The 144,179-nt window shown below is 36.6% G+C and overlaps 4 protein-coding genes, 5 long non-coding RNA genes, 1 other non-coding gene and 2 pseudogenes across 11 annotated transcripts; 5 read left to right on the top strand and 7 right to left on the bottom strand.

The window, feature by feature from the left end:
- Window positions 1-16,177: 16,177 nt before the first annotated feature.
- Window positions 16,178-21,799, top strand: LOC147503588 (laccase-5 pseudogene; annotated as a pseudogene).
- A 2,929-nt stretch (window positions 21,800-24,728) lies between these two features.
- LOC147503586 (uncharacterized) lies at window positions 24,729-32,135 on the bottom strand. The gene is made up of 3 exons (XR_015220863.1): window positions 32,055-32,135; window positions 27,447-27,535; window positions 24,729-24,866 (listed from the first exon to the last, which is right to left on the bottom strand). It is a non-coding gene; the product is annotated as an uncharacterized LOC147503586 (long non-coding RNA).
- Window positions 27,869-28,676, bottom strand: LOC147503587 (uncharacterized). Its single transcript, XM_086603696.1, has one exon. It carries the CDS (start codon window positions 28,613-28,615, stop codon window positions 27,869-27,871), a length of 747 nt encoding a protein of 248 aa, XP_086459822.1. The 5' UTR covers window positions 28,616-28,676.
- Window positions 32,136-61,147: 29,012 nt separating the features above from the next.
- Window positions 61,148-62,586, top strand: LOC147503585 (protein FAR1-RELATED SEQUENCE 9-like). Its single transcript, XM_086604898.1, has 4 exons — window positions 61,148-61,423; window positions 61,563-62,205; window positions 62,304-62,356; window positions 62,473-62,586. Exons 1-4 carry the CDS (start codon window positions 61,148-61,150, stop codon window positions 62,584-62,586), a joined length of 1,086 nt encoding a protein of 361 aa, XP_086461024.1.
- A 1,477-nt stretch (window positions 62,587-64,063) lies between these two features.
- Window positions 64,064-65,004, bottom strand: LOC147503584 (secretory carrier-associated membrane protein 1 pseudogene; annotated as a pseudogene).
- Window positions 65,005-71,594: 6,590 nt separating this feature from the next.
- Window positions 71,595-75,073, top strand: LOC147503583 (grpE protein homolog 2, mitochondrial-like). Its single transcript, XM_086556872.1, has 5 exons — window positions 71,595-71,855; window positions 72,624-73,040; window positions 73,145-73,312; window positions 74,364-74,492; window positions 74,727-75,073. The coding sequence occupies exons 1-5, from the start codon at window positions 71,706-71,708 to the stop codon at window positions 74,814-74,816; spliced, it is 954 nt and encodes a 317-aa protein (XP_086412998.1). The 5' UTR covers window positions 71,595-71,705; the 3' UTR covers window positions 74,817-75,073.
- On the bottom strand, window positions 74,772-76,020 carry LOC147503582 (uncharacterized). Its single transcript, XR_015192765.1, has 2 exons — window positions 75,873-76,020; window positions 74,772-75,098 (listed from the first exon to the last, which is right to left on the bottom strand). It is a non-coding gene; the product is annotated as an uncharacterized LOC147503582 (long non-coding RNA).
- Window positions 76,021-77,087: 1,067 nt separating this feature from the next.
- On the top strand, window positions 77,088-78,763 carry LOC147503581 (uncharacterized). The gene is made up of 2 exons (XR_015192766.1): window positions 77,088-77,984; window positions 78,061-78,763. It is a non-coding gene; the product is annotated as an uncharacterized LOC147503581 (long non-coding RNA).
- Window positions 78,764-110,702: 31,939 nt separating this feature from the next.
- Window positions 110,703-110,796, top strand: LOC147503580 (small nucleolar RNA snoR109). Its single transcript, XR_015194090.1, has one exon. It is a non-coding gene; the product is annotated as a small nucleolar RNA snoR109 (small nucleolar RNA).
- A 10,304-nt stretch (window positions 110,797-121,100) lies between these two features.
- Window positions 121,101-124,337, bottom strand: LOC147503579 (uncharacterized). 2 transcript variants are annotated; one of them, XR_015192763.1, is made up of 4 exons: window positions 123,958-124,337; window positions 123,522-123,638; window positions 122,444-122,668; window positions 121,101-121,431 (listed from the first exon to the last, which is right to left on the bottom strand). It is a non-coding gene; the product is annotated as an uncharacterized LOC147503579 (long non-coding RNA). The 2 variants fall into 2 exon arrangements; XR_015192764.1 differs by lacking the exon at window positions 123,522-123,638 and having other exon boundaries at window positions 123,958-124,173.
- A 3,660-nt stretch (window positions 124,338-127,997) lies between these two features.
- On the bottom strand, window positions 127,998-129,706 carry LOC147503578 (uncharacterized). Its single transcript, XR_015192762.1, has 2 exons — window positions 128,495-129,706; window positions 127,998-128,413 (listed from the first exon to the last, which is right to left on the bottom strand). It is a non-coding gene; the product is annotated as an uncharacterized LOC147503578 (long non-coding RNA).
- An 8,258-nt stretch (window positions 129,707-137,964) lies between these two features.
- LOC147503577 (uncharacterized) lies at window positions 137,965-139,201 on the bottom strand. The gene is made up of 2 exons (XM_086556870.1): window positions 138,728-139,201; window positions 137,965-138,651 (listed from the first exon to the last, which is right to left on the bottom strand). The coding sequence occupies exons 1-2, from the start codon at window positions 139,122-139,124 to the stop codon at window positions 138,248-138,250; spliced, it is 801 nt and encodes a 266-aa protein (XP_086412996.1). The 5' UTR covers window positions 139,125-139,201; the 3' UTR covers window positions 137,965-138,247.
- Window positions 139,202-144,179: the final 4,978 nt, after the last annotated feature.

The following is a 144,179-nucleotide window of genomic DNA, read 5'->3' as shown; positions in this document are numbered from 1 at the left end:
TTTCCAAAACCATTCATTTACTCACGATCATTCACTTGGACTCCTTCTTATTCAACGAAGTTGCGTCGTAGAAAGTTTTGGAGCTTGATTCTGTTTGGTGGTGCATTCCATGTTAACTATTTATGGAAAGATCCACAATTGTTTAGATTATTGATATATGGGAAACTGCATGTAAATACATATATATCACTTTAAGTCTAGGGAATCTGACTTTAAAAAGACCCGACGTTTTAAAACAAATTTTTACAAAACCTGTTTTCAAAAATTTGTTTGGGGAATAAGTGTTTGGTTTTTCCATGCTTGATCACTAAACTTCCTATTCTTATCCCCACCTCGCCCCTTTAAGAGTAGCTAGATTTCTCTTTGTTTGTTGTTTTGATGTTGTCTTTTATTATTTTTAGTAGATAGGATGTTACGTTGTTAAATTCCGTAGTTAACTTTGAATTTGGTAGTTAAATGTTGTTTGAATTTCAATTTTAATATAATGTTGTTCTTTTCAAATTGTGCATGGATTTTATTGTTAATCCCACCTTCCCGAATTGTTTGGGGGTGGTATTATTTATTCTATCATGATTTGTAGAAGATCCTCCATTTTAGAGTTTGTTTTGGAGTGAAGGTTGAGAATATTGTCATAATTGGCATACCTATGATTAGATGTGGTGGTATGATGAAATCTAAGAGAGTTTAGAAGTTACTAGTCTAAATCCGATTAAAAGATATTAGGGTTGTTATAGAATCAAGAATATGAGTTGTTTCCGTTTTGGGTTCGAAATTTTATTGTTTTGGAAATTGCCTTAAAAGCTTTTGGCAACTTACCGATTCGTTTAACAATTCAAAACCTATAAAAACTTCATTCATTCTACACTCACAACCCACACTATACCTAACTTCCATTTCTCACCTTTCACTCCCACGTTTCCCACGTTTTAATTAGCATTTTTCACGAATCAACACCTCGGAGGCCAGCCTTCTTTTACACTTTTGTCGAATTTTTGTTCAGGCGCCCCAGCTTCAAGGTCAATAGCGACTTCGGCTCAAACACTGGAATTCCAAATACTGCGCTAGCCACGAGTTCCGACTTCGACCGGAAAAATTCCGGTTTTCCAGCGGGTTGTTCCCCTCATTCGCAGCTGTTTCTAGAGCGTAGTTCGAGATGACATCTCCTATAATAATACCGAAACAGTCTTTCAAAGATTTGTTTCAAAGCACTACTTATGATGCTTGGTTTCATGAGGTGATCACACACGGGTGGGAACCGCTTATGGTTCTTGCTAGCATTTGTTCTTGGACTTGCCATGCCCGCTGAAATACAAGACCCATATTGCTATTGGGTAGATAATATGTATGTCTACACTTATGAGTTTTTGCATGAGTCGTATGGGGCAGGCATTTTCCGTATCGAGGATCAAGGGGAATATAACGTCGCCCTTGGTAGCCTGTCCATGAACATATGAACTGTTATGTTTTGGATCATGCTAAACATTTTAGAGGAATGACATTTTTCTTCTGTGAATGATGCCACTTGCAGCGTCTTCCTTGCTTTAGCCACGGGACGTATGTACCATGACCTTCCCAGAACTTTGATGTCTAGTTTAGCACGAGCCCATAGCATGAGGCATAAGTATCTTCTTATGCCTATATTAGTTTGCCGTATTATACTATGTTTCTTCCCTATTTTTTGTGCCCGTTTCACGGATTTGGTTTAGAATCGACATTGTGAGATCCACCAATTCTATTATTCGATCTTTCCGTGCAATGACTTGGCAAGGGGTGGAGGATACAACCTCATCGGGTTGCACCTTACACCCCATCCGACCAAGTGGCGCTTTAAAGTTAGGATCCGTAGATGATAAATGGCGGCAAGCTTGGCAAATTATAATGGCATGGCAGGATCGCGAAGGAACCTCACTTCTTTATAGAAGAGGAGGATGACGAAAAACGCTGGAGTGGAGGTAAGTTTTTAGTTTCAAGATTCTTGCGCTTATGTCCCAAGCAATTTAATTACGTTAACCCCATAATGGGTGGAACTCTTATTATAGTTCGTCGGTTTTTTATTTCCTATATTAGTATATTCTAACCTTGTTTTGCGGATGTTCCGAATTTCACGCATTTCCATGGTATTTTTCTACCATCTTTATTTAAATGCTTTGAGGACAAAGCATTCTTCTTGTTTTGGGGGCATAGAAATCGTGTAATTAAGGCATCTGTTAGGATATAGATATGTATAATATGCATTTGTTTTCAAGTTAAAAATTTCAAAAATATAAATAAATAAGTTTATGCTATACACTTAGGAATATTGGTATTGTTTTCTTTCTCATGCTCTTAACAATCTAGAAGTCTCAATAGCTTTTGCATCGGAATAATTGTTAGAAACTTAGGTTAATATGTAGGTAATAATCTTTGCATCTATCTATAAATATATTACATGAGTATCTATGATTGTTAGTAGTAAGTTTCTGAAATCTAGGCTAGAGTACTTATTCTACAAATCCTGTGAGAATATAGCCTAAAAGCCTTATATGAAATTTAAATATTTGAGAAATGACACAAGGGAGAAGTAAAATCCGGATAGAGAAATCACACGCGTCCACTTGCTTGATCACTATGCCATATCCTAAAGCGAGAATTTAGGCCCTCTTTGGATCGATATAGCCAAAAATTCAAACCTATGAATTATTTTCCGCTAGTTAAGCCCCTCTCCGAGCCTTTCTTTAGCCTTCCATAAACCACAATTCCTTTACCCCTGTTACAAAAAAAAAAAAAAACAAAATAAAAAATTCAACTTACCCAATCTAGAATAAGTCTGAGAATAGAATGAGTGAAGAAAGAAGAAGAGAAAACCCTGTGTAAACAAAAATTAGTTAGTTGCTTCAGAAAAAGAAAAGAAGTTTCCATCCCAAGAAAAGAAAAGAAAAAGAAAAATAGAAATAAATAAAAACTCCAAAAATAGAATAAATAAAAGGGAGTCAAAAGCCAAAGAAAAGAAAAAGAAAAATATGGCTAATGATGGAAACAAAGTATAGAAGCAAAAGAAAATAACAAGGTTTTCTCTAAGTTATATAATATGAAGACTCTATTATCTCAGACTTGTCCTTTTGTATATCCATTTCCTTCCTTCTTAAACCATCTCCTAATCCCATGACACCTAATAAAAAGACCTCTAGCTCAATTAGGAATAGGTTAGTGTGATAGTAAGTGGCGTTTGTGTTTGATCGACTCCGCTTCCTTGTGTGTCATTGAGATTGTAAGGTAAAGTGTGCCCACCGCACAATTTAGAGTAGCGAAACTTGAGCGGAAAAATCGAGTGATTTTTGTCTTGACTTTTATGTGAGGACCTACTTAAGGGCGCTATTATTCGAAGTTTTCAGAACGGACACTGCTAAGCATTTCATAGCATTACTCATTGTATATATGTTTATTCGTAGATGATTGATTATTATGCATATATTAGCTTAGGTTTCGACATGATTATTCTGTATTCAATTGCTAGTGAGATGTATAGATAGTTGAGACGTGAATGAGGAAACAATAGTTTTATTTCTTAGTCGTTGTAGTATAGATGAAGTTTGTGAGTACCTTCACTGGAAAACTCTCACGAGGCTATAACTCATCCACTAGGGAATTCCTAGTGGTTTAAGGCCTTGTTGCATATGGTCAATGCAATCGCGACGCGGTGAAACGAGTAGATAGAACTCCATTTTTGGTCACTTATTCTAATTTCTCATCTTTGCTTGAGGACAAGCAAAATGCTGTTTGGGGGTGGTTTGATAAGAGCCCAAAACTGTAGTTTTAACCCCTTAACAATCATACTTTTAGACCAATTATGTGAGTAATAATTAAGAGTTAATCTTCGATTCGTGTTTTATGCATTTCGGGCTTCAAAGTCTATTATGTGCGAAATGTGCCACTTTAGCGAGATAAAGGAGCAAAGGTCGGTTGCTAAGGAGTTCTGTGAATAAAGGCCAAGATTCAAGGAGACAAAGCCTTTGTAAAGCCCGGTCAAAAGCTGAAAAGTCAACACGGGCAGAAAGAGTGCACAAGTCAGCAGAACTTCCGAAGGCCGTATCTTTGGACTCAGATCTCGGAATTGGGAGTAGCTTATGTCAAAATGACCGGCTCGAAAAGAGCTTTCCAATGGTCCAAGCCTTGGCCCAATCAGAGGAGCAGAAGTGGACGAAACATCTGTCGAAGCCAACTGCAGTTGAAGAGCCCATTTTGGACTAAAGAAATTGGGTTTTGGGCCCGATTTTCCGGCCCAAAACATGGCTCCAAGCCCATGCACGATTTTTGGATCTGGAAGTATAAAAACAAAAGCTTGACTCTTTGTTAATGGCAGTTAGGTTAGGAAGCTAATGTTAATGGAGTTTAGGGTTAGAAAAAGTTAGATCTAGATTAGTTAATTACTTAGTTTTCATTCCATTAATTAGTTTCATTCTTTGTTTTAGCTTAGTTATTTAAATCATTGAATATCATTCATTAGATAAATAAAATAGTTGTTATTCATTCAATCATATCTTGTTCTTATTGTTCTATTAGATAAATAAAGTTAATTAGTTCTCCATAATCTAGTTTCATTTTCATTTATTTATTAGCTTAATCCTTAGATTTACTTATTTGTCATTATTAGTTTAATTCAATTATTGCATGAGTAGTTTCAAATTGAGTTTAAACAAATAAAGTTCAAATCTTTATATTATGTCTTGTTTAGATTCAATTGTTGGGAATGGTAGAATAGAAAATTCACATCAAATCATTACTCTCACTATTGTTCCTTTTGGGTTTGATTAGTTGAATTCAATTTAAGTCTTGAGGGTTTAAGAGTGGAACGAATCCTGACTCTCTGATATTACTTCATTATTGAGAGTAGGAATATTGATATAAACACGTATTTACGTAATTTGATTATTTGTGTTTACGCATAGATAGTTAGAATACGTAAAATCACTTTTATCAAAGCGCATCGCTGCCATCTTAGTTTTGTTTAGTTTCATTTCCTTTACTAGTGTTAATCCTACAAAAATCTCATTAAACCCACCCACCCTTGTTTGGTTCTAACTGTGTTTGTTTGGCTCAGAAACTAATTTTTTTTCGCAGAAATACAAAGAGCGCGCCCCGCGCCCTTCTTAGCCAAATTCTAAGCGTGCCCCGCGATAAAGTGCATGGACATCGTCCAAGGCAAGAGCGCGTCACGCACCCTCTTCTGAATAAGCCCGATTTCACAGGTTAGTTCAAACTTTCATTTTTTTTTTCAAGTTATGAAGTATTGCTATATTCTTGAATACACTGAAATCGTATATACAAGATGCTATTCAAACGCGTAGCAATGAGACATTCAGGTACTCCTTCTTCCACTCCTCGCCTCTCCTGTTAGAAGATTTATTCTAGCATATCAGGGTTGTTTTGATTGTTGTTGTGTTTCTTTAACTTTGGACTTAGTCCTGCATGAGATTAAGATCAAGTAAGGAAAAAACAACTAACGTAATCTATCGTGAACGTCAATGCACACACCTATCTAGTGTACCACATACTACACTTGAAGAAACGGCTGAAGAAAGAGAGACTCCTCTCTCTGACTTTTACAAAGCCCTGAACGATAGCCCTAAGTCTTGCATCGTTCTTGCAGACCCAGTGGGGGATTTCCGAATCCCCCCGAATATATTTAATTTGTTGTCAGTTTTTCATTGGTTACACCATGAGAAGCTTTATCAGCATATACGTAGGATTGAACAAGTTCTTACCACATTCCATCATCCTATGGTAGGCGCAGAACAAATTAAACTGAGAGTGTTTCCTTTCACCCTAGCCGATAAGGCAGCGTCTTGGTTAACTGCCCAAGCGCCTAATTCTGTGGACTCATGGGCCAAACTTGTCCAATTGTTTATGGAACAGTTTTACCCACCACTGAAGACAGATGAAATGCTTTACAAGTTTTATTTTTTCTGCAAAAATCCTCATGAATCCTTTTCAGAGGCCTGGAATCATTTCACTAATCTTCTTATAGAGTGTCCACATCATAACCTTGCGAAAGACACGTTAGTTTGTGCCTTTTTCAAGGGGCTTTTACACCATTATAAAGAAGTTCTTGATATAATGAATGGGGGTAGTTTCCTCAGTAAAAGAGCCTTAGAGGCTTTTAGATTTTTAGAAGATCAAATAAAACGTAATAATAACTGGGGGGGTAGTGACGATATCCTCTGCTCCGCTAATTCTTCTTCAAAAGTTAAGGTTATCGGTATGTTCGAGATTAAATCTGATCCCGAGATTAAAACTTTAATCGAATCTCTCACTAAAAAGGTAGAAGCTATTTCTGTTCAACAAAAGCCTACCCCTGTCATGAATGTCAACTCTATTCCATGTAATTTCTGTTTGAGTCCTGAGCATCTTGACTCCTATTGTCCTCTCGCTTATGAACAACAACCATCACAACCAGATAATATTTGCTCCATTAATAGCTATCTTATTCCTAACGCCCCTTGGAGACAAAATCCCAACTTCAGTTGGAGGAATGATCAACAAGTTACACCTCCAGAGTATAATAATCAAAATGTTAGGCCAGCAAACAATTACAACCAAGCTCCACTACGACAAGGCTAGTGTAACGCCCGTATTTAAAATACGTATTTATTTATTAATTAATTAAATTATTTATTTAAAAATCGGTTGGATTAGATTTGGATATGTGGGCCTGGTTTCTGGGCCCGAGTCTGTGTTGGGCTGGGGTTTCAGACCCAAGTATATAATCACATTGTTCTAGAGAATAGGGTTCTTGGAGAATAAAAATAATAAAAATGGAGGCCAAGCTAGAAACTCGTTTGCTGGAGGGTGGAGCGCGACGATTTGGACTAGGAGGATTCGTAGGAGCTGTTAATACAGGTGAGTGGTTATATTTTTTTAAATTTTCACCGAACCTGCGGTACTGTCAGAGTTTTGGCTTCGGGCTCAGTATATTTTTGGGTTATGCGTACTGTTGATTTTTTTTTCCTCCTGTCGTATTGATAAACTTTCGTAGTTATAAACTTTTAAATCTGAAACTATGTTGGATTGATTGTCGAAGCTGCATGGGCGTTAATGGCAGATAAAGCCCAATACCAAGAAATCGCCAGTACCATTTTTTATGTAAATGGAACTGTGGTTTTTGTTGTGTTGTGGACGGATGATGGGTTGTTTGATGTCGGGGGGTATGTGTTGGATGTTGGTTACTGATGTTTGGGTGATGGTAAGGTGCTGCCAAAGCTTGGAGGCGTTAATGGCGCCGGTGGTTGGGCTGTTTTTGGTCGATTTTGGTTGGTTGAGTGACAATGGGTTGAAGGGGGGTGTGATTGAGTGGGTGAGGGCGGTTGAATAGGGGCTGTTGAAAGCTCAGAGAGAAGCCATTAATGGCGGCGAGAAGCTTCCAGATCCAGTTTTGGGTTGAAGATTTTAAATACAAGAATGGAGTTTTAGCTTTCATTAAAGTTAGTGGGTTTTTCGCAAGGATTAAAACCGCCTAGTTAAAAATGGGTGGTGTGTGGAGGAGTGGTGGCCGGATTTTGGTGGCTGGTGTGGTGATGGATCTGTTGGAGGGAGAAGAAAGAGAACGCGATTCGATGCTCCCGGACGCATTCTAGTTTCTCTACTCCTGTTAGCTGTTGGGCCTTGGGGCCGAAATGTTTAAGGTTTTGGGCCCGGTTTGTTTTAGTTGTTTGGGCCAACCTTTTATTTGTTTTGTTTGGGCTCTTTTAGTTTAAGTTGTTTTGGACCGGACCACATTAGTTATTTTTAGGCCGAACCAAGTAAAGTTTGGGGCAGTTTAAGTTTCATTTTTAGTTGGCTTGGGCCGAAACCTATTAGCTTTCTTTGGGCCAGTTTCAAGTTTATTTTGGGGCAGTCCATATAACTTAAAATGGATCTAATTGGGTTTTTAAATATTTAGACTTTCGGGTTTTAAGGTTTGGGCTTGGCCAGTTGGGTCCGAACCATTACCTTAGCCATGACATGAACTTTGACCTTAGCCATGAACCATGGCTATGACCATGAACCTGTTGTACATAGACATGACAGTTTGACTTTGACCATGAGGTGTTGACTTTGACCGTTGACCATTGACCGTTGACTTTGACTTTGACCGTTGACTGTGGAATGTTGACTTTTTCCAGTTTTTCACATATTAAAGAATATGGACAAATATAGTAATAAAATATTGTCGAACATTGTATAACGTTGTTTGTCATTATCTAATTAAGATTTGACGTGAGTAGTGTGTAAAACATATATATATATTGGGCTTTGATTGTGGACTGTGGACTGTTTAATTGTGCTACATTTTATGTTGTAAATTGTATGGACAAATCAAATGCTAAAATGCTGTGGAAGCTTGTATAAATTTGGTGGTCATTATCTAATTAAGATTTGACGTTGATATTGTGACATTATATAATATGTTGGGATATATATATTAAATGCAATAGTCTTGGAGGAATAAATGTATAAACGCTCCATTATTTTATATGTGAGATGCTACTATGAGGTAGTATAGTATGTGTGGATATTTTCCCACGGGATTGTGGCTTAGTGCAATAATATATTGGCACGTGAAAGAATGAAAGTAGTTATGAGATATAATTGAGATATTTCTAAATATTGTGGCATAGTGCAATAAGGTAATTGACTTGCACGTGATATAGTGGAATGATTATGAGTCATAAATGTATGACACCTGAATAAATTACATAACGAAAATCCTAGAACCTGACTACCACAACTCATGTGATTTGCCCTGTGTGGGCGTATGTGATATGATTGGCCCTTGTGTAGGGTGTATATATATGAGATGTTGATTGACCCATGTGTTGGGCAATCATAGTCGAATAGTGGCTTGATTATTTCATTTGCAAATATTGGAACGAGACGCACGATATTTTATGCCGAATAGTGGCAGTACTTACATAATGGCTTCCGTGTGAGGGTTACCTGGTGTGCGGCATCCCGCTCACGGTAGTTACGCACGGAGTGGTACATTATGTAAGGGGAGGCATGTGGATGTACATGTTCAGCGTTAGGTAGCGATTGTGGTAGCCAGGGAAACTAGGTAAGACATAGATACGACGTGATTTTAGGGACACGCAAAGAAAGCCTGAAATAATCTAATTATGGTAATATGTTGGTTAACTATATATCTTTAAATATATGATTGTAGATGGCTTTACAGAAGGGGTGGGTCAAACTAATTACTTGGGCAGAGACGACCCACTCTGTTATTGAGCATGAAATGCGGTACGGATATAATATGATTGGTTGGTTATTTGTTTAGTTAGAACCTAAGGCGCCTCGATGGAGGAACTACATGCCTTATTTATGATGCGTATAGTTTGTTGTGTGGTTAGTGGGAAGTTAAGGCGCCTCAGTGGAGGAACTACCTACCTTAATTATTGTACTTAAGGATGTTGTATTAGTCGTTGAAAGTTAAGGCGCCTCGGTGGAGGAACTAACTGCCTTATAGATTGTGTAAATATATGTATAAGTATATGTTGTATTTTAGAGCTACTCACACCAGCATTTTTATAATGCTGACCCGATTTGCATGTTTGCTTATCGGGTGTGTTCATTAAATGAACATAGCTGATAAGTCTTGACAGGTTTAGTATTGAAGAAGGTTGGTTGCTGCTTGTGGTTGGCGTTAGCATCACTTTTCAAGATAGGCTTTGTTTTCCTTTGAGGTGATATTGGTTTTCAGTTGAGATAAGGTTATTTGCATTTTCATTTTGTAAATTTTTGTAATGAAGATGACTTTTGTTAATTTGAAAGTTTTATTGGTTTTTAAATTATCCGCATATTTAAACTGTTTATGGGTTTTTGGGAGTTGAGAGTGCGTCACACCTCGAAGATCAAAGAGTCGGGAACAAATAATGTTTTTTCCGAATTCTGTCGAAATTCGGGATGTGACAGCTAGGACAAGGACAAGGTAATTATAATAATTATAAGGTTAATAGAGGTATCGTTCCGGTTAATAATAACTATCACAACCTACCCGTTAATAATCAACGTGAGAAAGTACCTATAACAACCACTCCTCTACAACCGGATTGTTTCGACGCCTTCATGCAAACCCAACAACAGATTTTACAGTTCATCCAACTTTCCTTACAGCGGTTAATCCAAGAGAAAGTACAACCAAAAAGTGTGTTTCCAGGTCAAGCTATACCTAATCCTAAAACACCAAACACAGCCTTTGAGGTAAACGGTAATACTAGTAATGAAAATGGAAACGTCGGTGAGTTAAATGCTATCACCACTCTCCATTCTGGCAAAGTGGTTGATAACGCCGTAACTATGCCCGTTGTTACACCACCAGTTGTCATAACAAATGAAAACTTACTAGATACCGAACTAGAAACTGAAGATCCTACCCCTGTAGAAGTACCAGTTAAACCACAACCTAAGAAACAAAAGGCCAAGGTTAAACATCCTGTTGATCCATATGATAAATATAGAAAGAAACCACCGTTTCCCTAGAGATTAGCCATGTTAACCAAGGATACGAATTTTGATGAGATTAGGAAAGTTTTCAAAAATCTAACGATAAATTTAAACCTACCCTTTCTTGAAGCGATTAAAAAGTTACCTCACCATGCTAAGTTTCTCAAAGAGTTGTGCACTACTAGGCATAAAACAAATATTCCTAAAGACACCTTTTTAACTAAACAGTTTCCAACTTGATCTGAACATAATGAAATCGTTAAGTACAAAGACCCTGGTCATCCTACTATACAATGCACCTTAGGGGATACCCATACGACGACTGTGTTATTAGACCTGGGGGCGAGTATTAACTTACTCCCTTATTATTTATACAAACAAATAGGTCTACAGGAGATGCAACCTACTAAAATGATGTTGCAATTAGCAGATCAGTCTATTAAGTATCCTAACAGGGGTTGTTGAAAACGTGCTTGTTAAGGTTCAGGATTTCTACTATCCAGCTGATTTCTATTAAGTATCCTAACAACTCTGTTCCTATCATCTTAGGGCGTCTTTTCTTGGCAACTGCCAACACGCTTATAAACTGCCGCGATGGTTTGATGTCCATTTCTTTTGGCCATCTTTCTGTTGAGATAAATGTTTTTAAAATGATGAAACAGTTATCGGATTCATCTATAGATGGGGAGGTTAGCATGATCGAGAGCTTAGCTCAAGATTATTTAAATAACACGTTTCCAGACAACCAGATGCATAAATTCCTTTTTTTCGGAAGTTCAGATTTTGAGGATGACTCCTACGTAGAGGAAGTCAACGCCCTTTTCGAGTCTACTCCTACCTTAGATCCTTCTGTAGCTCCATCTACCGAGTTTTAAGATCTTCTACCTAAACAAGTCTTCACTATTCACGATGAGGAACCTCCAGAAGCCTTTTATCGACATTCCTCCCACCCATATGCTTAAACCTCTTCTTTCTGAGTTGAAGTATATTCAACTTGATCCGAATGGTAGTCATCCGGTAATTATATCTTCTCTATTGTCTGCGGATGAAGAGGCACGTTTGATTAGGGTGATTAGGGAACATCGTTCCGCGATTGGTTGGTCCCTAGACGACATTAAAGGGATTGACCCTAATGTTTGCACACATCGTATCCATTTGAAAGATAATGCAAAGACTTCTCGCGAACATCAGCGTCGCTTGAACCCTGCCATGAAAGAGGTGGTCAGGAAAGAAGTCTTACGGTACTCGATGCGGGTATCATATATCCCATTTTCGATAGCGAATGGGTAAGTCCCATTCATGTAGTTCCTAAGAAATCGGGGGTTACCATTATGCGTAATGCTAAGGGCAAATATATTTCCACACAAGTCCCTATAAAATGGAGGATCTATATTGACTACAGACGTTTAAATGCCATGAGACGAAAGGATCATTTTTCTTTACCCTTTATAGATCAGATGCTTGAACGTCTAGCTGGTCATACTTATTATTGTTTTTTAGATGGCTGCTCTGACTATTTTCAGATTATTATCGATATTGATGACAAAAAAAAGACTACCTTCACATGTCCTTTTGGAACATATGCCTTTAAAGGAATATCTTTTGGCCTTTGTAATGCTCCTGGTACCTTCCAGCGGTGTATGCTGCATATCTTTAGTGACATGGTAGAGCGCTTCATGGAAGTTTTCATGGATTTATCGACATTCCTTCCACCCCGGTGCTTAAACCTCTTCCTCCTGAGTTAAAATATATTCAACTTGATCTGGATGGTAGTCATCCGGTAATAATATCTTCCCTGTTATCTAAGGATGAAGAGGCACGTTTGATTAGGGTGATTAGGGAACATCGTTCTGCGATTGGTTGGTCCCTAGCCGACATAAAGAGAATTGACCCTAATGTTTGCACTCATCGTATCCATTTGGAGGATAATGCCAAGACTTCTCGCAAACCTCAGCGTCGCTTGAACCCTGCCATGAAAGAGGTGGTCAGGGAAGAAGTCTTACGCTGACTCGATGCGGGTATCATATACCCAATCTCTGATAGCAAATGGGTAAGTCCCATTCATGTAGTTCCTAAGAAATCAGGGATTACCATGGTGCGTAATGCCAAGGGTGAATAAGTTGCAACGCATGGTCTTATGAAATGGAGGATCTGTATTGATTACAAACGTTTAAATGTCATGACATGAAAGGATTATTTTTCTTTACCCTTTATAGATCAGATGCTAGAACGTCTAGCTGGTCACGCTTTTTACTATTTTTTGGATGGCTACTCTGGCTATTTCCAAATTATTATTGATATTGATGACCAAAAAAAGACTACCTTCACATGTCCTTTTGGAACATACGCCTATAAACGAATGCCTTTTGGCCTTTGTAATGCTCCTGGTACTTTCCAGCGGTGTATGATTCATATATTTAGTGACATGGTAGAACGTTTCATGGATGATTTTTCTATCTATGGAGACTCTTTCAGTGACTGCCTGTCTAACCTATCTAAGGTTTTGACATGGTGTGAGGAGAAGAGTCTGGTTTTAAATTGGGAAAAATGTCATTTTATGGTAAAAAAAAAAGGAATAGTGCTAGGTAAGGCCAAATTAGATAAGATAGCATCTCTACCTATACCACGGATTGCCCGTGACATTCGAGCCTTTTTAGGCCATGCAGGTTTTTATAGGCGTTTTATCAAGGATTTTTCTAAAATAGCTAGGCCTTTAACTAATCTGCTTTTAAAAGATGCCATTTTTTATTTCAATTATAACTGTAAACAGGCTTTTGAAACTTTAAAGGCGATTTTAACATCTGCAATGATTATACAGCCTCCCGATTGGTCTAAACCTTTCGGACTTATGTGTGATGCTAGTGATTATGCTATTGGTGCTGTGTTAGGACAAAAACTAGATGATAAGTCCACTGTTATTTATTATTCTAGTAAAACTTTAAACGATGCTCAAAGAAATTATATAACTACGAAAAAAGAATTGTTAGCTATGGTTTATGCTTTAGATAAGTTTCGTCCTTATTTGGTTGGTACTAAGACTTTAATTTACACGGACCATGCAACCCTTAGGTACATCCTCGCAAAAAAGGATGTTAAACAGAGATTGATCTGATGGATTCTTCTCCTGCAATAGTTCACCTTAGAAATTAAAGATAAACGAGGGGTCGAAAATGTAGTTGCCGACCACTTATCTAAACTAACAAATGACAATGATAGTGATTCTGAGTCCATACCTGACTTTTTTTCCAAATGAGCATCTTTATGCTATTTTTTATGCACCATGGTATGCTGACATTGTGAATTATTTAGCTTCTGATATTATTCTTGATGTTTGGTCAAGAAATGAACGTAAGAAGTTCTTGGCCAGAGTTAAGCTATACTACTGGAATGAGCTCTACTTTTTTAAGTATTGTGCGGATCAGATTATTCGTCGTTGTATTCCCTAGTGGGAATATAATGAGGTTCTATCGTTTTGTCATGACAAAGAGTGTGGTGGCCATTTTAGTGGTATGAAAACAGTGGCTAAAGTTCTTCAATGTGGGTTTTATTGGCCTACCCTTTTTAAAGATGCCCAAGTGCATTGCAAGACATGTGTTCGTTGCCAACAACTGGGGCAAATCACCAAACATAATATGATACCCTTAAATCCCATTATGGTAGTAGAAATGTTTGATGTATGGGGTATTGCTTTCATGGGTCCTTTTCCTATTTCCCACGGTTTTATTTATATTCTTGTTGTTGTAGACTACGTGTCAAAATGAATAGAGGCCATGGGTTGCCGTAACAATGACCATAAGACAGCCGTGTTTTTTGTTAAGGAATACATTTTTTGTCGGTTAGCCATTCCTAAAGCTATCATTAGTGATGGCGGAACATATTTTTGCAACAAAGTTGTTGCTTCTCTAGTTAAAAAATATGGAGTTACCCATAAGGTGGCAACACCTTATCATCCATAAACTAGTGGCCAAGTAGAAGTCTCTAATAGGGAAATTAAAAAAATATTAGAAACAACTGTGAATCCTGATAGGAAAGATTGGTCTAAGCGTCTAAATGATGTCTTATGGGTGTATATGACTGCTTTTAAAACTCCTATACGTATGTCTCCTTTTAGACTTGTATTTGGAAAACCTTGTCACTTGCCTGTTAAATTGGAGCACCGTGCTATGTGGGCTATAAAAAGCCTTAACTTCAATTTTGATGAGGCGGGTGTCAAGCGCAAATTACAATTAAATGAGCTTGAAGAAATCCACAGCGATTCTTATGATCTCGCAAAGGATTATAAAGCTAACATGAAACGTGTTCATGATAAACAAATTTTGCGTAAAGATTTTGTAGTTGGTCAAAAGGTCTTGCTTTACAACTCATGTTTGCATATTTTCCCAGGGAAATTGAAAACCAGTTGGTCTGGTCCTTTTCTGGTTACTGAAGTCACCGCTTACGGGGCAATCACCTTAATAAATCCCAAGGACAATAGTACATTTCAAGTCAATGGCCAACGGTTAAAACATTTTCACGAGTTAATGTCCCCTGATGTGGGGGATGTCCTTTTACAGGACCTTGTCTATGAGGACTGACCTTTGTATTTGGTGTACTTCTTGTCACTTCCATATATTGGTAAGTTCACCATTCAGGTAACCAGGCCCTCCTTTTGTAGTGTGTGGCTGTAAGTACCGAATCCTAAGTCCACGTTTAACATAATTCACGTTTTCCACTCTTACATGTTTTATCGGGTTTTGAGTCATGTTTCTCTATGGTGTGAATTATATCCTTATTGCTTTATTGTTTTCCCTTATATTAATCCGTATTCATAAAAAGTAAAACCATCAAAATAGTAATCTAGCAAGTCTCGGGAATCTAACTTTAAAAGAACCACGTTTTTAAACAAATTTTTTTAAACTATGTTGTCTAAAATTTGTTTGGGGGTAGGGTGTTTGAGTCTTTCCTTTTCTTGATCTCTCAACTTTCTATTCTTGTTGTTAATGTTGTTTAGTCGTATTTTGATTTGGGCTGACAATATCTATAAATTTAGATTTCATTTGATCGCATAACTTATGTCATGCACGCACTTCGAGGCATTTTCAATCTTCTTATATGTCAACCACGGTTAGAATAGAGTTTTTATGGATCATTGGATTGGAAATTCTCTGCTGATCGTTTTAATAACTCATTTACAAAAATCGGACCGTTAACGAATCGAGAATTTCGGTTTTAAGTTTGCGCGCATAAGAACAGAATGGGTATTTTTCAAGTTTGTTTGGGCTTGGGCCCAAAACCTCGCAGTCACGTGCCTCGCACGTGAGTCTCCAAAATAGCCCAAAACGCTTCGCGAGCGTCGCCTTCACTTCACGCCTCCATCAGTTCGAGTGAAACCAAAAAAAAAAAAAAAAAAAAAGGAATCGCGCGCCACTCCACTCAAACCAAAATTCAATTCCTTGTTAGATTATCTCTCCCCCACCTTACCCTAATCCCATTTTCGAATTAAAAAACCTCAATGGCCGCTAAAAATCACAAAATTCTTCCCAAACAAGTTTTCACCTTCGACCAATTTCCCCCCTTTTATGGTGATGAGATGAGGCATAGGAGGTGGACGAAGTTGTGGTATTTGACCAATGATTTTTACCATCCGGATTTGGTTTTGAATTTTTACAAAAAGAGGGAAATTGATGGTAAGAGGATTTTTGTTAAGGTGAATAGGACGAGGAGAGAAGTTTGTACGGGTATGTTGGGTAGGATTCTGGGCGTTGAGCCAAGACACAACCTCGTAGTCACAGTACAGGAATCGCAGTGGGGTGGAATAGAGTCATTGATGAGAGAGACTATTTTGGAAGGAGAGTACAATGTGAGATCGCATTGTGTTCGACAGTCGTCTCTGAGAACCAACCAGCTGGTTATAGCTCAGTGGGTTGGTAAGAACATCATTGGCACCTCGAAAGTCAATGATATCAGTTTGAACAGTCTGCATGTTCTGTGGGTATTGCAGGAGAAGAGGTATGATTTTTGCATCTTCAACTTTGTGTTAAATATCATTAGAGGCGTTGGAAACCATTTTGCACCCTACCCTGCATTAATTACTAAGCTCATGTTGTTGTTTGGTGCTATTCCGAAAACTGAGCAGATTATGTTGAAGTTGCATTCAAATGCAAAAATTTATTCGGAATGTATTCAGAAGACGTGGCGGTTGCCTAAAGATAGGGTTGTTGATTCTGATGATGATGAGGAAGATACGGCATGTTTTGAGGTCGATGCCTTGGAGAAGGCTACTTCTGCTGGAGAATGCATGGCATTGCTTCATCGTGGCATGCGTTCTCTTAATACCATTTGTGTGGATATGCGGACTAGGTAGGTGAACATCCATCAGAATTTTGAGGGGCTCAGTGCTAGTTACCAAGAGCTCCAGGCTACCATGGAGACCCTAGTCCAGCGTGAGGAATCCATGAACGCATATCTAGAGAGTCAGTGGAAGTTCCAAGTGGAAGTTCGACGATGCTTGCCGCCCTATCAGAGTTCTACTTCTGACGAGTCTGAGAGGCATGAACGTCGTTGACGTAGGACTGATGATTCGGAACCATCCTCAGCTCGTGGCTCGTAGTTTAGGAATTTTGTGTTTAGGAATTTTTTCCTGTTTTTAGTAGAATTTTATTTTTAGTTGTTTAGTTAAGTAGTTCATTTTGAATTATGTAATTGTTGTCGAATATTTGGTTGTTAGTATAATTTTAAGTTTAATTAAATTTTTATCCGAGCATGTTGTTGTTTTTTATGAATCCCACCTTCCCGATTTGTTTGGGGGTGGCATTAATTGTTCAACATTGTTTTGTTTCCTCTATCCACCATTTTGGAAGTATTTGTTGCAAGTTTGTCAGAATATGATTATGCACAGAGTGTTACTAATTTGGTGTAACTAGGATTAACTAGTGTGTAGTGGTGAAAATTTTAAGGAATGGAATTGGAAAGTTGCTATTTTAAGTTCAACCCATTAAACTATTAGGTTTGTTTTTGGAATAATGAATCTGGTCTGTTTCCATTGTGGGTTTTAGAAATATTCTGTTTCCATCAAGTTGCCTTAACAATCTGGGCAACTGGTGGAACTCGATTAAGAAACTAAACTTCTATAAAACCTTGGTTCACTCTACACTCCACATGCCACCACACCTCTCACCTTGCACCTCTCTTTGTTATCTCTCACTTTTCTTTTCCACTTTTCAAGTCAGAGCACTCAAGGTACACGGAGTGCGCCATGCGCCCTAGCTTGCCTATTCCTGAGCGTGCCACACCCTCAAGTGCCTGGACATCGTCCAAAACAAGAGCGCGCCCCGCGCCCTTCATAGGTAAATTCCAAGCGTGTCCCGAGCTAAAGTGCTTGGAAATCAAGTAAGACAAGAGCGCGCCCCGAGCCCTTCCACAACCATTCAATAGCACGACCCGCACCTTGGCCTTTGCAGTTAGTTTCACTTCTGATTTTTTGTGGTTTTTTCCAAGGTTGTTTCCAGCAGTCCTAGAGTGTTTTTGTTGAAATGAACTCTCCTACACTCATACTGGAGCAGTCTTTTAAAGATTTGTTCCGAAGCGACACCTATGGAGGATGGTTCCGCGATATAATCGTGTAGTCAAGATTGCAGCATCTACTGGTAAGTCCTGATGACTCGTATGCACCTTAACTTACTGAATATTTCTATAATAATTCAAAGTTCTTTTGTCAACCAGATAGAGAACAAGTGTTCTCTGTTGTAGTTAATGATACGACAATGGATTTCAGCAAGTTTTTGGTTGCTTTTGTTGTGGGAATGCCTATGCCTATTCCTACAAACTCATGGGGATATATGACTAATAATGCATACCTTTATAACTATGAGTACTTTCATGAGACTTATGGGGGAGGAGTTTTTCATGTAATTGACCGAGGGCAGTATAACATAACCCTTGGTAGCCTGTCCCTTAACGTAGGCCTTACCATGTTCTTCATTATGATGAATATTTTAGGGGATTGGCAGTATACTTTTGCACATAATACCGCTGGTGACGTTTTCCTTGTTTTAGCTGAGGGATGTTTCCTATATGACATTCCCAAGGTTTTAGTGGCTAGTCTAGCTAGAGGCCATAGTATGAGGCATAAGTACCTTCTTATGCCTATTTTGGTTTGTCGTATCATCACTATGTCAAAACAGCTGATTTAGGACGGCTTAGATCTGTTGAGATTGGTCAATCTCGACGGCTATTGACTGTCTCATAAGCCGTTGTTAAAAATGCCGTGGTATTTATTCTCGACGGTTAGTGGCTGTCCATTATTTGAACTACAAAGACAGCTAGTGGCCGTCGAGAAATTAGTTTTGTGGACGGCTAATGGCCGTGGTTTTGGGTTTAAAACCACGACCGCAAGATTGTCTAGAGCTGCGTCCTGCTCGATCAAAAAACAAAATTGAATAGTTTCAATCCCTTATTGCAGACGGCTAATGACAGTAGAGTATTTGAAAATCTAATTTATTGGATGCACCTGCTGCTTCAATATGATTGGCTACCCAAATAATTTAAATTCAAACTACACTATAATTAAGAAACCATAATCAAACTTAAGTACCAAAACATCTTTATATTCATCATTCCATCCAAAATGTTTACATTGCAATACCATATATACTATAAAACTTGAAGTTTGACAAAATACCAAAATATTTGAACTTAATCTTGGTGCTCAAGTATTCAATAACTAGCTTGAAACACTATCCAAAGACCAAAAAACAACTATGTACTTGGATTTACAAAGCACGGCAAAAGAAGATAAGTTTTTGTCGATTTAAAAGCTTCATCGATCAATGAAAAACCACGTAATTTTTTGGCCAAGTAATCACGTCACCAAGCACGATATCTCCAAGTCTTCCATCTCCTTCATACAACGGTGCAAAATCATCGAGTATCTCATCGATTCGGACATTATACGAACTTGGAAGTGTCATTAAATAGGTGCAGACTTCTCCAAGTGCAACCACAGTCTTTGTTATGAAACTCTTCAAGTGACAAGTTGTAGATTGAGGTCGGATATTGCGGGAATCATCCTGAACTGGTGATTGTTGTATTTCCTAAAAAAAAACAAGGAAATTAATGTAGCGTTAGAGACTTTAAATAGCTTACTGAACACAAGAACCAAAAGCACCCAAGAGTTCAATCATTGATGAAATGATCTTCAGTATGCATTTCCAAAAGTTTGTCACTTAATGTTCACTATAATACATGGCAAGAAATGTTATCAGGAATATAACAGTTAGGATTGAGCTGTTGGCAGTTAATAACTATGGAAACATCTACCTTTAAAATATACTAGTACATGTGCATGTATCGTTAGGATATTTTCCATCCTTCCCTAACCAAAACTAACTTCATCTCATCAATTTCGATGAATAGATTATTTTCAGTCTTTGTTTAGGAAAAGGATTTATCAGAGAACTTCTTTGTATTACCTTCTGGCACAAGGAATTGAGACAGAAACTAGTTAACAACTTCACTGTCACAACAAAAACATCAAACCATGGGAACTCTCATCCAGTTTGAACTGCTAGATCGATTCCTCCTCTCATCTAGATAGAAGAGATCTTGAATATTGAAGTACAACTGTAGAAGATAACTAGAAATCCACCGAGTTACTTCTCATGCTAAACACAGCCTAAAACTTCTATTCAACCAGAAGACCTGCATTTTCACATAGTTCTGCATTATTGCATTGAGAAACATTCGACTCGCAGCAGTGTAGAAATTGGAGAGGTCTTAGGTGGCAAAAAAAAAATTTTTCACAAATGCTGGTTTGAGACACTCAGACCAAGAGTTCCAAGACCTCTGAAATATTTTTGACACCTCTGAAATAATGCAAGACCTCTGTAATATTTTTCACAAATGCTTCTCTGAAATTATACTTCTTGAAAATAATACTGAGGCAAGATATATACACTCGGACCGACATCATGAACAAATTTAAACTCAAACCAGCTTATGGAAATTGGAGAGGCAACTACAAGTTACAACCAACCATTGGAAATTGGAGAGGACACAGAGTATTAGGTGCACAATAACTCCACACTAGAGGATCACCTAGCAACACAAGCAAAGAGACAAAAAGAAGAAAGACAAGCCCGAAGAACTGCCTATGTGAAAGCTACCTCGATAAACAGAAAACTCCATTCTAAGTTTCTAACCAGTGCCCCATGAGCCTCTTCCAAACATATGAAAGATCTTGCATCATAAAACTACTTTGGTGAACAAGCAATTGACTGAACTGCTTCTCTTTGTAATTGATATCATTTCATAGAGACCAATCTACGAATAAAAGACTGCAGCAGTTATCATGTTGGGCCCAGGCCAAACCACTGATGTACTTATCACTACGGATTAACCGGCTGGGCGTTACTACATGGCGGCCCGTGCTTACGCTAGTGCTCCACCGATTGTAGCCTTTGATAACACCACAACGACTGCTATTCTTGAATACAAGTCAGTACCATGTCCATCAACAAAGGCCCATTCAAAGTCGAAGTCCAAATGCAAATGACCCTCGACCCATTTTTCCATTTCTCCTGCCTACAATGATACTCGAACTACCACAGCCTTCACTACAAGCCTTAGAAGCTCCTCCTATCTTACTCCCAAAGTCCCTGCCGATGTTGATGTAAGCCTCTTCTTCACAGTGGGTTTGGGCCTTAACCCGTGTCGCCGGGCCGTACTTGTCAAGGTCCAAATGGAACCAACTTCACTTTGCTAGCATGAACAACGTTTCCTTTGTTTTGCCATCTACATTATCCATACTTCAAGCTTACTATAGAGGTGTTAATGGTGTTTTTACTACAAATTTCCCACCAATCCCACCAACTCGGTTCGACTACACGTAACGTAAGTCGGGCTCTTTGGACTCCCATGCGTGGTATAGAAGCCTCTGAGGTTGAAATTTGGGACAACAGTTCAATTGGTACTACAAGATACAAATATATTTGTAACTGAAAACCACCCTATTCATCTTCATGGATCAGACTTCTTTATCCTTTTGGAGGGTTTTGGCAATTTCAACCCGAGAACTGATCCGGCTAAATTTAACTTTGTTGACCCGCCCCATAGGAACACGGTGGGTGTACCAGTTGGTGGATGGGCCGTTATTAGATTTGTTGCAGATAATCCAGGTACATGGCTAATGCATTGTGATTCAAACAACCATTCATGGTTATCTAAAAAGTTATCTGGAAAGTTTTCAACAGGGGTGATATGTAAATCGAGTAAGGTGTCTTTGAAAGTGTTTATGTATGATATGCCTCCCGAGTTCCATTTTGCGCTCCTAGACTGGAAAGCTCAAGGAGATTGTGTGGCCTGATATAAAAAAAAGGATCCCTGATTACCCCGGGGTCTAAATTTGCAGAACAGTATTGAATATTGGCTCACATTGGATCTTCTTTCTTCGAGTTTTCGTGACTAGAATAGTGGTTCTAGTGTCGTAAGAGTCCTCAACTCAAGTGAGGCTGATGTCATATTTGTTCCCTACTTTTCCTCCTTGAGCTACAATCGTCATTCAAAAGGTAAATGGCCATCTACACCCTGCTCAGGTAAATGGCCTAGAAATGAATAACCAATAAAGCCATGTTTTCTTAATCCATTCTTTCATTCTAAGATTGGGGGACTCACGCGCGTCGCTCGTAGGGCATCAAGGTCTAGAACAAATAGACAAACCTTAGGCCTAAGCTTTTCTAGTTCTTTACATAATCTTCTACAAAATGATTAAGCTAAGCTATTGCCAAATGCCCAAATGACGATTGAGGAGTGAACCATCTGCTTCTTTCCAGAGCGAAACCAAGAACATAGCTATACATTTTGTTTTCTAATTTTTCCTTCCTGGTACTTATTACACTGCCATAAAAATTATAATGCGAGAACTTACATTGCTAGTTTACTTAATCAAAGGTTCCCTTCAATCCTATAGGGGTTCTCATGATCTGCAATCATTTAATTTTCATCTGAAATTTGTGATGAGCAGTGAGGAAGAAATTAGTTAATTATAACATTTCAACTTTCAACCAAACACTCAACATGCACTTTTAAGTTAAAAATCTAAAAATGGACAAAGTTTGAAGAGAATGCAATATATACACTTGGGAAATGAAGTCAAAGGAAGAGAACGTTGGTTTGTATTGTAGCCGTTGAGAGGTCGTGGGGTTGAATATGAGAAAGTTTAGCGGTCAAGTTAAAGAAATGAAATGTGGGAAGTTGTGGTGGCCAAGTCGGGCGACATGGGCCAATAAAACAAATGATGGTCGAGAGAAACTTTGCTTGTTTTCATTCTCTCCCTTTCAAACTAAGATATCGGATGGTGATTCTACAATATTTAGGAATCTCATATTTATTGGAGCATATCTTTTTTATACTTATTATTTCAGCCTTACTCTTGTACTAAGAAAAAGACTACTACCATTTGAAACATAACTAAAAAACATTGAAAAACAAACAAAATAAACAAAACCTAGACAATCCAACAATAATTTTTAGTTTAAGGGAGATGAAATATGTAATAGAAAACAAAAAATTTAACACAAACGCACACACACAAGCCGTTCATTCTCGAGCAAAGAATGAACGGCTAAAGCAAAGAAAGGGAACACAGTACAAACAAAGTAAAGTCTGGTGCATGCAGACAAGCAGTTCTTCATGTCAAAGCAAAAAGAAATCTCTATGCATTAAGAGATGGTATTGATTGAGTTCAAACAGCCAAGTTTCGCTGCGTTAAAGCTAAGTTTATTTTCTTAAGTTAGTCCTAAATCATAATAAACTATGTTCAAGCTCAGGCCATACAGACCTATGCTATAAGTATTCCTTCGACTAAATAGACCAAAACAAGAGAATTAGAATCATGACTAAATAAACTATGTTCAAGCTCATGTCCTGATATTGGGTTTGTTAAGGCCAAAACAGATAAAGTGCCTAAGTAAAAATATCATGGGTCTTGGCATCCAAGAAGCTTGGCATTGACACCAGACACAATCATGTTCTCTGCCTTCTATCTAACATAATCAATGTGAGAGAACTTGGTGAAACCCCATCCACTTCCTCCTAACTTAATAAGGGACATATGCTATGTTCATATTCTTAGTCTAGACATAATTAAATTAACACATTATTACCTGAGATGCATTTCCAAGCCCTGAAGATTGTCGCTTAAGGTCTGCAACTTCATCCTCAAGTATCTTGCGAGCCTTGTCTGCTTCATCAAGTCTTACCATGATCGCCTCATAGCCTGACTCACTGTTTTCACGCGCTCTCTTCTCTCTTTGAGCAATCTCCTTATAAGGAGCTGAAGCATGGTAAACAGTCTTAGTGACACCACTACCTAGACCACGAACACGCCCTCTTCCATCACGACCAATAACCTATTAAGCAAACAAAAGTTTAGGTAGAACTTAAGAGAAAACCCACTAGAAAAAAAAAAACAAGATGGGAAGCAGCATCACACCAAAGCAACGGGATCATTGTCTAGATCCCTTTCCACTATATTAGGCTCATTGCTAACAAGTCATCAATTTCCTCCTACAAAAGAAATCAAAGTCACCGTTTCTTAAGTAATGCGTAATACCTGGTCATACAAACATAAGCAATTACTAAATAAATGTCTCGTTGTCTCTTACAAGAGATTGCTTTGTTCAAAATTGATGCAACTCCCATCTCTCCTCGTATGGATGGCCACATATCCTTACGTCCTTGAAACCTCACCCGGTTGGGCTATTTTTTTTTTTTTTCGTAACATATTAAACAAATATGTAGATAAAGACTAATAATAGTTGAGTGCATACGATAATTTTATGGCATTAAATAGATGTTTACCAACTGCTTTCAATAACTGGAACTGCTCCCATTCTACCCGGTTGTATGTGGGTTCTTCATTTGTTCCCTTGCTAACTTTCCATTGAATCGCTTGGTTTTATCCTCTTACATTGAGCACATGTCGACGAATGCCTCCCATTCTTCCTTTTTCACCTTGCTAGGAACATTTCTTTTTAACTTTGCATCTGTTGGAAATTTATCATACACCTGACGAAGTTCATATTTTTTCTGCTTCCAAGTTGTATTAAACTTCACGAAGAGTGCATTCTTTTTTTTGGATGAGTGGAAGATCAATTTCAACCTGTAAATTGGACATGTCAAAATCATTATTAAACAAATTTGGATACAATACAAATTAAAATGTTTACTGAAATAAAATCAGGTGGAGTGACTTGCACTTACCAATACTTTCTTCCACAAAGCATCCTTTGTTAAATCTGGAACTTCTGCCCAGTCCTTGTACATAGGTGGGCAGTGTGTCCTAGCCACCTGCCCGACTATAGTGGCATACTTTGCTCGATACTGTCTAGTAGCTTGTCCATCATCAGTAAACTCCACTTGGAATCTTGGACCTAAGTGGATTAATTAGCAACCGATTAAGTACAAATAGGGCCTTGAAAAGTTTCACTACTAGAAAAATGATAATAGACAAAATCAATTTATTGTGTTCTATTTGTCAAATGATCTGTGGATAAAGATCAAATGACCTAATTAACATGACCGTGATTGAAAACCATTTTTGTGAGAAATATGATTTCCCTTTCTAATGTATGATGTCCGGGATATATATATATAGGGATGGATGGTGAAGCTAAAGCTTCATATAAAAACGGTTCTTGACCTCTCTAAATGCCTATATGGAAGTGCTTACTTTCGTGCACACAAAGTATAGTTCGATTGTGAAAGACAGTGATGAACCTTTCATACATGGCTAGCTCTTCAAAATGGTAATGGAACAGAAAAATAATGGAACAATACAATGACTTTATGATTGATAATTCATCCTATTACAGTTGTAAATTAATCAAAGAAAACGTGATAGTAGTAATCTTTTATGGTATCTGAGTTTTTTTCTTCATTTCTTATTTTTTATTTCTGAATAGGCGGTGTCAAAATCAGTATGGATATAAATCAATCGAGGAAGGCAGGGAGCACCCCCATGAGATATTGGGCTTTCCTCACTTCTTCGTGAGTGAGTGATTAGGCATGACTTAGTTGATTCGATTCCGTTTTCTAAGAAATAGTATAGTGCTCGCTTTTCAAGAGCAACAATCCCATTTTATTCTTTCTATTTACCAAAATATGACCTCAAACTTCGTGATCTCGTTAAAAGCGCCTATTTTCATGCTTTTTAAGGCAGTTAATTGACCCGCCTCCAACATTGAAATGGATTTAAGTAGTAAAAACTTCGGCCTTAGAGAAGTTGTATTGACTTACAACATTCACATTTCCTTTCTCTCTTGAGCACACTAGCTACTTGGAGGGTGAGTACTTACTTCCTTCGGGTGCTACTAGCTACTAAAAAAAATGCTTAACACTTAAAGTACTACATCCGGATCGATTCACTCAACAACGGGGAGATGAATTAACCAACTCGGGAATAACCATTCCCTTAACTCTGCTTTCGTTACCGACGCTGGTCCCCCTCGCCCACTACTTATATGACTTTGAGAATACTGTGCAAGGCCATTCTCTCTCGCCAATTCCTCGGTCGGGGCTAACAAGCACTACACTTACACCCGCCTTCTCAACGAGACTCCTAGATACCTAACCCGGAATCCGGTTCAAACCATACGCACAATAAAAAAACAGGAAAAAACCCGACAATAACAAGGGAAGATCCGACCACGAGACCCTAGAAAGAGACAACCACGGGAAAAAGAACTACTTAGTCCTTCTACAAAGGACAAGCACCTTACACAGCACAAGCAAAGATAACCTAAGCCGGGGAGCACTTACTCAAGGCGGTTAATAAAACTTTACGACGGGTTCGTTCCCTATCTTTAATCCAAAGAATTCACTAAACATTACGGATAGAGATATAGAAAGTGTCAAGTCAAGCATCAAACTAACAGGGGAAATTTCCTTAGGACAATCCAACAAAACCGGTTACATTGACATTCTCTTTCCTTAAATTGCATTTTACACCTTCTAAATGCATTACCGCGAAAACGGATGAAAATTCGTTTTATTAGAAGTTGGACCAATAATACATATTTAGGGCGGAGCGAGAACCTCGAGCCCTACTACCAAAGGACAATATCCGTCGAGCCTTGATACAATCAAACGAGGATTCATCACAAAGATTCCTCTGAAAGAAAAGAGACTATGAAATCCGGGATTCGAGTTAAGGACGAAGCCGAATTTCAAAGAAGGAGATTTTGAAAAAGGGCGGTCGGAAAGACCGCATGTGGACCAAGTTAGTACATTGCGGTCGGCAACTCGAATCGAAAAGGAGTCAATGCCGGAGGGCGGTCGCGTCGTCGTGCGGCTGTTCACCCGGCGATTCAACCGCTTGATTGTATTACCGAAACCGGTAGTTCAACGAATACTTCAGCCCAACATTGTCGGGCATCAGGTGGTTCATCCGTCGGTTTGATCACCAAGCATTATGTAAAATGCGGACCGAGAGAATGGAAATTCTTCGGTCTAGGAACCGTTATTGTGAGAAAGGCTCAAAGCATTACTACGATGGAAGTACAAAGGCCGATAGAAGCACCCACATGTCAAATGCGATCGATGGTTGAAGTTATAGCAAAGTTAGAGACCCTCATTGTATTGGTGGTACTATCCAAAGTAGAGAGGATTCCCAATGTTGCTTCCTAGGTATTCCATTCCTTCCGGTGTCCACGAAACCGAGGAACATTATAAAACTTAACCCATATTGGGATACTAGCAAAGCTGCTTTTGGAGAGATGCTCTCCGGTTGGTTGGCATTTCTTAAGAATCAAAAGCTTCCGGCTATATGGTATGGTCCTACGCCCTAGGGCGAAGATTGCCATAAACCAGTTGTACATGCCAATCGAAAGTCATGCACTAAAAGACCAAGATCTAATCAACTATCATGGGTCATTTTTATAGGTTTAACACTTTCCCAGCCAACTTACGTTATTAAATAAAAATTAATAATCAAATAAAAAATGTTACTTTACCTTTTGTTTTTGTCGTCGTCTCACTTGCTTCAGATTCATTTGCTTCAAATCCACTTGCTTCAGATGCTTCTGACATGACTTCTTTTTACCTAAATAGAAAGTTCAACAAAATGGTTAAAATCCAAGGCGACGAAATTAAACAAAACATGGAATAGATGTAGCATGTATCATATGTTGCACCACTCGAAGAAAAAACTAAAAACAGAAAAAACCCACTAAACAGAACACCCAAGATGTTCAAACCATACTGTTTAACTCACCTGTACCATTGGAAAAGATGAATAGAAACAAAAGATACCCAATTCAAATAAACTTTCCAATAAATATCAACCATAAAAAAAAAGATTATTCATTGATAAGTTTCCTAAGAACGTCCTCAATTAAGATTATTCATCAACATAAAAAAAAATTATTCATTAAGATTAAATCCAGTCTTCTGCAACTTCTAGAGCATCCTCAATTAGAGTTGTTGACGAAGAATCATTAGCACTTGTTCTGGCCTCGAAGACCAATGGGTCTTCATAAGCATCTATCTCTTGACTCAACCTCTTTGGAGCATCCAAGACAACATGCCAATTATCTCTACTCAAATCCCGGCAATAAAAGACTTGTTTAGCTTCAGAAGCGAGAATAAAGGGCTCGTCAACCTCACTTGTATTCCTCATGAACCTCCCAAGATTTACAAATACCAAGTTCGTATCAGGATCAACTGTGCAACCATTTGTTTTATCCTCAATGCGCACCCAATCACAGTAGAACACAGTTTGTTTAAATTCTACATAATCAAGTTCAAGAATTCTTTTGACAACTCCATAGTAAGTGACTTCGTCATCAACAAGGTTCCTATCCTTGGCGCTTGCCCTAAAACTAGTCACAGCCTTCATGGAAACCCCACTATTCTGTGTTGTAGTCGTTGATTCCGAATCCGACGTATAAAAAACATACCCATTCGCTGTGTATCTATTATATGACACCGCTGTAAAAGATGGACCATCAACAATCCTCTTGAAAGGAGATACATTTTCATTTTGTAGTTGTAGTCTTAACCAAGGAATGTAGTCCAACTCTTTTGCTTGACTGCCCCTACGATTTTTACCCCTTGATTTCTGACTTTGGAGGTATACTTGGTACTTCCTGTGAAAATAATAAAAATTCAGGACAGTTGACATGCATAACTCAAGTATTGACTACCAAAACAATGGTAAATGCACGACTTACTCTTCCCACTCGGCATTTTCCAGAGAATGCGTCAAAACCCACTTGCGAACTTGTTGATACTCTATATTTGGAAGAACATATTGCTTTCCCTTTTTATCCATAGGGTGTGCACTTTCAATATCCTCATTCATGATCACCCTTCTCCCATTCTTATGGCTTCCCAAGTTGCCATCATGAATGTACTCCATACAGTACATCATCGCCTCTTCCACGAGGTATTGCTCTTGGATGCAACCCTCAACAAAAGTCTGATTGGTTACATACCTTTTATAAGTTTTCATCATCCTGTGCATGTGCCATTAATTAATACAAAATTACTACATACTAATCACAAGAAAGATATATATAAAGAACTTTACTCACCTCTCAAAAGGATACATCCACCTATATCTAACAGGTCCGCAAATTTGTGCCTCTTCCGCTAAGTGCACAACAAGGTGTATCATTGAAACAAAAACGCGAAGGAAGTATTTTTCAAAGACACACAAAGTTTCCACAATCGTTTTCTCATGTTCGAAAAGGTTCGCCGCGACAAATGACTTTGGAGCATAAGGCGTTAAAGAATAAAGACAAGCGGCGAATAGCTTCACGCAATGGCTTGTGTTTTTGAATAGATGCATCAATAACACGGGTAATAAATGTTGTAAAAGGATGTGATAGTCATGGGATTTTAGGTTCTTGAGCTGAAAATCCTCCAAGTCCACATTATGTTTCCAATTTCCACTATATCCAACAGAACCTTCAATTGGTGCAAAAGTTCTACAAAGCAAAACTCTCTCCGTGTGAAGAGAAAAAGCACCTATTGGATAAGACCACTTGTCATTCTTCATTACCGCCACAAGTGTTTCTTTATCTTCCTAGCTTTAAGGTCCATCACGGGCTTCGAGTCCATCCTTACTCTTACACGTACCCATGATTGTTGCAAAACAGATTCTCCATGACATTTTTTTTCCACGTGCATCACATCTAGATTGTGGCAAATAGGCGGAATCTTTGTAGGAATTAAATATATAAATGAATATATGGATATGTATACATAAAGTTACATGATATACTACTACACAAATGTTAAAAATACCTCCCAATACGGCAATGTAAAGAAGATAGAATCCTTTGAAAATGCTGAATTTTCTAGTTCTTTAGTTCTTTTTCTCTTCTTCTTCCTTCCTTCCGGTGTGTATCCGGCACCTTGCCAAACTTGTTCTGAATTTGGCTCATTTTAATTTTTACTTGAGAACCCTTTAAGCGAATGGGGCGCTTTTACCGTGTTCTTCTTTTCCATTAAATTGTGCCTTACGGACTCTAAAGCAATGATTCGGTGCGCTAGGAACTTTCGATGACCCATATAAGCAAACTTTTTTCCATGCTTCACCCAAGTAGAATCTATATCTTCACTACAAATAGGACATGCATACCTTCCCGCCCGTTTCGTCCGAAAAGATGGTGAAGCGGGAAAATCGTGTATAAGCCCACAAACAAATTGCCTTCATAGTGAATGTCTCTTTAGCATGGGAGTCATATGATTCAACTCCAGGACCCCATAACTGTTTTAGCTCTTCGATTAAAGGTTGCAAGAAGACATCGATGTTATCCCCTGGGCTACTTGGACCAGGAATTAGAAGTGTCAACATGGTAAACTCTTTCCGCATGCACAATGATGGAGGCAAATTGTATGGAGTAACCATAACAGGCCAGCAACTATAAATGCTATTTTTGTTCCCAAATGGATTAAATTCATCTGTTGCAATCCCTAATCTAACATTACGTGGCTCCGCAGCAAACTCAGGCCATTTAAGATTAATTGAGTTCCACATGGAAGAATCAACAGGATGACGCATATAGCGTTGGTCAGAAACTGCATTTGCATGCCATTTCATATTCTCTGCAATCCATGGTATGCTATACATCTTTTGCAATCTCTCAGCCAAAGGAAAATACCTTAGCTTCTTCCATGGTTTAATCTTAGCCTTTGGTTTTAATGGGTTCACCGGTTGCCATCTGTTTTCACCACAAGTGGGACAACTAATCAAATCCTTATATTCATCACCCCAGTATATAATACAATCATTTGGGCATGCATCAATAATTTCGCACTTCATGCGAAGAGGTTTGATCAAGTTCTTAGCAGCATATGTCTTCTCAGGTAGTGTATTCTCTTCTGGTAAAGTCTTTTTAAGGAATTGCAACAACTCTGTGAAGCTACTATTAGACCACTTGTGTCTAGCCTTCATGCTCAACAAGTCAATCATCGTCGATAATTTCGAATCTTCACCCCGACATGATGGATATATTGGTTTTAAAGCATCTTCCATCAACTTGTCGTATTGAACATCCTGCGGTATGGCATTGGGTGAATCTCCATCATCATCTTCATCATCAACTTCGTTAAGACATGCATCTAAGTCAACAGGATGACTTTGTCCAAATGTGTCATTGACCATCTCTTCCATCCTTGGCAACATATTTTCAGAACCCCTAGTAGAAGAACTAGTGGGAGCTTCAACATAGTTACTACTTTTGGAAGATGACTATCCATGATGTATCCATGATGTATATGTCTTGTCTATACCATCACAGATAAGATGCTCGGCAATATCTTTTGCTGTTGACTTCCCCCTTAAATTACGACACTTAGCACAAGGACAACAATATCAATCAAGTTCCTTTCCTAATTTCTCTTGCGTGAACTAGATGAATGATTTAATACCTCGAAGGTATTCAGTAGACGAAGTCGGTGCTTTCATCCAGTTCTTGCTTGGAAGCATTGAAGACATTTTCTAGATAAATACATCAACATATATAATATTAGTATGATTTCAAAAAGAATATTGAACTTGAAACCTAGGAAAAGTATATATCATAGAAAGTGGTACTCAAATTCCTTTCTGCCTCCTAACACACTTAGCACCCCAACAACCCACCTACCAAGTCTAAATAGTTTGCTCAAGATTGGAACAATTACAGTAACAATGCAAACAATATATATATATATATATAGGACACTTGGTGATTTCATGTTAATAGCAACTTCTTTATTCTCTATGGCCAAGACCAATTAATGCCAAAGAAGTCATATCATTTACAAACAAGAAATCAGGTTATTTGAAAATATAAAGTTTGAAATAAACTAGTCCAACTCAAACTAAAATCTATAGATATATATTGTAAATCAGTAGAGGCTGAATATCCAAACAATGAAAAATACCTAACTCAATCGACCATGTACTTGATGTTCTTAAAGACTGACAAAAAAAAAATACAACTCATAACTATACTTATACTTATACCATCGAATAAAAACAATAATACCAACGACATAATAACATAAAATAACAAGAGAAGCACAACAAATGACAAACAAATGATAAAGAAAGTTAAACCATTTTATACCTTGCCTTGGAGAAGCAGTGAGAAAAATTCAACCTTTCCCTGAAGAAAATTCCAACTGAAGAAGAACCTATTAAATCAAAACAACACAAACTTGTTAAACTGAAAACTAAAAATAAAAGTTTCAATCTTTGAAACTCAAATAAGAAAAAAAAGCAAACCCCATAACAAAAATAAAAGTTTCAAGTTTTGAAATTTCAAATAAGAAAAACAAGCAAAACCCCATATATCTGGATAACATAAAATGAAACATATAACGCAGTAGGTTTACAACTTCACGAATCATTGGACATACACTTTTCTTAAAGATTTCCCCTCATGGATAACATGTCTATTGCAGAGTAGGAGAACAAATTTCTTTAGGAACAAATATATTTGTTTCTCTGGAAACTAGAATGTATAGTTCATTTTTCGCATTTAATATTAAATTCTAGCCTCCAATCTTTTATTCTTTTGTTTTTGTTATGTTTTCCTTACTGAGGTACATGACATTGATTAAGGTTGTATTAAATAAAACCGAATAGTAACACATGATCACTATAATAATGTCAATCATGCATAAAAACTAATCTTGCAAGTTAGAACGAAACTAGATAAATATGGATTGCAGGAAGATGATTAAAATTATACGAACCACCCCCAATGCGTTAGCTAAATTTACCTCTTCACAATCAAACGCTACTTATCACACAAAAAATGTGATGATAGAGAATAGCCTAATTAAAGCTAGAATATTGTAAAACAGCTTCATGATGCTTTCGATGGCTACAATTTTCAAAGCCAAATTCACTTTGTGCAAAAGCTACGAGATACACAATTTAAGCTATCATCAAGCCCCAAATACTACTTGATCATGCATGAAACAACAATGACCGACCCTAGCATTGCGGGCATGCGATCATCTTAATATAAATTGTGGATGTACTTCAATATTAATTTTCTATGTTTGCAAGGAATGCCAAGCTTCTTAATCCCAAGTGTACGAGTAACAATCAATTTTTGAAAGTCCCTAATCTCAATTTCAAGTTTCTTAACATGGATTTCAACTCCTTTTCCTATTCCACTTCAAATTCTAGTATGCCCATCTTCACAACGTATAGGGAAGAGGTAGAGAACAATCATTTGTTAAATCTTTTGAAACAGGATTGTTCCAAAATGTTAAGTCAGAGCCACTTAAAAGCTTGTCAGTAAAAACAGCTCTAACATAAGCTTGACAGGATTGTTTCAAATCTTCACAACGTTGGACTTCCTACGATTCCACTTAAAAGCTTCACAATGATTGTTCCAGACTTAACATGGATGTTAGAGCCATTTTCGACAGGTTCAACACTTCCTAGTTCTAAAGTTAAATCTTAGAAACAAAGAATAAATATAGTTAAACTATTTTATACCTTGCCTTAGAGAAGCAGTGAGAAAAATTCAGCCTTTACTTGAAGAAAAATTTCAACAGGAGAAGAACCTATTAAATCAAAACATCACAAACTTGTTAGTGAAGAACAAGCAAAATGTGAATAACACGCAAACCCCCGAAGCGGCAAAACAGAAGAAAGATACTAATCAGCAAAAAGTGAATAACACGCAAACCCCCGAAGCGGCAAAACAGAAGAAATACACTAATCAGCAAAAAGTGAATAACATGCAAACCCCCGAAGCGGCAAAACAGAAGAAAGACACTAATCAGCAAAAAGTGAATAACACGCAAACCCCAGGCGGCAAAGCGAGAAAAAAGAAACACACTAATCAAAAAAACATGAATAACACATGAACCCCTAAGCAAAACAGAAAAAGACACTAATAAGCAAAACGATTGCTACCGAAAGTGAAGGAATTACCTATGTGAGGATTCTTTAATTTGTTGGCAAGTCGTGAAATCAAACCGGGAAAAGAAAATAATGGATTGTCCCTTTCTTTTTTGTTTCTTTTTGGATATCGAGGATAGCTTAATTTAAATTGAATGTTGTGATGTTGAATTTGGGGATTTAAGTGCAAAACCAATTTCAGTGGAAAAAAAAAGAAAAAAGTGGTTACCTTCTTTTCGCAAAAAACGTTAATATAGTAGTGAGAGAAAAGGCGGAGTGAGAGATTGGTATTTGTTGGGAACCTGAAATTTTAAGAGGGAAACAAATTGGGTCAATTTTTTTTTGGGGGGGAATGGTTTTAGGCTCAAAGGAAGGGAGTGACTTCGACAACATGATGAAGATGGAAGCAGACAGCAGAAAACCGACGAATATGAATAGACTGATATAAGCTGTCTAATGCCAGGAATTAGCCGTGGTTTAGTTTTATACAGTTAGAAGTCGTCCTATTCTGGGGTGTCATGTCTGTCCTAAATCCTTTGTTTTGATGTAGTGAAAGCTCGACAGACTTCTTATCAACAACAATTAGTCTTTAGACCACCCAGACACTGCTGTCTGTTTTGCACCACCACTGGTATCCGACCACTCTCTCATTATTCTTAGTTGGAAGGAGAAAATAAAAAAAAAAAAAAAAAAAAAAACTTTCCCATTCAGATTTTCCAATGCCTGGAAGCTACATCCAGATTTTAATGCCTCTTCTACAAGCATGGCCCTTACATGTCTATGGCAATCCTCTATCTATTCTGGTCTCTAAACTGAAGTTGCTTAAGAGTTCACTTAAGTAGTGATCAAGAAGGCATTTTTCAAATCTACATGCTCAAGTGGAACAAGCTAAGAGTGAGCTGATCCTCTTACAAACTACTCTCCACAACTCTCCCAATGATTTAGCAATATATCATAAGGAGAAGGAGGCTAGAACCAATTACAATCTGCTAATGCAAGAATGGAGGAAGAAGATCCGGAAACCGCTGTAACCGGATCTATTGTTAAAATATGGGGATAGAAACAATACCTATTTCCATGATATGATTAGAGAGAAGAAAACAAAGGAAAAATTGGGTCCATGACTCGACCAAAATGGACAAGAACATGATAACTATTAAGCACTCTCGGGGTTTTGTTGATTAATTCAAGTCATTAATGGGACATGAAGTCGCTCCAACCAAAGGTGAAGAACAACACGTAATGATCTTTTCTTGTATAACACAATAACAACTGTTGATGCTACCCTTCTAGAATCAGATATCATTGACGAGGAGATTAAGGCTAGACTATTCTCCATGAATGACAACAAGTCCCCTGGTCTGACGACTATAACTCATTTTTCTTCAAATCATGTTGGACTGTGGTGGGAGCTGATTTTTCTAGAGCAATTCATTTCATCTTCTCCTTAAGTATTTTAAATAAGGGTATTAATGCTACTTTTATTTATCTTGTTCCCAAAATTCCTAACCCATCTAAGCCTGAAGATTGTAGACCAATATCCTACTGCAATACTATTTATAAATGTGTCTCTAAAACCCTTACAACCAGACTCCAACATATAATGCCTAAAATCACCTCTTTATCCCAATTCGCCTTTATCCCCGGAAGATCTATCCAGGATAATACCCTTTTATCCCATTAACTCCTTAGAGGTTATACTAGAAAACACATCTCCCCTAGATGCTCACTAAAACTTGACATTAAAAAGCCTTTGACACTGTTAGTTGGCTCTCTATAGAAAATCAGCTCATTGTCTATAACTCTCCCCCAAAATTCCTTAGCTGGATAAAATGTGCTTCATGTCATCATATTATTCTGTGCTTATTAATGGTGCTTCACAAGGTTTTATTCCGGGGAAGAAGGGCCTCAGACAAGGAGACCCCTTATCTCCATTTCTCTTTGTTTTGATTACGGACATCATGAGCACTTGAGCAGACTTCTTGAGCAAGGTCTAAGGCACAAGCAATTCAATGCACATCCAAAGTGCAAGGAAATAAACATTTCTTACATGTGTTTTGCTGATGACATCTTACTGTTCTTCAGAGGTGACTATTCATCTATGTTAGCAATAGCAGCTATTGTCTCTATGTTCTCCAATGCCACAGGACTACACTTTAATGCCTAAAAAGCACTCTTATGACTGATGGAGTTAGTGATGATGATGCTTTAGCTTTGGAAGTTGTTATGGCCTTATGGGTTGGGTGGTGGTGATCCAACCCCCTGTGAAATACCTTGGGTTGCCTCATGTTTCCACAAGGATCAGTGTAAGAGAATGTTATTATCTAATAGAGTCCTTTACTGCCAAGATCTTTAATTGGAAGACTAGATTTCTCTCACTCGCTGGAAGAATACAACTGATTCAATCAGTCTTGAATTCTCTGCATATTTATTGGGAAAGAACTTTCATTATCCCCAACGCTGTGTTAGAGAAAATTGAGAAGATTTGTGCTAACTTTTTATGGAGTGGCCCTGATCTAGTAAAAAAGATGCATCTGCTAGCAGAAAAACAATCATGCTCACAAAAGAGGAGGGTGGATTAGGTATTACAAACATGAAGCTTTGGAACAAAGCAGCTCACATGGGGCTGATATTCAAAATTGTAGCCAAGGAAAACTCTCTATGGTCTAACCTGGATTTGGTCCCAAATGATTAAGGAGAAACACTTCGGAAGATGAAATTTAACCCCTTATATTCATTAAAAAACAAATGACACCCTAGACAGAACTTTTACTCCCATACCTCAAGGGATACCTCGAGGGATGAATTATGTTTGGTTCTTGAGATGAATGGAGTACACCCAAGCAACAAGATCTAACTATGAAACGGCCTTCGGCGACATGTATATTGTTGTCTAGGTTCGGCGACAATCGACTCTCGATACCGCCAAATGAATAGACCACTATGGTTAAGACGCTTGCAATTATAATTCTTACTCTATTCAACTAAGTAAATAATAAAATCAACCTTAGCTCCTCATCTTTATAAGTACCTTTAAAGGTAAATTGCAAAGCAAAAGGAGTTATTATCGCGGTGCCTTTTATTTTATTCTCTTATTAAAAGGCTTTAATAAGATATCTATTTACTATTTCTTAACACTTTAATATATATATATATATATATATATATATATATATATATATATATATATACAAGTATGAAGCTTATTTCTCCTATATTGTGAGTTTTAAGCCTTACTCCTTGGGGGCAAAATCCCCCTACAGCACCTTGAGCCCTTTTTATATCTTGCACACAATACAACAAATAGTATACTATAGAATGCCCTTTGATAACTATTATAGACCCCTAAAAAAAACATTTATTAAATTGTAAGTACCTTTTTTGCACCAACACGTAGACGAGATGTCAAGATGTTTCCTATTCCATCTCGATAGTACATAGAGTGAACCCGTGGGGGTAGTTGGACAAGAAGATGTTTAAATGAAGATATGCCACTAATAGATGGTCTTGATTGATATTCAACCCTGCCAAATGGTAGTTTCAGAAGATAAGAAAATATGAAAGGTTAAATACAATAAGAAAGAATAAATTTGCAAGGTGGTTAGTAGTGCACTTAGTGTCACAGACCAACTTCTATAAACCAAATATTAATTCCATTATAACATGTTGATATGGGTCTGAAACATGATGCACTGTGACATGGAATACTCTTACAAATGGAGCTTATATATTAGATAAAATTTTGGTTTGGAATGTATAGCTAACAAGGAGTGAGGGAGATGAAGAGATAATCCATCACACCTCTAAATCCTTTTTCTTGGCAAACAAACGGCATCTTGCAAGCATTTTTTTAGAAATTTAACTACTCTTTTCTTATATGTATAAGGAGTGTTGTTATAAGAAGTTTGTTCACTCTTGTCCGCTATATCGGATTCACTCAACCCCATGATCACTCCAAAGAATAACTCTCTTAAGCTCACACTTTATGAATGGAACTTATGTCCGCATCACAAAGGTAGCTCTCCGGATATGAGAAAACGAAGTTGAGATATGTTAGGTTCAGAATAGATATATCCGGTCTATTTTCTCTCCATGCATGCAATGCAACTATAGATCATGGGTATGTATTTCAACAAAGGAACGGAAGGTGAAAGTATTACCATGATAGAGTTTTTGCTCGAGTAATGGGACTCTAAAGACTTTGTTGTCACAAAAGACAAGAAAATTAACACGATGTATAATGTTGACATCCTCAAAACTTGGCTTACCTCGTCCCTAATAAGTTTATGAAGCAACAATTAAGGGGAATTGCCTTCTCTTAATAAATAAGAGATAATTTTAGTAATGTATGAAGCCTTACCTGGAAAAGATGCCTTTGTGTCGAGCACCAGCGTGAACAAGTTTATAATGCTCTGTAACCTAAACGCTGCCCCAGTGAGATATTTCAACTTCTCGTAGAAGCTCTTGAACAACAGCAAAAAGACTATTATTTTCAGTATCAATTTTAGTGAACATAAATAAATAAAACCCTAATAGAGAGAAAGTACGAACCTTTGCAGAAATGTGAGTTAAAAATCGTGCTATGAAATTTGAGGGGGAAACACAAAATTCGTCAATTTTTTTGGTGGCAAATGGGTTCTCAATTATTTTTGGTGGGAAATGGTTTAAGGGCTCAAAGCAGAAGTCTCAACAATGGGAATTAAAAGGAGGAAGTAGACAGACAAAGACCGACGAATATGACCCGACTGGTAACAGCTGTCTAATACAAGAAATTAGCCGTGGTTTATTTTTAGACAGTTAGAAGCCGTCCTATTGTGGGGCGTCATGCCTGTCATATATTCTCTATTTTGACGTAGTGCATGTGCTGTTTTTTCCCTGATTTATGTACCCGCTACATGGATTGGGCTGGGGTTGAAATTATGAGACCCACCAATTGCGTTGTTCGTTCGTTTCGTGTTATGACTTGGCCGGGATGGAGGGTACAACCTTAATGGGTTGCTCCTTACACCCGATCAGACCGAGTAACACTTAACAGGTTAGCACGGGTTGATGATACATGGAGAGAGGCTTGGCAAGTTATCATGGCATGACAGGATGATGACGCCTAAATGCTGGATATGAGGTAAGTTTTTATTTTTGTTCATGTCTGCTTATGTCCCAAGCAATTTGATATTTGTTAACCCCATAACGAGTGGAACTCATATGTAGTTGTGTCTGTTTTATTTATCTATATTAGTATGTTTTAACTTTGTTTTGTAGATGTTCCAAAATTTCACGCGTTTCTATGGTATTCTCCTAACCTTCTTATTTTAATACTTTGAGAACAAAGCATGCTTTTGTTTGGGGGTGTCATAGAAACACACTTAATTTAAGGCACCTGTTAGGATATAGATATGTACAATATGCACTTGTTTTTTTAGTAAAAAAAAAAAGTTGAAAAAAAAATCAAAAATCAAAAATATAAATAAAAAGTTTATGCTATGCACTTAGGAATATTGGTGTTGTTTCTTTCTCTATGCTCTTAATAATCTAGAAGTTTCACGTTAGCTTTTGCATGAGAATAGTTTTTAGAAACTTAGGTTAATATGTAGGTAATAATCTTTGCATCTTTCTATAAATATATTGCATGAGTATCTATGTTTGTATTGGCAGTAAGTTTCTGAAATCTAAGCTAGTATACTTATTCTACAAATCCTGTGAGAATATAGCCTAAAGCCTTATATGAGTGAAATATTTGAGAAATGACACAAGGGATAAGTAAATTCCGAATAGAGATATCACACGTCCACTTGCTTGATCACTATATTATATCCTAAGCGAGAATTTAGGCCATCTTTAGATCGATATAGCAAGAAATTCAAACCTATATGAAATTATTTCAGCTAGTCGCCCCTCTGAGCCTTTCTTTAGCCTTTCATAACCCACAAATCCTTTACCATTTTACAAAACAAAATAAAAATAAAAATTAGCCTACCCATCTTTGAATGAGTCTGAGAATAGAGATGAAATGATGAATAAAGAGAAAGTTATTTGAAACCAAGAATTTGTTAGTTGCTTCAAATAAGAAAAGAAAAGAAAATTTTCATCTAAAGAAAAGAAATAAATAAATAAAATAAAATAAAAAGTTAGAACTCCAAAAACATAATCAAAAGAGTCAAAAGCCAAAAGAAAAAGAAAAAAATGGCTAAGGATGGAAACAAAGTGTAGAATCAAAGTAAGAACAAGGGTTTCTCTAAAATACATAATATGAAGATTATTATCTCAGACTGGTTCTTTTTTAATATCCATTTTCTTCATTCTTAAACCATCACCTAATCCCCGCAACACCTAATAAAGACATCTAGCTTAATTAGGAATAGGTTAGTGTAATAGTAAGTGGCAAATGTGTTTGATCGACTTCGAAATCCATGTATGTTATTGAGATTGTAAGGTAAAGTGTGCCCACTGTACACTGGAGTGAGTGAAACTTGAGTGGAAAAATTAGAGTGATTTTTATCTTGATATTTATGTGAGGACCTACTTAAGGACGTTATTCCAAAGTTTCATAAACGGACCTGTTAGTGCATTTTATAGCATATATATATATATATATATTATATATATATATATATATATATATATATATATATATATATATATATATATATATATATATATATATATATATATATATATATATATATATATATATATATATATGTTTATTAAATAGATGATTGATTATTATGCATATATTAACTTAGGTTTCGACTTGATTATTCTATATTCATTGCTAGTTAAATGGATAGATATATGAGATTAAGTAAGGAAACAATAGTTTTATTTCTTAGTCGTTGTAGTATAGATAAAGTTTGTGAGTACCTTCACTGGAAAACTCTCACGAGGCTATAACTCGTCTACTAGGGAATTTCTAGTGGTTTAAGGCCTTGTTGCATATGGTCAATGCAATCGCACTCGGCCAAACGATATTAGTTAGAACTCCATTTTTGGTCACTTATTTTAATTTCTCATATTTGCTTGAGGACAAACAAAATGCTGTTTGGGGGTGGTTTGATAAGAGCTCAAAACTGTAGTTTTAACCCCTTAACAATATTGCTTTTAGACCAATTATGTGATTAATAAATAAGAGTTAATGCAGCTTACGTGCTTTAATGTATTTCAGGCATTGGGGTCAATTATGTGCAGAAATGTGTCCTTTTTGCGAGATAAAAGAGTAAAGGTTGGTTGCTAAGAGGTTCTATGATTAAAGGCCAAGATTCAAGGAGAAAAAGCCTTTTTAAAGCCCGGTCAAGCTGAAAAGTCAAAGTCAACGCGGGCAGAAATAGCGCACAAAAGTCAACAGAACTTCCGTAGGCCGCAGCTTTGGACTCATACCTCAAAATTGGGCCTACCATATGTCAAAACGACCGGCTTGGAACGAGCTTTCTAATGGTATAGATTTTGATCCAATCGAAAGAGTAAAAGTGGACGAAAAGACTGTTGAAGCCATTTCCAACAGAAAACCCCTTTGTGGACTGAAGTAACGAAGTTTTGGGCTTGATTTTATGGCCCAAAACATGGCTCCAAAGCCCATGCATGAATTTATAGACCTAGCCCTCTTCTATATAAAGAAGACTAAGGCATCACTCATAAGATATATAGATTAGATCCATAATATAGTTAGTTATCCATAAACTTAGTTTTAAGTTAGTTTTAATTCAGTTTTAATACAGTTTAAATTCTTAGACTCTATCAATTAGATTAATAAAGCAATTATTATTCTTTCAATAATTTATTGTTTTTATTGTTCTTATTCTATGAATGATAGTTTGATGAATCAAAGCTAAAACCTCCATTAGAGGGGTCTGAGGAAGCTTTGATGAAAACTTGATTATGTTAGCGTAGAAATAGTTGTAATAATCTATTCCACTCTAAAAAGTAATTAGTTCACCATGAGAATGAGTTTAATTGCTTAACATGCTAATTATTAGTTGGTAGAGATTGCTATGAATAATTAAGGATTAGAAATACCCAACATTTACGTGAAAACATAAAGATTAGGATTACAACAAATTCTATGCTAGTTTATTAAGTTGAATTCAAGGTGGAATCAAATTCTCCTAATTCCTTCCATATTCACATCGTAGAATTGAATTGCCATAGTTTAAATCATAACATCAGAATTAGTTAAATTACCGTCTTAGCATAATTTCATTTCATTACTCTCATCGATTTTGTTAGAATTACATAAACTAGGAAACGTTACATCTAAACGAGCTAAGAGTGGAACGAATTCTCTACTCCAATTATATTCTAATTCACGAGAGTAGAACTTTGATTAATAGTGTAAACAATATTTAGTTTTACTTATTCATGGCATAACTAGTGAAGAGTAGGTAAAACAATCGTTTTTACTTTTATCAGTAGACGGTATGTGGTTATTTTATGACCAATAGTGAGAACAATATTAATGAATAAATCCATGCTTCGTTGTTATATGTAAGCCACTAAGACCATTATAAAATAATCTATTTTGTTCACCTAAGTTTATGTCACGAATAAAATATTCAATGACGCTACTTTAGTGTTGGGTAAATGGGGCGGGTCGTGGGCGAATTTGCCATCCCCATCCCCAATTTCAATTTCATTCCCCATACCCGCCCCATCCCCACTTGAGAGGCAATCGGGGATTCCCCATACCTGCCTTACTTGGGTATCAGATTCCCCATACTCGCCCCACTCCCCATTAACAAACTTTTCACAAAATAATAATTATTTATAATTACCTAATTAAACTATTTTTCATTTATATATTAACAACATTTTATGAATTTGGCATTAGCCTAGTGAAAAAATGATAATGGTTTCAAGAATGAGGTATTGAGTTTGATTTTTACTCTTACAATATTTTAACAAATATATATAATATATGCACTACAAACTTAATTGGGGTAGGTCGAGTAGGGCACCTCATTCCCCGCAACCACCCCATCCCTTCTTCTAAAGAATCGAGGATTCCCCATACCCGCTCCATTAGGGTCGGGTCTCAATGAAGCTCCGTCCCCATAGGTATTTTGTACATTCCTACTTTAGTGTGCTTTCTAAATACGATGATATATAAAGTATCAAGGGCATATGTCTAGGCCGGAAAACGGTTGAATAATTAATCACTTTGTTTTGAATATATTATTCTACTGAGGTCTCTATTCTATTAGAGCAAGTCCAATGGAGGGCTGCTATAATAGGATGCTAAAAGGTGCCACACAAGCCTTTTAGCATGCCTAGCCATATTTGACAGCCCAAAACAAAAAAACCAATCCAATCACACTTTTTAGCAGCTGTTAACTTGCAACAGATGGCGGACACTATGTCGTCTATATACGACAGTTACTAAAAACACACAATTCTCTTCTTTTCTCTTGGGTTCCTCACTCCTCTAACTCCTCCACTCCTCCACTCAAACAAATCTCTCTCTCTCTCTCTCACACACACACACACACACACACACACACACACACACACACACACACACACACACACACAAAGGTAACATTAAAATGACAATTTTCATTCTTGAATGGTTAATTTCCATTCTTGAATTATTAATTATTTATTGAATGTTTGAATTGTTAATTGTTAATTGAACTCAAAGGCGCACTCTTAATTTGTTACTTGAATGTTTATTGATTGAATTGGAATTGATGTTAGAATGTTAGTTTGAAATGGTTTGAAATTATGCTTGATTGGAATTGATGTTAGAATGTTTGAAGTGTTGTTTGAATTGAAGTTAAAGAGGATAGTGTTGATTGAATTGCAGGTGCCATGCAAAATGAGTAACAAGGGTAAACGATTTTTGGGCTAAATCAGTTACTAGATTATTGGGCTAAAATTTCATTTCTTATTGCAGTGTTAATTATTGGGCTAAATCAGTTACTAGATTTACAAAAGAGTTTATGTCAATGCTAAACGTTGATAAAGAAAACGAGGGGTATAGTTTGCAAAACCCTTCAATAATTCAATTTCCAGACCCAGTCGATCCACTAACACATGTGATAAAAACGCTTTTAATTGTACGTTGATTGGTTTTCTTGATTAATTACTTAAGTCCGAGGTCCACAGTCCAAAGTCCGAAGTCTGAAGACCAAAGTCCAAAGTCCGTATTAGTCGTACGTTTTTAGTCAAGTTACCTTACTCACGTGGGATTGGTAGGATAGGTAGAGTAAGGGATCGTCCAAACCTTAGGGCTCGGAAAGGTTCATAACTAGAATTACAACTTTTTGTGAGTAGGATTTTAGGTTTTTTAGTTGGTTTAATTAAATTAACAGTAATGCAAATAATGTAAATTACTACGGTGATTTTGATGTAGATAAACAAAGATAGAGAAACAGGAAGAGAGTTAATCATACTCATGCAAGAATCATTTTTCAACAGTTTATATTACCACGCCACTACATCTCTAATTTGTCTCGTGTTCGGAGACGACGTCGAGTATTGATCCCTAGCGCATGCCCACATCTCTGAGCCGCATCGCACTAGCATAAGGAGTTGAACTAATATTTCATTTCTGAATATCATTTCAGCTCGGCTCGATTCCACATCAATTTGGACAAATTGGAGAGTCATCGACCTGATAAAATTAGCGCTTTTTATTTTAGGTCGCAAGACGACTATTCTGGAGCATCAGCACTCCAAATTTGTCCAATCTCAGTCATTTTGGGACCGGATCTCTAATCTATGCCTAATTCCTAAGTAGTGATTCTAGAATATTAAAGAGTCAATCCGGATTCTCACACGAAGATAAACCTCCCCGAGGGGATTAGCTCATGGTCATTGAGGGAATAATAAAACTTGCTGTATACATTAAGTAAATAAATGTAGGACAGGAATTAAACTAGAAAAGAAATGACTATTATTAAGGGTAAAATGACTTACAATATTTAAGCTACTGGAATGAAAATGACGGAATGTAAGTGCTGAAATAAAATTAACTATCAACTAAACGGAAGCTAAAGCATGAAAATGCTGAAGGAAAATATATGAAGACCCCCTCACATATATATAGGCTGGGGACGCTTCACGTGAAATCCCAACATTTAATCAGGTTTGTTTTTTAGCCCAATTCAGTTTGTTAGGATCAAAACTTCGTTTTTTATAACGTTTTGTTTTATTATCATTTGTTTTGTCCTTTTATGTTTTGGTTTTGTCTTTTAGCCCAATTCAATTCAAACATTGAATTGGTACATGTCTTTCTCATTGCAAGGTGGCACAAATTTGTGACCATTACTTGCCACCTGCCTATGCTGACTCGTCATGCCTTTGGGCTCGCAGAGTGGGTCAACTTAGTGTGTCCAGTGGCGGCGCCGATTTTCGCATTTTTACGACTTTACTCTTTTCGTAGAGTTAAATTAAGTCGCTATGGCAGTTTCACTAGCCAACGTCGGTATCCAGATTTATCAGATGTGAGCTTTGGAAGTTTGTTGCTTCTTTATATGTGGTCCCATTCTGCACTGGTTTTGTTCTTTTGGAAACTTCGGCTCTAGTCAGGCTTTGTTAGGCTTCACTAGGGTTGAGTGGGAAACTTCAAATATTCCAAGTATTCCGTGCCCGATGCATGTTTTATCATTATATTCATTTTAAATGCGAAACCCGCAAAAGTACGAAAATATAATTATTACATGATTATTAAACACATAATCGACCAAAATACTATGTCTCTCGGGTTTAATATTATAGTTTTGGGTGCTTATCACACCACCCCAAACAAAGCATTTTGTCCTCCTCAAGCAAAGAAGAGACATCAAAATAATAAGTGGTAAAAATGTGTTGTCCTAAGCTAAATCTCATTTCAGCGAGTGTGGTTGCATTTACCGTGATGCAACGCATAAGGCCTTGAACCACTAGGAATTCCCTAGTGGACGAAGTTATAGCCTCGTGAAAGTTTTCCGAGAAAATACTCACAAACTTCATTTATACTACAACGACTTCAAGAAAAAAGGCTTGTTTCCTTAATTAATCTCAGGTATCTAGACATCTCACTAGCGGGGGAAACAAGGATTTAATTCTTTCGAAATTCAGGTTAATATACATACAATAATTAAAACATTTACGTATGAGCATGCATGCAGTGATCTAATAATGAAATGTACGAGCAGGGCCGTTTCTGGATCCTTTGGATAGCGTCCTTAAGTAGGTTCTCACAGGTATGTGTCGAAACACAATTTTTTTTTTATTTTTCCACTCAAGTTTTGTTAACTCTAGTGTGCAGTGGGCACACGTTTCCTCACATACTTAATGACAGTCAGAGGAGCCAAGGTCGAGAATTCACAATTGCTACTTATTATCACACTATCATACTCACTAATTGAGCTAGAGGTCTTTATTATGTGTTATGGGGCTTAGGTGGTAGTGTAGAAGAAAATGGAATGGAAAATTCAAAAATGATAAGTATGAGAGAATAAGGTCTTCGAGATATTTATACTAGAGAAATCCTTTTTTCTTTCCTGCTTCTAACATGGGTTTCCATACTTGGCTTTTTCAAGCTTTTGTATTCCCTTTTGATTTGATTTTGGGGGGAATTCTAACTTTGATATTTCTTTTGATTTTTGGAAACATATTTCTATTTCTATTTTTCTTTTCTTCTGAAGTAGGTAACTGATTCTGATTTGTGATAAGGTTTTTCTCTTCATTCTTCTGCACTTCATCCTATTTCTCATACTCATCATCTAGATAGGCTTATTTATTTGTGGTTAATAGATGGGTAATGATTTTTTTGATGAAATAGAAAGGATTAATGAAAGGTTCAGTAACTAGCGGTAAATTTTTTTTACAGGTGTGAATTTTTGGCTATATCGCTCCAAAGAAGGCCTAAATTCTCGCCTAGGATTTGGGTAGTGATCAAGTAAGTAGACGTGTGAACTTCTCTATTCAGAAGAACTACTCATCTGTGTCATTACTCATATATCACACATTTCGAGGCTTTTGGTTAGATTCTTACAGGATATAGAAACTAAGTTGTCTAACCGTGGGTCCCAAAAACTTACTGCTGTGTACATTTAATGATAGTTCGTGCATGAATGCTCATGAAAAGATGTAAAAACTATTGCATACGTATTAAATTAAGTTTCTAAGAACAAGTCCTAATTATGATGTTAGGGTGAGATTTCTAAATATTTTTCATCATAGAAAGGGAAACGAGAATTTGTCACTAAATACGTTTATTTAGACATCAAGTAAACTATATACAACTATGCATGCCTAATTTTTGCAAAAGTTCTCACCACCCCCCAAACAAATGTCGGAATCGTGGTCCTCAAAGTGTTAAGAGGAAGAAAGAGTATACCTGAGAGGCTTTGAGCAAAAATATAGCTGACATCTTCCACAAAAATTTCTTGTCACACACTATATATTATACATCATAAAAGTAGAAGCACACTATTAGGTTATTTATTTATTTCACATCAAAACGTAAAACAAATATGTACATGCATCAACTCACATTGCCCCAATCTTGAACTAGGGGATAGTCCATCCTTGCCTCGTCCCTGTAGAAATGTCATTCATTTGCATCCCGCCAATCTATCATAGCTTTCCAGACTTCACTCCACTTCCTCTTTTTTGCATTGTCTAGATGAGCTATCATTTTATCATCATTAGGGAAAGAACGAAATTTCTTTAGATACCTTGCAGGGCGTCTCCATGTCCGAAATCGCAAAGAACGAATTATCTTGTTTGTTGGACACATAGAGTCGACCTTTATCTAGTCCTGAAAGGTGGCCGCAAACTGTGGGAAGTACGTCCTCACTATCCTGCATGCTGTAACTGGCAGGATGATATAGTGCTGCCGAAAAGACCGAGCCTTCTTAAGATTCTCAATTACTAGGTCTGTAATGTTAAAGGCGGTATGTTGCTGGGCTAATGCATGGAATGTCTTACACGCTGACTTTGATGCAGTGGAAAAATGTCAATCCCCCATGATGTTCAGAAGAATAAATAACATGGCGGTTCCAACATTCATGGTCATACCGCTAGTGGAATAGTGAAGTCCGGCCATCGCCCCGCGCACGCTTCATCGACGTGGGCAATGCCATCGCCATACCGGGCGCAGCAAAATCTTCCCTAGAATAGTCATTAAAGTCATTCTCTATCATGTATTGAATGGGGAGGTCCGGCTGAAGAGGAGGAAAGGTCTAGGGCCATAGCAAATAAATTTGGCTCGTAAAAGAGTGTCGGGTGTTACCAATACGGAGTGTAAACCCATTCAAAGGGAAACCCCGGACACCGGTAGATCTTCCATGTGATCATAAAAATAAGTTGCCAAACCTGGGGAGTATGTCTGCTCCGGGTGTAGAATAAGAGAGTTCCAACCAACTTGAGTGATGTAGTCTCTGAAAAGATGTCCATATGCAGGAGAATTCAGCAACGAATGGAAAGATTGTTCTGGAATCATCTTTGGATCTTCCATTGTAGAAGATGTGTGAAAAAAATTGTGACCTGTTTAGACAAGGATAAACAAATATTAGAGTATGATGAGAATAATGAAGTAAAAACAAATTACCATAGGAAAATTAAAAACTAAAAAGAAAATGACAAATAATATAAAATTGCAAAATTTAAATGGTTTCATGGGCCCAAGTAACGGCGAGGATCCTTTTGTGGGAGGGATCCATTTATAAGATTTTCTATGCCATTCAATCCGTTAAATGACCCGTTGCAACATTTTGCTTTCTCATGCGGTAAATCTCGTGGTTCTCCATTATGAGAGTGTGATTTGCCAAGAACCGGTTGTGGTCGTCGCAAGAATTGTGCTTGTTCCTCTTCATTTATTGTCCGCAGTCCCGAAATTCAAGAAGACTGGTGATGATAATGTTCTGACGTTTGAATAATGTCATCAGTCCTTGTTGCATTAAACGAAGCCCTTCCATGGGATTAAATACGTTGCATAATGCATTTTCAGTGAAGATGTTGTCAGCGGAACAATCTTCGTCGGTTTCTGCACCGACATAGTTCTTTGCAACGTCGGGGTTCCAGAATCCGTTCCTACATACTGAGTGAATGGTAAGAATGTTAGTTGTTCGAAGAGGTGTATGAGGAGAAGTACTAGAAAAACCCCAACGTATCATGATAAGTGTCACAATGGTTGGTAAAGGAGCTGCCTTTTTCCTAGCACGTGCGATCGCGTTCCAGAGAAATTTAATAATGCAAAAATCATTGCAGTTACTCTGTAAGACCCAGAGTAGATGGAGGAGGGTTTGGTTATTTCAGAAGTCTTAGACGTGCCGAGCACATTATGAGCTACCCATTGGATCACAGATAATTGGTTCTTTTGCAAAGATCGCTGATAAACAATACGGTTTTTCTGGTTGAATTCGCCGTGAAGGATAGTTGCAAACATCAGATGCCTGATATTGTCGAAAGGTGAATCCTGAAGGTGTACTCCTTGGTTTGTAATAGGAATTTGAAGTACCTCAGAGATGATTTCCATAGTCAATTCACGCTCGCATCCGTTTGCACGGACAAAGAATTGCCCGTTTTGGAAATAACCGCTTTTATATAACAACAAGACCAATTCTCTGGAATAAAATGCCTGCTTATGATGTAAAAAAGGGTACCATCCTCGACGTAATATTTCTGTGTCAAAAAAAGGATGAAAAAGACCATTTTGAAAATTTTCCATAAAATTTTGCTCGGGCATGAAACTTCGAGTGAGGGCCATTAGAGATGGAGTGGTGAAGAAAAATATTTTTGGAAAAAGGGAAGTTAGATTTTTGAGGTGTCTATCCTTGTTATAAATAGGCACCAATCCGAAAATGTAAAAGATACGGATCGAGGTGTCACAGGGTAGTTAGACCACGTGTATCTTCTAAGATATGCGCAAAAGTGGATGTAGTGTGGATGAGAAGAATGGGGCATGTGACAAGGAGCCTTTTTTTTTTTTTAAGTAGAAGGACAAGGAAAATGTAAGATGTAAGAACGTACAACGGTATGGAAACACAACATAATGATACGGGAAATGAAATACAAACCTAAATATTATTAGATAGAACTATATGCCACATTAACAACATTACTATAATGAAACAAACAAGCATGAAGACTTGATTAGCATATTCAATTTGTCGCTGCTCAAACTTTTCTAGGGCATCCATGAAGCTTGAAGTGGACTAAAAACGATATTTTAGAATAAGAAGTGTAGAGGGAAGAATATGAAATGAGTGAATGTGGAGGAAGTGTTGAACTTATTTATAAAAAAACTTTGCCGTTTTCTGACCGTTTTTTTTTTGTGTGTGCGTTTTCATGACCGTTTTTTATGCGTTTTCATGACTGTTTTCTGACCATTTAATAAAACGTTAGTTTACGGTAAAATTTGTTGTTAAATGTGGCATCTAAAATATATATGTATATATATATATATATATATATATATATATATATATATATATATATATATATTATTATTATTATATATGTTCCTACCTATATAATATAATATTAGACATAACTAATATATCCAGGCAGAAATTTTTAGGAAATAACCTACTATTAAGCTAGAAATGCAAACACGTAAATCAAATATCTGACATAAATATTATACAAGACTGGAAAAATAAACTAGCTACTGATGATCCTCAGGGGCTGCAGAAGAATCCTCGGGGGCTGCAGAAGAAGAACCAGGAGTCCTGCGACGTCGTGCAGTACGAGCTCCCGTGGAGGCTAACTGCTCCTGGATATCACCCAAAGTATCCATCACCTGAGCCTGAAACTGATGCTGGCTTGCCATGAATATTTGCTGGAACTGGTTCTGGCGAGTAAACATATGGTCCTAAAATGTAGTCATGGAAGCTCTCATTTCTTGTTGGAATTCGCCCATGCTGTCTGTCATCGACTCGTGGCGAGTGGTCATATATGTCCTTAACTCGCCCAAGGTACGTCTCATCGATACCTGGCGAGTGTACATGTCTCTCAAACCACTGTTCATAGCACGTAAGGCCTCTATGGGATGGGTGATCTTACTCATGGCAGTCTCATCAAAGTAGGGTGGGTGAGATAAGCCTACGCTAGCGTGCTCAGTAGCCCTTGGTGCTGTGGGTTCCCAAGGGTCCAGTATGCATTTCTTGAAGACAAGCATATTCTCATATTGTGGTATAGGGAGTAACGGGGTGGCGGATAGAAAACCCAAGGTAATCATAACTTGTGTTACCAGAACAGCAAGAGGGGCTGATCTAAGAGTGGCATGTGTAATAATATCAAAAAGAAAGGTAACGATGCAGAAGTTACCCTTTTTCGCCCTGGAGGATCCGAGAAGGTGGAGGAAGGTCTTGTTGATGTCTGAGGGCTTCGAGGTGCCAATGACGTTCAGTCCCAGCCATTGAGTCACAACCAACTGGTTCCGTCGTACCGAACGCTGATACGCGCATTTTCCGTCTATGTTGTACTCTCCTTCGATTAGCGTGTCGAGCATTAGGTCGTAAGTCCGTGGGTACACGGACTGCTGCTGAGTCAGTATGTGGTCGACCAGAGGAATGCCCGTGATCCCAGAGAGCAAAACAGGTGTGACTTCGTGGCGCACACCCTCGACGGTAACCCAAAAATGGTCGCCATTAAAGCTCCCATTATCGTAGAATTTCAATCAACCAAATCCTTGGAATAAAGCCCTCCATTAGCATATAACAAGTACTCCAATCCTCTAGAGTGGATTTCATTATCAAATAATGGAGCAAACATCCCGTTTCCAAATAAATTTCCAAAATTTTCTCCACACAAATACGCCTGTTACCGACCATCACTGGTCTTAGGGAGAGGCTGGATATTGATTAATGATGAGAAGAAGAAATGGGACTTGCTGACGGAAGGGAATTGTGGTCGGAGTTGTAAGAGTCGCGCGCGAGACCTGGATATAGTGTGGGCCTGTCTCGTGCGAGACTAAAGCGAGAGGGGGCAAGATCCGGTTTTTTGGGAAGAAGAAGGATGTAAGGGTGACGCGTGTTTTTGGGTTTGTCATGTTTAAATAGACCGAGAATTCGATATTTTGGTTGGGCCAAAAAATTTTCCCAAGCCCAAATCAAGCCTAAAGCCCGATTTAAGCCTAAAAAATCTAAACGCTTACCCACGACTCGTTTGGACTCCGAATTGGATGAATGAGATATCAAAACTATCGACACGAAAAATGCTATCCAATTGTATGAGTCATCCTCAAAGTTCACAAGAGTTTTTGAAAAGAAGGAGAGTGTTTTATTTATAAACAAAGATTTTATTTATATACAAGGGAGATATACGTGAAGAACACTGGATGTCCAGAAGAGTCACCATCTTAAATCATAGACAACTGTCATGTTGGCTCTGGAGCGAACCCAATCTAGCCAGACTGTGGCTTTACCTCTCTGTATTATGGGGTTAGGGGCAAGACAGTACTATCCTGGACCGTGCACGCTACGGTCTAATAAAATTGCCCTTATTACATACGATCATCCTTAAACCGCCCCAAGGGAACTCAAAGTAACCAATTCTAGGGTTAGTCTGGTGGAATCCATTGCCCGTTTGTGTTCCAAGTATGCGACATCCGAGGTTGGACACGAATCTCATGTGCAAAACTTAATGCAAAGGGAAAAGGCAACAATATAAACATATCTACAAGGTGAGTCTTTTAACATCAAATCCTCAAGACGAGTTGAGTCTTTTAACTTCAGATTCTTAAGATGAATCGAGTCTTTTAACGTCAGATTCTCAAGACGAATCCCAACCTGTGGGAGAAACGGCGCGGCGACAAAGATTATCCTGCGCAGCTAGTGTCAGACAAAAGTATACCTTAAACTGGCTAGTATCGGATAGGAAGTCAGGGCCTAGACAGAAGGGTGTTTGACAATGCATACAGCAGCCCATCCTTCGCGCCGCGTCGCCGCTTTCTTTGAGCAAAAATACTACGACCATTCCCTATTCGTGATGAGTGAGACTTACACCAAATGATTAGCTGAAGTTCGCGAGGTAGAGAGTAGAAAAGGGAAGAGAAGGAAGGAGGTGAAATTTTAGGTACCCATCGTTTACCGAAAAGCACGTTTGCTCGTGTTGCAGAAGACATTTATACTCAGTTCTGAAATAGAGTTTTCGTGGACTAAGGTTCCGGCGCTTGTAACCACACACTTCAAAGAACTATGGAGATCATAAGATAGAAGATGGCCCAGCTACCAAAATGGCATACCCTCTATAGAAACAAGATTGAGTACGCCAAATGAAACATCTAGTCTGTGTAGACCGGATCCTGAAGAAGAGTCTGTTCAACATCTGGTGAGCGTAATTCGTGGTAATGTTTTAGGCGTTGTCCATTGACTTGAAATTCGCTGTTATCTTATGGATTAAGCAAAGAGATTGCCCCATAATGTTTCACAGCTGACACAATGAAAGGACCAGACCATCGTGTTTTCAATTTACCAGGAAAAATGTGTAATATGGAGTTGTACAGTAAAACTTTTTGGCCAATTTTAAAATCCTTTCGCAAAATGTGCTTGTCGTGCACTCTTTTCATGTTAGCTTTGTAGGATTTCGAGAGATCATAAGCATCACTCCGAATCTCCTCAAGCTCATTTAATTGCAGTTTTCGCTTCTCGCCTGCCTCGATGATATTGTAATTGAGGCTTTTGATGGCCCAAAGGGCACAATGCTCAAGTTCAACTGGCAGATGATAAGGTTTTCCAAAAACAATGCGGTAAGGAAACATCCCTATAGGTGTCTTAAATGATGTTCGGTATGCCCACAAGGTATCTGATAAGCGGAGAGACCAGTCCTTTCTTGATGGGTTAACAGTTTTCTCCATAATAGACTTTATCTCTCTGTTGGAGACTTCCACTTGGCCACTCGTTTGTGGGTGATATGGAGTAGCAACCTTGTGAGTAACTCCATATTTTTTCATTAAAAACCCAAAAATTTTATTACAAAAATGTGTACCCCATCATCGATGATAGCTTTGGGGACACCAAAACGAGAGAAAATGTTTTCTTTAACAAATTTCACGACAGTCTTATGGTCATTTGAGCGACATGCGAGTACCTTAATCCATTTGGACACATAGTCTACAGCAACTAAAATGTATAGAAAACCTTGAGAAATAGGGAAAGGTCCCATAAAATCAATGCCCCAAACATCAAAAATTTCCACAATCAAGATAAGATTTAGGGGCATCATATTTCATTTGGTAATTCGACCTAGGTGCTGACAACGAATGCAAGCTATGCAATGTTCATGTGCATCGGCAAAAAAGGTAGGCCAATAAAAACCACATTGTAATACCTTGGCTGCAGTTTTCTTTCCACTGAAATGACCTCCGCAAGATTGTTCATGGCAAAAGGATAATACGTCGGTGTGCTCCCGTCGAGAATGCAAATGACGAATGAGTTGGTCGAACAATACTTAAAGAAGTAGGGGTCATCCCAAAAATAATATTTTACAGTGGATAAGAACTTTTTATGATCAGGACGTGACCAAGAGGAAGGAACTTCCTCAGTAACTAGGTAGTTAATGATTTCCGCGTACCATGGAGATGAGAAAATAGAGTACAAATATTCGTCTGGGAAGGAATCACAGATGGCTTCAGAATCACTATCAATATCACTAACCAGCCTTGATAAATGGTCGGCCACGACATTTTCGGTTCCTTTCTTATCTTTAATTTCCAGGGTGAATTCTTGCAAGAGAAGGATCCAGCGGAACAATCGTTGTTTTGCATCCTTTTTCGCAAGTAAGTACCGGCGCGCATGGTCGAGATATCACGATGGTGGATGTTCCAACTAGGTAAGGGCGAAACTTATCCAAAGCATAGACAATAGCTAGGAACTCTTTCTCAGTTGTTGTGTAATTACGTTGAGCGTCATTAAGAGTTTTACTAGCGTAGTAAATGACAACGGGTTTGTCATCACGCCGCTAACCTAGTACGGCGCCAATAATAGCAAAGTCGCTAAGCGTCACATCGGTTCGAATGGTTGGGACCAATCGGGGTTGAATGACAGGAGCGGTAGTCAGAGCGGTTTTTAGAGTATCAAAAGCTTGTTTGCAATTGAAATTGAAGTCGAATACTGCATCCTTAAGCAGGAGATTGGTTAAAGGTCGAACAACTTTAGAAAAATCCTAAATGAATCTCCTATAAAACCCAGCGTGGCCTAAAAAGGCACGGATATCACGAACTGTACGTGGGAAAGGTAGCGAAGCAATTTTAACAATTTTAGCTTTATCAACCTCTATCCCTTCTTTCGAAACAATATGACCTAGAACAAGTCCTTTGGTAACCATGAAATGACACTTCTCCCAATTGAGTACCAGATTTTTCTCTTCGCAACGCGTTAATACTTTAGAAAGGTTGGATAGGCAGTTGTCAAAGGAATTTCCGTAGATGGAAAAATCGTCCATGAAGACTTCCATATAACGTTCCACCATATCACTGAAAATATGCAGCATGCAGCGTTGGAAGGTGCCTGGGGCATTACAAAGACCAAAAGGCATTCGTCTGTATGCAAAGGTTCCGAAGGGACACATGAAAGTTGTCTTTTCTTGATCGGCGGGAGCAATGACAATTTGGAAGTATCCGGAATAGCCATCAAGAAAAGAGTAGTAAGCATGATCGACTAAACGTTCTAGCATTTGGTCAATGAATGAGATAGGGAAGTGATATTTACGTGTTCTGGCATTAAGTTTGCGATAGTCAATGCAAATTCTCCATTTTAATGGAATGCAAGTGGAGATGCACTCACCATTTTCATTTTGTACAACTTGAATGCCGGACTTTTGGGAACAACGTGGACAGGACTAACCCAATCACTATCAGAGATAGAGTATATGATACCCGCATCAAGTAAACGTAAAACTTCCTATCTCACCACTTCCTTCATGGCGGGATTAAGGCGACGTTGTGGTTCTCGCGATTTCTTTGTGCCGCCATCGAGATGTATGCGATGCGTGCATATGCTAGGGTCTATTCCCTTGATATCATCTAAGGACCATCCGATAGCGGAGCGGTGTTCACGAATGACATGAATCAAACGTGCCTCTTCGTTGATAGTTAAGTGAGTAGAAATTATTATAGGGTGACTACCATCGAGATCGAGATGCACGTTGGAGGATTTGGAATTAAGGATTCTTGAGGGATCATCTCTTCAATGGAAAAGAGTGAATCCGGTTCTTCTGAATCAGTTTGCAACGCAGCAGTAGGATCAAATAGTGGTACCGACTCTAATAATGTGTGGACATCCTTTATGTACGAATCATCATCAAACTCAGGATTATCAAAAGAAAGAAATTGGTGTATCTCGTATGGGGGAAAAGAGTTTGTGAGATAATCATGTTCCAGTCTATCAACCAAACTAATCTCTCCCTCCATTATAGGATCGGGAAATTGTTTCGTTAATTTGAATACGTTGAGTTAAATGAGAAAGGTTCCCGAAAAGACAATGTCATTGAACCGTCCCGACAATTGATGAGAGCGTTAGCAGTTGTAAGAAAAGGATGTCCCAAGATGATAGGAATGGAGTCACAGGCCACTTCAGTATCTAAAATGACAAAATCAACTGGGTAGTAAAAATCTTGGACCTTGACTATGACGTTCTCTACTATGCCTTTTGGGTACTTGATGGAGCGATCTGCGAGTTGCAGAGTCATATTGGTAGGTTTTAATTCATGAAGACCTAACTGCTTAAATAAGTAATAGGGAAGTAGGTTAACACTGGCACCTAGGTCTAAAAGTACGGTAGCGGTATACTTGTCGCCCAACGTGCATGGTACAGTTGGTCGACCTGGGTCCTTGTACTTTACCACACCATTGGTAGTGGTAATCGAGGGAAACTGCTCAGTGAGGAACGCTTGTTGAGGAATATTCATACATCGTTTGGTGGTACACATGTCCTTCAAAAACTTGGCATGCTTGGGTAAATGCTTAAGCGCATCTAGGAAAGGTAAGTTTATGGTCAATTTTTTTAAGATTTCACGGATCTCATCAAAATGTTCGTCACGTTTGTTCTTTACCAAACGGGTAAGGAACGGAGCTTTTGGGCGGAATCGCGCATAAGGATCAGTGGCGTCTTTCCCTAGGGATGTGGGTGTAGATTTGGAAGGTACAACTTCGTCCATTATAGGTTGTGAGGTAGGAGTTGGAAGGACATCAGCCGTGGTTTTCGTCGATTCCTCGTCTGGCATACGTATTTTATTGTCGATGGTTCGGCCAGAACGAAGAGTGGTAATGGCATTTACCTCACCTTGGCTTGGATTACTAGATCCTGGTGCATTGTTGAGTTCAAAGGCAGTGTTTGTAGGCTTAGGGTTTGGAACTGCTTGGCTAGGGAACACGCCCTTTTGACTTTTATCCTGAGCTAATAGCTGAAGAGACTGTTGGATAGAAGCTAAGATTTGATTCTGTTGATTCATGTATGTCAGAAAAGTTTCAGCTATTTTATCGGCTGTGGATTGTACCAGCGGAGCAGTAGGAACTAGTTCACGGTTATTATTTACGGGTTGATTTTGGTAGCCATATCCTTAATTAGCGTAAACAAAGTTGCAGTTGTTTTGGTACCCTATGTTTGTATTGTTGGGAAAATTACTTTGCCCTTACTGGAATTGCGGAGGATTTCCTTGACGATAGGAATTGTAGTTCGCGGGTGGTCATAGAGGAACGTTGTTGACACCCGGAGGAGCTTGTTGTTGGGCAGGGGGTGTCCAAGCTAAATTCAGATGTTGTCGCAAAGGTGCATAAGGGAAATTCAAAGCACAAGCCTCTTCAGAAGGTTGGGGAGGGCACTCGTATACCAAAGGACAATAAGAATCGGCGTGCTCAGGACTTAAGCAAAGAGGACATGAGGAAGCGTTGGCAGCCATGACCTGTTTGGATTTTTGATCATTTACTTGTACCGAAAGAGCATCGACCTTTTTGTTTAGGGACTCGATTAGAGTTTTTAATTCCGGATCGGGTTTGACCTCGAACATAGACGTAACTTTGGTAGGAGTGTCTTTAGAAGATCTAGAAGAATCAGTGTTTCCCCAATGGGTGCCATGAAGCCCGTTTCTCAAGAAAAGTGTATGCTTCAAGAATACCTTGTCCATGAAACAACCTCCGTTCATGATATCTAATGTTTCCTTTTGATGATCAGAGAGACCATTAAAGAATGAACGGACTAATACAGCGGTGTCGAGTTGATGATGGGGACATTCGAGAAGTAGATCAGTAAATCTGCTCCATGCTTCCAAAAAGGATTCACGGGGTCTTTGTCGAAAAAGAATTGAATCTTTTGAAGCATTTCTGTAGTTTTCTTAAAGTATAGAACTTTATCATGAATACTTGTAACGAAGTTTGGCCCATGTGTCAATGGATTGCGGCGCTTCATCCGTGAGCCAAACCGAAGCTTTATCGGCTAAGGTGAAGGGAAACAACCTAAACAAGACTTGTTAGTTGGTAATCCGGATGGCGGAAAGTGGTGGATCGCTTGTTGCATCCGGCGAAGGTGATTATACGGTTTTTCATGGTCTAGACCATGGTAAATAGGTAACAAACCAAAATGTTTGGCGAATTCGAAAATCACCTACAATAGCATCGAGTTTAATGCAAGAAGCAGGTCCTTCTTGTAAAGCAGTATAGAAATCCGAAAGGGGTTTCTCGATTGTGGGATTTTCCTGGGCCATAATTAAGGGAGATGATGGCAACGGAGATGTTTGACGAGGTTGGTTTACGGAGGAGGAACTATGTCTAGGAGATAGCATAAGCAGTTGTTTATTGTATTTCCGACGCCGATATGTAAGTTCTAACTCCTTATGTTTACCAGACCGTAGTCTCACACAAATATAAATTTTAATTTAAGGCTCATAAAGAACGAATTATGACTGGAGGTTTTAGAATTAAGGAAAGAGGGAGGTGAAGCACGTCTTCCCCGAAATTGCTAACTAACTTGAGGAGTAAGCTAGGATAACGTGTGAATATTCCAGCAGCCAGGTCACCTGAGAGAATTGAGGGAGGTTGTTCGTGCTAGTACGTTCCTTAATTAGGCAACCTCAACTTTTTTCAAGTTTCCTAGGCACTGATGGAATAGGATGATGATTTATGATGGTGTATTATGCGGGGTGTTATTAAGATGATTTAGATGAAATTTTTAATTACTATGATTTTTTTTTTTTTTTTTACGTAATTAATGTAGGGGGGATACAGCCACATGCACTGTAGCCACAAGTTGTGCACAGCGAATCCTGGCCTTTCATCTAAAGCAATCCAACGGATGTGACCAAATCCCAATCGAAGCAATCGCGAGTTCTGATTCACTAAATATGGGAGGGTAGTTTAGGAAATAAAATTTGTCTGAACCCAAAAATAGAATTTACGCTCCAAATATAATCGTGACTGCTCTCTCCTCTCTTTATCTCTTCTGAGAAATCAAAAACTTTTTGTGTGCAATCTATATAGGTAAATGCTTAACTTATCTGCAATTTCTGTGTTAACTTTGTGTGTAAATCTCTGTAATCTCTGTAAATCTCTGTAATTTGTTAACAGAGAGGTTGAAGAGTTATAGCTTTAAGTTAGTGGTATTAATGGAACTAATATTAAGAGTATAGATTTTAGCATTTCTTCTTTTGAGTGAAATTTGGAAATTTGAGGAGTTGGGGACGAAGTTAAAGGATTTGGGTTTTGAGGGGAGAGCTTGATGAAATTGAAAGTGGTCGTTTGGTTGGAGTGGAAGTGAAGAGGTTTTAGCAATGACCGCCATTTCCTCTTCATTTGAATATTAGACTTTTTTGGTATGGGCTGGGCTTGTGCGTGCATGAAATTATTTTGGTTTTCTTCCTAGCTACACAATATTTTCTTCTTAAGCGCGATCCAACAAGATATATGGTTGAAGTGTTGTAGCTCTAATTTTATATGGTCCTGCTTATTCATATTTTCAGAATTGAAGAAAGGTGCACCACTTTTGAAGTATAGACGACTCTCTCTCCAAAATATGGACGACTCCATATTGATTGATGAAGTTGGAGAGCAGGAAGAATATAGTTCAGGTGAGCAACTAATGTTTTAATTTTATTTTCGATTTCTACCAACGAATTCAATACTGTATTATTGTACTGTGTTAGTTTTTTTTTTTTAATTGACGTGGACACATTTATTTGCAGTACCTGAGCCTTATACGGCATGTTCTTCCTCTGTTCAACCTCCGGAGTTTGAAGTGGAAGTCGAAATTGTGAAGCCACCGTGTTTGGGAATGTGTTTTGAAACTCTTGAGGCTGCAAAACAATTCTATATAGATTACGGAAAATTGTTTGGATTTAGTCCTGTAATTCGAAGCTCGGAAAAATCATATTCTCGTCCGGATGAAGTTAGTAGTGTTCAAATGACTTGCTTGCATTTTGGGATTTATAGAGATCGAGGAAGCAAAAATATGAATGTGGATGGAACTGAGAAAGAAGTGAGAAAAAGAAACACAAATACAGTTAAATGTGGGTGTCTTGCTTCAATGAGGGTGACAAAGCAGCAAAATAGTGGAATCTGGAAAGTGGTGAAATTGACTTGAGAGCACAATCACAATCTGGTTAGTCCAGCAAAAATGATGTGTATGCCTGTTAATAGAAATATGCCTGCTGCAGCTAAGATGTTGATTGACTCATTTCGTGATGGTGGTGTACCTGTGAATAAAGTTGTTAATATACTTAACGGAGTACAAACTAGTTTTGATGATAGAGGATCATAATTTCTTTTATGCAATACAGATAGATCATGAAGCAAGGGCCATTAATTTTTTCTGGGTAGATGGTCGGTCGCGTACACAGTATTAGTATTTTGGTGACGTGGTTTTCTTTGACACCACATATCGTAAGAATGTATATGAAATGCCATTCGCCCCATTTACTGGAGTTAACCACCATATGCAATCAATCCAATTTGGTTGTGCACTACCTTTGGATGAAACAGAAGATTCTTTTCAGTAGGTTTTTGAGACTTGGCTTTGAGCTATGGGCGGACGTGCCCCATCTGCAATTATCACAGATCAAGATAGGGCTATGACTCTAGCTATTGGTACGGTATTCCCTAATACTCGACACAGATTCTGCCTATGGCACATTATGAAGAAGTTTCCTAAAAAGCTTCCGAATTATTATTACAGGAGGTTAAAATTCAAAAAAGAATTCAAACAATGTATTCAGAAAATATTTATTCCTGATGTGTTTGAAAGGAGGTGGGCAGAATTGATGCCTAGTTTTAAGTTGGAGGAGAATGAATGGCTTCAAGAGATGTACAAGATTCGACACAAATGGGCTCCAATTTATCACTAGGATACTTTTTATGCCCAAGACTTCGACTCTTGCTTCGAAAGCATGAATTCTTTTTACAAGAATTTTTTCACAACTACGACAACTCTTAGAGAGTTTGTAGTGAAGAATGATAAGTGTTTGAAGAAGATTGTTGAAAGAGAAAAAAAAGAGGATTATATTACTGAACACTCGAATCGGATTGTATGCGGTAATTCCTTTCTCTTGAAGAGTGCAGCAAGTGTGTATACAAGGAATGCATATGATAGGTTCAAGCAAGAATTCGAGGTAGCTGAAACCGAGTATGTCCTGCATGATGATGAAAAAGGCACCGACGGCAATGTAACCTACACTTATAAGTCGCGAAGTTACAAAAGTGACTTCCCTTCATTACTATATCTCATCTACTTTTATAATGAAACTCAACCTTCATTACTACAATGTAACTTTCCTTCATTATAGGTGACGAAATGAATGGAAGGTGAAGTTCAACCCAACGACAAAAGAAGGTAATTGTGAATGCAAAACTTTTGAGTTTATGGGGATACCTTGTGGACACCTCATAAAGGTATTTCAGAGTCGTGATATTGAGATTCCTGAGCACTTTATTCTTAAGAGGTGGATGAAAGGGGCAAATAAGTATAGAGTTGAGTATGACCGTAGACTAGTAAGTGGCCATGAGAACTCTGAGATGCTGAGAACTACTCAACTTCAAATGGTTGCTAATCAGTTGGTTTATGAAGCTACGGAAACTGATGAGACTTACCAATTAATGCTGCAAAGACTACAAGAACTGTCAGTGGAGCTTAAGAAAAAGAAGGAAGTTGACCCTGGTATTTGTGTTGTTAATTCATGCACCGTTGGTGATAGTTCAGCACCGCCACTTGACGACCCATCCCAAGTTTTACTTCAGAATCCTAACATCTCTCAAACAAAAGGAAGAAAAAAAGCCGTGAATATTTATAAGAAAACCAAGGCCAATGGTAGAATAAAAGGTGGTCTTGAACAAGCATGCGGAAAAGCCAAAGCAAAGACAGAGAGGAGATGTACATGTTGTAACAAAGTTGGTGTTAACCATGACAGACGAAATTGTCTTGAAAATCCAAACATAAAAAAGGGCCCAAGTAAGTATAATATTGCCTCCTTAAGCTTAATTCGTAGTATCCTATCTTATCGCAATTGCCTTTAAAACTTGTCGTTTTCCATTCTTTTTGCTTTACAGTAGTAGACGAGGACGAGGACAAAGACGAGGACGACGCAAAGATGATTGAAATTGTTTGAAGCTTGTATGTTTTTGTATTATAGTGTTGAGTGTTGGAGCTTGTGTTTGTAGTTCACTTGTTTTTTATGGCAATGAAATCTTGTGTTTGTTATTGGTTTATGTGGAACAGGTTGAAGCTTACAAGGGAGAAGTTAAGCTTGCTAACATGGGGAAAATGACATGTAATGTGCAGAGAATTTACAGTTATTTGCCTATTACTCCTTCCTTGCAGTTGAGTTGTTAAAGGTACTGAAGTGGTCATGGTTCACTCTCCATGCAAGTTCTCACTCTATGGCGGGAAACTTGGTGAGGAAGACCGTTGGTTGTCAGAAACACATAGCCTAGTATAGACCGATTTGAGTTGTTGCAGATATATGGTTATAACGAACTTGTTTCATCTGGGGGAAATTGAGTGGTCTATATTTGTTGAATTATGGATCCCTATTTGAGATCATTAGATGTTTCATAGAATGTCTGCAGTAAATTGAGTGGTCTATATTTGCTAGAAATAGCTTGAAAATAAATTATTTGTATGCTAATATTGCTTGCAAGTTTTGCTATAATAGATGTGCCAAATTTCATTTTTTTTTTTAATTGTTCTAAATTCTAACCATTGTTAAGTCAAGATTGGATGTGCCGCTTGTCGGGCGGCGGTGACAATTCTTTCACATAACCCGTCGAGCAAACCAAGATAATGAAATTCTTTCACATAACTGTCCGAGCAAACCCGAAGATAATGAAATTCTTTCACATAACCCGTCGAGCAAACCAAGATAATGAGTCATGATCAGGCGTGTTTCTAACTTCCTTTTAAACTTCGATTTGTCCTTAGTACACTATATGTCTTCTATTGTTATTATGTACGCCCTTTGGTTAAAGGTTAAAGATCAATGTGGTACAATTGATTTCCTTATCGACCACTGGAGTTGGAGCGATAAGGCCAGTGTGTCTATTATGGTAAGGTTTGGACAATATTTATAGTCCACTCTAACGATTATCTCCTTAGCAAAAAACCGACATGGTTCATTCTCCAACCTCATATTCTCAAACTCAATATAAGCCTGCACAAGATTGCAAGTAAACATCTTTCTCGGTCAAATACATTGTTCTTAACAACCACTAAAAGTATCGAATATATCTTCTACCAGTCTTAGAAACTCAAAAAAATACAAAAGTAAACAAAAAAAATGACTTGCTTGAATTTCACGGAGAGATTTTTCTTCAAAGAACAAAGGGGTCATTATCGAAACAAGACGACAAATGGGCACTTCAGAATCGGGATCATATTTCATATGAAGAGTAATGGGTCGCCTAGTTTTAGTACCACCACCAACATGATTGAACTGAAAACCCATTAAAGCTTCAACCAAGCATTGCACTTTTTCCATCGGTTTGATGGCCAACTACTAAAAACAAATTGGTGCATCAAATGGTGTATCAAACTCCCCGCTAGTCCATGTAGTTGATTGTGCTATTGTTATTACAAAAAAAAAGTCAAGAAAAAAGACTTTGAACGCATAACATGTTCCACAACAAGAAGCAAAAAATAAATCATCAATGTGTCTTGAGTATCCGGCAGGGAATCCCCTCGAGGCAAGATAGTTCTATATGTCTTCTCCGGTGAAAAGAAGGCATCTTCAATCCATCTATATGTTGGTCTTGTATGTTGTCATATGACATTATATTGCTGCCCTCATAGCTCCTCTTTGTTGCATCCCGCCTCATCTCTGCAGCTTTACCACTACCTCCTCAAATACATGTGTACTTGCTTCAATAACCCGGATGTTGATCATCGATTCCGCATTTAACAATCCAAATCCAATCAAATAGAAAATCCCAACCAAAGCATTGCCACTGAGCACATCTATTGCAGTAAGTATACCTGTTAGAGATTTCCCTTTAAAAATAATAGGTGGAGGTACAGCAGCAAAGATGCAAAAGCCAATATGAAGCAAGTAAAATAGGAAAAACCACCCAAACTTCAAGGCACTATCTGTCCTCATGGCACGATAGAGAGGACGGTACCATAAAACACTCCTGGAACTCCAGAGATGAAGTAAATTATATTATAGCAATGAAGAGAAAAACTTAACAACTGCATCTGAAGATAAAATTTTTTGCAGTCATCAACAATTTTACCTTCCAATCAATAGAACATTGCCAATGAGTTTAAGACAGGACTCATTCTTAAACCTGTCAAAGCATTGGTATTTCACAGAAATATAAAAAAAAAAAACCCCCCGCAAGTAGTATAGAAAAAAGACAACGAGAACACCGACTGAAAAAAACACAAGTTAACATAACATAACGCAAGTCTCTATTGCATGCAAGTTCACTAAAAACGCAACAAAATACAAAGATACAAAGAACTTTCCATTACAATAAAACTGGAAATCACCCCCTTCATTACTACCACTCATCTAATTTTACAACGAAACTCAAACTCTTTCGACAAACCATCATCGTCAATTTCAACCGTGTAATTTTCACTTTTTATCTCTTTTTAGAAGATGAGGAAGAGGCGATCGGGAAGAGCTTGAACTTCATTTGTCGACTCAATGTTGTTCCTTAACATAGCTAACAACTCTTCCAACCATTGGAAATCCTTCCCACACTCGGTGCAATTCAAAAAAAATTTACCTTCATTTTCATTCTTCTTCATTGTCGTGTTGACCTTTCTAAACCCTGCGCAATTCACTTGTCTGCATCTCAAATACTCCAGAGGTATTACTGATGATGCTCTAGTGTCTTCCAACCATTGGAAGTCTCTGCAAACGCGGCTGGTCAAAAACTTTTTTCCAAGAGATTGAGTTTGGCCCGACTGTTTCAAGGTCCTACTTCCGCGACAATTTCGAAAGCAACAAGGTGTGGACAACCAACCACATTTATCTGATGAATGAGTGTTATCACCACACCTATTGCACATAGTTATTTCCATCTATAGTAACACAAATTCAACAAACCAAACATCCAGTTAGCTAAAAAAACAGTTCATTGAGAGCTAAAAAATAGTTATATCCATCTTGTAATAGCAACATACAAGAGTTAAATATATGATTCTATGCTACTTCCATTTACTAATCCAGGGAACAAAAATTGAGGATCAACAAGTGGAAATAAACGAGTGAAGGATAAGCAGATAAACCTCAAGCCCAAAATGCACCAAAAGGACAATTACACCACTCTTAGCATAAACCCTTCTAAAATCCCTTCACATACACATATTTCTAAACAGTTAGTCAAACAATAAAAATATCACAAATGGGAATTGTGGGTAAAAAAAGATTAAACCTTTTGATTAACACAACCCCGAGAATGATTTCAATATAAAACAATATAAATGAATAAAAAGACAAGAGAAAATAAAGAGAGGACTGACATGCGGGTCTGCATTGATGAAAGCCACGAGTATTAGGACGAACCCAATCAACAAGGTCTTTGAACAAGGGCTTTTTGAGATGGTGTTATTTTTTCAGTGTGGGTGATGGTGAATAAGTACTAGACTTTCAATTTCATCAAGCTCTCCCCTCAAAACCCAAATCTCTTAACTTTGTCCCCAACTCCTCAAATTTCCAAATTTCACTCAAAAGAAGAAATGCTAAAATCTCTACTCTCAATATTAGTTCCATTAATACCACTAACTTAAAGCTACAACTCTTCAACCTCTTTGTTAACAAATTACAGAGATTTACAGAGATTACAAAGATTTACACACAAAGTTAATACAGAAATTGCAGAAAAGTTAAACAAATTACAGAAAAGTTAAGCATTTACCTTTATAGATTGCACACAAAAAGTTTTTGATTTCTCAGAAGAGATAAAGATAGGAGAGAGCAGTCGCGATTATATTTGGAGCGCAAATTCTATTTTTGGGTTCGGACAAATTTTATTTCCTAAACTACCCTCCCATATTTAGTGAATCAAAACTCGCGATTGCTTCGGTTGGGATTTGGTCACATCCGTTGGATTGCTTTAGATGAAAGGCCAGGATTCATTGCACAACCTCGCGGGCTCTACAAGGTGCGTTCGGTCATATCCCCCATTAATGTATTATGGAGACGTGATTACGAAATATGCAATTAAAAATGATAGATGCTAAAATAGAAACTAACTAACATATACTAGTTTACGCAGAAAGTCTACACATGCGAATCTATATTACTTATACATACAACTATATGTAAGTTATATGTGAGCTAAGGGAATGTCAAGAACGAACTCATACAAATGAATATCGCGTACGTGAATTGATATAACATACACATACAAAAATATTCTAAGCAGGTGGTTTGAAACTACACATACATCCAAATATATTCGAATCATATTGATCGTGTTAATGTGAATATATAATGACGAACCACATTTATATGCAAAGAGTTCTTATGCCACACACAAACATGCAAGGTAAAACAGGTTATAGTAACAACCAAATAATATCCTCGACAAAGTTTGAAGAGTTTAAGGATTTGAAACCTGGTGTCCCGCGATTCCTCGTACACGATCGAACTAACTCCCGAGCTTGTGAACTTACTTGCTAAACTGGACAAGAGAGTCCAAAAAGTAATGAAAAGGAAAGTGGCTCAGACCTGAAAAACCGGAGTGTTGATACTCCGTGGTTAGTCTCTCGCGCTACTAATTTAGTCTCGTCCGAGACTCTTTTGTCAGTTCAGTACTTCAAGTTCCTACGGAATACTTAAACTGTGCTAATAAAAATAAACAAAACTTGGTTCATAGATATTTGTTAATAGAAAAAGTTAAGGCAAACAGTTACGTAACACGTTAGTATCGTAAAAGAAATGGAAATTTAAAAAATGAAGAGGTAGGGGAGGGGGTTTTACGTGATGTGTTCCAGTTATTACGTTAAGTCCAGAGTCCTTCGGCATGCAGCGGCGCCATTTGATAAAAACGCTTTTAATTGTACGTTTATTGGTTTTCTTGATTAATTACTTAAGTCCGAGGTCCACAGTCCAAAGTCCGAAGTCCGAAGACCAAAGTCCAAAGTCCGTATTAGTCGTACGTTTTATGTCAAGTTACCTTACTCACGTGGGTTTGGTAGGATAGGTCGAGTAAGGGATCGTCCAAACCTTAGGGCTCGGAAAGGTTTACAACTGGAATTACAACTTTTTGTGAGTAGGATTTTAGGTTTTTTAGTTGGTTTAATTAAATTAACAGTAATGCAAATAATGTAAATTACTACGGTGATTTTGATGTAGATAAACAAAGATAGAGAAACAGGGAGAGAGTTAATCATACTCATGAAAGAATCATTTTTCAACAGTTTATATTACCACGTCACTACATCTCTAATTCGTCTCGTGTTCGGAGACGAGGTCGAGTATTGATCCCTAGCGCATGCCCACATCTCTGAGCCGCATCGCACTAGCATAAGGAGTTGAACTAATATTTCATCTTTGGAATATCATTTCAGCTCCTGGCTCGATTCCACATTAGCTGGACAAATTGGAGAGCTGTCTGACAACATAGAGTCGCGACGAGACCGAGCATCGGATCCAAATTTGTCCAAATCTCGGGCCATTTTGGGACCGGATGTCTAATCTATATATGCCTAATTCCTAAGTAATGATTCTAGAATATTAAAGATTCAATCCGGATTCTCACACGAGCAGCATAACCCTCCCCCTGAGGGGGGGGATTAGCTCATGGTCATTGAGGGAATAATAAAACTTGCTGTATACATTAAGTAAATAAATGCAAGACAGGAATTAAACTAGAAAAGAAATGACTGTTATTAAGGGTAAAATGACTTACAGTATTTAAGCTACTGGAATGAAAATGACGGAATGTAAGTGCTGAAATAAAACTAACTATCTGCTAAACGGAAGCTAAAGCATGAAAATGCTGAAGGAAAATATATGAAGACCCCCCTCACATATATATAGGCTGGGGACCCTTCATGTGAAATCCCAACATTTAATCAGGTTTGTTTTTTAGCCCAATTCAATTTGTTAGGATCAAAACTTCGTTTTTTATAAAGTTTTGTTTTATTATCATTTGTTTTGTCCTTTTATGTTTTGGTTTTGTCTTTTAGCCCAATTCAATTCAAACATTAAATTGGTACGTGTCTTTCTCATTGCAAGGTGGCACAAATTTGTGACCATTACTTGCCTATGCTGACTCGTCATGCCTTTGGGCCCGCAAAGTAGGTCAACTTAGTGTGTCTAGTGGCGGTGCCGATTTTGGCATTTTTACGACTTTCTGTCTTTGCGTAGAGTTCGTCGCCCGGGTCGCTATGGCAGTTTCACTAGCCAACGTTGGCATCCAAATTTATCAGATGTGAGCTTCGGAAGTTTGCTAATTTTTTATATGTGGTCCCGTTCTGCACTGGTTTTGTTCTTTTGGAAACTTCGGCTCTAGTCAGGCTTTGTTGGGCTTCACTAGGGTTGAGTGGGAAACTTCAAATATTCCAGTATTCCCGTACTTCGATGTATGTTTTATCATTATATTCATTTTAAATGCGGAAACCTGCAAAAGTACGAAAATATAATTATTACATGATTATTAAACACATAATCGACCAAAATGCTATGTCTCTCGGGGTTTAATATTACAGTTTTGGGTGCTTATCAACATGCTACATTGGTTAGAAACCCGGAAACTCACATCTCTCATCGTGTAAATATGGTAAGCATTTGATCGTTAAATTTGATTTATCTAACATCATAATTTGTATTTTCTTTAATTTTAATGAAGTGTTTTGAACAAATGAGGGGGGGGGAGGGGGGGGGAGATGAAATTGCAGTGTTGTTGGGTATCCGTGAACAATTGGTGGAAGATATTGCTTGCCAAAGGAGATTGTTTTGAAGGCATAAAAAATGAAATTTTACAATCACCGTTTAGGTCATTGTTTCGATGTAGTTATCAAAACGCCAACCTTGGTTTGATATACGCTTTGATCGAGCGGTGGTGGGACACAACTCACACTTTCCACTTTCCACAAGGCGAGATAGACATCACTCCAATGGATGTTACTATGCTTACAGGAATGAGCATAGGAAGGGGAAAGGCCGTTACGTTTGGAGAATGCAAGTTTGCGACTTTTGATTATGCATAGCATTGTTGGCCGAATATAAGGCCGAAGCATTGGGCTAAAGGGGGTATCAAACCCTCATTTTTTGTGAATGAGTTCATGGAGAAGATGAAAGAGGGTGACGAAGGTTGGTGCTCGACGGGCACAGATTGGACTCGATATTTACGAACATTCTATTTTTACTTAATCATGTAGTGTTTCTTCCCCACGGGTGATAGTTCACTGAGATTAGGTTGGATAGGGTGTTTGGATTTGTTAGAATACATGCATCAATATGATTAGGGTGGTGCTATGTTTGGAGCTTTGATTTACACGTTGGATCAAGCGTGTCGAGTCACAGCTAATGTTGCGGATGGTCAATGTGGTGGCTTTACCCCTCTTTTAAAAGTAAGTTTTAAATGTTTAGTATTATAATTTTATATTAAATTACGTACAAGTTTGATTTTGATATTTGTTTTTATGATAGTATTGGTGATAGGATTACGTACCTACCATGACTCCTCTTCTGAGACCGAACATAGACCGTGATATCGTCCCACGGATTAGAGCATGGATGAATGACTTTAAACTTCACCGAAGTGGTCAAGCCACAACATTCACTTAGACCATAACCAACTCGAGATTAGGTCGGCATTGGCGATACAGTAGACACCATGGTTTACTACTCGATATATGCAATTAAATATTGATGATGTGGAGGGAGATACCATGGATGATGTTTGGTTACGTGAGGCGATTCACCGTGTACATCATTTGTATGATCTTACAATGCGCCGAATCGTCTTTGAGTTTGGAGTTATCATCGTGTGGTACCTGGGCGATAGGTGTTGGCACCAAATCATTGGGACACCTTTCTTCCCACACCCTCCTCCAGAGAATATGTGTCCATTGGGAAGAGCTAGTCAGCAGAGGTTATATCTTAGAATGAATGAAGACTTGTGGCCACAAGTTTCTCTATATTTAGATGTGAATGATGACTACGATAGTTACTGAGATCGCGTCTCAAGGGGTCCTATATTGTCTGCTAACATGTACAGAGTTGCTAACAAGGACTTTGTGGGACATAAGACTATTAGAAGTGATTTGTGTATCCCACGCCCTGTTGAGCCCTACTCTTCATCTCAAGGTCCTTATGAGGCTTTTGCTCCAGCTCCTTCTGATTCGGATAACCCATGGAGCTATGACATGGTTACATCTCAGGGATTGCATGTCGTCATGCTTATACCTCATGTTTATTAAAGTTATATTCTGAACCTTGTCCCGGATTTTGACACTCTATATGAGGTTAGTATTTGGTTTATATTTTGAAACTTGAATTATATTTGGTTTATAGTGATGATTTTTCTTAAAGTTATTGATTTTTTTTGTAGGCTACACTTAAAGCGCGATATGTCGAGTCGCAGCTAATGATGCATGAGATGCGCGATTCGTTTATGACTACAACTAACGAATACAATAATTAATTGGTGGCCGAGCGAGAAGAGAAGCAAAAGTCACATGATAGAGTTGCAGAGTTAGAAGCGTAGATGATAGAAATAACATTGCGAGAATCATGGCGAGGGAGTAAATTAAATAAGAGGCAACCTGGCGAGGGTTCGAGTCGAAGTTAGTTTATTTATTGATTATTTTTTTAATGTTTGTATTGATTGATGTTTGTATGGATTATGTTTGTTTAATAAATGAATTTTGGTTAGCTGAATAGATGTGTGGATTGTTGAGTTGTGGAATGAATGGTAATGGATTGTGGAGCGAGTAGAATAGAATGAATGGAGTGGAATGGATATGAATTTTCAGGAAATTTGTATATGAAAAGAATAACAAGATTTCTCAATTTTTGCGTCTGCCAGATACAAACGGCAGAGTTTTTGCCATCCGTTCATTTAATTTTTGACGTATGTCTACAAATTACCAACATACGGCAGAAACTATGTCGTCCTTCTCTCGACAACTTATTATGGCAGCTGCTAGCGAATGTCTTAACTTTAGCTGAGTTTATAACAACTTTCAAATTTAAGACCCTTTTAGCAGCTCCATTGTAATGACATTTTGGTGGTTGAGGTGCTATATAGCCATTTAGTAGCCCATTGGCCTTGATCTTAGAAGAAATTTTGCTATGTACTTGGACCCTCGTTCTTTTTGGGCTAACTATCCGGATAACCGACCCACCCATTTACCGCTTAACTCCAAGCCCCGAATTGAAAACATTAGAACCCCTCTTCATTCTTCATTCTTCTTTCTTCTTCTTTCTTTCAATCAGTCTTTCAATAAACTCCCCCCAATTTTATTTCCTTCATCAATAAATAAATAAAAAAATGTTTGCTTCAAAGGTTTTGTCTCGTATCTCGAGGACTACTGGGTTGAAACACTGCAGAAGAAACATCACTACTTGTCTCTTTCGACCTAGAGAAGAATGTTTTACAACTTCTAATCATTTTCACTCTCTCCGTGAACCAAATAATAAGGTATATACTCTTTTTTTGTTTAAAGATTGAATTTTTAATTTTTTTTTTATGTAGCTAGGGTTTTGTCAGGGTTTATAGGGGGTTTGGAAATTATGATTTGAGTATTGTTTGTTTGTTATTTGGTATTGGGGTTTCGAAAAGATGATTTTTTTTTTGTCTTTGATAGTAGGGTTTATGGGTTTAGTGGGGTTTAGTTTGTGTCCATGTTTAGTAGTGACTCATAATGGCAATTGAGGTAGAAGATATTAACAGAATAGACAACAGTAACATTTGTTAGCCAGCTAATGTATAATAAAATATACGTAGTCGTGTGATTTTATTTCGTATATGAAATGCTTTAGTTTCTAGTAGGTGTAATGCAAACAAATATATACAGTGTTAAAGAGTAGCTGTTTTGGCTCTTTGGTTTGAGTTTTTTGTTATCTTGGCCTGTATGGACCAACAGTAGGTGTTCCATTTTCGGAGAAACACTCTTGTCGAAAAATATGCCCATGCTTATTCTAATCATTTCTTTTTTGAAGTATATATGAATAGCTTAGAAATTTCTATAGGTGAATTTATATGTTGTAATGTTTGCAAGTTGCACTTGTAGTGTAAATGTTTATTATTACTATTATTTTTATGCTCTGTTGATTTTCTGTACTTCTGTGGGTCACTAATATTGTAATTTCGTTTTGTTAATTTCTTTGTCTTAGAGTTGTGGATTTGTGGAAAGAAAATTAGGTTTTTTTTAGTACTGATGCAAATAGGTATTATTGTTCTTTCCAGTGGATTCCCTGTCAAGTTACTTCCCTGCATCCTTCAGTTCTTAGCATAAATGATTTCCAGCGATTCTGGTATTCTTCGTCCCCTCAACCTACTGATAAGGAGGCCAGCCAGTCAGGAGATGGACAGGAGACTGTTGCAAGCAGCAGTACCTCGGCAAATTCTGAGGGTGCAGATTCTAAAGGAAATAGTGAAACTGTAGGGAAGAAAGAAGTTGAAACCTCTGAATCCGATGTCGAGGATGATCTGTCTTATGATGATCTGGTGAAGCTTGTTGCCGATAAAGAAGAATTGTTGAACCTAAAGCACGAGGAAATTAAAAGAATGGAAGATAAATATCTCCGAAGTTATGCGGAGCTGAAAAATATTATGGATAGAACTAAACGTGATGCAGAGAACTCAAAAAAATTTGCAATACAGGTTAGTATGTTCTTGCTGTCCTCAGTTACTACGGAGTACCCCATCATTCAAAAGCATTCTATATTTATGTACTCTAACGTTCTCTATCTGTGAATCCATTCCAGAACTTTGCAAAGAGCTTATTGGACGTTTCTGACAATCTTGGAAGAGCTTCTTCAGTTGTCAAAGAAAGCTTTTCTAAGATTGACACATCTACAGATACTGCTGGAGCTGTCCCACTTCTGAAAACACTTTTGGAAGGTGTTGAAATGACGGAAAAGCAGCTCGCAATGGTAACATCTGAAACAATATTACCCCATTTGCCTGCCTTAATATTATTTTCTTCCCGAACTTCTTAAAATTTGCACTTCTGATTTGCTTGCTCAAATTTGTTCCTTTTCTTGTGGAATATTGTCCACCAGCCAAAGCTATTTGGTTCTTATCATCAAGATATTTTCTTAGGTTTTAGTCCAGCCTCTAGAAAAAGTAGAAAGAGCATCATGATTTTCTGCACATGCATGCTCTCCCACATTCGCATGTGTGTATTAGCTCGCAAATCTGGTGTGGAATTTGGCCAACATGCAAGACTATGTCCTTCGAAAATGTGCTTGGAACCTTGATATAAACTTTACCCACAGAGTTAACCGGCTCATTGAGAGGATATAAGTATTCCCTGAGTCATTCAGTGTGGATCCCAGGGCTTCCAAATTTCCTTGGCACTGTCAAGGTTGGTCTTAATTTGGAAGTGGGTTTCAGAACTCCTGGTGGTTGTGCTATATTTTTCTTCATATATGGCTTTTGGGTGACAGTTGAAACTTAAGTTTCATTGACATGGATACGTATCTGTGTCCGACACAGATACGAATGTCTGGCTCAGCAAAATATAAAAAATTTAGGTATATTACATACACTGTGTCCGTGTCGTGTCATGTCCAACACAAACATATGGATACGTATCCAGCACTGTTTATTTTCAAAATATGGCATGCCCATGTAAGTATGTAACACAGACTTGAAATCTGTGATCTGTCAGAAGATGAAGCTTTCGATTTCCTCTTGGCGGTATTAATATGCTTGGTCATATTTGTCTTTTATTTTTTAATTGTTATTATTATTATTATTAGTTTTTTATTTATATATCTGATACTATCGGGGGGACACCTAAGAAAAATGGCTGATGATCGGTATACCATCTTACTCTTAGTGAGGCTATTCTCTTCATAATTGATAGCTTTTGCCATATCCTGTTTGGTTTTGTTACTTCTAACTAAAAGAGGAAGAAACTTGTATTGGTAGTTGTGGAGTTCAGTCTGTTCCAGGGATTAATAATGTTTATTTTTTCAGGTTTTCAAAAAGTTTGGGCTGGAGAAATACGAGCCTTTGAATGAGCAGTTTGATCCAAACAAGCATCATGCACTCTTCCAAATACCAGATGCCTCCAAGCCTCCTGGCACTATTGGTGCTGTTTTGAAGGTTTGTGCTTGTTGGATCACATACGAAAATCTGTTTAGATTATTCTAGAAGTGTTGTGTTTTATTATTCATCCATATTAAATTGCATTCATGTTTTAACATTCATCTGTATTACAAACATTTAGAGAGTTAACATTCAACTTAGAGTGTTAAAACTCCTGGTAATGAAACTGCTTAACCTAATGAAGTGATTGTAATTTAAATGACCAAGTGCTTCCTCTTGTTTGTGTCACAGGCTGGATACACACTTCATGACCGTATTATCCGCCCGGCTGAAGTTGGTGTCACTGAAGCTTTGAACAACAAAACTGAAGAAAGTTCTTGAAGTCATGGTTTGCTGAATTACCCAGTTTTTTAGTGCATGAGAGACCAGTGTAATTTCGTGAACAAAAAGATGAAAGTAGAGTTATCTTGATAGATTAGCTCTATAATGTTTTTTTCGCTGCTTATAGTTTTTATTCTTATTCGGTCCTTTCTCCGTTCATTTGTAGCACCACATGATGCATAAAAGGACTTCAGTGCCCTTTGTGAGCTTTGGATTTAGTACTTAGATTGAGCCTAATTTTAGTGATCTTGAGTGTAGCACGTTTGTTGCTTGTATGTTTTACTTTGGCTCTGTTTGGCAGTAACAACTTATGCTGTACTAGGTGGTTTTAGAGTATCCAATTTTGTGGTTCATGTCCCAGAGATGATCAATAACACAAGTTGTTTGGTTCTTGCCTACTCTTCTTAAAAGTTATTGCACCCCAAGTCCAAAACACAAAAAATAATCATGAAAAACTTCAAATAGAAAACCTAATACAAATTGCAATCTTAAAACAGATTGTTAATCAAACTCCCAAATTAATATACCAAAACAACCACATATATATTTCTATTTTCTTGAAAGAAATTTACAAAGAAATATTACATAAAAACTTTAGTAGCAACAATTTTCGCAAAAAATCAAGTGGGTTTCATTTTGTATCTTCAAAATTGGAGAAATCAAGAGATGATGTGAGTAGAGATGTTCAAATTTGATAAAATGGAGATTTTTGTGATGAAAAACGGTGGGTTTTGCTTTGAGATATTGCAGACTTTTCATTTTGTTTAAGTAAAGAGAAGCAAGGTTTGGTGGTGGTGGTGGGGGGGGAATAAATTGTTGAAGTTAGGGCTGTTTTATTTTTTTTTTTTGTCGGTCCTTTTCTTATTTATTATGATGTAGATTGAAATCCAACCTTTTCCAATGGATACCGTTATTCATACTTTTGTGGTTGGGCCAACCAACTAGTAGCTTAAGGTCTACAGGCTTGGGCTCAAAAAATAGGAACCAAACATAAAAATCGGGATAGTGCACCCTAACCCATGAATGGGTTGGGCAATACAGGCTACCAAACAGGGCCTTTAGGTTTTCATAAAGGCACTACTTATTTTACGAAGGGCTGCCCATACCCAAAACAAAACCAGACCCTAAGACCTAATGGGCACTACTTGAAAATTAAATAGGCATCACTTAAGATTTTTATATTTTTATATATAAAAAAATTGTTTAATATTGATTAGTTGGGTTTTTATCTTATCAATGTCTGTTTTCAATGTTGACAAGATTTAAAATTTCAATCATCTTCTATAAAATTGAACGAATGGGTATATTTAAATGTGATATAGTAATAATGTGGTGAAAAGATTATGGATTTGATTTGTAAATTATTATGAGATTTATTTGCTTTCGTGTTGGGGTTTTTTCAAAATTTGATAAATTTTATAATTTAATATTTTTTTAATAAATCAATGAGTATCTTTAATTACTGATAAATTTTATAAAATATTCTTGTTTGATTTTGAATATTGTAACATTTTGTAAAAAGAAAACTTGTGTTTTGATTATTAATAAATTATTTAAAAAGATTATTCTTTTCATTTCTAATTCTATGATCTGTTTGTTTTGTAGTTAGTGTGTGGTGCCCTTGGTAAAATCAGTGAGTCATGTTTCCTACACCCACTAAATTAGATTGGGCAGTTTTCGGGCTAAGCCCAACAACCAAGTCCAATCACTTTAGGTCTCCCCCCTCCACACTTAAAAGAAAATCGGAAAACCTATTCATCCCTTATCACCTCTCTCTGGCTTAACGAAATCGCCATTTTTTTCTCTCGGGTTTTCTCTCTGGACTCACGTCATCTCTTTTCACCAATTACAACACCCCACTCTTTAGCAATTTCAACGCCCAATTACCACTTACAATTAAGTAAGCTATTACCACTTACAATCACCAATTACAACACACCAAACATCACTCTATGTTATCTTTATAGGTTTGGTTCTATATATTCTATTTGTTTTGTTTTATTTTATTTTATTTATAATGTAGATTGTATTGAGTGTAGGAATTTAGAATGTTTATGAATGTCTTTTTGAAATTTAGAATTGTACAAAAAACGAAATATTGTTTGAATGTCGTTTAGAAATTTAGAATTGTACATAAAACGAAGAATTGTTTGAAAAAACCCCAAACGACCCAGTGAGGTCGTTTTGAATGTCTGAAGGTCTTTGAATGTTTATGGGTTGTTTGATTTTTTTTTTTTTTTAATATTCATTGTATGAGTTGTATAAGTTAATACAAGATTTTGAGTTATTTGAATTGGGCATGGAATGATCGTTTTGAATGATTTGAGAGTTATGTTGAGTGTTGAGTGTTTGAATCCAATACGAATTGTCCGATTTGATTTAGATTTCATTAAACTTATTGTAGTCACTAATACTTGTGTTTTTTTATTTGTAGCAATGACTCCTCGATCAAAGAATGTCAAAAATGTAGCGAAAACTGCATTCAAGGGTGGGCAGAAGTTGTTTGGTGGCCATGGTTTCTCTTCAGGTAGCAGTGACGCGCTTGAGAAAAAAAAAGTTAGGGGGTCGAATACATCGGCTTCAATCCGTAGAGGCGAGAGAAAAATGGATGATGCCAATACCACTAATTTAGGAAAGAAAAAGAGAAGAAGGGGAGCGACACCTCGACATCAATGCGTAGAGGGGACCACAAAGAGGCTGTTGATGTTCCAAATAATGTATGTGATAGTGATACTGAGAGTGATTCTAATGTAGGTGATGGTGATAGTAATGTAGATTTAGATGTAGATCAAGATCAAGATTTAGATGTAGATGTGGATATATATATGGATCGTAGGAAGAATATAGTTGAAAGTGATGGTGATGGTGATAGTGAAGAAGAAGAAGAAGAGGGTGATGATGGGGAAGAGTTAGGTCATAGGTGATCGAGGAGGGCAATGAAGAAGATGAGGATGACGATGACGATGACGATGAGGAGGATGATGATTTGGAAGAAGTGTTGGAAGCCCTAGCACCGGTAGAAGACAAAACACATCTAATGGGAGATTTTGTGAGAAAATCCATTATGATTTGGAGTACAAACGAGGTGTATATAGTGGTGGCCCTTATGAGTCACAACTTTTGTATGACTATGTGGTGCATGTGGCTCGCGATGTTTGGGAGAAGAAGGTAATAATACACTTAGTACTTTGATTTTCCCTTACAAAACCTTTTGCTTCTCCTCATTGAATTTTTGTTGTTTTAGCCGGATTGCGGAGTGTTGAAGTGTGTTGGGCACCTATCCAAGTTAAGCCAATGGGATTTCATGGATGAATTCAAAAAGTCTCCTAGATTTGAAAATGAGCTTAGAAGGACTGGGTTGTATGATCACGTGTTTGGTTATTACGAGCATCACGATCCACTATTGGTCTCTGCGTTTGTGGAGAGGTAGCATCTGGAGACCAACACATTCCATATGTCGTTTGGGGAGATGACTGTCACTTTGGACGATGTCTTCCAAATCTTAGGAGTCACGATTAAAGGAATAATAGTGCAAGGGAACACTGAGTTAAGCCTCACACAATTGGATAATCTCTTACACCGTGCTCTGGGTATCCCTATGCCTCTGATTAAGGTGTACGTATACTCAAATGACACTTTCAGATCGCTTCAGTGTATACTCAAACAACATGATAAGACCGTTCCAAGAAAAAAAAATCTGAGAGCTTGGTCTCCAATGACGTGCTCAGACTGTTGGAGTGTATACTCAAACGATCTGATAATGTCGATTGAAAGTTCATCACAATGATATAAGGAAGTCGTTTGGGTCCCATTACACTAGTGATTTTGGACTTTCAAGGACTTCAATTTTTTTTTACTTTGAAGGGTTTTTTTGGTGTAAGTGCATGGTAAGAATAATGCCCACATTCGATTTCAATTCAAAACATATTATCATTTTCAGTTTCAAAGGATTTGATATTTTAATTTCAAATTACTTCAACCAACTAAATATAATTAAACAAACAAAACAATGATTACATTCTTCGTCATTACGAAAATTTCATCTTTCTTGCTATTCTTCTCTAGCTCATCCGCTTTCTTTTGAAGTATTTGCTTACATTCCTCTTCAAGCTCAATGTTCCTCTCCAACGCCTTATTTATTGCTTCCAAATGAGTACTTCTCAATTCACCATTTCCTCAATAGCCTTACCCTTACCCTTATTTATGTTTAGGTGCAAAGGTGTATCCACCTATTTAAAATAGTGATCATTTAAATTCAATGCACATCCCCAATACCTATTTAGATTGCTCTCACTCTTTGATGTCTTCAACACTATTTGATAACCACAATAACACCATTTGTTTGAGGTAGCCATTTTGGGGAAGATGAACAATAGAGCTATGAGTTGTAATTTGGGGAAGAAAAACAATAGAGTTATGGGTTGTAATTTAGGAAAGAAGAACAATTGAGCTATGGGTTTAGCCCTTTACACTCTTACTTGTATGGGTTTTCAGAAATTTAGAAATTTGAAAGTGGAACCATTTTGAAAATTTGAAAGTGGAGTCATTTTAAAATATTTGAAAGTGGAGTCATTTTTAAATATTTGAAATTTTGATATATTTCAAAGATGTGGAAATTTGAAATTTTCGAATAATTGAGTGAAATATGTTTGAAATTATGTTGGTACAAAATTTGTAAACCCTAAATCCTAAACTAGTTTATGATTCACAATTGAAAAAAGAAAATGGAAAATAACAACTTTAGATATAAAACAAAATATTATTTTAAATTTTGGCATGTTTGATTACATTATTTTAGATTTTTGCATGTTTGATTATATGTTTTAACTTAGTCATACAGATACCATGTATAACACCCCGTGTTTTTATTTAATATTTTCCTAGTACAATAAATAATAATAATAATAATAATAATAATAATAATAAATAATAATAATAATAATAAAATAAAATAAAAAAAAGGATAAATATTAGAAAGAGATAAGGTAAAGAGGATAAACCACATTCCCTATTTTTAAGGGGTTTTTGAAAAAAAAAAAAAAAAAAAGGTTTTTACACAGGAGTTTACACGGAGAGTTTTAAATAGTAGAGAGAGAGTGTGTTTTTACACAAAGAAGAAAAAATAAAGTTTTACACATAAAGGAGAAGGGAGGATTCTTGCTGGAAATCTACTGATAGATATAGCAGGAGCGTATCACGGGTGAGTGGATTTTTCTTTTTATTTTTCTTTGATATATATTCGATTCTACGATCTATTATCGTAATTATTAATGTCTTGTGGTTTGACAAAAGATCGGTTAGAACGGATGATGCAAGTGTTGTTTGATATAGTGTCAAGGTTAACAATTAAAATATAATGGGTAATTTCCACGTTGGTTTCTTGTTGGATAATTTCGTATGTATTAATACACTTATCTTGTGCATGCTGGATTTCTCCTCTTAAATTTTGTTAAGGTTTGGTTACTTATATTAACTAGGAATATTTGAGAAGAAGATGAACTGAAAAAGGTGACCTGAAAAACTACACTGCACAGTTAGAAGTTTCTTACTAGATGGAGGTCAAATTATTATTGGATTGACTTCATATTTAATCTGTAGTTTTATAAGACATTGTAGTCTGACATATTAAAACTTTAGACAGATCCAACGGTTGGATTTCTGTCGAGGTGCGCATAAGCGTGACAGGTCGTAGTGTTTCTACACCAGAAAAACTGCAGTGCGCAGTCTTTTGTTTCTGCTTAGATGGTGACCTTTACGTACTCGGATTTGTATAAAATTTAATTCATAGTTTCCTGACACATTGTAGTCTTCCATATTAGATTTTTAGATTTATCCAACGGCTTGATATCTGTCGAGGCTTCCATTAGTGGGACTGATCGTAGTAGAAACTACATCAGAAAACTTATGGGCGTAGTCCTTTGTTTCTGCTTAGATGGAGGTAAACCTATATCGGTTTGACCTCAAATTTAAATCCGTAGATTCTTAATATCCAGTTAAATGACATATACAAAGTTTAAGCAGATCCAATGGTGGGTTGTCTGTCAAGGCACGGATTAACAAGGTTGTTAGAATTAGCTAAAGTTTAAAATGGATATAGTTGGGTGGTTACATGATGGCATTAGATAGTCAGTGGTTATTATACTTTCGATATATTCTTACTATGTGGAAATATTGGTGTGGAATGAAAAGATATTTATATGTTTTCTTTTATCGTGATTATTAAAATATTTGGAGAATTGGTTATGAACTATGAAGGCTTGATTCCAATCCTGAAAGATTTGGATACGTAGGCAGCTTTGAACAAAAGTGCAGCCACTATATCTATAATATATATATTAGTTTGTGTGATAACTATATGATTGTGTTAGAAATTACTGTTGTTTTGAGACTACATAAATATATATGTGTGAGATAGAAGCTGTATATGAATATAGACTTTAGTATATGTGGATCTGTTTTGGACATTAGTGTGTGTGGACTTGAATTTAGGCTAATGAACTATTTGTTTACGATATTGTGTATATGAGTGTGGTTATGTAAATTGTATTTGTTTGATTATAAGTCTGTTGACATTCACTGATATTTAAGTGCTTGATTTGCCTTGACATGCGAAAATGACTCTCAGTATGTGTGGTCTGTTTTGACATGAGTAATGCTAGTATAATTATAAGTGATAATAATGTTTTAATATGTCGCCCACATCTTTAGAACTCTCCACGCCTCAGGATTTGGTAATGAGATATTATGACTTGTGATGTCATGTGATAGATGGGTATTCATTGAATGTGCCATGAATGACCCGGGTATTCATTGAATGTGTCATGAATGACCCAATAGTTTGGACTGCCCTAGAGAGGAACTAAGGTATTCGCCTTGCGGGTTGGTCATATTCCTTGAATGTACAGGAATGTAGGTTTGGGTATTCCTTGAATGTGGCGGGAATGACTTAGGACATTCATTGAATGTGCCATGAATGGCCCGTTAGTGTTATGATGGGTATTCCTTGAATGTGGCGGGAATGACCCAAGGTATTCATTGAATGTGCCATGAATGACCTGAGATTTTATGGCCAAAGAAGCTGTGATTATATGTATGAAAATCCCAGAGATGGCTATGATATAGTGATACTCGGTAGGAGAGAGGCACACGTGTATGTGTGATTTGGCAAATGTGCGGAGTGCAAATCGTGGAGTAGGAACTAAAGGTTGGGTTGAGTCTGTTTATAAATAAGTCAACCAGATAATTAATAAGCAAAGTGAAATATTGATTTTACGTATGAGTGAGTTATTGCCTATGAATATGTATGTATTATGATGTATATGCTTTCTTACAAAGAAATATAGAGGTGGTTTGGGTGAGGCTATGGATGTGAAGTGTGACTGAGAATAATATTATTGAATGATTGTGATCTTTTCTGTGATTGTGGAATGACTCTAAAATGATATGTTATTATGAAACCATTAATGACTTGTAATAGTCTGAGATATATAGTTATGCACTTGGAAACTTTATGACGTAATGATGTTATGTGAATGACTACCATTGATATAGGTGGTATGATAAGTAGTATTCCTCGATATGCGGGACGAACTATGTTGTATTAATTAGACTTCAATATCTTATATGAGGTTTGATTATGAATGGAAATTTGACTGGCTGAGATAAATCCTTTTATAGTGTTGTCTAACTATGTTTTTGCAGGAGGGTAGGATCTGTTAATCTTTTATGCAGGGACGTATATATTCTACACTGAGACGACGTGCTGGCTCACTACTAAAAAAAAGACATATTATGATGCTTGGTTTTTATCTATCTTGACGGCTTTGTTGAAAACCGTCAAGATAGGTGTCTTAGTGATATTTTTATGACGATTGTTGCAACATTATGTCGTGTTTGATACATGCGTCAAGAAAATATAATGATTTTATGACGGCTGTTACAACATTATGTCGTGTATCACACATGCGTCAAGAAAATATGATGATTTTATGACGGTTTCCTAAAACAGTCAAGTTAACAGCATAATAAAATCAACAACCTTTCACAATTTTTTGGCACAACCTAGTTAGACCATCAAGCAACTATGTAAACCGTCAAGAAAAACAAAAGTAGAGCACTCGGCTAGGAAAAAGCATCAAGAGTCCATAAGCTATTTGCCTGTTTTATTTGTTAATTTCACCTGTCAATAGAGTCCAGTCAATTAAGTAAAAAGAAAGTCACGAACTCTTATCAGAAATAGAAAACTCGAACATCTAAATACACTTTCATTCTCCTCTTCCAACCTAGGGTTTCATCACAAAAAATTCTCGATGTTTATCTCCTCGGTCGTGATCGTCTTCTTTCTATTTTCTCATTTCCTTCATCTTCATTTTCAAAACCCTGACCAGTTTTGTTAGCCAATGAAATGTTTCAGAAGAAAGGCCCGAGAACTACCGCCTGAAAAACTAGAAGGTAATAAGTCTCATGTTTTATGCTAGTCAATTAAGTTCGATCCTTTAGCCATATGCATGATATGATCAATTTGTTTCTAATTGGTACGGTATAATAAATGGAGCTACTTTTCTAATCGGTTCCATTCTAAGGCACTTCTAAGTTCACATATGAAGTTAAGAATCGAAATTTAAAACTCTTAGATCTGTTGTATATATAATCAACTTTACAATACAGATAGGTGTGTATTTGGATTTCGACATAAGCTTTTGTTTTGCTCACAAGATGTTTGATCAAACGCTCTTCTGTAAGCATTCTGCTTCATTCAGTGATGTCTAGCTTGCTAATTATTCTATTGCGCACACTACTCAAATGGGAAAATGATTATTGATCATTTCAATCAATTGGTAAAATATATGTGTATTTACTTCCTTTGATAAAATATATGTTTATCCCACTTAAACAAACCAACCTCTTTTGTTGGAAGTTGTTTACCTAGTCCTTTCTTTATGTTTTCTCATTGACTGAAATATTTCATGGTGATAAAGTGTAATTCATCTAACAGAAAGTCCTAAAAAGTTAAGGAGACACACGACCTCTATTGGAAGGTCACCTTTTATATAATATCGGTAAACAAGCATGACTTCTGTTACAATTGAACAAATTTAATGGTTGCACCACTAAGTGAGGTGCAAAGTTAGAGAAGAATGAATCTAAACATATAATTAACTTAAAAGAAGAAGAAAAATGCAGTGAGAGAAATCTTGGATTAAAAATAGATTGTCTTGATCACGAGAGTTGATCACCCCACCAGCCTTTTGTTATTAGAACCCATCACAGTTTTGCTTTCCTTAGCTTGTGAAATTTCCTCCTGCGCCGATGCACCTATTTTACACCCAAACAAACTATTTGCATGTGTTAGATGATTGGTAAGAGATTGATATATTAAACGTATCTTAATATTGAAATTGTACTCAATCTTTTTCTTTGGAGATGGTACACACATATGTAAGATGTAAATAATGTAGCTAGGTCATGTACCTGCATTGGGAGCCATTGTGGGAGGCTTAGAGATAACAGCAGGAATGGTGGTGACTGGACCTACTATTGTATAGGGATGGTATATATGAGGAGCTGCAGCAACTCCCATGGCCGGTGGTCGATTAAAATGATAAACGGGGATACACCGCATCATTCCTTGTCTTTGGATACACTTTGCGGTAGTGACCCCCTTAACGTCTTTAACTTACCGTGTTGTAGCTTAGCTTCCGTAAATTAAATCCTAATCATTAAGGAATTCTTCTTTTACAGTTTTATTTCTCGTCTAATCGAATTGAACATTTATAATAATCATCAACTTTGGCATACAGATGTCGGCTTTACCTGGTTATAACCAATATCAGTAGTAATGTATGTCGGAGAATACCTGAAACAAATAACACACATTATATTACTACTAGTGGCTCATTTTAGTTAATACAATTATTTACTTAACTATTCTGATTAATAAATTGGAGTCTGGCTTGCTTTTTTTTTGTTCTTCGATAGAAAGGAGTCTGGCTTGCTGAACTAATCGATTAGTGTCCACCTCCCAAAAGATATAAAATATGGTGGCATTGTTGGAGTTGTGGTACAACTAAACCTTCAAGTTGCTGCTTAATGTTGGATAGTTTACGTGGTTAGTCAACCTTGTGTTGTATCATTTCATTTTTTTTACTCATGTTCAACAATTCTACTTAGCGTTATATTCAATTTAGGAACATGTATTTGACATAAAAATTGCATTCCGGTTTTACCAAGTTCAAGAATTGGCTCCTAGCATATGACCTGGTGGGTATACTGTTCAAATATTTCTCTAATAATGAGTGTTTGTAGTATTTGATTTGTCCTTTTGGTTACTCTGGATCTAGTGAATGTAATGTACATATGTGTACCTCGTTTTAGTCTTGTGAAGCTTACCCTTAGCCATGGTTCAGCCTAAGACGAACTCAAGACATGACAAGTATGTGCTGGTATGTTTCTTATCTTGAATGCTATTGGAACTTTGTGGATTTTCTCATTATTTAGAATGATTGGGGATGGATGTCGATCTGAGGAGAAAAAAAAGATGGTTTAGGTGTTATATTAGTCTTAATTGAGTTTGCTTGGTGGCCTATTTAAGACAAAGGTTTGGAATTTTTATAGTAATCTTATTATTTACTATGAGGTTGTTCTATTGATTTACGTTCTCTTAAATTTTTGTTTTTGCCTTCTACAATTCTATATATTTTTTATGTCTTCTTCCCCAAAGGTTTTGTTACTGATCAAGATGGTTTCTTCATTTTTCTATGATTTTTTTTTTGTTGAAAAGCATTTAATTCTATATATTGTAATCTAGTTTAGCTAGTTACAAAGGCAGTTCTACTTCGAATTTAGCATAAACATGTGCCTTTGTCTTCTTTGACGATTGTATATTTAGACATGATTTAGTTCAACTAAGTTGTACATGCTCCTTAATATTAAACTTAAGATTGTCTTCATGTTTACAATTGCAAGCTTTCTTCCCTTTTCTTATGGTAAGGCTAAACACAGAACTCGGCAGTCCATATCAATTCCCTTTCCAGGAATGTCCTTCTCTCATTTGCCATAAAACCATGTATTTTAAGTTTTCAGTTTGAAGAATTTTTTTAAAGACCAATGTGCTGTTTCTGTGTACTTGTAAAGTGTATTTTGGTAGGAATAATCTGTAAATGAACTAAAATACACTTTAATATTGAGTCATACTTATTATTGCATGTCTTACTAATTTGGTAGGATTGTCTACTTATTATTGGATTAAAGTATATTTTGGTAGAATTGTATACTTATTATTGCAATTAGTTCTTGGGTCATTCAAGGTATAATATGGTTGGCCAGTAAACTTAGGAAATCTTTCGTTGCACAGGTACAAAGTGATTATGTAAAGGTAATTACATAGTCTAAGCTTGGGAGGACATACACTATAGCCGCGGATCCAAAGTCTAAATAGCTTGATCTATTTGTCCATTCTTCTCTGTACTTTCTCTATTCTTAATATCATTGGTATCAAAATGTCTTATTGCTTTTACCAAACTTTGCTTTTATAATGGGTGCATTCTTTCATTTAGTAAGATGACTTTTAGTGACCTCTTCTAACTTTCTTTTCCTAAATTTCTTTTGTTTATTTTAATTGTATAAGTTGACACTATTTCTACAACTTAGGTTGTCTTGGGAACTCCTACAGGTTTTTGCAAATTATTTGGGGGCATTGATCATGAAGTTCCCTAACTTGTATGTATTGTGTGGAGGCCATTGCTCGTAATTAGCATGCAAGAATGGGATAATGGGAAGATACATCTAATGGATGAATAGCTAGAGCATGATATGATTTGTTTAGGTCTAATTGATCAATATTTTGTTGGTTATGTTGAATGGAATGGGGAAGTGTATTGCAATGTTAGTTATGGTATTCTGTAGTTTTTGCAGTTTTGTATACTTGTTCATTACTGTTATATTCTCTTTATAAGCTAATGGAAAGTTCAAGGTTTTATACCTGTTATGTTGTGGTTTGAAATATTGGAATGCATTACGTGTACATGTTAAATGATATATAACACAGGTAATTAACAATGGTAATTACAATTTTTTTTTTTGAAAAATCACAAATTTTTTATGATGTTTGTTGTTTAAATGTCATTAAGCAAGTTATATCTTGACGCTTTTTGTCATTGGAAGTTGACAATTTCACTGAAACCGTCATAAATATTGTCCGTCTTATGACGCTTTTACCCTAATTTTTGACATTAAAAAGTGAATTTTTTTGACAGTTTTACTAAAACTGTCATGGGCTTTATGATGGTTTTTGTTAACTTTTATGACGGGCTCTGTAATGACGGTTGTTTCTTTAATGAAAAAATGTCATTAAATTTGTTTCATGACACTTTTTAGTCGTCATTACAAGCCTTTTTCTTAGTAGTGGCTTAAAGGTAATGTATATCAAACCAATATTTAATTAAGTTATCATATCTGTATGTAATAAGTGGTATTTCTGTTGTGAGTTATCTTGGAAATGTATATTGGGATTGAAATCTTAGTTGGGAAGAAACTACACGCCGTTTTAGAAAACGGAACTATATTGTCTTCCAAGTTGAAATGGTTGGTAATGTTATATTTATTAATTTGAAAGATTATTATATATATTTTGGTGTTAGTCTACTCATACCAGCAAATTCAATTTGTTGACCCATGTTTGCTTTGTTTTGTAACGTAGGTGTGTTCTTGGGAACATAGATGGTAGAGTGCAGTGGATAAGGACACGTGATTGGGAGTTGCTCTTGGAGTTTTCTGGTTTAAGATTTTCTGAAAGGTACGCTTTTGTTTTGAGACAGATGTAATAGAGTTGGTTAGTTTCTTTGTAGTTTAATAATGTGATTTAAGGATTGTTCCTTTTAGTTTTCTTTTGATTTTAGTTTTATATATATCGTGTTTGATAACAGGGTTTTGGGTTTTGTTTCATCCCGGGTTTCCAGATAATTGAATATAATTGTTTTAAATATTGTTTGGAAATTTGGGGTGTGACACCATGTCATAACTAATAAGGAGTGCATGTAATTGTGTTGGTGCATCTAATTGTGTTGTTCCTAACTCAATTTTTTAAATCGGATTTCAATTTTGCTAATTCAATAGGCTTGTCTTCAATTTTGGCTAATTCAATTTTGCCAATTCAATTAGGTGGATCATTGTTTAAATTAATTATTGTTCAATTATGGTCGATTAATGATTTGTATTAATCAAATATTGTATAATTATGTATTGTAAATTGAAATTATATGGTTATTAATCAATTTTACAATTTATAATGTTTAAACAATGTAAACTTGACTTTCAATTTCGAATTTCTTTCCAAAATGGACACAAGTAACCTTGATGCCGCTCAGAAGGTATGAACACGACTCCGTTGTATCGGTTAATACAGCCTTGGACGACACCATGAGATCAATCTGTAATACACCAAAACGATATGCTCAGATTGTTCCAAAAAAAAAAAATTAGAGTGTATATTCAAACGACCTCATTATGTCGTTTTGGTCTAAACCCGACAGTTTTGTCTCAAACAGTGTACTCATACCTCTTGGTTGGAAGATAAAACGACCTTATGGTATCATTTAGATTAACCTTAAAATGACCCAGCTATGTCGTATGGGAAAAAAATGCCAAATAACATCAAAATAAAATAAAGTTACACTTGTTCCAAATTATATCAAAATAACATGCCAAACATTTCCAAATAACATAAAATCAAATCAAATTACACTTGTTCCAAATTACATCAAAATAACATGTCAAACAACGTTGAACAACTTAGTCAATAACACGTACTATTGGGTTTTTAATGGGCTCGTCTTCCCATATTAGATTGGGAATGTTGAATTCCATAAATTGCATTTGCCTTGTTGTTAATGCCAAATTCCAACTTTTAGCAGTATCATATCAAGCTCTAAGCCATTGGCGCATTGCTGGAGGAACCAGACAATCTTCAATAAGTTCAAGATGGACAAAATGATTTCCACCAACATATGCGCTACCCAACACTTTTTTCACTATCTCAGGATTTGGTTGGGTTCTCAATGGCATGATAATGAAGCACTAACGACGTCCTAAATGCAGGAGGACGTACAACATTACATCTTGAAGCAAATAGGTATCCAACAAAAGGCATGCTCATCCACCTATTTACGGGTGCAAAACCTTCTTCATGTGGAATTGTTTTCTTCACAAAAACAACCTCACTTTAACTGTACAAAATACAATATAGGGGGAGGTAGTCAATAAGCTATTGGTATAACTTTTTTCTCATCTGCGGCCAATCTTCTTGGCTTATTCCCATTGCAATGCGCATAGCTCTATACCCATAGTTGTCATCGCCAATAAGGTCATCAGCTTTAATAATGTATTTGTGTATTTTTTCAGGAATATCCAACCCGTAATATTTCGGACCACTCGGGATGCCAAGGTCTACCCCATCTCTCACATTTTGATCTTTCAAAGGAGTCATATTCGGTGTTTGAGGTCTTTTAGAGAAGCGATCTTTGGTGGTAAACGTGGTTTTGAAGAAGACTTAACTTCCGGTGTCTTTGGAATAGCTTTTTTCCGTGGTGTGGGTGTTTTGGGTGAGCGATTGGACTTCGACATACATCCCGATTGTTGTGACGAGACTTACTCCTCATGGTCATATTGAGAATGTTCAAAATGAGATGGACCTCGCTTTGAAAAGTTCTCATCTCTAATTGGAAGCTTTCTCTTGTAGCTACCTTTGGTTTTTGCTTCCTCACGAGGCGGCTCTAGCCATGTATTTTCTGATACGACAAGCTCCATAAGCTTCCTAACCATAACCCTCTGCTTTTCTTCAGAAACCACAGCAAACCTTTTGATAAACATATCCATTGAAGGTCTAAAATCGGGACCAACACCCACTAACACATTGGGAGAAGCAGACAAAATTATCCAAAATGGGTTGATAACACTCAAAGGGATATACCGCTTTTGTTCCTCAAATTCAATTATTTCATGAGTACATGGCAATCCATGGCTCGTGTGCAAATATCACCAACACCTGATCTCTTCATCTTTAACTTGCTTTACATGGGTATCTATTTCTTCAGAAATCAAATCCAAACATTTGCGTTAGACAAGACCTTTGAGTTCACGAAACAACAGAATCCGGTAGTGGTGGTGATGAGTTACAATCAAACTCTTCTCGAAGGTAGCTCTAATCTCGCACATCTGGATCTCTAGAATCGGGTGGATCAAGTTAAACATACTCAAAAAATTATGACAGTTTGAATTTCCTAAAACATGTTTCACTTGAGCATGAGACCCTTCGACTCTATTAGTCGTTGTACTCCCAAAAAGAATGTGTTGGTTAGTCCAATAACATACAAATCGATGCATGTGAGAAAACCAAGTTTCTCGCAAATAACTAACCAAATTGGAGTACTCAACCCTATAATACTTTTCCAAAGCATCCCAGGCCATCCATGCTTGAAAATAACCTCTGTATTCGATTTCACTATAATGTTCCACGAGAACTAGGCGTTCTCTACAAGTTCTATGCTTAGAAAAATATTATAACATCTTGAAAGGATGCACATAGCGATATGCCATCTACATATATGCTTGTGTTCATTAAGAAAAAGTTTATCAACGGTACTCATCAGAGTTAAGTCCCTATCAGACACGATCACAGATGGACTTTTGTCACCAAGCATGCCACTAAACTAACGCAGGACCAACTCATAGTCGAATATTTTTTCGGACTGAAGCAGCACCTGACACACAATGAGAGACTTCCAAGTTGAAGTCACCCCAACAAATTGTATGATAAGGCACCGATACCTGTTAGTTTTGCAGGTGACGTCTAACATGAAAACTGTTGAAAAAGTCTGAGGCAACTTAACACCTTCTGGATGGCCCAGAACAACCCCGTTATTTCATCAATATTCTCATCCTCTCTCAACTCCTTCAAATAATGTTTTTTTGCCAACACTTCATGGAATCTATGCAGTTACGTGAGACCATTCATATCCAACTTCCTCACCTTCTGCCTTGCAGTATAGACTTGGGATATAAGAGATAAGTTTTCATGATACATATTCTTGATGGAATCCAAATTTTGTTTAGGCTTTATTCCACATTTACTCATCTCTGACATGTACTCGAACTCTAGAATGGTTAGTCGAGTAACAAATACATGCCATTCAAAGTCTTCACCAATATATGGTTGTGAATACCATTTCTAATTTATATTTTCCAACTATCGACAATGTCGCGTTGGAAAACACCTTTTAACTTAAATGGACATCCCGATTTCTTGCTTCCCGACTTACTCTTATAGTCTTATTAGCCTTTCCTTCACATTCCTTCATGTGTGACCGATACACACCCAAATACTCACAAGCCAAATTCAACTTTGCTACTTGGTTTCCCTTAGCATGCTCCGACCTGTCAATTACTACAACCACATTAACTTGTTTTCCTCTAGCGGTTGTCTAACCAATTGCCTCACTACGTGTATGAAAGACCTAAACACATGAAAAAAATAACTTTTAATACACTAATAAAATTTTATTTAGAAAATCAAAACAAATGAAATCAAAACCTACTCCATACCTCTTCCGTAGTAAATATTTAGTGTTTTTTAGACTTTGGTACCACTTTTTAGATTGATATTAGGAAATAGTACCAAATTAAAAAAAAAAAAAAAAAAAAAAAAAAAAAAAAAAAAAAAAAAAAAAAAAAGAAAATAGTACCACTTCTGTCAGTTGACCGAGTTAACCATGGTCAATCTGGCAGTATTTTCAATATGGCGGCATTACCCCTCCTATGCCTCTCATGTGTTTTAGATAATTAGGTTTTGGTACCATTTTTTAAGTTGTCCCAGACACCACGTGTTATAATCTTTGTGGTTGCGCGATGTATTGTAATCTTTGCCGTTAATTTGTTTTTTTGTTGACTGGCTGAAGTGGTATTTCCTAAATTTTTTGAAATTTGGTACTATTTCCTAATATTGGTCTAAAAAGTGGAACCAAAGTCTAAATATATAGTAACCCTAACTACACGATTGTTTTTGTCTTCGGTTATAAACCCTTAGATCTTTTAAGTGGATTTATGGCCTTTGATTTTGAATGGACTATATAAACTACAAACTGAATTAGGTGTTGTTGGTATACACAAAATCATTAATACCCATTTCAGCCAAAAGTCCCAATACAAAAAGAATGTTGTATTGGGCGCCACTGAAATTAGATTGGGCAGCCTCCAGCCCAAGTCCAAACAACAAAGCCCAACTAAAAGCCCAGTACACCCCCCACCAAATCGCGAAACTGGAAAAACCCCTTCAACCGGTCATCTCTATCGCGCAAAATCCTTCGACGTTATTGCGAAACCCTAACAAAAATTACCCAAAATCAATTTCGTGAATTGAAGCAATCTAATCCATAAACAATCGCGAAATTACAACCTCACAACATAAACAGTCAAACAATCTATTGTTTATTGGTTTGAACTGATTTAGTTCTTCTCACAACAACAATCTCTCGAAATTTGATGGATTGAATCCCAACAACAGGTTAGTTCTTCGCGAAATTTGATTTAGTTCTTCATCTTCTGCACCTGCATAGTGAATGCAAACACCAATGTCACAACCAAACTTACAATCACTATGTTTGTGTGAGCTTTGAAGCCCAATATTTTATTTCATTTTACCACTGCTAGAATTTCAGTCCTTGCTTTAACTTTGCTTATTGTGCATTCTCAACACGTCGTTAACTTTAACCCCTTTTTTGTCGAGGCAAAAAAATAAAAATCTCGAGGTTGCAATGGGCAATGCTTAAACTGACAAGCAGTCTTTTAACATGCTTCTACCGAATGCTTGAATCTTAATTGGTTTCTATGTTGCAGATTTATACAATAGTCTACAATGCCCAAACTAGTTATATTCAATATTGTAGTACATGCTATAAACTACCAATGAAAACTACTTGAAACTTGAGCTAAAATGGGGCTTATATAAAAAGAATTTACACATCCCCAAGTTATACTTATTTTCTCTTAAATTTCACGTCAATTAGAAGGAAAAAAATTATATGTAGAACGTTTTAAAGTGTTGGCTGTTTTTTGTTTATGTAGTTTGCATTTTTTATTTGGGAAGAATTTTGAGCGTGCAACTAGAATAGTTGATCAAAGAGGTGTTAAGAGAATTTCTGGTGAACCCAGTGGTCATTGCATTTTTCAGGTACATTACATAAATCTTAACTTTTGTTTTCTCCAGTTTTGTTGTTTGTTTATGATATTATGATGTTTGAATCTTTGTGTTAAGGAGAAGTAGTTAGGTTTCTTTACAGTTCATGAGCTTTTACTTCCTCCCTTTCTTTATGACCTTATTTAATCCTATATTCTGCTGCAAGAACCATATTCCAAGTGATGTTGTACACTTGTACATATTTCATGATCCCAAGTATTCAACTTTATCATGTTAGGCCGTTCCAATTTGATTAGACTTAGAGACTGTAGATGATTGTCTAGAGCATCGATGATAAGAGTGTATATAAGTACCTAGAGTTCTGTTATTAGGTACTTATGGTTTTGGCTTTAATAACACATAAAAGATAGCAGCTATAGCATTTTGTCAATGTAACCTAGTTCTGAAGCAAATAAGGGAGGGAAACTTACAGTTGACGTGATTGGATTGACCATGCTACCTCCATGCAGAGATTCCGGATTTGAGTGTTCAAATGAGGTAACAAGAAGGAAAGATGTTCTCCAAACCTTAGGAATAAATATCTTGGTAAGAGATGATATCCTTGACACAATAGACTTTTCTCGAACTCCCGCAGACGACACACCTACTGACAAGATGGCAGCTTTTTCTATCTCTGAAGTAGTATTCCTGAACTTGAAACTAAGTCGCGGCAATAAATTTTTATGGATGATTTAGCTCTAGATGTGGAGGGGCAAGGGACTCACTTAATCTAGCGTAAGTAGGACTTGAAAAGTTGGGGGCAAATTTACTCTTGTGGCAGTTGGGCTTGCTGTTGGGGGCATGTCTATTTTCATAAACTCTAGAGACGAGACACCCAAAGTTCTTGGGGGTATATCTAGGTGGAGGGTTTGTTGTCTCTGTTGTTGACCCAATCTTCTTTCCTCAGTTATTCTAGTTATATCTTGAACCTACCAAAGAAAAATAAATGCAACAGAGAATTAATAATATATAGAAATAACACTACAACTTTTCAAAAAAATTAGCAAACCAAATCATTAGGCGAGTCACACTTTGTCCCTACACACTTGGTGGAAGTGGTAACCCCAAGTGTTATTAAAATGCTATAGCTGCTATCTTTATGTCTAGGCACATGCATGTAAATATTTTGTAATTTCTAACCATACAAGATGTGATCACCAATTATATTTAGTGGTCACCAATTATATTTAGAGTACTCTTTATGTTTAACAACTTCTAAAAGGGGTAGAGGTATGCAACTTGGTTGAGGTATGCAATTTGGTTTATCATAGATTCTACTTAGGAGATCATGCCTACAAAAACCAATCGTATCTATTCTTTTCTAATGGGACCAATTCAATAACAATGAGTTTGTTTATATGTCAACCTTCCACTAGCACTGAGAACTCTTCCCTGAGTCCTTGATGACAAAAATCGATCATTAATCCTTGTTATTGGCCCAAGAACTCCATTTCAACGACCTTAGATTAAACTTCCGATATTGTTCTAAACTTAGTGCGTAAACACAAGTTCCATTAGAAATTCAGTTAGGAAGAATTTGGTCTAAAAGTCTTGGAATGTCTTTGAAAAGTGTAGATATCAATCGAAAATTTAGGTCTTTCTTGTCGGAATATAGAGACTTTTGGAAATTTTATATCTGAAATTCTGAACTTGCACCTTAAAATAGGATGGCATTCATGGTATCAATGTATCATACAGTATTGTAAGTCTTTATTAAATGTCTAGACTCTGAAAAGAGAATGGCTACATTTGAGCTTTTTGTCTCTCCTTGATAATACAAGTAGACCCACTTTGATTGAACTATTGATCACCACTAGGCAAGACTACAAAAGATTTTCCCTCAAATGATGTAATTCTACCTCAATAGCCCTAGCAATCTTAGCATTCTACCGCAACGGCTTAAAGTTTCATAGTGCTCATCTTTCATACCTAGTATTTTCCTTTAGGGCCTGATGTTATAAGAGAAGATACTTTTACCATTTTATGATTAGTGTTTCTGTACATTCTGTTACTCACCTTTCATACTGCTTATGTTCTTGAGTCTTGACTAATGAGTAATGACCTTGATCACATGCAGCTTTTACGAGTACTTGCTTAAGGTCTGGATACAGGGGAACAAAACTGATAGGTGAGAAGCTCTTTCTTTGGTTATCAAATTTACTGAATGTACAATCAAAGTGGTTTTTTTGGGTGGTTTCCCCTATGCTTGACGAGGGACAAAGTCAAGTTCATTTTGTTGTAGAGAGAGTCCAGTTATTTTGTTGTAATACTTGATGTACATAAATGACGGTTCATACAGAAATAGTCTTGTATATATATACATTTTCACTGTCGTGTAAAAATTAGGTTATATGTACATATGGTTGTTCGATCTCACATGTCAGTAAAGAATCAGTTGTTCAATCTTTGACATCTGTTAATAGTTTCTTGTAACTTGTAGTGGTTGTCCTTTCTTAATACTGTTAATATTGTTAACAAGTTACAAGACATATAACCATGGCGTTTTGAAAGAACAAAAACTTTTCTTTTGGAAGTCTATCTTTTCCTTCTACTTGCGTCCACCTATTATGTGGCTAGAAATTGTATTGTGGGTTGAATATTTTATAGGGTGTTATGTACATATGGTTGTTGGAAGGATGTCATTATTGATTTTCGGTTATGACAGTTTAAGTATCTGAAATGTTGACTAAATAAAGGAAACTCACCAAAAAATTCGATAGAATTTGGATAGTGTAACGCCTCATTCTATTTCTTCATATATACTTGGAGTTATCATAGCAAGCTTATAAGTATATTAGTTTTACGACTGGGATGATCTCTTTTTTCTAGTGGTTTTCTTTGTACATTGTTTATTTAAATATGGTTTACTAATACTTGTTTTATTTTTCTTTGTAGCGATGGGTCCTCGATCAAAGAATGTGGAGAATGTAGTGAAAACTACATTCAAGGGTGTTAAGAAATTGTTTGGTAGCGCTTCCTCTAGCGGTGACGCAGTTGGAAGAAAAAGACAAAGGGCAGACGGCTTAACGGCATCAGCGCGTAGAGGGGACCATTTGGAAAAAGAGGTTCCTGAGGTTGATTCGTTTAGTGAAGATAGTGTAGATAGTGTAGATAGTGATACTAATGTAGGTTTAGATGTAAATATGGACAAAGGGAAGAGTATAGTAGAAGAGGAGAGTGAGGAGGAGGGTGAGGAGGAGGATGAGCAGGATGATGATGTGGAAGAATATGTGGTAGAAGACGTACCACCAGTGGAAGAAGCACCTCCGGTATTGGATTTCGTAAGAAAATCCAATGATGATTTGGAGTTTCAAAGAGGTGTGTATAGGGGAGGCCCGTATGAGTCAGAGTTATTGTATGACTATGCGGTGCATGTCGCTCGTGATGTTTGGGAGAGAAGGGTAATATTTTGTTTTTCTTGTGTACTTTGATTTTCTTTTACAAAATCTTTTGTTTCTGTTCATATATATCTAATGCGTGCTCGGTTGTTTCAAGAGGATCGCGGAGTGTTGAAGTGTGTTTCACACTTAGCGAAGTTATCCCAATGGAATTTCAAAAATGAATGTGAAAGGTCTCCGAGATTTGCCGTGCAGTTGAGAAGGACTGGGTTGTTTGATCTCGTGGAAGGTTATCACGAGCATATGGATCCACCATTGATCTCTGCGTTTGTGGAGAGATGGCATCCGGAGACCAACACCTTCCATATGCCAGTTGGGGAGATGACTGTGACTTTGGACGATGTTGTCCAAATCTGTGGAGTCACAGTTAGAGGAAGAGCGGTGCAAGGGGACAGTGAACTAAACTTACAACAATCGATAAATCTCCTACATCTTGGTCTGGGGCTCCCTATTGATTTGATTAGGGCGGAGATGGAATCTAGTAGGTTCACTTCAAAAGTAAGGCTAGAATTCATCCGGAAGCATTTTGCGAACAAGGTTCATGATAGCCCTATATGTGACGCTGCTAGGAAGGTGGTGGAGAAGGCCTCGAGTTTCCAGGATGTTCAACGGACTGTTAGAGCTTTTATCCTGTTTTTCTTTGGATGTGCCGTTTTTTTCTTGACAAGTCCGGGACCGGAGTGCCTATATGTTATCTGAGGCCGTTGTTGAAATTCAGTGAGATAGAAGAGTATGCATGGGGTACAGCAATTTTGGCGTTTTTATATAGAGGTCTCGGGGCTGCCACATGTAGGAAGGTGAAAGGGGTTACAGGCTATATGACTCTTCTATAGGTAAAACTTGAGTATTTTAGAGTTTATTTTTTTTAATGTTAATTTTATTATTCTATCAATATGTTAACTATTTGTGTATATCTAGGCATGGATCTATGAGTATTTTCCGGTATTCATGACCGGTCCCAAACTTCAACTATATCTCATCTCACCCGGCGTGCTCATAGACACATCCCAGTCGCTCCACACTATTACGATACAATGTATGCATTGCAGTTTTATCGAGCGATAATTGATGATTTGAATGAGTTCAATGTAAGTATTAAATTCAATGTATGTAAGTATTTAAGTTTGTTTATATATTTTTTTAGTAATTGATCATTGGAGTTGTTAATGACACATTTGATTTTGTTTCAGTTGTTTGGCATCCCTACAAAATTGTCGAGATACAAACCCGATCGATGACATTGCATTTTTGAGGGGATTGCTATGTTTTTCAACATTGTCGAGCTTTTACTGCCGCAAGGGGTGGTCGCGTCGGTTAGGTCACGTCGCACTTTGTACCTAAAGATCCTCTAATACCAAATTGGAGAACAAGAACCGTGGCGGGCTGGTATGAGGTGAAATTTGGACCAATATTGGGCCACTTTCTTGGGAGTCGTGGCGGAATCACGTGATCCAACCCCGCAACCGAGGACCTATCTCGTCTTATCCATGGGAGTGTCATCAAAACTACATGACTTGGTATCGCGAGGAATTCTCATGTAGTTTTGGTGAACCCCGAGCTTCTTCCTATTCATCCCTCCCCCGGAACACCGCCCTAACTGTTCACCGATTGTAAGTATTGTGATTTTTAATTGAGTTTCTCTAACTGTGATTTTTTGCATTCGATTGATAACTTATCTTGATTTTCCTTTTTTTGACAGAACGACGTCATCGATGAAACCAGTCGTTTGCTAGAGAGAGGTCTGCAATTGGCTGGGAATGATATGCCAGAGGAAGCAAGGTCCTCCTTCGAACAGGCGTACAACTTGACTAGGTGCAAGTACATTGGTGGGCGCTATAGTTGATTTGTTTCAGTTTAGAGTTTGTAACTTTGTAATTTGTTTGATGGATGGATTATTTGAAACTTTGTTAACTTTGTTTCAGTTTTAGTTTGATGGATGTAATTTGTTTCAGTTTAGGGTTTGTAATTTTGTTAACTTCGAATGAATGGATGGATATGATGTTTGAATGAATGTTGGATGTTTGAATAGATGAATGAAAATGTTTGAATGGAATTTGATGAATATGAATGGATGAATTTGATGAATGAGTGTTTGATATTTGATGTTTGAATGGAATTAAGTGGAATTTGATGAATATGAAAGTGTTGTAAAAACAAAATGAATTTTGAATTTTTTTTTTTTCCAAACGACCCAGCCGCATCGTTTGGCATAAAGGCCAAACGACCTCATCAGATCGTTTTCCCTTTATACCAAACGACTTCGGCAGATCGTTCTCTTTTAATCCCAAACGACCCATATACATCGTTTGGCCTTTATACCAAACGACATGGACACATCGTTCGGTATAAAAGCCAAACGACTCCGCCAGATTGTTTGACTTTTATACCAATGACATGGTCACATCGTTTGGTATAAAATACAAACGACTTGCTCATGTCGTTTTTCTTTGATCCCAAACGATGTGGCTGGGTCGTTTGGGATTAAAGCCAAACGACTTGACCGTGTAGTTTCAGTCATTATTGACAACATACGAACATTATTTCAAATCACTCGATTGCAGTCCGAATCAACTAGTCGATAACTCGATTGCCCATCCGAATCAACTTAGTCGATCATTCGATTTCCAAATCACTCGATTGCCGTCCGAATCAACTTAGTCGATCGCTCTATTTCCAAATCACTCGATTGCCGTCCGAATCAACTTAGTCGATCACTCGATCTCCAAATCAAATCAAATAAAAGCCCTAACATTATTTCCAAATAACATAAAAATCAAATCAAATTACACTTGTTCCAAATTACTTCAAAATATCAAATTACATCAATATATCACTTAGTCGATCGCTCGATTTCCAAATCACTCGATTGCCGTCCGAATCAACTTAGTCGATTACTCGATTTCCAAATCAAATCAAATAAAAGCCCTAACATTGATAACATAAAAATCAAATCAAATTACACTTGTTCCAAATTACATAAAAATATCATATTGACAACATACAAACAACTTAGTCGATAACATGTACTGTTGGGTCTTCAACGAGCTCATTTTCCCATATTAAATTAGGAATGTTCAATGCCATAAATTGCAATTGCCTTGCTGTCAAGGCCAAATTCCAACTTTCAGCAATATCATATCGAGCTCTAAGCCATTGGCGCATTATTGGAGGAACCGGACAATCTTCAACAAGTTCAACATTGACAAAATGATTTCCACAACATGTGCGCTACCTGACACTTGAGTCACTCTCTCAGGATTTGCTTGGGTTCTCAGCGGCATGAGAAGGAAGCACTGACGAGCTCCTAAATGTAGAAGGACAGCATTAAATCTTGAAGCAAATAAGTATCCAGCAAAGGGCATGCTCATCCACTTATTTAAGGGTGCGTAACCTTCTTCATGTAGGATTTCCTTCATCGAATAAAAAACCTCACTTTGATTGTACAAAGTACAATAAAGGGGGAGGTTGTCAATAAGCTCTTCGTCTGACTCCCTTCTCATCTGTGGCCATTCTTCTTGACTTCTTCCTAATGCAATGCAGAAAGCTCTATAACCGCAGTTGCCATCGCCAACAGGGTCATGGACTCTAACAATGTATTTATGCATTTCTTCAAGAATATCCAACCCGTAATCCTTAGGACCCCTCGTCTTTCCAAAGTCTAAGCCATCTCTCACATTTCGTGGTGTGACTGTTTTGGAAGGCTCATTTCTTGGTGTGGTTGTTTTTGGTGTTTTTGGAGAAGGTTTATTTCTTGGTGTGGTTGTTTTTGGTGTTTTTGGAGAAGGCTTATTTGTTGGTGTGGTGTGGATGTTTTGGGTTGGCATTTTTGGAGAAGACTTCTTTCTTGGTGTGGTGTGGGTGTTTTGGGTGGGCGTAGTGTTTGGTTGTGACGCGACCCACTCTTCATGGTCACGCTTGAGAATGTTCAAAATGAGATGGATCTCGCTTTGAAGAGTTATCATCTCGGTTAAAGCTTTCTGCTCTGACTACCTTCGGCCGACCTTTGGTTTTTGCTTCCTCATGAGGCGGTACTAGCCATGTACTTTCTGGTACGGCAATCTCCATAAGCTTCCTAATCATAACCCTCTGCTCTTTGATAAGCACCCAAAAGTGTATTATGAAACCCCGTTGAGACATATAAATTTGGTTAACTATGTGTTTAATAATCATGAAATAAATATGTTTTCATACTTTTGCAGGTATTCGCAGTAGACATGGAAATATGGTTTAAACCTGCGATAAAGCACGAGGAACGACATATATATGAAATCTTCCAAATCCGCACAGAAGCATCAAACTTTCGAAGCTCCTACCTTTTGAACCAGGACTCCGAATGTGACAAGTGAGCTGCTCAGACAATCAGGGCGATGAACTCTACGCATAGGCGGGAAGTTGTAAAATTGCCCAAAGACCGGACCGCCACTGGACTGCACATAGGACCCACTATACGGGCCCACAAGATTGGATAAGTCATCAATCATGGAGCATGTCAAGACAAAAATGACAAATTATTGGTGTAAAGTTAACACCTTGCATGTAATTAATTAGATTAGGTGTTAATAGTGAAAAAAAAGGCAAGGTGTCACTTTGTTTTAATGTGGTGGATAAAAATGAAGTAAATATGGTTTGATGTTTCACATAGGAGGAAATGAGATGTCTCTCAAATGAAGAAGAAAACAAAACAAGGGGACACTCCATTTACTCCCTTGACTTCTTTTCCTTACCTTGTATTATTTTAGTTCTTTAGTCATTTTTATTATTTAGTTTTAGTTTTTGTAAGAAAAGCTTGTAATAGTTTTAATGGAGGAAACTTTGGTTTTCTTCTAGAAAATAAATAAAAAGCAAGTGAGTTTAGTTAGTTTTTCTTCTTCCTCTTCCTCTCTCTCTTTTTGTTCTTCTAGTTTGTAATCCTTTATCCCAAGGATCATGAGCTAACTTCCCTTTTGGGGAGTTAATCCAACTCATGTGAGGGAAAATAATTGTTGTTGGCTTGGTAGGTTGTTAGAAAGAACAACTAGACCTACATCCTATCCCAAAATGATAGTTGGTGTAGTGTCTAGTCAGGAATCAAGTAATGAGCTTAGAGATAAGTCATTGCTTGATTCCAATTGCTAACATGTATGAGTTTATAAATGAGCCATACATGTTAGGGATCAAGTTTTCTTCCATTAGGGCTTGTCTATGAGTCTAGGAAGAATCAAATGAACCTTTTCAAATAAACAACTAAATGTTATTTTCACATGAGGAGGATTAGCTCTCCACCTTTTCTTTAGTAAATTGTATTTTGTCTTAGTTGCATATTTCGAATCTTAATGTTTTTCTTTAATGTTTGTGTAGGAAAGAAACCTAGTATTAATATAAACTTACTCACTAGTTCCCTAAGAGTAACAACCAAGTTGTAGTTGTCCTAACCTTTAGGTTGGTTCGATCCTTACTTCAACTTTACGAACGCGAAGATCGTGAGTAAGGAACTTTGAATTCGCTCTTTTGCTAAATTAGAGAGTCAAATCTCTAACGTAGTAAAAAGCTAATATCACTCTTATTCAGAAACCATTGAAAACCTATTCATGAACAAGTCCATCGAAGGTGCAACATCGAGACCAACACCCACTAACACATTGGGAGAAGCAGACAATGTTTTCCAAAAGGGGTCGATAGCAATCAAAGGGATGGACCGCCCTTGCTCTTCAAACTCAATTAATTCATGAGCACATGGCAGTCCATGGCTCGTGCACAAATAACACCAACACCTTATCTCTCCATCTTTAACACGCTTTACGCGGGTATCTATTTCTTCAAATAACAAGTCCAAACATTTGCGTGAGACAAGGCCTTTGAGTTCACGAAACAAAGGAATCCGGTGGTGGTGCTGAGTTACAATCATACTTCTCTCGAAGGTAGCTCTAATCTCGGACATCTGGATCTCTAGAATCGGGTGGATTAAGCTAAACATACTCAAAAAATCATGACAGTTTGCATTTCCTAGTACACGTTTCACCTGAGCATGAGACCTTTCAACTCTATTGGTTGTTGTACTCCCAAAGTGAATGTGTTGGTCAGTCCAACAACATACGAATCGATCCCTATGAGGAAACCAAGTCTCTCGCAAATAACAAACAAAATTGAGTACTTTCAACCCCTCGTAATATTTTTCCAAAGCATCCCATCTACGCTGGAAAATAACCTCTGTCTTCGATTTGACTACAGTGTTCCACGAGAATTGGGCCTTTTCTACAAGTTCTGTAGTTGGAAAAATATTGTAACATTCTGAAAGGACGCACGTAGCGATATGCCATCTACATAGATGCTTGTGTGAGTTAGGAAAAACTCTGTCAGCGGCACTCATCAGGGCCAAGTCCCTGTCAGACACGATCACAGATGGGCTTATGTCACCAAGCAAGCCACTAAAATGATGCAGGGCCCACTCATAGTCGACTGTTGTTTCAGACTGAAGCAGCACCTGACACACGGTGAAAGATTTCTAACACGTTGAAGTCACCCCAACAAATTGTACGAAAGGCCACCGATACCTGTTAGTTTTGTAGGTAGCGTCTAACATGAAAACTGTTGGAAAAGTCCGAGCCAACTTAACACCTTCTGGATGGGCCCATAACAATCCCGTTATCTCCTCGGTATTCTCATCCTGTCTCAACTCCTCAAAATAATGTTCTTTTGCTAACAACTCACGTAATCTCTGCAATTGTGTGAGACCGTTCATATCCAATTTCCTTACCTTCTGCCTTACAGTGTAGACTTGGGATATACTAGAGATGTTATCATGATACCTATTCTTGATGGAATCCAATATTTGTTTAGGTTTTATTCCACACTTACTCATCTCTGACAAATACTCGAACTCTAGAACGGCTAGTCGAGTAGCAAATGCATGTCCTTCAAGGGTCTTCGCCTATGGATGGTTGTGAACACCATTAAAAACGACAATTTTCCAACTATCGACAGTGCCGCGTTGGAAAACACCTTTTAACTTAAATGGACATCTCGATTTCTTGGTTCCCGACCTTCTCTTATTAGCCCTCTCTTTGCCTTCCTTTTTGTGTGACCGATACACACCCGAGCACTCGCAAGCCAAATTCAATCTTGCTACTCGGTTTCCTTTGGCACACTCTGACTTTTCAATGACCACAACAACATTAACTTGTCTTCCTCTAGCGGTTGCCCAACCGATTGCCTCGCTACGTGTATGAAATACCTAAACACATAAAAAACAACAACTATTATTAATACACTAATAAAATTATATTTAGAAATTTTTTAAAAAAAAATGAAATCAATGCCTACTCAATCATACATCTTCCGTAGTAAAAATTTCTGTTGTATCACTTAAAATCGGTTAACAATCCACATCATTCGAGTTTGCAGAGGATCGGTTCCCGGATAGCGGCAAAGAATTCTACATATAGAAGACTAAAACAAGAGTCTCAAACAATTTGCATTTAGTTTCAAAGTCAAAAAAAAAAAAAAAAAAAAAAAAAAAAAAAAAAAACTTTTAATTAAATTTAGTCCAAACGACCAGCCATGTAGTTTCATAGAAGGTCCAAACGACCCGGCCATGTAGTTCTATAGTGTCCCCAAACGACCCGGAGAAGTCGTTCTATAGTCCTATAGTGTAACCAAACGACCCGACCATGTCGTTTTATAGTGTTCTCAAACTACACCGCCATGTCGTTCTATAGTGTTCTCAAACTACACCGCCATGTAGTTCTATAGTGTTCCCAAACGACCCAGCCATGTCGTTTGGGCTCGGGTTTTGCATTCATTCGTTTTGCATCCATTCATTCATTCATTCAATCAATCAAGTGTTTTGTATTCATTTTAATCAAGTGTTACCTCATTATTTAGGTTTGCACTTTGTTATCGACGATTTCTCGGCATTTCATTTGCTCGACTTGTCGCATCTTCAAATTCTTCACCTTGACCTTCAACATTTTGTTCCACTTCTTCACTTTCAACATATCTTCTATTTTCTCCTTCTCTAATTTGTTGCTCTTCTCTAATTTGTTGTTGTACCTCAAATACTTCTTCTTCATCTTCATGTTCCATTTAGAGAAACTTAAGTATTATAATATGTAGAGAAACTTGAGTATGTAGAGAAACTTGAGTATTCTATGTAAACCCTAAACTCTAATTTGAGTGAATAAGTATTCTATATATATTTGAAATTTTGATATATTTCAAATAATTGAGTGAAATATATTTGTAAACCCTAAACTCTAAACCCCCCAAACTAGTTTATTATTTACAATTGAATAAAAAAAATGGAAAATAACAAGTTTAGATATAAAACAAATTATTATTTTAGATTTGGATAATTGAGTGAAATATGTTTGAAATTAAATTTTTTTTTATGTCTGTACGAAATTTGTAAACCCTAAACCCTAAACCCAAACCCCAAACCCCAAACCCCAAACCCCCAAACTAGTTTATGATTCAAAATTTGAAAAAGAAAATAAAAAATAATAAGTTTATAAATAAAACAAATTATTATTTTGAATAATTAAGTAAAATATGTTAGTACGAAATTTGTAAACAACCCTAAACCCTAAACCCCAACCTAGTTTATGATTCACAATTTTAAAAATAAAATAAAAAATAACAAGTTTAGATATAAAACAAATTATTATTTCAAATAATTAAGTGAAATATGTTGGTACGAAATTTCTAAACCCTGAACTCTGAACTCCAAACTCCAAACTAGTTTATGATTCACAATTGAAAAAATAATAATAATAACAAGTTTAGATATAAAACAAATTATTATTTTAGATTTTAGCATGTTTGATTACATGTAGCATGTTTGATTACATGTTTTAACTTGGTTATAAAGATACTATGTCATAACAGATAAAGAGTGCAGAGTGCATGTAGTTTTATTGATGTAATTGTGTTGTTTTTAACCCAATTTTTTAAATCGGATTTCAATTTTTCTAATTCAATTGAAATTGTTTGAGTGCGTTTGGAATCGTTTGAGTGCATATCCACATCGTTTGAGTGTACACTCAAACTACGTGACCATTTGAGTGTATACTCAAACTACATGGACAAGTCCTTTGAGTGTTACTCACACTAACACTCAAACTACGCGGCCATGTCGTTTGAGTGTATACTCAAACTACGTGGCCACGTCGTTTGAGTGTACACTCAAACTATATGGACAAGTAGTTTGAGTGTTACTCACACTAACACTCAAACTACGTGGCCATATCGTTTGAGTGTATACTCAAACGACTTGGTCATGTAGTTTGAGTATACACTCAAACGATATGGTCACGTAGTTTGAGTGTACATTCAAATGACGGGTACATGTCGTTTGAGTGTACACTCAAACGATGTGGTCACGTAGTTTGAGTGTTAATGTGAGTAACATTCAAACGACTTATCCATATCGTTTGAGTATACACTCAAACGACTTGGCCATGTAGTTTGAGTGTAACTCAAACTCAAACTAACACTCAAACTAACACTCAAACGGCGTGATCGCGTGGTTTGAGTGTGCACTCAAACGGCGGGTCACGCGTTTGTTGTTAATATACTCAAACGACTTGGCCAAGTCGTTTGAGTGTACACTCAAACGACGCCGACCACGCCATTTGAGTGTAAACGGAAACGACCCGGAGGGTTCGTTTTGGCGATACCGGTTGAATTGGTTGCTGGGCTTGGGCTTTGATGGCAAACTTGTAATATGGCAAATTTGTAAAAAAAAAATTTTTTTAGGGGTTGCCCAATCCAATTTGATGAGTGCCCGATGGAATCACCTACAAAAACACCAAAAATGACACATACATTGTCTTCAGGAAGAAGAGTCACTTGTCGCGAAAACTAACCTCATCGATTATCCGGTTCCGCCTACACATAACAACAACAACAAAATTAAAAAAATGATAAATAGAATTGGAGACAATGAAGTGAAGTAATATCTTCAATTCGACATTAATTACACGACAGAGGATCTTCGACGAGAGATTATAATCAGGCAATTGTTGGTCGAGATTTGATTAGTTGACGCTTTCCACTGCTCAATATGGTCTTGAGAGAAATAGAAAACACGGTTGCCTTCATGAGGAACTCAGAACAAGTGGTCCAAAGACAAGCATGCCATAGCTTCGGGTAAAAGCTTCTTCTTCATCACTCGTTATTGTTGTTGTCGTTACTCCTGATCTTTCTTCAACACCACTACTATTATCTCCATTAATTGTACTCATTTCTTTCTTCCTTTCTTCTATATATGAAATTCAGCAGCTCAACAACTTCAAGAACAATAACACAGATCTTTAATATCAATCAACTGTCTAGTTTTTTTTAAGAAACAAAATATGTTGTCTCGTAACTTTTCTTCCTTTTAAGTGTTGATGTTTTGTTAAAGCCAGAACTGATAAACTGAACCGCACCGAACCGATTTCATGGTTCAGGTTGAAGTCGGTTTTTGTGATATCTCAGTTCGGTTTCGGTTGTTGTTTTTAAGAACCGAGTAGCTCAGTTCGGTTTGAAAATTGCCGTGGAACCGGACCGAACCAAACTGTGAACACCCCTAATAAAAGATAGGTTTCTTAGAGATTGGTACCACTTTTTAGACCGATATTAAAAAATAGTATCAAATTTCAAAAAAATTAGGAAATAGTACTACTTCTCTATAAGTCAACGAAAAACAAATTAACAGCAAAGATTACAATACATCGCGCAACCACTAAAATTGTAACACGTGGTGTCTAGGACAACTTAAAAAGTGGTAACCTAATTATCTAAAACATGTGAGAGGCACGGGAGGGGTAATGTCACCATATTGAAAATATTGTCATATTGACCGTGGTCAATTTGGTCAACTGACAGAAGTGGTACATTTTTTTTTTTTTTTTTTTTTAATTTGGTACTATTTCCTAAAATAGGTCTAAAAAGTGGTACTAAAGCTTAAAAAACTCTTAAAAAATATTTATGTTGTATCACTTAAAATCGGTTGAACATCATCCACATCATTTGAGTTTGCGAGGGATTGGTTCTCGGATCGCTGACAAATAATCCTACATATAGAGTAAAACAAGAGTCTAAAACAATTTGTGTTTGGAATTTCATTGGTTGTAAATCATGGATTTCAAAATGACCAAACAAACAATTTGAACTTCTCATTAAATTTAGCCCAAACGAAACTAGACATGTAAGCCTTTAGAGAGTCCCAAACGCGACCCAACTATGTCATGCCAATAGAGTCCCTAAACGACCAATTAAGGTATGTATAGTATATCGACCAGTAAAGTGCCCAAACGACTTATTGATGTCAGCTAATAGAGTCCCCAAACGACCCAGTGGTATAGTTTGGGCTCGGGTTCTAAATGTTGTTGATACCAAATTGTAAATTGCAATTTGTTAAATGGATCAGAAGTTTGCAACATTAACAATTGTAATGCAATTTGAGGGACAAATAAGAACCCCAATAACAATTGTGTAGTAATGTGTTTATAAATTGTAGTTGCAATGGTTTACCTCATTATTTGGGTTTGGTTGTCTTCGTCATCGACGATTTCTCGGTACCTCTTTTGCCTGACTAATCACATTTTCTACTTCTTCATTTTCAAATGTCATTTATTCACTTTCCATTACAGCTTATTTACTTTCCATTACAATTTCTTCACCTTCAACATTTCTTACCACTTTTTCACTTTTCTTTGCAACTTCTTCACCTTCAACATTTCTTACCACTTTTTCACTTTTCTTTGCAACTTCTTCACCTTCAACATTTCTTCTCATTTATCTATTTTGTTGCTGCACCTCAAACATTACCTCAAATGTTTCTTCTTCATCTATATGTTCAATTTAAGGTTTTGATTGAGTATGAAAAGAGTATGGAGTAAATGAGAAGCTTGATATAGTTGGCAATATAAATGAGAAGTTTGAGTATTCAATGTAAGGGTCAAAGGCCAAAAGAGTTGGCAATAGGTCACCTTGATGAGTGTGTGTGTGTGTGTGTGGGGGGGGGGGGGGGCGGGGGGGTTATTTTTAGAAAATAGCAAACTGGTATATATATCCTTCTCTAAAAAGTAGCTACTTAAGTAGTTAAGTTAACTTAAAAATAAGTACGTAAATAAAACTTCACCTAGAAAATGAATTTAACCCTAATATTTTGTGGTTATGAAACACTCATCATAAATATTATCTTTACAAAATTTTAACGCATTTGGAAACCTCTAATATAGATAAAAATTGTTATTATATTTAAAAAGAAATCTAATAATCCAAAAATATTGAGTTTTTGCAATCATTTTTTTGCCAATGTTAGAGGTTTCCAAATGAGCTGAAATTTTGTGGAGATGATCTTAATGTTAAGTATATCATATCCACAAAAATTAGGATTGAGTTAATTTTCTAGGTAAAGTTTTACTTTACGTTTATTTATTTTAAGTTAACTTAAGTACTTTTTATAGAATACTTTTATATATATATATATATATATATATATATATATAGGGGAGGTGCCCAATACAATTTCGTGAGTGTTCGATTAAACTACCAAAATCAATATATATATATATATATATATATAGGGGGGGGGAGGTGCCCAATACAATTTCGTGAGTGTTCGATTAAACTACCAAAATCAATGTGTTTATATGAGAACCCTTTACTTTTGGCCCATGGTAGTTTTGGAAGTTAGTTGAAAATCTGGGTGATTAAATGAGGGGGAGGTGCCCAATACAATTTCGTGAGTGTTCGATTAAACTACCAAAATCAATGTGTTTATATGAGAACCCTTTACTTTTGGCCCATGGTAGTTTTGGAAGTTAGTTGAAAATCTGGGTGGTGAAATGACCCTCAATTCATATTGTATGGGGCAGTGGATGTCTGTTACAATCACCAAATCTACCATTAATCAATCACTAATTCTACCTATATTATTACAAGAAATTGCTTTGTTCTTCAATTAATCCAAGAACTAATTAAGGGAACGGTTGGGACTGTTACAATTACAATTTTTTTGGGCAGGTTTGGAAAGGAGGTAGGATTTGGAGAATTTGGGATAGTACTTTCCTAAACGAGATGGAGTTGGGTTCATAGTACAAAATATTAGAATATGAGTATTTATCGATACTCAATTTATTGATATGTATCGTGAATATATCACCCTCTTTGGGGATATTTTACATTGTTTCATATGCAAATATCGTAGATATATTGTCAAATATCATGAATATTGTAGATACTTTTTGATACATCATGATATATTATTTATATTTATTTGAAATATAATGGTAAATAAATAAAATTGTTACATAAACAAAATATCGCTAAATATCAATAATATCGTATATATCGTTAAAATATTGACAATATTTACAGTCATATATATCTTTAAATATATCGTGATATTTATATAATTTTTTTTTTCTGAAATCTTGATATTTATCACGATATATAGCTATCGCGATATTTTGTACTATGGTTGGGGGATTGGTTGGGTTACAGAAAAACCGTTACCATCCCTAGGAAAGCATGATGATCAATCAAAGGATGAAAACAGTGAAATAAAATAACGATTTAACTCCCTATAGTACAAAATCACGACTCTAAATCAAGGAACAAAATATCGCCCGATATATATCGATATATTGCCGATATATATATATTGTTTTTAGTACAATCGACATCGATATATCCGATATATATCCACCGAATATTGAATCTTTTTTTTTTCCTATATATATTGGAATTTCCGATATAACGATATATATTGACCGATATATACGACATATCTGATATAAATTGTTGACTCCGATATTATTGACTTTGACAAAATATTGTTGACTTTGACTGATATATTGTCGATATTTCTGATATAATCGATGATATTTCTGATATATCGACATACAAAACAAAATTTTGATTGGTCACAAAAAAATTGGATATATCTGATATTTCTAATATATATCCGATATATATCGGTTTTTAGATATACCGATATATTCACAGAATTCAATATTTTGATCCTTGCTCTAAATCACCGAGGGCTTCACTATTGCACTATATAAACCAACTCTTCACTAGGGTTTTTTCATCATTCATTTCTTCTCCCTTCTCTAGGGTTAGGGTTTCTAGAGTCCCTCTTCTTTTTTTTTTTTTTTTAACCTTTCATGTCTAATCCAATCAAATCGAACATTTTTTACAAATGATATTTTGAGTAGTAATAATTAGCTATATTGTACCAAGAAGTGGGTGTGGCCAAAACCACCAATACCCACATTCTTGATTTGCCAAAATTGGTTATAGCTAAACAAATAAGAAGTTTACTGGCCGGTTGTTGTGAAATTTTCAATCTCTGTCGACAAATCTGCTTACCGAATTTCTTACAATTTGGGCTTTAAAAATCAAAACTAATCTGTTTGAAGAAATTAAGGTTATGGTTTAATGTTAAAAGTGAGAGGGGGTAAGAAGAGGTAAATGGCACTAGTTTTAGCTTTTTTAAGAGACCCATCTCTCACATCAACCAATGGTCACCTTCCAGGCATTCTGCTTTGATTTCCTGCAGTTTTGCGTCTATGGGTGTCCACATTTTTCAGTGTTGTAGATTTTTCATTTGATTGTTTTGTTGAAGCTTTCTTTATACTGCTGTTCATAATCTGGATTTGGTGTTACCGTGTTAGAACTTTTGGTTTTTTAACACACATTTCCACCACCAAACAACAAATGAACTGTGGATCCATGGGGGACTTGAGACCCAGAATTTTCGAGCATTGTGGATACCTTCTTGTCTTTAAAAAGTGCTAAAATTTAGTCCATCCTTGAGCTACTTGCGCAAAATGACTTCAGTTTGAGTTGAGGGTTGTAATTTACCAGTCAATAAAATTATACGGTTTATGTTACCAAATACACATACAAGGAGACCGGTCAACAAAATTTATACTAATCCCTGTAAAACAGAAAGATAAAAGGAGATTTATTTCCAAACATTGAACTTGTGTATCAGCTCCGGAGAGAAGCAGTCTGATTCTGAAAGAAAATTAGGAATGCAGTTTTGATTTCAAGAAAATTTGGAATGCAGTTTTGATTTCAAGTTTATGAGAAGTTGTTGAACTGCCTTGAAATTAGGAGGAGTTGGAATTTCCTCTTATTTTGATAGTGAGAGTCTGAGAGAGACAGTACCTCTACAGGATTCCCATGCGATAATATGCCTGCAAGAGCTCAATGAGAACTCCAAAGTTTAAGTTCTATTAACGAAGAAAGCAATTTATGCACTCAATTGGCAATAATATGCCTGACTAAATACTTTTCAAAAGACACAGTAAGTGCATTCAAATACTCTTGCGGATTGGGTATCTGCATTAACACCATTGCCTACATCAAACGAGCATATTATGGTGACAAGTGATTTAGTTCGTGATTTTTGAAAGGACGAAACGCCATGGGCCCTTGGAGATCACCATACAATTATGTGGAAAGACTTGTGCAAGTAGAATGTGTTCTTTATAACATTCGCTTAACTTAAATTTGTGTTCCTAAAAGTTGAGGATAAGGAAGAGAATAGTATCCGTTTTCTGCTCATTTGTAATTTTCTTCGCATGTCTCATCCTATAATTTCAACATGCAACTAGTCTTTTGGCACTTCTATATCTATGAACTAGGTATTACCCATGCCTTTGGCACGGATTGTTTTAATATTTTCTTGATTAATATTATGTAGAATTAATTAGAATAAAATGATGGAGATAAATATTGGTACACTATCTTATTCTTTATGTTATGTCTCTTTTTTTCTTGTTCACTACTAACCTGTTAAGATAAAATAATATTTTTATTTCTGCTGTCTCTAGTAGCCTGCAATTCAACTTTTAATTGAATACCTAATGCAAAAGAAAAGGTACTGGTGTTGCCATAAAATAACTTAACAGCGAGCAACTTGTATTTTGCTCTTCCATATGAGATAGTTGACTCAAGTATTGCACATGCATACATGACTCTAAAATCCTGTTATTACCAAGGAAAGCCAAGGAATATAGATTGAAAAGATTGACCATTGACACTTACATATCTTGTTTTGAACACGCGAAGACCTTCTAAAAATTGATGTTTCCATATTATGATAAGTTTAATTCCCGCCACCACACCCATGAAGTACCATTTTCTAACAACAACTTCATATTGCATCCAGGGAATGTGATGCCTAAGCTTTTGGCCGGCCTGTGCCACTTTCACCAAGCCAGATCAACTTGTACTGGAAAGGTCTCTTGCAGTGTGTGGTGTGCCAGGTGAATAAAGGTGTTTACTATGAATAAATGTTCTTTAGCGCTGTATTTGAACTTGAATCACCGGCTTTCATTGTAAGTGCAAAATCGTCGCGTCAATTGAATCAAGTACCTCCCTGAATTCCTTATTCCACTTTTAACAACCTGTAATCCTCAATATTTACCAAAAAAAAAAAAAAAAAAAAAAGTTAAAATTTGGTTACAACATGATCTAACAAGCAATTTTAGACAAACCCATAATGAGGTGTGCCAAGTGATCAAAACAACTAAAATTCAAATATTTTAGAAGGAATGTGTCTGCCGAAGCTTTTGCCCCATACAACTTTCATCCAAACATGTCTAATGCAGCATTGTAGCCTATGATCAATAAAAACTCCAAGCTAGATCAGTTAAATTCCACTGTAGTCCAACCTATGCCTCCCTGCAATGCTTACCATTCAAAAAAAAAAACTGATAATGTAACAACAAAATCGAACTACAAAGCAAATTAGGAGAACCCCCAACGAAAAGAAGTATGGGTGACTAATTTTTTATGTCGGGATATGCTACGTACAAATCAATATAATACGTGGATCCAAAACAAACCATCAGCTTATTATTTGAAAATTTTCATGACGTGGAAGAAAATGAATTATGATACATATGGCACTAAAACAAATAAAAAAAAATTGTATAAGCAACATTTACGTTGGGTCGATTTGGCCACTGAATGGAGAATATCAAGATGGATAGTGTATAAGTTTGAGAACACGTACTCATGCATCCAGGAAGATATTTTCGAAATCCATACACACTTTTATGAAACCCAACTCCTCATTGAACAATTTAGTAAGCACCCCATTCTAGGCTTAAGGTTGTATAACACCTTGACCAAATTTACATTTATCGACGGTGGACTGAAATGTCCTAGTGCTGGTTGGATTGGCCGACTAACCTTACATTTTCATATATTAATTTCACCATGCGCTAAGCATTCCGAACCAATCACAGGTCTCCCATAAGCATGGCTCAACAAAAAGATAAGCAAATAATTAATGACTGACCATCAAAACTCCACAAAATAAAAATGGGAAAATAATGAAGGAGAGTACCGCTAAGAGGCACAATCAATAAAGTAGATCAAAGAAATAGTTCAGGTATGAAAGTTACCAATTTCGGTGACAACACATTTCCAAGGAATTACTACATCATTTGAAGCTTCGATTTGGCATAATTTAGACTTATGCTCAACGTTCAACTTCAACTGCATAGTTCAAAAATACAAATAGAGGCAGAGCAAACTATGAAACACTCTACATGATAAAATTTGGCAAATAATAAAGAAGTACAACAAATAAGGAAATGGGAAAGGAGAATCACGATTTGTAATGAAATAACGCCATCAAGCAGTATCTTAGGCACTTTCCCAACGGCACTATAAGTTGCATTTTTCAATTCTAAATAGATAGTAGTGCTATGTTCAACCTACTCAGGCAGATGAGACATACATTGCTCAATCTAGTGAAGACTTCACATAGTATCCTATGGTATAAGAACTACAATGGTCAGAAACATGATTCTTTTGGTAGGGTTTAACTAATATATTGTTGGGGGGAATTATTAAAGATATCTTTTTGCGTAGACATCATTCCTTTAAGGTAAGCATTCTTACAATGCCAATCACATTTAAAGAAACCTAAAACCTAACAAATCCTTTTTAAAAAGATAGGCGACCTCTATAAGCAGACTGAAAAGGTGATCAAATGAAATCAAATAGAGAATAAAGTAAAGAAAGTTCTATTGTTGCAAGCTTTAGATCAATGAAGATTGGGAGGTAGAGTTGGAGAAGAAACTTCCTCAAAGAGAGCTTGGAATGAAGAAAAGAATAAAGTGTATAATTGCACTTAAAAATAAATAAGTTCCGAATAACTTACCTTCTATGATGGTCTTAGTCAAATTAACTTGATTTCATCAATCTTAGCCTCCAAAACACTATTGATTTTGTTATTTGTTATCTAAGCCACTTGATGTAGAGACTAATACCATACAAAATGTTTTTGAAATAAACAACTACTCTAATAATAGCACGGGGAATATATTTTTCAAGATAGAGTTCAACATTATGGTGTATGTACTTACACTTATGACAAAAATGAATGTGTAATTGTTTCTCTGAACCAAGACCTGAAAAGGCAAAAGATGAGATGTAAGGTGACTTGTAAGGAGAATTGCTACCATGAGCAGATGAATAGATAAATTCTTTTTGCATTAGAGATAGGAAAACAATATACTAAATCAAGAGTACCACTTGGCGTAAAACTATATTCAGCTATTAGTAAGGCTTTTGCATTAAAGAAAAAGAAGAAACAACTCACCTGCTTTTATGGAAATGGAAGTGAACTACTCCCTTGATTCTCCTTTTTTCATGGTGATATCGACGACACTCAAACTGAGTGCAGGAGGGGTTTGGAGAAGAGAGAGGAGAGTGGGGATTGCATAGGGTCGTGGGTTTCATTAAGCAAATTAAGAATATGAAGCGTTTTGGGAAGAATACGTGGTTTTAATTCTCAATCATTATGAAAACCTACCCGTTCTCTCTCACTAATATAGTCTAATACTAACCTCAAATGTAGCATACACATTGTCATTGGCCACTTCTTGGCCCCAAATAAATGTGTGAAGACTCTATCTCAACCATCGATTTTGTTTGTCTTGTCCTCACTCTAGTGCAATCCCAACAATGAGAGTATCGACCGCTAAAATGCTTTAAACCGTAATATATTTTTGACTTTAATTATTCTAAGACAAACAACAACTTAAGAAAACATAACAACTAATAAATCATATCAAGTGTACCAAGCATATCATCAAATTTTAGAAAAGCGGGTTAAAAAAAAATCGCACCACATACTTTCGAGTAATTCAAAACACGCCTACAAATGCTAATATCAATGCCCATTCTATCCGGACTGCAAAATGCTCAAGTTTGATCATGCAAGAATTAAGATAAAAGGAGCTATTGCCCATGTTGTTTGAAGGTCTAAGTAATCCACAACAATGTAAAGAGTTGTATCCACTAATAAATACTATCTCCAAATATATAATCACAAATAAATTGAGGTTGAGATCACGCACACAAAAACTCTCCGATTTGCAGCTTGAATAACTTTTGATCACAAATAATTAGGAACATGACAAATGGGTAGAATGTCTAAGTATAGTCGCAATTAAAGAGATGCTTACGATCAATAAGTTAAGGGTGAAAGCGTTCCTAAGAATAGCAACCCACTACCTGCAATGCCCTTAAGGTTAAGCAACCAATTCAAGAAGGTTTTCAACCTTTTCGATATTAGATCTTTTCCGACATTGTGTTATAAATCAAAGAAGGCGATATATGTAATGATATTAGCTTATGTTAGTAAGTATACGATGATGAACTTGAAGCTTCAAATGTGTAGTTCAACAAAAGAGATTACTTATTGGAATTTCCCATGTTAAACAACATAAGAAAAATTGTTTGGGCATGGTATCGTGGCATCAAACTTTTGACTGAATTCCTAAGTAGATCCAACGTAACAATCTAAAGTGCCATTATAAGAAACTATTCACATACATACAACGCATAAACTCACTCGGTGTATACCATACTACTTCAAGAACCATAAATAATTTTGTGTGCTCAGTACATATTCAAATCAAAGACCACTTAGCCTTTCCAATCTTTGTTATTGCTTTAACCTCACTTAATCATAAATTGAATAAATTTAATCTCTGAAAAAGTTTAAATAAGAACCCTTGTGCATTGATACTCCTTTAAAAGCCTCCATTTATTCGAAAGGGAAGAGAAGCGTCACATTTTTCAAAAAAAGTTGAGGAAAAGAAAAAAAATCTAAAACTAGTGCAGTAAAAGTTATCAAATTGAGACCAATAAACTACCTACATCTCAATAGCTAGCAACAACAAAATATTTTCTTTTTCCTGATTGATTAGGATCAAAGTGTGTATCGATTTCAATTCAAATAGCCCAACTAAACTATAAATCAATCTAGTGCTTTTTAATGGAGATTCTTTCACACCAATCCAAATATCCATGGATTAGAAATTAAGTGTGCCCATAAATCAAATCAGAAATTTAAAGCACACTAAAATGCATATAAGCTACAATACAAACAGTACAAAACGTTTCCTTAAATTCCGCAACTAAGGAAAGTTAAGCAAAAAATTAAACAATAGTAAGAAAAAACTTTTAACCCAATTGTGCACTCGATCAAAACATTGTGATCATAATAAGTGAATCTTACTAGGACTGGTTAAAACTGATTAGGAATGTCTTAAAAAATGTTACCATTTCTGATGACATAGAATGATAGAACCATGAAAAAACAAAGAATCACACTCACATCATCAAAAAAAAATAAAATAAAAAATGATCAAAATAAAATGTGTACGGCCGTATGGAGTACCTGAGAAGATAATCAAACTATTGTAGAGAGGGATATCGGGTTTTAGAAGGTGAAAAAGGGATGGAGAGAATGAGACTTTATCAGAGAAAGAGTTGAATGTTAGAAATTAAATGATGGAGTAATTAATCTGAAGAATCCCATGCTAATGAAGATAAAATTGATCCGAGGTATAGATGTTAAAGCATGCGTGAATCTAGGGCGTTTTACGTTTCAAAGTTGTTTTCATTTCCTTACTCCTATTTTTACTGGCACTTAATTTGAATATTTGGAGTTATTTATGCCCAAGAATCATAGTTTCTACCGTTTATTACAACCTTAATTAAATGACAATTAATCTTAATATTTGGGGTTATTTATGACCAAGAGGCCAAGAGTCATGGTTTCTACACTTTATTACAACCTTAATTAAATGACACATTAAAAACTACTCAAAGGTGTTTCGAAACGATATGGAGCGTACACCTATGCCCCATCAAACGCAGATCCCGACCACCCTTTGTCCTGTCATTGTGTTTTATTATAATAGAGCCAAACTATCGTAAGGATGGGTGATTTCCCTTCTAGGATTCCTAAAGTCGTTTGCTAAAGTGAACCACAGTCAGTCGCATATCAGTGTGGCCTTCTTTAACTCATATTCTTATGGGAATTTCAAGCAATTTTTCATCATCTTATATTCTTATTATTGTCAAAATTATTTTTATTATTTTTGTCCCTTTTCTAGCAAAGGTTTTCGCACTTCCTCATTGTTGCCTGCCTATCCATATTAAATCTTTTATCCCTTGGGTTTTGATAGGTATTATTGTATTAAGGTATGTTGCAAGTTTGTAACTACCTCCCATTCCCTATTAAAAACAACCAATATATTTGCAAAAGCGAAAGGGCATTGAACTAGAAGGTAATGTAGTTCAAGCTAGGATGCGGGAAAAACATCAAGTCATGAGGACTGCTATATGAACCACGTATATTTTCTTCATTTCCTTCATCGTTTGCTTTGGACTGAAATTCAAATTAAGGCACCACTTCTTCCGGCTTGCTTCTTTTAGACTCATTTTTCTTTGGAACCTTGCACAATCTGTATAGACTATAGAGTAAAACGTTGGGTACACGTACTAAGAGTTTAGTTTATATAGCTGCCATGACCATTGTGATTAGAAACTCTTGAGGTCAAAGTTGCAATAATTGCATGCAATTTCATGAATTTGGTAGGCAAGAGAGATGAAAAGAATACATTTAAGTTTGGTGGAAGTTTCAATGATTTTTTTGAGTTTTAAGTTTTTTGTTGGTTTACGTCAACATCAATATGTGGTAGCGGGCTTGATAATGTTTTTAGTTTTTACTACTACTATCTACTCTTTCCTTGATTTTTCAGTTGAATGGTTTTCATGTGAGAGAAAACAATAACTCATGAATACTAATGGCTTTTTGCAACAATTATATAGCTTCAGCTCCATTGTGTGTATGCCAACTATAACAAATCTTTATATGTTCCCAATTTATATGCCATCCTTAATTCCTTATTTCAATATCCGATCCAACATAAAACCTATCTACGCATTAAAGCACCTAATATAAAACCTATTATTCAGAGAATGTTGCTTCGATAAACACTAACGGGAGCTCGAAAAGACACCCATGTGTATAAAGGTGTGGAACTGGTAAAATTATATATCACATATCACATATTTTATATATAATGCGGATATTTGCTTTTCCGATTAGTTCCCGTATTCCCGGTTTTAGTTCAAAGTTTTAAATCGAGAAGGTACCGGAAAGTTGAACAACCACTTTCTTTTTGCTCTTAATTAAAAGGATAAATAAGTCAATTGATCTATTTTCACCCTCTAAAATGATAAACTACCTTGCGAAACAAGCACACTGTTTCGACTATTTTTCCAAATTAAAAAGGAAAAAAAAAGTTTTGTTCTCTCCCTTTTTTTCCAAATAAATTCCTCTTTCCACGAAGTGCAAATTCGACATCTGCAACATCTCTTCTCCATCATAATTGCGCTTTAGACACATTGATTCGCCATGGAAGAGTTAAGATTTCTCTTTCGTTTCTCTCAATTTTGTAGTTATTGGAGTGTTCATGTAGTTCATGCATTTTGCTTCATTACTGTTCTGTTTCTATTCCTATTTCTGCCTTCTGCTTTATTATTGTTCAGTTTTTTATATATTGCCATTTGGCTTTGTAGCCTACAAATCTGATAAGAGAATTATCATTTTGATAATACTCACTGAAATATATTTATTAATTACTTCTTTTATTCTCACCATTTAGACCCCGTTTCCAGATTTGGCAAAAAAGAGGAAAAATGATACATACAATGTTCCATGGCAATATTCCCGCCTCATTCTCTTATTCTTCTTCCTCATTTTTCTTCCACATAACTTTTAATTGTTTGAAGAAATACCTGAATAACTTTTATGTTTAGTTACACTTGAATTTTGCTACTATTGGATTGTTTAATATCAATCAATTAGCGCTTCTCAAAATTGGTTTGAGGCTTTCTTATTTTTGTCAAACACAGGTCGTTGTTAGAACTTAGAAGGACTGCTAAATTACAATATAATAGTTTTGTTCAAAATGGGATTCGAAATGTAGGTATATATCTTCTTGATCATGTTTTCTCCCATGGGCAACTATATCTTGTGTTGTCAAGGTGTGTTTCGCGGAATAACAACAAGATTTTGGTCAAAAATGGTTCCTTAAATAGACGTGGTGGAACTTATACCAGAAATATAGTGTATCGTGACGTGTTGCTTTCAGAATATGATGATATAAGTGATTAATATTGCAAGAAAATATGGTTTATTCCTCTGCTACCTTCAATATTTGATTGTATGCAATTATTCCTATGTCTTCTTAATGTTTAGATTTAACCCATGACTACATAATATTTTTTTTTACATGATGTAATGTTCAAATAATGACACTAGGAATGCTTAATATTAAACTTCTTCGCAGTTCCTCTGATAGTTTGTATCGTTATTATTTTTTCCCTGTTTTATTATTTATTTTTCTACATTTATTTTTAGATTTTAATATATAAAATATAATGTGCTCTCTTCACGTAGTTCATTCAATGGCAGATTGTATGCATTTATTCCTATACGTCTCATTTTTAAAACATTTAACCCATGACTATTGCCATTAATATAAAAAAAAAATTAACTCTGCCAATGCAAAATCCGTTCTTGCATTGCTGGTCCCAAGCCCAGATAAAGGAGGAGGAGAAACAATTTTACTATGATTTTCTATGTTCTTAGTTGTACAAAGGCGGAATCACACGACTAATAGCTAAAACAAAAAACAAAGACATGGATAGTTCTTTCAGTTTTACTCTTACTTTTTTAGAAAGGTTTTCACCTTGCTTAGACTTTTGCTTGGAGAACGTATCTATCTGTTTCTTCGCAGGAGTGTGCATGCCATATTTGAAATGGTCTGACATTGGAAAAAGTAATTCTATGTACAACCAATCTAGCTGTTGCTTTGTGGATATTGGCTGCCATATTGTCTGTATGGATTCAGTAACTACAAGAAATAATAATCAAGGTGTAAGAAACTGTTTTCCTGGAAGCAGAAATCACTACAAAAAAATAGTCAATAAACGACAGCCATTATCTGTCGTTTTAGGAAGAAAACGTGTGCTTTAATCCGTTGTTAGGACCGTAACAAAAAAGGCTGTGGTTTTCGAAAAATGACGGCCCGGGACACTTGTTTGTTTAATAAAACAACGACGGCTTTTAACACTTGTTTTTTTTTAACAACGGTCATTAACACTTGTTTCTTGCAATTTTGTCCCACCTTCTAAAATACATTAATGACATCCTATGGCCGTTGTTTATACATTACAATGTACAACATAATATATTTGCAGATTTCTGGTTGCTCATTGTAGCACCTAATTGTCATTTCACTAGCACTAATATAAATTGTGCATTGTAACTCTAAAAATTAAATGGAACACATGTACTAAATAAAAGCCAAAAAATTTCATTTATCATACTTAAACTTCAACCAAACTAAATCACAAATAAGAATTATGTGCAAACAAGTCGTTTCTAGAACAGAAAAATAAATTCCAACTACGTCATTAAAAACGTTTAGCCATCAAACAAGACCACCCACTTCATTGTCACCAAAGTCTTGGATTTTGTCCACCACGTATGCATTTCCCAGTACTCTTCACGATCGCCAAATCTTCCAAAATGCAAGAACTCTACGGCCAATTCTTTGCAACTCACATGTTACCAAGATGGACACAAGGGAACCACTAGTCATCAAGACAACGAATGCGCAATTGCCTGCAACAAACAAAAATATAATAAATGTAACACATTGCCATTTCCCGAATACTATAGCCTTACTAAAAAATGTCAATCAAAATAACCACTTAGAAACACCATGCTAAAACAAAGCTAAACAGAGTGAAGACTAAACTAAAAGCAAAGCTAGAATTGCTAGGGATAGAATTATATTTAACTAAGTAATAAAAGAATACTTCCATATGCTAAGAATATAAAAGGTTGTAACCCCATTACTATCACATTCAAGAAACAAGATATTTAGGGTCCAAAAATGTACTGTCAGAAGTAGCCTAAGGTCATAATGTGACTACATGTGATGCTTTAACTCATCAGAAAGAACAAAAAAAATATGGTTTATTGTGGAATATAATATGAAACACAAGGAACAAACACCCATGATTAAGGGCAGAACAAGGTGGGTTTGTACCAATTGACATTAATGAAACTTATTCCATGTAATGTTTCCATGTAAAGTTATAGGTGAAGATAGATCAAATAGAGAAGTCAATATAAAGTAAAACCATCAACATCATTTTCTTATAGACCCTTAAAGAAACAGTACAAAGTAATAACCAACCATTCTCAGTATCTTATTATGAACAACTTTGAAAATCCATTTATTATAGGAATCAATAATTGGTTGGATCCTCATTTATGAACAATGAAATAACCCACAAAAGTACGAACACTCAAGTAAAGAAAACCCAATTCTGTAAAAGCTTGGGAGCTCACAAAACAGTGGTAAGAATCAACTTTCCAAACCAATGATTCAGTTACAAAATTAGAGGAAAGAGAAGACTAAAGTACTAAACTAGCAATTCTTGTAAAACAAAGTAGAGATAGAGAAAACTACACTAACAAGTCATGTAAACTAAACGAGTAATCTAATCAAATATGCAATGAATTTCCATAGTTTTACTAACCTATTAACATGCATACTGCAGTCCTTTCCCTATACAATATCCATTAAGCATTAAACGACCATAAGAACTTAAATCTTTATGCGTACCTGATCAGATGTAAAGTTCATAGAGATTCATGTTTGTATAGTGATCAATGCATGTACTTGTCAGCATCTCCATTTGTGCCTTCTTCTCTTCAATCACCACATGTTTCAAATAAGCCATTTGTCTTTGAAGTTCTATTCTTGACTTATGCTCTTCTCCGGCTTTTGTCTTATAAGGAGTTGTAGCGGCCATAAGAGTGGCCTTGGAGACACCACTACGCTACTTGCCTTTCAAAAAAAAAAAAAAAATGAATATATAAAAGCTACGATCCATTCTTCCTAGTCTATCAGGAAAGGGAGAATAACAAGGTCTTAACAACCCTATAAAAATTTAGAGCACAAATTCATATCAATATTCCAGGTTAGCTGACATTCATACAGATATAAGCACGTACTATTTTCTGCAAGCATAAATAATCAACCAGCAGCTCACTTGTTGATTGTTTCAGCAACAAGTTGTGCACTCAAACTACCCTTTTCTTCAAAGCAAACTTACCAAGTCCTCATCACCTCCATTTATCAGATTATGTTCAAATAAATATATAGTTATTATGAGAAATAGCACTAATACTTATGCAACTCAATACACATAACCTTCATGAAAAACTCAAGTTCCAAGTAATTTTTCAAAAAACTATAGGGATACAAGCTACTAGCCTTAAAGTAAAAATGAAAGAAGTTATTCTCTAACTGCTAATCAACTATAAACAAAACAATAACTGCAATCACATAATGATTCAAACTATCAAATTTAAACCAAAATTAGAAAAAAGAAAAGCTAGCTAATAGTTTAAATTGGAAATTGGTATATTCACACAACAAACATGCACAATTACGAGGAAGCAAAACATTGAATGCCTTCTATATATTACATACTTACGAACAACAAGCAAAACTTTCATATTTAAACTATCTAACTTTGAGATTAAATTCGCAATACCTGATAAACGAAATCTTGATTACTGTTGAGAGAATACAAAAGGTTGTGATTTTTTCATAAATTAACCAAATAAGCAACTTGAAATATCAAAACTAGATTTTTGAAGCTAAATTTACTAGAGAAAATTTAGAAAAATCAAACCTCGAAGAAGAAGGGGGATATTCGAATTTGTCTCCTAAATCCACATCGTGAACCAAAATTCAAAGTAACAAAACAGTACAAACATTGAATTCGGCCTTTGAATCCTCAGCTTCAATCCTAAAACGGAAGAAGAAACGAGATTGTCTAATGAAAATCTCTATTTGTTTACGAATTTGTCATATCATATCTCTATTAATTGACCAAAAAAAAAAAAAAAAAAAAAAAAAAAAAAAAAAAAAATGTGAAATTGAATTTAACAAAAAATTCAACAAATTATTTGAATTTTGTAAACTCCAAGTGAATTAATAAATAAAACAAAAGGAAGAATTTACACAACAACACAAACAATCAACTTAACACAACCACCGAAATTGATCAATACCCTAGAACTCTATGAATAGATAAATAAATTGAGGTGAAGAAATAGAGGGAGTACCTGAGAAAAGCTGAGAACCCAAGCAAGGTTATAAATCTAGCCTTTGGTGTGGAGAGAGATGGTGGTGACCTTTGAGGTGGAGAGAGACAGCGGCCGCGTTAAGAACCAAAATTTTCTTTTTTGATATATTTTTTCGTCGGGCGGTATGAAGGTGAGAATATATGGGCCCAAAGAAACGCCATTCACAATAAACACAAAACAACGGCCTATGAGTCCATAAATTATGGCCATCAACACTCGTGATAGAACAAGGGTCATTAACCGTCGTTTTTCCCCAGAGGCAGATGTCGTTAAATTGCCAATTTGGTGTAGTGAATCAGCGCACGCAGCACTACATTTCAACGACGTGACTAGCATCCATAATTTCTTCCTTTTGTCGCCTCCATACAAAAAATTTGAAAAAATAATCACTCCATCATTTGAATCATTCAATCTCCATACACATGAAATAAGATCCACATTATATTGAAAGCTTTTAAATGGTAATTTTGCCACATAGTCATCTTCCGGAAAGCTTTTATTTACACATTCAATTCACTCCACATATTATTTCCGACTTAATAGATCTATATAACAGTGTCCAATGTATTTTTTCTATCCTACAGATATGGGGTTATCTCAATTAGCCAAATACGAAATAAATGAAATTTCAAAAAAAAAAATGAAAAATCTCCAAAATTAGATCAAGAACTCCTCTCAAACTTTTCTCTCTCAAACTCTTCCTTCTCCACTATCTCTTCTCTCTGAAAATCAGTTGGCTCCACCACTTCTCTCTCCACCACTCCAAAATTAGGCCACCTTCGGTTCATGTGCTTCTTTCGAGGTAAATTTCAAGCTAATAGTTCACTCTCTTAATTTCTCTTCTTTATTTCTCGATCTTTGACTCAATTTCTTTTGCATGATCAACGCCACTTTTGGTAGTATCATCTCGATTGTTTGTTGTCAAGTTTTTTTAAATTTAATTTTGTTTTTTTTAATTGGGCTTTTATATGATATGGGAATTTGGTGTTAATATACTATCATCTGATAACGCAGCAAGCTTCCTTAGTCTATATATATCTAAGGATTTTTTGTTAAGAAATTTAATTGAAATATATGAATTTTATAGCATTGTTTTTTTTTAATTGGGCTTTTATATGATATGGGAATTTGGTGTTAATTTTGAATTTTGAGGAACTGAATGTTATGGAGTTTTTAATTGGGTAATTTTATTGATTGTGGTTAGCTAATAGAACATTCTACATGAGTTATTTGCAGGAATGGATGACTCCATATTGGTTGATGAAGTTGGAGAGCAGGAACAATATGGTTCAGGTGAGCTAATGTTTCAATTTTATTTTTGATTTCTACCAACGAATTCAATACTGTATTATTGTATCGTGTTAGTTTTTTTTTTTTTTTTTTTTGACGTGGACACATTTATTTGCAGTACCCGAGCCTTCTGCGGCACCTTCTGCAATATTTTCTTCTTCTGTTCAACCTCCAGAGTTTGAAGTGGAAGTAGAAATTGTTAAGCCACCATGTTTGGGAATGTGTTTTGAAACTCTTGAGGCTGCAAAACAATTCTATATAGATTACGGAAAATCGTTTGGATTTAGTCCCGTAATTCAAAGCTATGAAAAATCATTTTCTCGTTCGGATGAAGTTAGTAGTTGTCAAATGACTTGCGAGCGATTTGGGATTTATAGAGATCGAGGAGGCAAAAATAAGAATGTGGATGGAACTGAGAAAGAAGTGAGAAAAAGAAACACAAATACAGTTAAATGTGGGTGCCTTGCTTTAATGAGGGTGACAAAGCAAAATAGTGGAATCTGGAAAGTGGTTAAATTTAGTTGCGAACAGAATAACAATCTAGTTGAGCCAGGAGGACTAATCGGCCTCTAGGCAGTTTAGTTAGCTTTTTTTTTTTAGCACATTAAGATTTTAAAATGGTTTTAAAAGACCATAGCTCAATGAAATTTAAAAGCAAAAAAGTCCACTACAAGGGAGTTAAAGGATCAAAAGAGATCATATTCTTCAGTCCTATCTCTCTATTCAACTCAAACAGTTCACTTGCCATCTTCTTGAACTCTTATACCTTTTCTTTAAGTACTTTGGTTGCATTTTAATATTTGAATTATTGTATTTTTTTTTATAAAATTTGAATCACTGTAATGTAAAGTTTGATAAGTAGGGGATGGTTATATGAACTCCATTTAAAGTGACTCCAAAATTACACCACCACTAAATACGATTAATTAGAAGCTGATTTTCGGTGGAGATGTTCTCCCCACAATAGAGATCATCCTCACAAAAAATAAGTTCATCTGAAGGTGTACAACCTCGTCAAAAATTGTTATATATATATATATATATATATATAAGAAAAAAAAAATCGCTTACCACTAGTGCGTCTAGGCGGTCCCACCGCCCAACTACTGCATAGTGCTTTCTTTTAGAACAATGCTCTAGTTCATAAGAGCATCTCTAGGTGGACGCATTCGTGGTCGCATTCTTCAAATTTGAAGAAATGCGTCGGAATTTTCCAGAATTTCAACTCTAGGTGGTCGCATTCGTGGTCGCATCACCTGCTTGTTCGCATTCTTGTTCGCAAATTTGGCAATTTGGATGCGGATGCGGATGCAGAGCGACAATAGTAATGTCGCGCGCCAGTACTAATATCGCGCCACTTTTTGACTTTGACCACAACAAAGCCGCGCCATTACCACTGTCGCGCGCCACTCCTACTGTCGCGTGCTCCAACGGGCAAAAAACGGCCGGATTTCTACCTCTTATATCTACACTCATCTTTTTCTTCATTTTCACACACAACACTCTCAACCATTTCACACACAACACTCTCAACCATTTCACACATAACACTCTCAATGTCACAACCAAAACAAGGAAGGGGTCCAAGTTGGACAAATGAAGAAAATATTGTTCTTACTAGAGCGTGGATTGAGATTGGAGAAGATCCTATAGTAGGGAATGATCAATCGGGTCAAGTTTATTGGGAACGAATTATGGCTAGAATGAATCAAATTCAAGGTTTTGACCGCAACCGTAAGTGGAAGGGAGTCTCACAACGTTGGTCGATTATTTTACCGTTCTTCAACAAACATTATGTTATACTAAGAAAGCTTGAAGAACAACCTCCAAGCAGGTGGGGACGTGAAGACATTGTAAGATTCGTTTATACTTCGTTTTATATACTACTTGATATTGATTTTTTTTTTTTTTTTAATAAACGTAGCTTTCAGACGCAGCAACAACTTATGCGGCTACTACTAAAAAACCATGGATATGGCAAGATTGTTATAATCTAATAAAAAATACGCCAAAGTGGCAAAGAACTCAGTTACACAACGAAACGCTTGCTCCAAGACCAAAGAAAAAAGCAAGATCCGGAGATGTTGAAGGTTTCGATTCTTCACCCTCAACCCCAACCCTTCAACGCCTTTACTTCTACCCTTCACCTTCATCAGTACTTTCGAGTACGATCCTAGCGATCATCGAAGGTTTTTGGAGAGGTCAGTCGGTAGAAAGCAGAGCAAAGAAATTGAGAAGAACAAGAAAGTTGTTTCTACTGTTGAGAGTAATGTTGCATCCACTGCTAAAAATATGGATGATTTTCTTGAAGCTTTTAAAGAAAGTCGAAGAAATAAAGAAGAGATTCAAAATGAGCAATTTCAAAGTATGATGAAATTAAAGCAAGAGAAGACACAAAAAAAATTATTTTTGAAGCAAGAAAAACTCAGTGTTAGAGAAGAGAAAAATGAGATTAGGTTGTTGGTAATGTCACTCGACAATGTCAATCCTCGTTTGCAAAGGATTTTAGAGCTAAAACAAGATGCAATTGAAACTAAATATGAAAAAAAATGCTAGAGCAAGTAGTACAAATAAAGCTTCCAACAACGAAGAAGCCAATGATGAAGAAAATGATGACTGGCTTGATAATTAGAATAACTCTAGTAGTATGTAATAAAGGTGATATGTAATAATTATATTTTATTTATTTATTTTTATAATATGTTTTTGCAATCATGTATTAGTTGTCGTTCTATTAATAAAAATTGTAATTCATTTACTAAATCAAAAGAAGTAAATTCTAAATTACACAACATAATAATAATTTCACAACATATCAAAATGATCAAATGAACAATTCTAAATCACACAACATAATAATAATCGTCATACAACAACCTCCTAGACTATCCTACATACGCCTTCTCTGCCGTGAACTCCTCCTCGACTGTCCTTGTGCTGAACTCTCCGTCTGTCCATGCTGTGATGAACTCACCCTTGTGCGATCAATCTGAGCCTGTAACTCATCAATCCGGCGTTGCAAATCGTAATAATCCACATGAGCCTGGAAAAGAAGTCTCTCTCTCTCAACACTGTAGGTGAATACCGAGGAGCGCAAGCCATCATTTACACGAATGCCTGTCTCATATCTCATGCGTAGGTCATCCTGAAATAATTATTCATTAATAATTTATGACATTTTCATAATAAACCAAAATAATAAAACAAAACCAATAAAAATAATTACCAGAGATAGATGTCCATGGTCAGACTCTAACTGTACGACGCGAGTGGCATCAATAGAAGAAATAGGCTGGTAAATCGTCTGGCCACTCGGATCGCTCAAACTGAAAACCCAAGGCCACTCTGACTGAGGGGGATTTGGCACTGGAACAAATGTGTGCACAGGTCCAGCCTGAAACGTCGGTTGTGACGGCTAGCCAATCTGAAATTCACGTCTGACACCCAAATTGTTAACCGTATGAATGTTGCCTGTACGACCTACAGCTGGGAGCAAATGACCAATAGACACACTAAACCAGTAACAGTAGTACTGCTCATAAGTCTACAATGTAACTAGGTCAGAAGCCTGTAGCCAAGTCCAATGCATGTTACTCTCGATGACTTGCTCTAAGGTCATGTCCTTAGCCTCTGATACATGGGTAGGCGGATCAGGAGGGATACCAAAACATGGTGTGAACTGTCTGTAACATCTATCCCCTAAATACCACTCCATATCACTCCCACAAGTGAATACCATCCTCCTATGAGAAATGAACAATGCATATCTACAGTCATTCGCGCCGATGTGCACAGATGTCCTCCAAGGCCTCCAAACAATAGAAACATGTGTGCTAAGCTCGATCTGGGTTCGGACAGAAGTTATGTTATGACTGATCTCACTGGTCAGACGAGCTCGACAAGGTCCGTGCCAAGCCCTGAGCCTAGGCCTCTCATCGGTATACTCTGTGAGGATAGAATTTGCAGCACGAAAATACTCATAAAACCATACCTCTAAGAGAATGACAAACCCTCCAATCTGGAGACTACTAACAACACCAGTCTGTCGAAAAACCTTATCTAAACAACACAACAAATGACAGTATATGGCTCCACCAAAATCAGTACCGCCCAACTCATACAAGTGTTCAAAGTTAGCTAGATATCCCAAGTTAATCGTGGAATGGCCAGAAGGAAAAAAAAAAAAAAAAAAAACCCATCAAATACATACAGAAAACTCTTACATACTCATCAACATGTGCTTGACCATCATCGAAATCAAGTGACAAATAATCTATCAAAAACTGCAATCCTGAATCAGTAGTCAACAGTGTAATGTATGCAGCCTTGATACCATAAATCTTAACACCAGCACTGTCATATGACTCCTCGGTCAGACAAGGGAAGAAAGTCATCATTTGGGCACAACTCTGAAATTCAATGCTACATCTCAACGGATTACCTAATCCTATACTCAAACCAGATATCATGCAAAAATCTAATGGAGTGAAGCCCAACTCTCCCTAAAGGAAGTGAAAAGTATGTGTACTATCCCACCATCTCTCAACTAAACTATTAATAACTCCCTGAATGTCAGTCTTATTGTAAAGAATGTCAACTAGATGAACAAAAAGAGTCGCTAAAATTACATCTCTAACATGGTCAAGTGCACGGACTTTCCTAATATCATCCCACCACGTCTTAAGCGTACGTGGAATGCACCGAACCCGATACATAACACATCTCTAATGTACGCAAAATGAAACTAAAATTAAAAAAATAAAAATAAAAATATACGTATTGAACTACTAAAATTAACTACTACTACTACTAATTTATGAAATTAAAATACATACCTGTTGTTCAAGAACAACTCTTAAGACATGCCTATTATGAAACCTCTTAGACACCGACCTAAGATGGCTGAAATCAATAGCCACCGTAGGAAATTCAAAATCGACTTGCTGATATTGAAGCAGCAATAGATCGTCAGCCTCAGCTCCTTGATTTCCAGCTCCGGAAGTGGTTAGTTCATCATCTAAATCACCACTGGAATTATCCCAAACGTATGCACTATTTTCTTCTTCCTCACCACCACCACTCCATCGTGTTTGGTTATTATAGACGGATTCGTCGTCGGAACTCATTTTTTTCCTATTAACTAGAGCGACTAAGTTGAAAAAAAATTTGTAAAATGACAAAAGTCCGACTATCGCGCGACATTATATAAAACATAGCACGACATTAGTATTGGCGCGCGCCACTACTAATGTCGCGCAGAGTGGGTCTACAATGAATTTTGCGATAAAAAATTTGCGACCACCTAGAGTTGGTCGAAATTTACTACCAGATTCTGTGGTCGCATTCTTCAAATTTGAAGAGTATGCTACCACCACCTAGAAATGCTCTAAGTGCTTTAACACTAAACAACTTTTGCAAATAAGCTCAATGTCGTTCACCATCATTCTCGGGCACAAAAAAAACACGACCATTTGGATATATGTTACAAACATGATAGTACAAGCACTTGTTTTTCAATTTGGATGGAACATCCGGAAACAAACCGACTTTGGATATATTTGGATAACCTTAGACGATAAAAGTAAATGATAGTATTAAGCATAGAAACTCATGATAATCCATATACTTACTTTGTTATTTGGATGGAACATCCGAAAACAAACCGCACAAGTTGTCCACTTTTCCATATTTTTAAAGATAGTTACCCATGAAAACTGAAGGGCTTTTCCATATGGAAACAAATGGAAAACGGTTTTGTGTCTTTAAAGTAAACCCCTGAAATTTTTGTGGAAAGGAAAGGAAAGGAAATAGATAAATAGCTTACTACTAATACACTCCACTCAACAATACAATTATTCATGAAACAAACATGATTATTCCTTTCCCTACCAAACACAACCATTTAAAATTATTTCTTTCCATTCCATTCCATTTTCCAATCCCATTTTATTTCCCTTTCCATCCCACACTAAGTTGTCATCCATCCCTAGGCCTGCAATTGGAGTAGGGAAAACATATCAGCAATACAGAATCAAATTTACAAATATATTAAAAAAAAATACACAACCTCATCTCACCCGAATCATTTCAAAGCATAATGTTGTTGTCTTGAGGAGCACCACTAATACCTGCAGGTGGATCTTGCTGCAGTCTCTTGAAATCCCTCATCAGCCTCTTTCTTGCAGGTGTCGACATCCTCCCGAGCTAATTACAAATACAATTATATTAAAAAAAAAAAAAAAAAAAAAAAAAAACCTAACAGGGAAGGAAACGTTATTTATTTATATATTTATATAGATATAGAAACTGGGTTCATGTCGACAGACCGATTGGATCGAGCCTGTGAATGCGAAGAGAGAGAGAAAGAAAAAAAGAAAAAGGTGGGTTATATATATTTTTTATTTTTTAGTTGTACTGATTGGATTGACGCGCTCAGCCGTCCCCATCGCTTTCTTGCTTGCTGGCACTACTGCTACTCTTCTACTTTTTTACGTCAATGTATCTGGACGGATTTTTTCGGTTGGACGTTTTTGGGTTGCTTGTGGGCTTTAAGGGTTTAGGCCCATTCTGACTATATGGGGCCCATTTGCAGTAGTAATGATCTTGACTGTTGTTTTGTTGTTTTTATTTTCTTTACTTGGGAACCATTTGTTTTTGCCTATTATAAGACCTTGAGGAAGGTCTTATAACTCTTATAAGATGTGGCCCAATGATTTTGGACATTTTTTTTTGTTTGTTTTTTTGCTCTTATAAGAAGCATTCTACTATAAATGTCTTATAAGAGGCTTCAATTCTATAAGTACTAAAATTGGATCTACTTCAACTCTATAAGTCTTATAATTTGAAAAATAACTCAAACACCTCCGTCCATATACCCCTAGTTTCATTTCTCTCTTCTTCCATTTTCATTATTTTCTTCTCCAAATAACTCCATTGCCCTAGCCACCACCACCACTGCCGCCACTACTACCACCACTATCACCACCACCACCACTACCACCGTACTATTAAGACTATTACCACCACCATTACCGTACTATTAAGACCACCACCACTTCCACTACCACCACCACCACCACCACCACCACCACCACCACCGCTATTAAGATCAATATTATCACCTCTACTACTACTACTACTACTACTACCACCACCACCATCACCACCACCACTATCATCGTACTATTAAGACTATCACCGTACACCACTACCACCGTACTATTAAGACTATCACCGTACACCACCACCACCGTGATATTAAGACATCCACCACTTCCACTACCACCACCACCATCGTGCTATTAAGATCAATATCATCACCTCTACTACCATCACCATCGTGCTATTAAGACCACTACCACCACCACCGCTAATTAAAGTAGTTTCCTAAAATCAATATTCTAATTATCAAAATTGATTTGAAATCGAAAATCAAACTATACGCTTGTTTCAAATTAATCTATTCAAGTAAAATGTGATGTAAAGCAGGGTTATATTTGTCAAATAACCATCTGTAAGATGTTGTGTATTTGTTTTTTCTATTTTTACAAGTGTTTATAAGATGAACTTAAAATGAAAAACAAACCACTTTATAAAACCATCTTATAAGACCCTCTTATAACACATGGTCTTATAAGACCCTCTTATAACTTAACCCAAAAAAACAAATAGTCCCTTAATTAATAAGCCGTGAGTTTTGTGTTTAGCACAAAGGACTGTTTAGTCTTTTACTTCTACCTAATCTTGATACATCTAATTGATCTAAGTATTTTTAAATGTGTGGGAATTTGTAGACATTTTCTTTAAAATTGCTACTACATGTTGGTTGACATATTTCCTTGCTAGTGTTTATGGATGCCAAGTGATGCACAATAGTATGAGGCCAATTATATATATATTTTTTGTATAACAGATTAACCTAATATTCAATTCTAGAAAACAATTGAAATGATAAAATTCTATTCATCAAAATTTGAACACTTTTAACTTTGTATCATTTTCTTTGTTGAGCGTCCAAGTATTCATACACCGTAACAAATACATACTCATCTCCCAGTATTTTCAATCAACATTAAATCCATTCAAATTTCAATGGAACTATAAACTGTATTAATGCAATTCTCCTATATTAAAATCCATGAAGGTGTGTTTTATGTAGTCGAGATCCTATTTAAGATGTCGGATATACGTAAAACTTGGCCTCTTTGTACCGCAATAATTTTCTAGACATTGGTTGACCACCCTTGATTGTGCAAGGTAAACATCCCATATAAGCTTCCACTGCATCCGAGAACAACGCTAAATAAAACAAGAGACTTCAGACTACCAATATCAATATGATTGGAGGTGGCTTTAAATTTACACCAGATCTCGCACTAACAGTAAAATAACATCTCCAGTGCAAAAAACTTAAAGTGTGTTTTTTCTTCAACAATTTGCAATATCCAATACCTTTCAGATTCAAAAGTGTCAACATACTTGCTGATTTGCCCCCAAGAGATCATAGTGAGTTCCTCATTTCAATAAAAACCGGCAAAATCAGTTGGTCATCTTATGAGATTTCCAAATTGTTGAATGTCAATGCCATCGGCACTTCCAATTGTCATAAAATTTTAACACCCACACAGTGGATTTTTCACTTGATTTTGCACAAATACGACATTGTTGGCTACATTAAATAATTGACATAGTATATGCTAGATATTGCGTCTTTGTGCATGATATATATTTCGTTATATTTCAAAATCACTCAAAAACTCTGAAATTTCAAAATTTCGTAATATTTCAAAATAAAAAAAACAAAATAAACCAAAAACACGAAATTGGAGAAGAACTCTCTCTCTCTCGTTCTTTTTCTTCTCCACTCCAGCAACCCTTCTTCTTTCCAGCAAACCTGATCGAAAATTTGAAGAACCAATTTGTTTATCAAACTTTTTAAGGGGATTAAACTTAGTGATTATCAAGCAATTGCAATTATGGTATGCTTTCTTCAATTTTTTAATTTGTTTAATTCGTTTGATAATGTTTAATAAATATATTTTAAACTGGTTGTATGGTAAATAGAATTGAAATTTGAATGATTGAAATATGGTTTAAGTCGTCTAAGCTATTTGAAATTTTGAACTCACTAAAATCTTGGCTGAGATAGAACCCAATTTCTGTAAAAAAAATTATTTGTTAAAAACTTAAACCCTGATAAACTGTTTCAAGTCAATTAGTCACTGTTTCTTTATTTGTGTAAAAACTAAAACAATCCAGCTTATTCGTTGTTGTGCTCTTAGTTTGTTGGTATTGGAAACCGCTAGCCTGTGGATGACATTTTTGTGGTGCAACCTATTCAAGGAGAGATGGGGAGAAGGACATGCTTTGCATTCTATGCCCCTTTGATCACGGATCATGGAAAGGTGTCTATGAAGCTCAAGATCGCCAGGATCGTGGTCGGACCAAGTCAAAACCATGTTTCCTAGATTGTTTTCTTTTCTCAATCAGCAATTACAATTTCAAATTTCTATCATTTTCAATGGTTTAGTCAAAGTTTCTCATTTTCAATAGTTGGTAGTTCATTTGTATGCGGGGAAATAGACAACAATGTCTCCAGCAGGAGACACTTATGTGCATAGTGGAATCTTTAGGTCTTCCCAAAAAACTGTGCTTGTTCATATTTGTGCCATAACTCAAACTCTTACTTGGGTTAGCACCCATGAAGTTAAGAGAACACGTTGTTATATTTATTTTTGGTGTTTTTGATGCATGAAGCTGAATGCAGTTTTTCTACCAGGGGACTGAAGATAATTAGAGAAGGCAGTGATTATTATCTTGTTCGGCAAGGCATAATCCAAAGATATTTGGGTTCAAAAAATGCTACAAAGATTTCCAGTGGTCGCTCCAATCTTAAAAGAGCGTCCATTCCAGAAAGATCCCAGAAAGTTAAGGAAACATGCTCAAGCATTCTTGACAACATCCTCTTCTTCATTGGTGACTTGGAAGTCGCCTCGTGCAATGCAAAACGAAATCGTGTACTGTAGATAGGCAACAATGCAGTGAATATAGCGCTAACCCTGGATGTCACGAATCTGCACATAATGTTTAAAAAATTTCTGTGAATAAAATTCATGGTGTATTTTATGTTATTTTCATGAAATTCATGGTGTGTGTACTGATTGTAGATGCTATTTGTTTTTTATATGATTTGCCTTTTTTATTGTTTTTTTCCTTTGAAAATAATGGAAGATAACCGTACTTTGGTCTTTGCTACTAAATTTACTAGATTCGGTGTTGTGTAATACTTTCTATTCACTTAATCTTACTTCATTTTGAGGATAATCTCCAGATTCAGTTCAATAGTTGTTAAATGTTAGATTGCAAGCCAAAATATCAGTATCAAGGCAATGCCCTAAATTGAACAATACCCACCTTAATGCAAAAGCAAAATGTATCTGCCGAAATTTTTGCAATCTTTGTCCAACCTCCGCAAAGAAGTTTTACTTTACAATGTTTGGAATTTTACATTTAGCTTCATTAGTGCCTAGTCCTTTTTTAATAGTCTCATTTTTCATGTCGAGTGTTTTAAACCCATTGAAAAGAAAATATTCGCATACCCTTACGACGAGAATAAAAAAGAAAAAAAACAGATCTTTTGTCACACATCAGAGATTTTCACTCTAAAAGTAACAGTGTCTGGCTTCTTTTACATCAGTAATCCACCACATAATTTTAAGATATCAACAAATCCATAACATGGTATTAGATTATCCTCATCAAAAGCTGAAAGAGATCTTCCAATAATGGATATTGCTTGTTCATACAGATTTAAAGAATTCCCAATGTCACACCTGTCCACTCATTGCTCTTTGTAAAATCTATTCCAACAATGAGATTGGAAGATTCCAGACCAGCTTGAGCAAGGGCCTTTGTCACATGTTCTAAAGAAGTATAGTTGTCATCAATCTTTGCATATCGAGTGCTGTTTTAGCTTGTTCTGCTTCTAGTTAAAGCATGCGTGAATCTTGGGCGTTTTACGTTTCAAAGTTGTTTTCATTTCCTTACTCCTGTTTTTACTGGCACTTAATTTGAATATTTGGAGTTATTTATGCCCAAGAATCATAGTTTCTACCGTTTATTACAACCTTAATTAAATGACAATTAATCTTAATATTTGGGGTTATTTATGACCAAGAGGCCAAGAGTCATGGTTTCTACACTTTATTATAACCTTAATTAAATGACACATTAAAAACTACTCAAAGGTGTTTCGAAACGATATGGAGCGTACACCTATGCCCCATCAAACACAGATCCCCACGCGATCTATATCTATGAATGAGCCAAACTAGCTTTTATCAACTTCTATCCATTTTTTTTTTCGTTATTTGGCAAAGGTTAGGGAGTCCCCTACCATTCTATTTCCTACTGGAAGTATATGCAGTTACTTTCAATCTACATGTGCATAGGCTTATTTGGTCATTTTACTTTGTGTGTTTTTGTTTTTTCCTCTCTTAGAGCATCTTTAGGTGAGATACTATTCTAGCATCAAATACCAAATTTCCAATAATTTGATATTTTTTCATCTTCAGGAGAGACACGTGTTGATGAAAACACGAAAAAAACACCAAACCAAACACCAAATCGGCCAAAATTTGGTTCCAGTTTTGGTGCGGTATCAAATTTCTCTCGCGGTTTTTTAAACACCGCATGAGCTTGGGCTAGAGTGTAGGTTTCAATCACGCGGTTTTACAAAAACTGCGCAAGAGATTTGGAAAGATAAAAAAGAAGAAAGTTGATGTGCGACACGAGAGTCGGCTACCGCGAAACCGATTCTTTGGATCAAATCCCAGCAACCATTACAAGTTGTCGTTGGATTGTCTCGGTTACGGATCTCGGCACACACACACAGATCTCGGCACACACACACGGATCTCGGATCTAAATCAACGGTGACTTGTAACGGTTGCTGGGATTTGATCCCAGTAACCGGTTACTGGAAAGTCGAATCCTTCTCCTGAAATTGGTTGGTGTTTTTTTGGTTTGGTGTTTGGTTTGGTTAAAAATTTGGTGTTTTATTGGTTTCTCTCCTAAAAATACTGTTATGGTTGTCTTAATTCCAGGGTTGATGTTTCAAAATGCTAAATTATCTGTCTTGTGCTCTCAAGCAAATTGACGGGTCTAGCTACCGATTTGATTAGTGTACTGTGTATGACATGGTTCGGCAATAGACATTGAAGGCAACCCCAGAAGGGTAGTTGTAAACGAAGTGCGAATCACCTAGCTAACTTGGGAATAATGACGAAGCCGCTATGGATTAACATCTTACCAAGTAATTCTAAATCAACACCATCACATTTCTGATATTTAATATGTACCCTTTCTCCCTAAATTATTTTCTCTATTATGAGACCGTTCATTCCTCTTAGATATTCGGGTTTCTTATAAGACACCGAACTGTGACAGTAGGCACTCGGAAACAGAAACTTTTGACTAGTACCCAGTTGCCCACCGTCAATGTAATAAACTTCACTATTAATTCAATCCGCATTTGGGATTCACAAGTGATTAGAACCCATATCATTATGCCAGCATGCCGCGCTCAATTTAAGTCGCGTGCAGACACTTGCCTGTGCTTATTAAATTGTTGCCAGAGTCTTAAAAACTATCTCCGACTACTGATGATAAAATATCAAAGTACGTCAAACCAACCAGGTAAAAAACTGGATATGCTCATATGCTACATTGAAAATTGACCCCAAGAAATAATCCAGATTCCCTAACACAGGCCCATTACCTTTTTTTTTTATCCACAACGGATAACCATCATACACGCTACGTAACCATATACTCAGCTAAATGATCACTTTATGTACCTAGACAAAAAAAAAAAAACTCGTCTATGTACCTAGACCAAAAATCACACTTTATTACAATGGCTTTATTACAATGGCAAACCATTGAACGCTTGTGTCAAATTCCCAACTTTCTTTACAATCTAAACTCTGCAATTCCCATAAAATCCCGGCAACTTCTCAAACCTCATCAAATTCTCAGCACCAGAACCCACATTTGTAGTTCGTTTATATGACCCGAACCATTTTGCTTGCATGTACCCGTTTCGTCTCCAAGGTGGCAAATACAAATCATTCCTCTTTATAGATTCTTTCATAGCTCTACACATTATCTTCACTACTTGTTTCATCTCTTCTGCTTTCCCAACAAAGATTTGAGGCAACGTATTAAGGAATGAAACGTAACAATTTGCCGGTCGCGCAATCGTGAACTGTCCAGCAAGCGATACTTGCACAAAATATCGTTTCCCAGCAACAACAACATCAATATATTCGTAACTTCCTGCAGGATATTGTCCCGATCTTTCCCATCTTGATTTGCACAGACCTGAAAATATCACAAATTTTCAATTAAAATATGAGAATCAATATATAATATCTATCAGTGATTCAATGATCATTACCTGCATCGAAACCTCTTTCGCGTAATCGACTCATCAACCGACGCTTAAATCCTTCAGAAGAGCTAATTCCAACCATACAACAAGCTCGTTCGGCTTCATCTCGAATCGTCTTCTTAACATCACCATCAACTCCATCTAATGCTACCAAGCTTTGTAACAGCTCCAATGTTTCAGAATCTGACCAAACCCCATCATATATATCCCTATGCTTATCTACAATATCATCTTTTTCATTGCCATCGTTTCGCTCCATGAATGAGTCGATAAGATCGGATAAGTCAGCCGAGTTGTCCTCGGAATGCTCACTTCCGCTACTTTCACAAAGTCTAGCTCTAGCTACTTCATCAAACCCGGCTGTAACTCTCTTGAATCTTGTCGGTAATGATATTTTTTCCATTGTTGTTGATCAAAATGTTGGCAGAGGAAAAGTTAAGAAAAGAGGTTGGGGATATAGGGGGGTTATATACAGGAGAGTCGGTGTTGGAATTTTAAGGGATTTTGAAGAGAGTAAGTGGGTCACGGCATAATGACACATGACGTGTTGATGTTGATAGGATGGTGATATAAGAGAGAGAAAATTTATTTAAGGCACTACGTGACAAGAAACGGAAAAAAACGAAGCCCATTGTTTTTCAATTTTGTTGTTTTTCTGCCGTTTCTTTAACGGCATATATATATTTTTGCACAAATATTTTCAACATGGAATTGGGAATTGGGATTGTCTTGGGTAATTATGCCAATTGAATTTGTAGGGATTTACTTTGGGTGATCTTAGACATACCCATAAAAATACTCCCGTACCCCATAACTAACTCAGTTTTTGTCATACCCCAATAACCGCTTCAATCCAATAATATCTTCCAAATTAATTTGAGATATTTTCAATAAAAGTAAAAAAAAAATAAAAAACAAAAAGACCGAGAGACTCATTCCAAAAAAAACAACAAATAAAAAAAAATTGAAAATAATATTCTGGACCTTGAAGAATCTTTGTGTTACTACAGCACACTACACAATAAGAGAACTTCTAATAAAGGTAAAAGAATGTCCAAAAAACAAATTGTTTTTTTCCTTTTCTAGAAGTTGCCTCAAATTTGATTTTTTTTTTTTTTTTATTGCAATTACTTCTTCTTCATCATTGTAGAAGGGTTAAAGGAGTTTAGTATAAATATATCAAATTGAAAATTTCTCAAGCGGAAAATGAGAAAGACAGATAGCTGATGAGTGAGAGGAGGAGGAAGACTAAATTCTACAATTTTATCTCTTTCTAATTCCTTTCTTAAAGGAGAAAAAAAATGACAGAAAAAAAGAAAAATAAGTGCGAAGGGTTTGTGTTTGCTGGAAGGATAAGCACTTGTTTTGTTTTGTCATTGATATACTTAATAAAAAAAAAGGGTAATTTAGGAACCTAAATGTGTCTTAAACAATTTTATTTATTTATTTCAAAATTGGGGTACGGGAGTGTTTTTATGGGTATATCCAAGATCACCCTTTACTTTTGAAGAATTCACATTTTTAATGAGAGTGTTCCTAATTTTCAAATAATAGAAATAGCTGAGAATTCCAAAATATAGTGTTATTCTTTCTATTTTCTACTTGAAATTGGATTTTAAATTGATCGATATATAACTAATTTGTTGCAATTTTTTTTTTTTTTTTTTTTTTTTTTTTTTCACTTTTCACTTTTGCAATTTTCGACCTAGATATAAAAAAATAGGTATTCGATTTTAAGAAGTTATTTAATTTCTATATGACCACTTGTGTCATGACAAAATGGATTTATCATAGGCACTTTGTATTTAGAATCGTATTCCGTTTTCTATGTTGCCTCTCAAGCGCACCCTACAAGAAATTTAGGGTCTGTTTGTTAAATTTTAACTAATGGAAAAGAAAGGAAATAAGTGGTCAATTACGGAAATTGTAGAAAGGAAAGTAAATTTTTTTTTTTTTTTTTTTTTCCTAAATTTTTTAGGTCTGGACTATAGACTCAAAACCATTTCCATTTCCCTAATTTTGTTTCCGCCTGGAAAACAGCTTTTTCTTTCCACCACACCTCTTTTTCTTTTTTTACCCTAATATTTTTTCCAAAACAAACAGGCCCTTAATTGTATCTCAAATTTTCAAGTCCATGTATTATAGTGAATCGGGTATGACTATCACCATCTGTTTTTTCTTTTTTCGATGAACGGTTTAGTTTTGAACTAGTTTTACCAAAATTTGAAACCAGCTTCAACCTGACATGGAGACCAATTCAATTTTAGTTCAATCTGCTGTTACAGTCCGTTAAGATTCGGCAACCCGTTGGCGCAGGTAGAATTTCGATACTGAGGCATGTAGATCTATTCTAATTTTGTCGTCTTGTATAATAATTCTTAGTTGACTCGGGGCTTTTTGTAATGGATAGAGTTCTGCAATGAATGGACACGTGGAAGCTAAAGAAGGACCACGTCGTTAAATATGGATAACTTACTCTTATAAATGTTGGGGGTTGGGGGTGGGGGTGGGGGTGGGGGTGGTGGTTCCACAGCACAGTTTCAAAATAAATCAAGGTTCATCAAGAAGCTGTATACTTGACTAGGTTCCATATAAGAGGATATGTGCCTAGAACTCTAGATACATTGAGCATATTGAGAAGGTTAATTAGATTGTATGCCTGCATTTCGTTGTTAATACACTTTGAGTAATGGATCTCACAACTCACAAGCAACATTAATTAGATTAATTAAGACAGCTAATTCAAATTGATTACGTATAGTAATGGCAATAAACGAGTGTGTGAGTGTATTTGAAGTAATCAGTGTAGTGCATGCATGGTACGTATTGAACTGAATTGATGATATGGCTGTTTAGCCCGACCATTGGCGTTATTTCGACAAAAGCTTGAAATTTTGATGGATGCTTACTTTTGCCATATTTATTTGTCAAATTCAAATTTTAAGCTTATACTGAAATGTATAGTGTGAGAGAGTGATATTCTCATTTTGGAATGAGCATGTGCTCAGCATAGTGGAAATACCACACCGACCTCTAACTTAGTTCTTCGAACTACTTTCAGGACGACCTACCTCATTAGCTCGCATTCATGAGTTACGAGATCGCTCTAGAACAGATCGTATCACTACGCAAATCGTTATATATCATGACTCGGCCTATCTTCTAGAAGCAATCATTATCCAAGCTGCACTTACACAAACCATTGCCGCAAGTTACTAACCACTGTAACTAATCCCCATCATTACAACATTCCTACCAACACTATTCTCATACTCCTTCTCAATCTCAACCATACATTTGTGTTGATCTTTACACGTGTTGGGTTAAGATTCACCTTCACCATCTATAAATACCTCCCATATGAACTATGCCAGACCTGATTCTTCTCTTTCCCCAGAATCGAGAGATAGATACGTAGGCAGTTCGCTCATCAACGAACTCGGTCTTTCCCACATTCAATCCCATTCTCCTTCTTACCTTGTATGTAAAGGTGAACTAAAACGCTCCTTTACATTGGCACCGTCTGTGGTCTCGATTTCTTGAGAAACCACTTCACAAATCCTAAAACCAAAAAGCAAAATCCTCAAGCCCACGAAACATGGCAAGCCTCGAAGCTCAAATCCAGAGTTTGGCAGGTCAGTTAAGAACGATGAATGAGCAAATCACCCAGCTCAGGCAGGAGAACGTCATACTACGCGTGCAAGTGGACACACAGAATCTACTTGGTATCTTAGCAGAGGACGGCATCAACGAGGTTAATCAACATATTAATGAACTGTTACAAAGGATCGACCAAAGTGCAGTCAAGAAAGACGCTTCCTAGATTGTTCAGAAGATGCTGAAGACATACCGTGCGTCCCCGTTCACTGCTGAGGTACTTAACAAAGCTTCTCCTCCAGATTTCATTCAACCACGTTTTCCAATGTATGATGGCAGCACATGTCCTGGTCAACATGTGGCTCACTACATTCAAAGCCTTGCACTCTATAGTGCACCAGAGTTCGATCATCTTCACTGTCGTTTGTTTCCAGCTAGTCTCAAAGACAACGCGCTTGATTGGTTCTTTTCACTCGAACCAGACTCGATAAAGACCTTCAAGCAGCTTACCGACTTGTTTGCTAGTCAGTATGTCCACAACAGGCATAAAAAAACTGATATTGATTCGCTATTCCAGCTCTCACTGAGCGACGATGAAACCATTCGTGAATTTCTAGGTCGGTTCAAAGCCGAACTATTATGCATGGAAACTGGTCTCAAAGAGTCATTTGCCACCTTGGCATTCTCCAACGCCTGTCGTGTGCGCAACACGACACTCTCCAGATCGCTGATGAAGGAACGCCCCGAGACGTTATCCGAGCTATACACTCGAGTAGACAAATACATTAAGTTACAGGAAAGCCTGAAACGTCAAGGCCTATCAAACGAAGAAGAAGTCGCAGCAATATCCGACGACCCCCCAGCTTCAAAAAAGCGACCCCGATAGTAAGAACGGAAGTCGGGGAATAGAACGAACAATGACCGTGAGTTCGCTGTTCTTACATGATCTCCCAGTTACATACTGGACAAGATCAAGAAAGCCGCATATTACCGACCTAATGTACGACAGCCAGAAGATAGATCGGGAAAGCCTTATTGTGCCTTTCGTTGAGCCAAATGTCACGAGACCGATATGTGCTGGGGGCTAAAGCATTACCTCCAGGACTTCATCGAATCGGGACATATCAAGCAGTACACCAACATCGCCGATGGCGATCTGTGCCATAAACTCATGGCTTGAAGAGTGCGCAGTAGATCTCCACCTCGCCATGATCGCCACAATGTTCAAGCTCGCTCCCGTAGCAGAGGACGTCCAAGAGATCGTTCCCGCCATGAGTGACGTCAACACTCCTTAGATTGCGACAATGACAGAACCATTCATATGATCACATTTCTAGATGATTCAGTGACATCATCCAGAGAGAAAAGAAGGCGCGTCGGCGCCCTTCAAGAAGTTTACCATTTTTCTTCCCAGGCAGCACCTGCCCCACGCAGTTTTGGTTGCAGCTCAGGTGATATCAGTTTTACGGAGGCCGACCTCAACAAGGTTTGCCTTCCCCGCATAATGATGCACTAGTAGTCCATGTCAAAATCAGCGACTGGACAGTCAAGCGTGTTCTGATAGATCCCGGTAGTTCATGTGACATTTTGTTCTACCATACCATTCAAGAAATGAATCTGCCCAAGTCGGTCTTCATAGACCCAATCGCTCCTCTATACGGGTTCAACGACTTCAGAGCCGACCCAATCAGTGACATCATATTCCCAGTTTCTGTAGGATCGAGAGAAGACAAAGTTAGCTTCAATACGCGTTTCAACGTTCTGGACATCAAGTCGTTCTACAACGCCATCCTAGGGCGGTGTTGGATTCACCAAATGCAAGACATACCATCCACACTGCACCAAGTACTCCGCTTTCCAG

The sequence above is a fragment of the Coptis chinensis genome, chromosome 4 (genome assembly GCF_015680905.1).
Source record: "Coptis chinensis isolate HL-2020 chromosome 4, ASM1568090v1, whole genome shotgun sequence".
NCBI lineage: Eukaryota > Viridiplantae > Streptophyta > Magnoliopsida > Ranunculales > Ranunculaceae > Coptis > Coptis chinensis.
Note: the sequence above shows the minus strand (reverse complement) of the source record. Positions and strands in the feature narration are given on the sequence as shown.

What these genes read in the sequence shown, in the direction of transcription:
- LOC147503577 (XM_086556870.1), bottom strand. Translation starts at nt 139,124, where the DNA reads ATGGAAAAAATATCATTACCGACAAGATTCAAGAGAGTTACAGCCGGG. An exon ending in CGAAAGAGGTTTCGATGCAG is followed by an intron (nt 138,652 to 138,727) that starts GTAATGATCATT and finishes TGATATTTTCAG; the next exon opens with GTCTGTGCAAATCAAGATGG.
- LOC147503585 (XM_086604898.1), top strand. Translation starts at nt 61,148, where the DNA reads ATGAATTCTTTTTACAAGAATTTTTTCACAACTACGACAACTCTTAGA. An exon ending in AAACATAAAAAAGGGCCCAA is followed by an intron (nt 62,206 to 62,303) that starts GTAAGTATAATA and finishes TTTGCTTTACAG; the next exon opens with TAGTAGACGAGGACGAGGAC. An exon ending in ACGCAAAGATGATTGAAATT is followed by an intron (nt 62,357 to 62,472) that starts GTTTGAAGCTTG and finishes TATGTGGAACAG; the next exon opens with GTTGAAGCTTACAAGGGAGA.
- LOC147503587 (XM_086603696.1), bottom strand. Translation starts at nt 28,615, where the DNA reads ATGTCAACTGTCCTGAATTTTTATTATTTTCACAGGAAGTACCAAGTA.
- LOC147503583 (XM_086556872.1), top strand. Translation starts at nt 71,706, where the DNA reads ATGTTTGCTTCAAAGGTTTTGTCTCGTATCTCGAGGACTACTGGGTTG. An exon ending in TCCGTGAACCAAATAATAAG is followed by an intron (nt 71,856 to 72,623) that starts GTATATACTCTT and finishes TGTTCTTTCCAG; the next exon opens with TGGATTCCCTGTCAAGTTAC. An exon ending in CTATTGGTGCTGTTTTGAAG is followed by an intron (nt 74,493 to 74,726) that starts GTTTGTGCTTGT and finishes TTTGTGTCACAG; the next exon opens with GCTGGATACACACTTCATGA.